At 40.6% G+C, this 144,179-nt stretch overlaps 3 protein-coding genes across 5 annotated transcripts; 1 reads left to right on the top strand and 2 right to left on the bottom strand.

Annotated features, from left to right (window-relative positions):
- Positions 1–49,564: 49,564 nt before the first annotated feature.
- CTNNAL1 (catenin alpha like 1) lies at positions 49,565–110,533 on the top strand. The gene is made up of 19 exons (XM_054191753.1): positions 49,565–49,759; positions 70,883–71,072; positions 77,676–77,863; positions 83,388–83,507; positions 84,920–85,009; positions 85,321–85,491; positions 86,581–86,781; positions 89,554–89,640; positions 93,043–93,201; positions 94,813–94,905; positions 95,224–95,374; positions 101,420–101,457; positions 104,748–104,798; positions 104,899–105,053; positions 105,799–105,847; positions 106,644–106,700; positions 106,842–106,961; positions 109,246–109,329; positions 109,443–110,533. The coding sequence occupies exons 1-19, from the start codon at positions 49,634–49,636 to the stop codon at positions 109,602–109,604; spliced, it is 2,292 nt and encodes a 763-aa protein (XP_054047728.1). The 5' UTR covers positions 49,565–49,633; the 3' UTR covers positions 109,605–110,533.
- Positions 110,534–110,679: 146 nt separating this feature from the next.
- ABITRAM (actin binding transcription modulator) lies at positions 110,680–115,408 on the bottom strand. Of its 2 annotated transcripts, none has more exons than XM_054191755.1 (6): positions 115,286–115,408; positions 115,137–115,188; positions 111,796–111,925; positions 111,185–111,261; positions 111,041–111,110; positions 110,680–110,972 (listed from the first exon to the last, which is right to left on the bottom strand). In XM_054191755.1, the coding sequence occupies exons 1-6, from the start codon at positions 115,335–115,337 to the stop codon at positions 110,844–110,846; spliced, it is 510 nt and encodes a 169-aa protein (XP_054047730.1). In that variant the 5' UTR covers positions 115,338–115,408; the 3' UTR covers positions 110,680–110,843. The 2 variants fall into 2 exon arrangements, with proteins under 2 accessions (XP_054047730.1, XP_054047731.1); XM_054191756.1 differs by having other exon boundaries at positions 110,855–110,985.
- Positions 115,409–116,357: 949 nt separating this feature from the next.
- On the bottom strand, positions 116,358–137,519 carry SLC39A6 (solute carrier family 39 member 6). Of its 2 annotated transcripts, none has more exons than XM_054192524.1 (10): positions 137,434–137,519; positions 135,679–136,403; positions 134,219–134,399; positions 133,764–133,933; positions 132,273–132,485; positions 130,556–130,625; positions 128,865–129,242; positions 123,696–123,776; positions 121,480–121,670; positions 116,358–120,909 (listed from the first exon to the last, which is right to left on the bottom strand). In XM_054192524.1, exons 2-10 carry the CDS (start codon positions 136,393–136,395, stop codon positions 120,757–120,759), a joined length of 2,154 nt encoding a protein of 717 aa, XP_054048499.1. In that variant the 5' UTR covers positions 136,396–136,403; positions 137,434–137,519; the 3' UTR covers positions 116,358–120,756. The 2 variants fall into 2 exon arrangements, with proteins under 2 accessions (XP_054048499.1, XP_054048500.1); XM_054192525.1 differs by having other exon boundaries at positions 137,349–137,482.
- Between the last annotated feature and the right edge of the window lie 6,660 nt (positions 137,520–144,179).

The following is a 144,179-nucleotide window of genomic DNA, read 5'->3' as shown; positions in this document are numbered from 1 at the left end:
TTAGGAAGACGTGCATTATAAGGAAGTAATGGTGGTTGTCAGTGATGTTCCAAGGATGGAAAAGGACATACTCTGGGCTAGTCACCAACTGCCAGTCTTCATTCATGGCTAGTGTCCTTACTGAATGCAAATCTCTCCTTGCTGTTTTCCTTCACCTTCCCAGAAAATAATCTCTTGAATTTTCAGAAATATATGTTAAAATAATCTTAGTCTTATTTCCCCCTTTGTTGTAATTTTTGAGGCACAAGAAGAAGTCAATTCACTCAACATCAGAAAAGGCTGTGATGTTAAGCAGACTTCAGAAGTCACTCTGTAGCCTTGTTCACATCTTTTACATGTCCCAGTTTGATTCTGCCAATGGAATTACATCAACAATTTCCCATAAGGGAGATCCTATTCATACTCACAAAAGGTTTCTTTAGCTTAAAATAAATTCACCAGTTAGATATTGGAAAAACTTTTCTTATTCCAATACCAAAACAGTCACTTTGATGGTAAACTCATGTCTACAAGTCAGGTTTTGCAAGCGGAGGTGGCTTAGTGATCTTCAGGTGCTCCCTACACAACTCAAGCCTGCAAGCTTTTAGATAGAGACTGAGAAAATACAACACTAGTCAAAAAATGAGAAATACTATTTAATATATTTATTTAATTATATATAAATAATAATATGAAAATATAATAATGTTGCAAATGTGTTTTCACTTCCTGCAGAACGTTTCCAACCTATTATACAGCATATTTAGCCTCATCTTGTATGGTTTTATGAGGAAAATACAATGTTGGATATATATTCCGTATATTGTTAATTGAATGCATGTTGAGAAGAAATCTGGTCTTTGAGAGATTAAATCAAAGTTTTAAGCTTTCCTTTATTGGGTGGGGTCTTGTTAGTGTAAAGGAATATGTATTATTAGATAAGAGTCATTCTGCATGATATGAAAAGCAACAATCATATGTTAGGTTTAAAGTTCAATTATATGCAGTTCAGTTCTATAGAAGAATGTTTAAAAGTTGTTAAATTAGCAAAGCCAAGTGCTCAAAAGTTGGGGGCCTTGTTCTTCGTGTAGTTGTTGAACTTAGTATGTCTTTGTTGGTCTTCATTGTATACATGCCTTACGAAGTAATCATTAATGAAGTTACTTCATACTCAAATTACTGCCTGCTATTTTTACTGTAGGGTGCTTGCCTCCAATAGCAACCTGGATGAATAGTGCTTGGTGAATGAGGCAGCTATTCAGTGTTTCAGTTTCTCCTCATTAGTTATATCATGGCCCTACGCCTAATTTGTTCTACAGTATTCTTAGCACAGAATTAACCTTTTCCTCATAGCCTTTTCTTTTGGGGTTTTTTTTGTGACTTCTACTGCCACAGTACCTGAATGTCTCAGTAAAATGTATGAATTATATTTTTCTTTATAATACCACTGTTAGGCAGGGGGTTATTATTATATTCATTTTCTGGGTGGCAATTTTCTCCTAGGAGCAGAATTACTAACAAAAGCACCATAATTCTTCAGTGATGAAAGCCCAATGCAGAAGATGCAGAACAGCACTCAGGAGAGGGGCTAACCACCCACAGCACCCGTTGCCCCCAGTTGGGACTGCGAGCGTTTAAAACTGGATTTTTTTAACAAGTATTTAAAAATCAGATGCCAGCACGGGGACACTCCTGTCAGCTTCTGCAGGGCCAGAGTTTCAGCTGAGGGATCAGAGAAGGAGCACTGAGAAAATAAATAATAAACAATAGTGAGCAAAAGCATAAAGATGAGTTTAAGTTATTTGCCAGCTTCGCAGAAGATACCCGTACAACAGCTAGGAACAACTCCCTTGCCTTCAACATCTTGAGTACAGATCCAGCCTCTCCCTTTTTGCCAGCTGTGGGATCTGCTTCAGAGAGTGTTTCAATGCTACTAACTCACGGGTTTGCTGGGATTTCTTTCACTTGAGCCTGCATCTACCAGTACACTACCAGCAGGGATGACCAAGGACAAGTGATGTTCCTAAAGTTACTGACTGACCAGGTCCATTAAGATTCAGTGTCAGACTAGTTTTTAACTGCTACTGTTGGTCCTGCGTTCCATAAAAGTTAAGATTTCCAGTGTATCTTGAGCATAACGTAAGCCAGTGGCATCCTTTTCAAATACATTTCTCAAGATAAAAAAAAAAGCAGACATTGTCACTTGAATAGATTTAATTTAAAATGTTTAGAATAAGTTTTTATAGGCAATTTCTCCTTTAATTGATGTCACTAAAGACTGAAAGTTGAATGACGCTGGTGAGAAAAGTTGAGCTGAACAAATCCTAACTACAGCTATTTCCATTTTTCTTGAAGGCTGTATTTTAAGTATTCTCTGAATGGCTTATATTCCCACTGCCTAAATGGATTTCTGATTTTCCAAAGAAAAAATAAACTAATCACTTATAAATACCGTCAAAATTAGCTCTCCAAACAATGACTGTAATTGCTGACTGAAAGAAATTCCACAGAAAATCTCTCTGATTTTCTTTTTTTTTTAAAGGAAGACCTAATGCAAACATGACCTAGAAAATTGCTTGTGAAAAAAAAAAAGAAAGAAAAAGGATGAAACAGCTTGTCACATAATGAAACTGATTATGCATTATGTTTTTGAAGCAGAAGCTCTAAAAGGAGAGATGATAATAGGCATGCATTCCAGAGGGCGTATGCACACGGACTCGCACACACAGACACACAGAGACACACACACAAGAGTACTTGGAAATGTAATCTTGAATAGTTAAGATCATATTTTATGCTTAAATTCTGTATTAGCAGCAGTTCTAGCAGTTCTTGTATGACTTGGATAGGATATTGTTCAACACTATAGAAGAATATATCATAAAAAAACCCAAAAATAAATTCTGTAATATTTTCCTGGCACACCTTTTCATGCTCATTTAAAAATAAAATATTGAATTAATATCGATGGGTCATTTTATTTGTAGACACACATATGTATTTGCATGCAGCCACATCCACTATACATATATTTATGATGGGTTTGATCTTGAAGCGTTGTTGCACAAGTTACATGATATTTAGTCATTTCCAGAAGGATAAGCCTGATCCAAAGCCTTCGGCGGTCAAAGAGCTTCCCAGCATTTGATGAGGCTTTGGATCGGGGCTCCTGTTACTGACACCAGGAGCTGGCAGCCTTTTTTATCTGTATGGTAACGTCACTCTTCCCTGCTGCTTGTCACCGTCTTACACCCAGTAACTTGGTGAGCACAGGTATGAAAAGGAACAACCTTCTCGCCTGCCGGTCTGGAGCTGTCGTGGGCTTCAGTGAGGAGGAAATACAAAGAGCGTTACAGGTTTGTATGAGAAGACCCCCATTCCCAGTGCTAAGCGTGCAAAGACAAACGTCTGCTGCGTCTCAGAGCTGCAGGGGAGAGGACGACACAGCACAGGGTGCCCATCGCTCACCCAGCAGTCTGCTCGCATTGGGTAAAACTTTGTTTCCTAGGAAAGGTAATGAAAAACTCTAATTTCTGTTAAAATACAGTTTACTTTTTAAAATTACTTTTTTTTTTCATGTGAATATTGGTATATATTGACATACAAATTTTCTGCGGTAGACGACAATTTATTTGGAGAATTTAATGGCCTGCTTTACCACTCGTTATAGATGAGGTTGTAAAAAAGGCTTGAGCCTGTCCTGCCGCAGTGGCCACAAAGTGCCCTGTGCCATTCAAGTCAGCGTTGGCATCGCAGGTGCCTGGTAGTATTTTTCCTCTGCATCCTATAACCTGGACAGATGCCCTGGGCGACAGAGGGGAAATAACATTTTGAAAGGTGGAAAAAGTGCTTTCTATTTAATGTTGCTCAGCTTAAATAAGCAGTTCAGAAGCAGACTTCATACCTACCGCACTAGCAGATAGAAAACATTGTTACAAAGAAAGGTGTTTCTTACAGAGATGTAAGACTGAATAATAGTTGATGGGAAAGACATTTAGAAGAGAAAAATACTGACTGAACATGAGGGAAAAATATCCCAACGGTCAATCAGATAAAGTATACCAGATAGAAGAAATTGCACTAACCAGGAATTCTTAATACATCTTCAGATTTAAGGAAGTGAGTTCTACTTTGTGCCTAAAGCTGGAATTCAGCCTCGCTCTTATGCATAATACTTTTAAAAAACATACTCTTTGGACATTGAGTAAACATTTTGATAATTAAAATAGTAAATTCCATCAATAAACTCCATATCTATGTTGTTCTTTTTATTATGCAAAATTACTTTATTTACAAGATGACCCAGATACTTTTCACATATGAAAATATACAGCTAAAGCAACCAAAAGAACTAAACAACAAACAGCCACACAATAGAACCCAAAATACCAGAAGTTAAACAAAGTTAAACATTAAACAAAGATATATTTCATTATTTTACCATTCTTGCTTCCTACCTCCTCAATGGAGAATGCCACGAATTAGGCATCTCATTCTGTTACCATATGAGGTGAAACCTGCCCGGTTTGTCAAAGTAACTGTTGGAGAGGTGAAGAGAAATGTTAAGACCAAGGCCCAAATCACCACAGTGACTTAGGAACCCCATTTCTGTTCAATTGCCTAAACGCTTCTGAGGACCCACACCTACATTGTTTAGCTCAATCTGGAAATGGCATAGTTAATTTGACTCACTGGATGAAACAGAAAAAATTAAAATGAGTTCACATCGGGAAAACACCATGAAATTGTGAAAATATGAAAGAATGTTTTACAGAAACAGAAGAAAAACTGCATCAGTTTAATCATTTGGACAATCAGACAGAACAGAACTCAAGCCCATTTCCAAGCACCCAGGTTTTCACTCTCACTTGCTAGAGTTTTTTGAGGCAAGTTATTTTGTTTCATTTGCAGACACAAATATGACCGTTTAAAGAAGTAAAACACTGAAGCAGAGATGTCCGGAAAATGAGGGCAAAAGCAATCTCTGCACTAGTGAGCCCTGCAGGACGTTCTGCAAATAGCTTCACATGAAAGAACCAAGCAGAAGAGGCATATACCTAGAAGTCTGCAGTGCGTGCTGAAATTCACTCATGAGAAGCAAACTTCTGCACAGTCAGCAGAGAGTAGATGTTTACCTTTCATGCTGCATTAACTGTCAAAAAACCTAAACTTGCACAAGGCTAGAGTGAATTTTTACCTCATTTTCAGTGCTTGAAAAATTGTTGTTTCATCAAGCAGTACTGGGCAAGGTAAATTGCAACATTCCTTATCTTTTCTCCCCCTATTCTCCCATTTCTTCCATGTAATCACAACAGCAAGACTTTTTCTTTGCTTCAGACCACATTCTACAGACTAAGAAACCTGCATCCACCCACTCTATTCCAGCCTTTATTCTCTCTTGAAGCTGCAGGGTCTCAGAGAAGACTCAGTCCCGCTCTCTCTCACCATCTCTGGTGCCTCACAGTCTGCTGACCTCATGCAGGTCCTTCTCTTGGTGACACAGATCCTCAATGACCACGCATCTCCTACAGGCTACAAGACCATCTCCTGATGCCTCAGTCTCCTCCCAGCTCTCCAAGACGTGGAGAGCTGCATCCTTCTTCTGTAGGTCTGTCTGGGCCAAGGCCTCTGGCCCTGCTTGATCAGGGATGTTAGGCCAGATGACCTCCAGAGGTCCCTTCCAAACTCAGCCATTCTGTGATTCTCCTAAGTGGAAATTGCTGCAGTCCCTGCTGGGGACCATGCCCTGCAGTACATCACCACCATTGCTGAGGACACGGACGCTGTTCGGAGCAGAGCCGCTGTGTGCCCTTCTGCACAAATTGCTACACAAACTGCCACATCTGTTTGCTGCCTGTCACCTCCTTTATGAAATGTTTTCCTGATTGTGCGATTTATCCTTTCAGTAGACCTTCTTTTGATAGCAGGAGTTGGACCAGCCAACCTTCAAAGATCCCATTCAGTCTAGACCATTGCATGATTCTCATAGTGGCTCTAACAGTTGATCGTGTTTTCTGCAGTCATTAAATTCTGAGTCTGTTCAGCTCTGCTACTCCATTTTCTCCTTACAGATATCTCTCTCTATTCCTAGCCTGTCTTTATCTTCTACAACCTTTTTTTCCTTCTTCTCTCCTTGTCCTCTCTCCTATTCCCTCCCCTGTTGCCCTAACCTCCGCACTGGACGCCCTGCAGAAGACATTGTATTCCAGGAGGTAGCGACCCTGAACATGCCTGTTCTGCCAGGGCCTTGTACGTAGGCTTGAGCAGCCCCTTCGTTAGTGTGAGCAGCTGCTGGTGGGTGCTAGGATGGAGATAACCTTCCAGCCTGTCGGGAGACTGTCTGTTAGTTGGACAGCCTACTCAGGTAATCTGTAACTTATAACATCACTGAGAAAAGTAGATTGTGTGTGGATCAAGGGGTGGAGAGCAGTGCCCATCCAGTGGGCATGGGGGATGCCAGGCTGTTTGCCATCAGGAACCTCAGGCTGCACCGGGCCGCATAGGTCCCCTGGCTGCAAGGTCACCTTCGGCTGCATCATGGTCAAGGAGCCACCTGCAGGCAGCTCCCATGCCGTACCGGTGATTTTTCCTCCTGCGTGGCCTTGCCTTTATCTAACCATGCAGCAAGAAGTTCTCATGCAAATGACCTTTAGGAATAGAAGTGTTTTCTTGTGAGCAAATCCTATAGTAGCTCAAATGATCAAAAGGGGGAGAGCGTCTCTCCATGGACAGGATGTGCTCTGTGCAGCATCCCTGGGGAAGATCCATCTAGGCTCCATCTGATGCTGCATGAGCACGGGGTGCCCAGCACCTGGGGAGTGCTGTAGAAGTTGACAGACCTGCGCTGAAGACTTGCACAGGTGCCTCACACAGAAACCACCTACAATGAGCCGGGAAGCTGTGTGTCATTCCCAGACTATTCGTGGTACAGTACACGTGCTACATAAATGCTACCAAGTCACCCAAAAACTTATGTCAAGCAAGCAAGAAAAAGGGCTGCTGCTGAGATGACTTCTACCCACCCTCTTTTCTGCTTCTTGTTTAGCACTTTGTGAGAATGGTTTTTAATTATTCTGTTTTCAATGGCCTTTTGCCTATTATTTTTTTTTTTCCTGGCTGTCATTAGTCATTACCTGACTTTTGTTGGAAGCACTCAGGGTCCGGGGGAGCCAAGACGTTTTGGTTCAGCTGTTTACATGAGGCTTGTGACAGATGGCAGAACTTTGTTCTTAATGAGAAGTTTTTCCACCCCTGGGTCTCCAGCGCCCTAAGCCTGCAGAGAACCCAAGGACACTGCCGTAGGACAACCTGAGGTGGGCATCAGGAAAAAGCAGGAGCCCCGGGGTGGTCTGTAACAGTCTGCACACGCCATGAGCTTAATAGATGGTGTTGTTACCCCTAGCACTGTTCCACCTTTTGAACACCGGGGCGTAATAATAAGGACAGCAAAAAAAAAAAAAGGATGAAGCTTTAGCCTGGAGGAAAAGTGAAGAAGAAGCCGGCGCATTCATGTTGGAGCCAAAAAACAAAATTGTGTTATTTACTTGGACTTTATTACAGCCTGCATCCAAATGCATCAAACGTTAGTCATCTTTATAGAGATTTTAGTAGAAGGAATGACTAACTAAATTATAATAAACCCAACATTCTTACTTTATAATACAATACAAAACCAACTAAAATATTACCAGGTAAGCTCTAAAACCATAGAGCCAACTTCTGGTCATATTTGAATGATATAATCTATAATAAGCCTGTCATGGTTAGGTATATTTTTCCAAATGTATACCAATGGAATTGTTATCACAGCCTTTTCCAAATTCTCCCAATAAAAGGCATAAATGTGAATAAAAATTATGGTATGAGGTAATGATTAGCTTTTGGATATGTAAGAGTCATTATGATTTCTATCTTGTATGTTTGTCACTTTCTGTATCAAAATTTATGTCTAAAAATTATTTTCTAATCCTCTTTCAAATATGTAACATCTGTTAGGAAGTAAACACAGATTTTCTTGTACTGTATGAAAGATGTTGATATTCTAGAAAATGCTAAGAAAATGTTTTAAACATGATCTTTTTTTAAACATGATCCTTTTTTCCCTGAGATCTGTGAAGAGAATATATTTTCCTTCTTGCTATTTCCATCACATACAGGAAAATTTTATTTTCCTTTATCTAATCAAGTAATGATTCAGACAATTCCTAAAATAAACCTAAGATCTCTACAGACATGCAAAGCATTACAGGAGTTGTCCTGGGCTGATATAAATTGTTATACATCTATTGGAGCAAATCTTTGGGTTTTTTGCATCTTCTGCGGGTTTGCCTCTGGACTGTGAGAAAGAAAGTGGCATTTTATTCTTCTGTTTAGTAAGTGTTCGATATTCCTGGTAAACTATGACATAAATCAGTTTTGCTATCTTGTTGTAGCCCTATTACATTATAAAAATCCTCTTCTGAATGTTGGAGATTTGATCTGCCTTTTTCAGTGCTGCAGTTTAAAAACAAATGGAATAAATTTTATGTGGGCGTTCATGAAATTGAAAGAAAAACATCAGAGGCCTCTTGGGCAGTATTTTTCCTTTTTGTTGTTTTTTTTTAGGGGGTTGCTTTTATGACATACAAACAGGATCTACCTTCCCTATTTTATCACAGATAATCTTTGTGTATCTTTGTAAAATACCTGGTTTTTTTTCTATTTTCTGCATCACTATTATTCCACATATTGTGATTTCCATTTGTCCAGAACTATTCCTTTTTTCAAAAGAGATCACGAGATGCAATTTGACAATATGGTGGAAGAAACTTTAATTAATAAAGAATTACTAATGGGCATTTTACCATTATTTCACATCACTGTTCACTTCCAAGTGAAAACATCAATCTACATTTTTAAGGAAGTAATTTGTATGAACAGCCTATTGGTTTGTTCAAATAAACAGCGTAGGGTTATCATTTGTCTTTTTGTCCATAATTTCTCATATAGTAGTTCCCTTTCTTTCCTTTCTTTCCAGTTACTTTAAGTCCTACCTTGATTCTTACAAGCACGTTATCACATGAATATTTTACTTTTCGGCGCATGGACATCCTTCTGCTTTTAGCATGTATGTATTTTGGCCTTTCAAAGCTTCAGAAGTTATTTTTGTGTCCAAGGGACTTAAATGTGTTAGCTGTTGTTTTGCTCAGTTATCTGCCTCATTCTGAGTCTGACTGAATTCTAAATAAGATCTAGTGGCAAACAAGTGTTATACACAGCTACAAATATATTAACCTACAGAACTGAATAATATGGCAATCGTTTAGTATTTATATCTATAATAGCCATAAAAGGAGAATCACATTTTAACTCAAAAGTCATCTTGAATGTCAGAGCCTGAGATAATCTGTTTTAGGGTTTACATTTTGTGATCACTCTATTGATTTATGTCTCATTTGACAAGAACATATCTGATAAAGTCTCTTTGGAGTTCTAGGACAGGAATATAATACAAATTTAAAGTTTTCACATCTTTGGAGCATGAAGTTGGGTTCCAAATCCAAGTTAAACATCATAAAACAGAGGTGACCTACCTTGCAAAGGTGCTAACTCCCAGCTGGTGTGGACGTGAGTTGTTCTCACTCATGGCATTATCCCACCAAAATCCTCATGTCTTGTTCTGTCTGCTCTCTGTTACATGTGACGTGTCTTCTCTGATCACACGTTCCCTCACCTAGTTCACTTCCCCCAAATTTTGACACTAGACCTCTCTTCTCCTTAAACCCTTCCAACAAAACTCTGTGTATGCTTAAAAATAATTTTAAATTCTGTACAGACTTTTAAAAGGCAAGACACTGAGTAAAGCTTGACCATGACCTATTCTTCATATTCTCTTCTCCTATAGCCTCCATTTTCCCCATGGTGTATTGTTTCCCCTGCTCCTACCCTATCGAGAGATTTACACTTTAATGTTTCTATAAAGAGATTCCCCATTTGGCCTTCTTCACAGACAATAATTTATTCCAGACAATGAAAGTTTTTTGTGTCGGAGCAAATCCTTGATTTAGACCTTGCCTGAATCAATGCATGACAATTGCTCACCATCCTGGAAATCTGGTTGAGTTTGGTCGTTTGGAGTTCTTCCCTTACAGAGTCAGTGGCAAGTTGGTCACCTACAGCTTTCTTAAATGAAACTAGGTTTTTTATTTACCAAGAGAAGAAAAGGTCACTGTAAGATATTTTTAAAAGGAGAAACACTCCATAGAACTGTCTGTGTTGCTTAGCACCCTAACATCGCATGGTAGCAGCATTAATTAGATCTACCTTCTCCAGCTCCAACCAGTGAAGCTGGTTCCTCTTCTCGCTCTTCTCAACCCTTACAAGTTCTTCATGTTCCTTTTTCAGTATTATACCTGTTGCTGAAATCCCTGACACTAAGTCCTGGTTCTCCAGTTGTCCATACCGCGGGCCACCGCCCGTCCTTCCCATCCCCATGTCCTTTCTGTAGAAAGAGGAGCGCAGTGGAAGGTAACGTATTTCTCCCACCTTCCCCCACCGCATCAGTCCTGTCCTCCTGTGGCTCCAGGGATACATGTATTGACCCACAAGACAGAATGGGATCTGAAGTCCAATGATCTGAATGCAGCTTAAGATGGCAGGTTTTGCACTGAATTTCGGAGCAATTCTTCTGCCCTGCCGGCTCTGCAGTAGAGAGCTGCTCCCTGCAGCCCAGTTGTGGAGTGGGTTGGGTGCATTTTGTTATTTCCTAAATTCCTGCAGTAAGTTCTGCCTGAGTTTCCTGATCAATCCCCTCAACCCATACAGCGAATATAATAACCAGGCAAGACACAACATTCATAAACGAGGGCTCTTCTTACGTGTCAGAAACGTTATTATTTTCTGTACTGTTTTCTTTTTCAACAGCTACATAATAAGACACAGATTTTCAGAACTGGCATCTTTTATCATAAGATGTTGTGATATTCCTACATTTAGCAAGCAACAGAGTCCCTTCAAGGCAATACAGTTATGTTTTCAATTAAAGAACCATGTCATACATTTGTTTCCATTCCCGTCTCATTGACAGACATTGGGGGTGAAGAAAATATATTGTATTTTCATCCAGTTTGTATTCAATGGTCAGGTGTTTGCGTACCAGTCTTAGGTAGGCAGGGCCACTGTATCTCAGCACCTATAGAGCTTCTCACACGTAACACAAATTTGCACAAGCACACCTAGCTCTCAAAAGCATATCCATCTTTTCAATGTCATGCGGTTTTAAGTAGTCATTGATTTCAGTCATTCTACGTCATTTGGGTAATACCTGTGACCCTGATGTTCTCCTCCCCTTCTGAGCACTGTGACCTCTTTGATCTGTTTGTGCCCTCCCACACAAAGGCAAGTGAGAGAGATAAGACTGGTTTTCACTACCTGGAAACCTATTGCTCTGACGTAGAGTTATTTTGGTCCCCTTCCTGAGCCCAGCAAACATTTTTTTACATTTAATGTTAACATCTCGACTAAAAAGCATTGCCCTTACACGAATCATTTTGGTGGCACTTAAGAAGTGCGGGTTTTGTTTTATTTTTGTTTGAGTATAGTGTGGCTTAAAATAAACCTGGTTTGTTTTGCTGAGCATTATTTATAAAGGCCTGGAAGGAGCTAATAAAGATGTCTGAATGTGATGTGCCTTGAGCCCTGCATCTGCCAGCGTGTCCCCTCTGTAAGCTGTGCTATACACGGGGTGTATGGTGGAAGCTGCGTAGCCTTCAGCGTGGCTTTTACCACAATACACTGAGTCCCCAACTTTGCTAATGGCAAAACTTAAATTAATTTAATCTCCAAAGTAGAATCTAAGTGCTTTTAGCTTTTTTAGATGTAGGGTTGTCAACAGTCGCAGGGACAGTCCTGAGTTTTGTCAGCTCTATGAAAGCAAATCACCCAACACTGCATGAGACGTTCTAGAAACTTTTCCCAGAGCTGCTCTTGTACCATCTACACAGACTGTCCTCGGCCTCCCCCCGCCAGCCTGGGCAAAGCCCTGGTTGGGTAATTTTCTTAAAACTTGGCAAGCGGATCTCCTTATTTCTTCCCCTTGTTGAAAAGAGCTTCTGCCTGTAGGTTGCTTTTTGCTGTGCTACGAAGGCACGCGTATCCTCTGCTAATGAAGTATGATGATACCTCGCTGATCTTTGCCCTGCTCCTTGATTTTCTTCCTTGTTGCTCAGCTGAAGCTGATTTTCAAACCTTTTCAGGAAATGTTAATGAAGAAGAATTTTTGCATGGATCTTCCTACCTCCCACTCCCAGCAATTGTTATGATTTTCCCCCATTATTTGAGGCAAAAATATTTCTAAAGAGACATTACTTACGTGGAAAATTATTACTTGGGAAAAGGTTTCTTCTCCCAGTACTATTTCACAGTTTATCAGGTAGGATCAAGCTAAAATGGCTAATCCTATATCCAGTTTGCAGCCTCTAAGCCACATATAATAATCCTATTTTGAAGTCCAGCAGCAGACATAGGAGGGATTGGAATAAAAAAGGCTGGGTGAGTATCTGGAAACATTTTCTTGGTCAGTCTGTAAAAGATTAAACAGAGTTTTCCCCAGGAAAAAAACAAACAAACAAAAAAAAAACCAGAAAACAACCTAACAGAAAGATTTGTCAGTAGCTTGAAACATCGAAAACAAGGTTGGATGTGCTACTTTATAGAGCAAAAATATTGTAGTAAAGCAGGTAATACGCAAACCAGCTTGAAAGTCCTTTCTGATGTTTCATCTCTATGGAAGGATTATTAGGTATGTGCACAATTACAAAGCAAATGGCATGCATGATGTTTTTCTCAGTCAATCAGATTTGTTTTTCTGTTCTAATTTGCCTTTAATTAATAGCAACACAAATAGGGGGTTTTTTTCTGAATATAAACACAGATATATTAGGGGTTGGACTAGATGATCTCCAGGGGTCCCTTCCAACCCTATGATTCTATGATTCTATGATTCTATGATATATACTGCTTTAAGGTTTTAAATCACGCCTGTGATGCACTTGGATAATTTCTATTAGTACCTGGGAGAATGCCGCTTTTTGTTTATGTGTGCAGGCGGAGCAAATGGTACCCGAGTATAACACCAATAGTCATGCTTCGTTGCATGTGTGAAATTTAGCAAAGGGAATTAACGACTGAAACGAGCGCTCCCACATGAAGGATAATATTAAACAAATCTAGCTTTAAGTCATGACCTTCCTACCCATAATTCCTGTCAGAGGCTTTGAAGTCTGAAACTAAAAAGCCCATGAAGCTTGGAAACTGAAAACAGCATTTCACAGGTATTAGCATGATAATTAGGAGTCTGTTTTACACATCATTTTAATTTGAAAGTAAGTAATCAGAGTTTAGATGACACTTTGGTTAATTATATTGAGTGTTTGACATGAAAGCAAATTAATAGCAAATTGATTCCCACCATCTGCTACTATTAACACTGGGAAAACCAGAAGAACTTCAAACACCCTATCTTTATCCATTTTGTAATATTATTATCTAAAAGAGATGTCGCATCTTTGTAAGAAACAGCACAACGCACTTGATGGGAGAACAAAGCAGCCAAAACAGTTCTCTGGCGACACAGGAAGAAACTTTGGGACTCCGGGAGCAGAAGACAGTGGGGTGTGTGACTGGGACTGAGCCTGTAGCACCGCCACTGCCCACAACATGCAAGGCAAATGCAGATTCCAAAGTGCTATGCCTCCCAGACTGTTCTGGAGTATTTTGGGTGCAACTATATGAGAAAGGGAGAGACTCCCACGACAAACACTCAACCCTCTACACAATGTAGAGAACTGGAAACTAAGAGCACATGTGTTCAGGTTTGTCATTATTCCTTATTGTTAACCAAGGCTCTATACATCCAGGCCGGAGATAAACATCAAGTGTTAGCATCCCTCAGGTTAACAAGTTAATGGAGAGACTCTTTGGAAATGTTCTGCCTTTGTTACGGTTGGGGTTTTTTTTTTTTAATCTCACAATGCAAATTATTTGACAGTCTAAATATAGGAACCATTATCACTCTAATATTTTTCTATGAGGAATATGTAATTGGAAATTACTTCCTCTCCTGAGGAACATGGCTTTCTTTATAAAGTATACAATTCACATCCAACAAAAAAGAATACAATGAGAATGAGTTACAGCAACGAATGTATTTTAAGCGTGACTGTTTATTTGCTTTCACAATACAATTTGAGAAAGCTGGACAAAGTCTGGAATATTTCAAAGGCAAACACCATTCCCCATCTAAAGCTGTTGTTGTTATGGGCTCTCTCAGAGCGTGGGTATGCTTAATTTAAAACCTACGACTATGTTGCATCCAGCAAACACATGCTATTCCTGGGACTTGGTAAAAGCTGGGACGGGCTGTGCTCACTTTGTTGAGGAGTGGCAATTTAAAAATATCCATATTCCTACATCTATAATACAGAGACCCATGATAAAGGTGGGTCAGGTGTGGTGCTAGTTCATGGTAGCCATGGGGTAAAATGGAACTGCCATGTTATATTTTTCGAGATTAAGAAAACACTTTTTCAAGTAGTGCAAACACTCTAGCTACACAGCGCTCTCTTCTCATTTTACTAAACAACATGCAGAACTTCCGTGCTTGCACTGTCTTCTTTACGCTGCCTTTGGCTAAAGGTTTTCAGATCATTTTAGTGAACAGATTATCCAAAAGAGATTATTTTAGAGAACCTGGAAAAGAGTCCAGCCCGAGAAAATAAAAAAGCCCAAATGAAAAAAAAAACAGCAACTAAGTGGAAAACAGCCAGGTTGGGCAGAGGCAGAGCTCAGATTCCTACAGCCAGCAGCGAGTAAGGCGCTTACCATCACCAACCTTTAGTGCTTTGCAGGGTGCTTGCAGAACAGATTTTGACAATTTCTCATTGCTCCTGTTCGGTGCTGTCTGAGCCTTCTCTTCAAAATTCCCGACCTGGTTGTAATGGGAAACAGTGTTAGCAATCTACAGCTATCATTGCTACAATGATAGACGTTAGGGGTTGCAATTCTCCGGGATCCCAAACAGGCATCTGTTTGAGCCCCTAGGAGAAAAAGAAAAGAAAAAAAAAAGAAAAAAAAAAGGCTTTTTTTGCCAAGGAATATAGTGTTACCAGTTCATGAAAATGGAAGCAAGGCAATTTCCCCAACAACTTCTGAGACTCCTGTGTCATTATAAAGACATCAGCTTTATGAAGGCATCAGTAAGACTTGAGAATCTCCTTGCAAAGAGCATTCCTCAGCAGCCGAATGCTGCTTGTTTTCCCCTGTTTTGTCTCTCACCAGTAGCCAGATTTGTACTTGGAGTACTTGGGTCACCACCTCACGTCAAGACTGGGGCTCAAGTATCCGTCTTCAGCTGCAGTTTTCACCTGCGATCATCGGCCCCCTCAAGCACCTTGTCTGTTTTGGCCATGCTGTGACCAGGCTGCTCTTTACAGGGCAGAGTGGAGACAGGGTTTCCTGTAAACTTCCATATCTGTGCTTTTTTGCTCACAGTGACAGTCTTTAAACATTTTAATAAGGAATATATTTTTTTTTAAAGCTTCTAGGCACCCTCCTCCATGAGTATATTTCTTAAACTTTATTGCATCTTGCTAATTATGAAATTTAATCTAGTGTATGAGTAGCGACAATTAACATATACGCCATCCTCAGAAGGGATATACTAATGCCTTTGGTTTATGCTGCAGTGACAATTTAAGCTACACGGATTGTAGGTTTATGTAGGTTTTTGAAGATAAAAATATCAACATTACAAATGATTCTACGTTAGCTAACACCTTGCCAAACAAATTAATTTGGGTCACGTAACTCCAGTGACAAAATTCAGATGATCTCTTTATAAGATGTATCCTTAACATCCTATTTCGTGTTCAGACAGTATTCAGATAGCTCCTGAGAATGGCCATGAAATTCAGACCAGCTTATCAATTATCACTTCCACAAAAGAGTAGTTTCAAGTCCATTTTTCTTTGAAGGTCTCTCAGATCAGGTGAGAGAAAAGTTTGAATGGGGGAACTGGAAATCATTTCTCTTCTTCCCTCTTTCTCTCTCTCTTTTTTAAACATTTAAATAAATGGATAGTGGTTGTGCTTAAACAGAAAAATTCAAATACTATTCATGACCTAAATTTCCCTCTCATGAACATTCCACATCTGATTTTACAAGCCCAAAAAAACAGGTTTATAATCTAGGAAGGATTTTTCTCTGAGCCTTATCTAGTAGTCCCTCCCAGATTTCCTTGCTGCCCACTGGCAGAACATTGTATGAGGTGACACACCGCTATAGTTCTCTTGTACGCTCTCACATAGCATGACGGGAAGGAGGTCTAGGTCCAGAAGACTTGGTCAAAAATTCAGGCAAAAAAATCTGGCCTCCTGAAACAGTCCTCAGGTTAACGCTTGCCATCAAGCATTAGAAGAGGGAACCCAGAAGATAACCCAGGGAGGTTCCCCTTGTTTTTCTTTTATGACTCTATGCATAACCAAGTTTACACATCTTTTTATCAACTCTTCAACAGACTATCGTGGGTTTCCCATCCTCATGGTGACTTGCTTTGTGAAACTCTAAAGCCAGAGAAGCCGGACATGGCTTTGTAATAATTACAATTTCAACTTTCTCACAAGAGTGTGAGAAAATGAATCACGTTATCATAGCCAGAAAATAAAGGCAAAGCCCTGTTTTTAACAGATGAAATAGATTTGCTATGCTGGATGTCCATGAGAAGACTGGAATATTTCCACCCCAAAGTGGGAGCAGTAGCTGCTCTGCTTATACAGTACAACTGCAGCGTTGGTGTGACATCCCTGGGTGGGCTATGGGCTTTCCCTCTGCCAGACTCATTGTGTGTGATAAAAAAATTAAGAGATGAAATTTAGAGGCTTAGATTTTTATAAAACCTGTTTTGTGTGAAATTCTAGGGTGACAGTATTTGCAAATGGTGTTGGAAGTAGGCAGAAATTATAAACTGATTCTGCACATCTACTTTGCAACTTTGGCGTGAAAAGAACTTAATTTTTCTCGCTTCATTAAATATGTAGTAAAAAAAAAGTAAAAAACATGAGAAGATGTTTCCAGCCGCTTTTACAAAGTGACTTTAACCACAATAACATCTGAATTTTTATGACTGGCTGCTCTGACCTCTGTAGTCAACACAGAAACAGTCAAGGAAAAAGAATATCTTACTCTCCTCAGTCTGTCTGTACTGGGAATTTAGATTATTCTTCTTACTGGAGCGCAAGGCAGACCTACCTTCTCTTTAACAAGAGAAATACGGAAGAGAGGCACCTGAATTTGGGGTAAGCCTGCAAAATCTTGTCAAGTCAATGGTATATTGAGAAGCACAGATTCTTTTCCTTGGTGGTGATCGGATGAATAAAAGATTAGTCAGTTCTACCTGTATTATACCTGTATTTTTAAATGATCACAGGCCTTGACAGTCAGGATGAGTGTCAAGGCAAACTTGTCATTTTTACTTATCAATTCTCATGTCTAATTATAATGCTGTGACATTCAGTTGCAAATCCTTGAGGGACGACAGCCTCCCAAACACAAAATGTGTTGCTGAAGTGATTTTTAACGCGTAAGAACAATTGCAATGGTCCAGACTCCCAGGACAGGTTTTTCTATCTGTTATACTTGTATAAAACCCAAACTGGAAGCAGAGCTTTTTCTATTAAACAGGTAGTCCTGCGAACAGCAGACCTCCGGACTGCTTGCTTTCAGTGGGACCTCCCTGCTGAGGTGCAATCAACAGAGACACGCTCTGACAGATTAGGCTCCCCGGCATCTAATAAAGTATGAACTCTAGATGAACCTTTCCTGAAGTTGGGACACTGAGATGGCATCTGACAGACTGTTTGATGTCAGCCAGCTTTAGGTGAGGGTGCTGATGGCTATGTCTATTTTAGCAAGCAAGTGCACAGTAATACAGCTAGGTCTGTAGAGAGGAACGGGACATCACGGTCTCTGCTATCTACATTTCAGGGATTTTTGAGCATCCCTTGCCTGGTCTCATGGACTGTATGCCCATATGTGACTGAAATACGTTAAAGACAATCTTGGAAAGCATCTCCCAGTTCAGTTTCATCTGCAAGGAATCCCTTCATACACACTGAGATGACTCCATGACACAAAAATACACACGGCAAGAGTGGGCAAATGGGAAAATTGCTTAAAAAATAGTACTTCAAAAAAGTACTAGAGTACGATCCATACATATGGTCTCTCTCCTTTCTCACCTGCTTTCTTCAAATGTACAGGAAATTCACATCTTTGAAACATCTGTCTTTTTTTCAAATTTGGTTGACATATAGTGACAGATACAGAGTCCTTGGCTGTGACTTGTGTTCAAAGGTTGTTAAAGGGAAAATGAAATGCGTGCGCACAAAGCAACATCACATATTCTATGTATGTAAACTGGGGGCAGTATAGAGTTACATGGGCTTTCCTTTTCACACACATGAGCATAAAAGTTAACCCTTAAGGCTAGGATGTCAATTTATTTAAATGTTCACTGACTTCAGAGTAGATGCGGTGTTTTACTCAAGTCAGAGACTTGGACCCTGGTGTTTACAAAGTGCAAACTCATTTAACTCAATTGATCTGAGAAAGAATCATGATTAAAAAGACTTTATTAGAGGATAGCTGTTCATTATGCATACCCACAGCTTTCCAGAGAAACTCATTCTCGGCATCCTGCTGTGACAGAGATTAGTCATGATGCAGTAAAGCTGCACTGCTGGGACCCTATTTGCATTATTAAATGAATTAGAGAATTACTTAAGAAAAAGCAGTCCCATAGCTGTGATCATCACCCCAAAACTGAGGCAAATGTGGCCGGCAAATGTTACAGGACACCTCGCGCTGCTTGGGAAGAGGATTGCGTCCTCAGTCACCTGTCACAGTTAATCAGACTTGCGCTGGTGTCGATAAAATAAAATGTAAGGGAGTCCTCACAGAAATTTTACAATAGCCAAAGCTAAACAGCAGCAGATACCGCTTATAAAACATTGCAATAGTGAGATTTTAGGGGGTTTTCCCCACTGCATGAAGCCTGCAGCACCGCTGAAAGATGTCTACATCTGAGCTTTGGCACGGACCTTCCTCCCGGAGCACTGCCTGACCCACTGCCGCCCTCAGCACACCAGCACACAGCCAGGTACTGCTCTGACAGCCAGGAGAAACCAGCAATTGAGGTGCGGTCAGGAGAAGCTCTGAAGCCACCTTTACACAGCCATCTCCTCTCTATGAAGTTCCCTCTTCGTTTAAATAGGTGTGTGGAAAGCACCTTTTTCAGTTCGAACTAAAAGAAACTCGAAGGACTCGCAGTCAATACCAGCTGTGTTTTGGGAGACCACAAAACTGAGTTGAGGCACTTCACCTTCTTAAATGGCCTCCTGGCCATCCTGGGACACTTAAGCTTTTCCAGTCCTTTTTGAGGTAATTTTAAAGATGACTGTAAAAAGGTAATACATTTGGCTTCGAACCTTTGTGAATTAGGAGCCTTCACGTGTTCGGTTCAAAAAATTTCCCTATTTCTACACACCTACGGACTGCCTGCCACCTTTTAGCCTGTCTTTCTGCCTGACTTACTTACTCATTCAAGCCACACAAGCATGCAGAACATGGGTCATGCCCACCTTTAGAAATGCCGCCTGCGTCTCTTGCCTCTGCTCTGAACCACATCCCCAGGGAGATTTCAAGAGCTAAGCTGGAGCACGCTGTAGTCCAGGGCTGGTAGTACGGCTGGATAGTAAATGAGGGCATATGCTTTTACTCAGGTAAAAGTTTAGGAGTTCAGGCATCATGTGCCGTAATTTAGGCAGCCTGGAAAGCCACGTGAGGAAAATCGCGAAGGAAAATTGAGCTGCAAGCACGTCCTGGCCATTCAAAGGAATAAGAAATGGCTGGTGGCCAAATGCAACGAGCTGGTGCATTTTAGAGTACAAATACAAAATTCAGTAACATTTTTAGAAAAAACGCCAAAATCATGCACTCTAGAAGCACACAGTCCCTGACTGAAATGAAGGCGGCTTTTTACCCTCTACGGTAGCTATTACTGCATGCTGTGAGCAAACGGGTGACTTGAACTCGGGTCGTATTTTCAGAGTTATCACCATAATCACAATTCTACAGCCCAAACACAATAAGGTACAGATCCTAGCTGTTACCAAGCTCTTTGAAAAGCAAATCGAAAGGAAGTTACAAGTCTAGCAAAATACCGGAGCCTAAACATTTTATTAAATCTGAGTCTAAATGTTTGAACTGTGGAGACTTTGGGCTATCACAAATCTACTGCAGGACCCCCAGGGTCCGGTCAGATGAAACAGGCTGAACTGATCCAGCAGCTCAGGGCTGGATCCCTCTCCTTCTTCTCCTCTTTGTCACCAGCATCCTCCTCCTTCCTCTTACCCCAGTGGTCCCCAGCTCTTCCCTTGCTAACTTGGTGCTACCTGACCTTTCAAGGAGTCAGCTGAGCTCATGAAAGTGGTAGAAAATAACCCAGAAAAAAAAAAATAAATAGAGAACTATTTTTTTTGCAATAGCAAGCTGTGAAGCCAGGTCAACCATCTGATCTGATTGCATCTTCAGTCCTGCTGAATATAACACAAGTAAACACTGTTTATTCTTGAAAAAAAATATGCTGAGTTTTTCAAACAGCAATACACGGCCTTTGTTACTCTTGCAAAGTTGGATGAAGCTGCAAGATAGTAAAGTCCATAAAATTTGTACAGCTCCTAGTATTAATTAAAAGTAGTCTTTCCTTGTACCAGTTCCAAGATGCTGCCTGAACTTTCAAGTGTTTTTGAAGACAACTGTAATTTCTTACTTGAAATGAAGGACCAATGGCTTAATATTTAACCTGTAGCTGTTGTCGGCTATTTAACCTTGTCCAGAAGTGAATGGGTAATTCCCCTTTGCTAACGAAAGTGTAAAAATATCTTAAAATGACCTTGTGCCAATTTTATGGTGAAAAGTCACACTTCAGTAAAGCTGCACAGCTAATAACAGCGTTGACCTTTTGTTCTCAGCCATCTAAAGACGTTAAAATCTGACTGAAACACGATTATGCAATCTGAGACTCAAAGCGTAGTTAAGTGAACACGTATGCTGAAATAAAGCAAGGGGATAAAACAAGGGGGCAGCGGCGGCGAGGGCCAGCCAGGCAGAGGCAGAGCCAGCTGGGACCTGCTCCTGGCAGCCCTGAGGAAGAGCTGTTCTAATTTTCTCCCACTGATTCTTGGCTGCTTGTAACATTTTTGTTATCGGAATAGACTTCTCTATTTGGACAAAGAGTGACTAAGAAGGGGTGATTTATTCACATTAACAGACAGTCAGTACTAATGACGCATTAGCATATGATCAGAGAGGGTTTGTAACCCTGCAGGCCTGTGAACAGAGCTGAGCAAATCAATGGAAGAAGAAAAAACAATGAGTTCGCGTTTGAAAATTTGTTTTAGGAAAGTAAGCGAGATAAGAAGGTATTAGTTATGAGGAAACTAGACTGATTAGTGGATGTTCCTATTCAAGGAATGAGCATATTAAGATTTATCAAACTTCAGTGTCTTTGCAGTCATATGAAACCCAGGATCGAGCTGCCAACGAAGGGCAAAGGACCTTACACATAGCCTATGGAGCAGTCTCTTAATGGTTTAGAGGTGCCAGCCTAGTTCCTCTTGCATCCAAAAGAAAGAGAGGGGATTTTGTAAAATGCAGTTCATCGAGCTCTGTTCATGGCCCTTAAGGCTGAAACATGCCCTTTATTTTCACTCTATCAGGGTGGGAGCTACCTGCTGTAGCCCTGTGAAAGGTGTAAGGGGTAACGTGGGTTTTAGCCCACTGCTCTGCTACAGCCTCTTGGTAGTTTTTAACACAGTCAGGCTCATCTGCACAAGAAACCCCACTTCTTACAACTCTTGGTCCAGCAGCTCTCCTGGTTTCCACTCAATGCCAACCATGCAAGACCTTGCTTCTCTAAATTCTCTAAATTCTTCTCTAAATTCTAAGAAAAAGCTGTACAGCTCTCTACAGAGAAAATCTCATTGCCTTCTGACTCAGCCATCATAAAAAAAAAAAAGAGATGAGATTTGGTTTGATGTAAAATTGTTCCTGAATGCACATAAGCAGGCAGGGTTTGAAATTTTGGTGCAGAATTTGTCCTTTGGGCACAGTTTACTGTCTCTGTCATAATTATGTTTTGAAATGCTTGATTTTGTCATACTTCTCTCTGTCGCTGGACTGGATTAAGTCCAAGTGAGCTCTTATCCTCTTCTCCTGTAACCAGGCGGGTCTCACATCCACTGTAAGCAGAGTGGTGGCTCTGCATTTTAAGAGAAGAGAAGCTACTTTTAATCTCCTAGCTCTTATAAGCTATTGCTGTCACAGTCTCTTTAAAAGTCTCCAACAGCCAGAAGCAGGATCACACGGCAAGTTTAATCTCCTCCTTATCACTCATCCTGGGGAAGGATTTCTATGGGAAACAACATCCAGCTCGGCACTGCAGGCTGGAAATCCCGGCTCTCGCCACAGGCAGGGCGAGCTCCCGGAGCGACAGATCCCGCGCCGCGTTCAGCGTTGCCTTTGCAGGCAGCCCGGCTGCTTCCCAGCCCTGCCAGAGAGCCCTGCTGCCTCTGCTCACCCAGGCACAACGGGATGGACTGGAAACCACCGGTGGGCCGGCTCGGTCCCTTCCACAGGCACAGTTTAAACAGAAAATAATAGCTGGGAGTTTTCAGGAGCTTCGGCGTGTCCCGCTTCAGTTTGAGGGCTGTCGGGAGAAATCTGTGTTTTGATTGTTCAGACCTCAGAGCAGCTGCTGTAAACATGACCTACGTGCCTGAATGTTTCTTCTGGGCAAATGCTGACAACAATGCAGCTCACAGCTTCTGTTAAAACAGATTATCTTCCATCTTCCTGCCAACCCTTCTTAGGCCTAAGTGACTAGTCATTAATCCTTGAAAATTTAAGATAGCTATAGGTCTCTTTAATTTGCACCTAGCTTCCTCTAATCCAAAATTATTGTTCCAGAAGCCAAAAATAGCTGCTGCACATATCCAGCTGTCCTTTTATTTTACCAGGGATGACCTAAATACCAGTGGGGACAACAAAATGCTGCATGGTTTTCTGCTAAATATCTGTGTCCCATCACATTCCCTCCCCATTGATAAAAATTTTCTTGGGGCCCATCACGGGCTTCAAAGCTCCTTGTGGCAGTGGAGCAGCAAAACCAAGTTGCAGCAGAAGGGATTATCAAAATTTAGAGGACACGAGACTGACACTGAACTCAGCTATTTACTTAAAACTTTGCCAAGGAGGGAAACACAAATGGTAACACTGCAACCCAGAAGGTAGGTTTTATCCATCCCTGGAAGGTCAGCTATGCTCTAGTTTCCAAGCGAGGACAATGTTTCACAGCAAAGATGTGCAGGTGCAGACATACGCCAGCAATGACCTCCCACTTCTTTCAAGCTGGGTCCAATGCACACACAACCTGCTCTCTTCTAAGGGGGCGGTGAAGTGACCCGTTTTTTAAAATCAAATTTTAATTTGCAGGTCTTTTGCGAGTTCCCAACATCCAGTCTGAAATCACGTACCTGTAGACATTGTGACTTAGACACAGCTTCATTAAAGACAAAATCAAGCAGCTTGGGTTTTTTGGCCGCCTCAAAGCTGTAGAGTGTCCTCCCAGTTTACGATGTCCAAAACCCCCTTTTGTTTTCAAAATGTATTAGGCAAACACAGGCAGCATCACGACTAGAACCATGAACTCTGAACATAGGACTCTGCCACCCAAAAGATGTTTTCCTCGGTCCCCTAAAAGCAAACGTCTCCCCAGCTCTCTCCTTCCAAGCCTGCCTCTTCATCAGAAATTTGTGTGATGCAGCTGGAGCAAATCCAACTTTGTGGATGGCAATCAGAGGTTGTGGTGATGATGCAACTTTGACATTAGATGTGTTTCAGCTTTTGTCTGGTCACCTGGACCGACTGCCCAGCAGTGGCTGGAGCACACTTAGTGCAGTCCTGAAGCACACCCTTTGGTGAAACCAAACCAAACATTTGGTTTGGTTTCATCCAAAAGGAAGTTCGTTTTAGGGACATTAGGAAGATCTCATCCACACATGCCAAGGCCTCTCTGTGATGCAAACCAAAGCACAGTAAGTGGACACAATCAGAAGAATCACTTCAAAAGCATAATTCTGATCTGAACTACGTCATTAATGACAAGACAAGGCATCTGCCCGGGCTTAGCTAACCAAAGGTAAGTTTTAAGGACAATGTCAAAAAATGGGCACATTCTAACGCACTCAAGTCTGTAAAGGCTGATGAGGCCCCACAAGTGTCAGCATTCCCTGTTGGCAGAAGAACTTTTTTCACCATGGGTACACTCCATCTTTAATTGTAAGGGACATCTTTACCTTTGTTCCCTTGTCAGAAGGATGTGGAGAAGACTGAACCATTCAGTCAAATGCGACCAGCACGAGTTTTGCCAGGCAACACCAACAGATCTAATTGCTGACTAAAACTTGTTTCAGGCTGGAGTTCAGCCTGAGGAAATAAAATGTTTCAAAAAAATCTAAAGACAAAGACTAGGAAAAAATATAATTTTCTGTTATTCTGTGGCTACCCTGAATTACAGACTTGAAATATAAAGTCATGGGTGTGGAGTTGTATTTGAGCCATTGGCTATTGAAGACTGATGTTCTCCCATCCTTTTATTTCTGCAGTTGTAACTCAGTTAGGGAAGTGGCATGAAAAAGAAGAAAACTTACAAAGGCTTCACATAGGGCTACATGAACAGAAAATACTTAGTGTTATTTGAAAACAAGCCAGCCCTTCTGGTTTCTATAATATTATTTTTTTTAAGTAGCAGCTTTACTAGAGCTTTATGGAAGTTTCGTAACAGGCTCAGCATCCTATAAATAAAGGAGACCTTCAGCAACTGGGGGTTTTACTTTGTCACTGATGTATTCTCACACACGCTATCACATTGCACAAATAAGAGTTATGGCCTTTTGAGGGAACTGGAAAGCAAGATGGGACCCTTCGGAGCTTAGGAGAAAGACCACGTGAGTGTTCCAGAGACAGTACATCCTCCAAAAACTCCTGACATGTAAGTTCCTTCTGTTTTCTGAAGACTAGGAACAGTTGCAAGAAGTATGATGAATGCTCACTCTTAGAGAGACTTCCAAGTGATTGAATTAAATCCTGAACCCCAAATTCTGTACATTTGTTCGAAATTTCATGTGGAAAGGATTTCAGCTGCTGATGAAGCGTAAGATGTCACATTAGTTATCTTCCAGAAAAGCTCTAGCCTACTTCCAAGATCTTCAGCTAGAATTACCCTCTATAAAGACTGTGCTATTCTACCCGTTTAAAATGTCATACAGAGTCAAATATGATGCCTGTCTATCTAATGGACAGGCACTAAAGAGGTAAGTAACTATAAGTTAGGGCTGGCTGTGTCCCTCGTGTATTTCTATTTTGCTGAATAATATACCTATAAACATGATGGCCGTGAATTTAAGGATTATTAAAATATCTCATCTGCAAAACAAGAGATACCCCTTCACTGTAAAAGAATTCTGCATAGACCAAAAAAGATAAAAGCTTTCCAGTTTTTCATGATGGATTGCCAGAAGTAGGGTAGCATATTAAAACCATAAAAATAAATTCTAGCATTTCTGCTAAGTAACAGCTTATTTTGTGGGTAAGAAAGAGAAAAAGGCAGAACTGACTGCTACAGAAGCAATAAAAAGTGTGCCAGGCAAAGAAATCATGATTGTGACAGCAGACTATTTAATCTGAAGTAGGTGACTCTTTTTCCTTTAAGAGAAAAAAAAATTGTAAATAGTTCAAAAATATAATAGCTCCTTCTTTAAAAGGAGAAAATACTTAAAGACATTGATGAAAAGGACATACTATTTTCAGTGTCCTCTGGCACTTTCGATAATTGGAATTAAATAGTTATCAAAGTCATGTTAATATAGGTTTACAAGTGGAATATTCTAGTATCCATCTGAATAAACACAAGAATATTTGCTTCTATCTAACCGCTCAGATCATATGCTGCACAAAACAATGACATGCATAACTGGTGACTCTTGATTTGGAAGTTATGTAACAAAACTTTGTAATCTCTATGTCAAAAAGTCTAGAAATTTCAGGATATGTTTCATTTTGTCAGCAGAATGCACAAATATTCTGACGCTTATTCACCAAAAATCGTTGCCTGTATGTGATGCCATTGAAAGGCACTTAAAAGCTTTTCCAGCTTCTATAAGTTGCTTCTGAAGATTTATCAAATGCAATCTTTAAATTGATTAAAGATGATGAAGGTGTGAATGATGGAAAACCACTTTTGGTAACTGAATGCTACTTATGTACTTTTACAGTGTGCTAAAAGTCTTTTTATGGTGTAATCTTAGAGCAGTTTCATTTTATATGCTGAGGTTTCTGAAATGATGCATTCTCTGCAGAGAATGTTATGACAAAGGACTGATGACAAATTTTTTTTGTCATACTGGTAACTTTTATCTAAGAAACACATCAGAACAAAGAACAAGGTGTGAGAAGAGATTAATTCAGTAACATACCTCAGCTCTCAGAAACCTAACTTCATATTTTTGTATCAGTAAACAAATTTTCAGCCACCTTCTGCAGAAAAAAACCCCAATTTTCAACATGTCATGAGTATGATTGAAAGGGCTGAAAAGTGACAAAAGGCTGGAATTGGATTGTTTAATAATAATGTGCAAGAAAAATAATGTGTGTTGAGAGATTCAGTAGAGAATCACATATCTGAGGGAACTGTGAATGTACTCCTAAAGCTTACAGAGTTCCTGCTTAAAATATTTTCTGATATTTTTTGCATAGTTATCCTCTTTCCATCTAAAGGTGATCACATCATGCCAATTGCTCTTGTTAAGTCCAGAGTTTTTAAGTCTTGCCTGGCAATTCTACCTACACCTTCAAATACCCACCGTGATGAGTTACTATGGCATTCCTGTGAAACACAATCTGTTTCTGGTACTTTGGACTTTGGGAAGAGGTTAGATGTGGAACACCAAAAGGACATTTTGGCTCCACCGATGCCTCCCTGCAAAACTTGGAGATCCTAGGGGTCTGAACATTTCTGTCATGACATGGTGGGTACCTTAATCAGGTGTCACTTGGGAGGTGAGGACACCTTTATGAGGAAAGCTCTGGAGTTGGTAGCTTTCCATTAGTATCTCCTTGAACAGCGTACGTCTTCAGACACGGGATGGGGCGGGGGAGCTGCACTTCATTTCTTACTCAGCGGTCTTCCTCAGTAGTATCACCTACTAGGGGTCTCCAAAAGCGCAATGACTATTTCTTGCATGTCTTCTCCACAGAAAAAATGTTGTTTTCTCTCAACCCGGTGGAAGCGCTCTCCAGACAGCTCATCAGAACAAAGCGGGGAACCACCTTGTCACTCGAGGCGCTCACCCCACACCCCAGACCCAGAAATAAGGTTTTGTCATGAGAAACTGTTCTCAAATATCACAAAAACAAAAGATGGATTTTTCAAAGGAAAAGAGCATGAGACAGCTGTAAAAAATAATTCTGCAGCTGTTGGTCTCAGCTCCCAGCTCTCTACCATTTCCCCCTACTTCACAACAGCTGCTGCATAGACCTTGTGGCAGACTTCCAAAATCTTCAATAGAAGCTGTTTTACCCTATGAGAAAATCACCATTTCATTCCTAATCTCAGTTTCAGAAGAAAACTGGTTCAGGAGGGATTTAACCCACAGCCTCCTAAATCCTGAGAAGGCTTTCTAAAATCACCTGGAATTTGCCACTGAGGGGGCTGTATGCGAAGTTCAGCGCAACTGCAGTGGCGTAACCTGGAGCGGTGAGGACACAAGGCAATAGTGCAGCTAAAACTGTTCGGCTGTGACATAAACACTGCATTTTGCGTATTCTGACGGATGGCAGCCCTTCAGACCATGCAAGTTGGAGGCAAAATGGGAATACAGGTCAGCGGCAAGTAACATGGAGTGGAGGACCACTGAAATTCTCTTAGCTGAGCAGTTCCTGCAGGCATCCTAGCTTCACATGCCCGAGTGTATCAGTATGGGATGAGTACAGTGGCTGCTCGTCTCGCGGATGATGAGTGATTTCACACTTATTTTTCTTGGTGCTTTGAACAGTTATGCCATCCATTTAACTCATCAGCAGTATCAGTCATCAGGGGAAGGGACAATGATCAGTAGCAATGCTGTGACTTGGAGATGCGTCTTAGACATTGTCAGCGTCCTACCAGAAGACAGTTACAGGAAGATTATTTATTCCTAGAAAATGAGAATGGTGACACAATATGAAGCAAAAGGAAATTAGCGGAAAGGCCTTTAAGGGAGAAATCCAAGATTCTTAAGAACAGTGCTAAAAAGGATTATCTGTTAAAACAGACACTCAAATGCTCCTTTAGAATTGACGTTTATCATTAAACTGTCATTTATCATTAATTTAGGTTCAGGATTACCTGTTAAATTGTAGGAGGAAGTATGTTGCAATGCAATATAGAAACACATTAGACTTAATCTTAAAAACCTTCAGTGGTGAAACACCAAAAAATACTATTTACATGATTCTGCTCTACTGCAAGGATTTTCAAATGCTACAGCAGATAAAAATGAGAGAAGAGGACAAGAATGCTTACAAATGGCAGTTTGAGACCAAATACGCCAAAAATCCAAAACACACACATTGGGGAAAATTATCTGAATGCATAAATAAGTGGATGCTTGGAAAATAATTGTGCTTCTCCTGAGTGTCCCGATGCCTTATCCCCAAAGAACTCAGAGACCTGTGTTTGCGTCCTCTCACTGCCATAAGAACATTGAATATATCATCTTTGGGTAGTTTATTTAGTTTTCAATCTCCCAAGTATTTGTGTTTTAATGTAAATGAGAACTAGGACTAGGTATACAGCAAAATAAAACCTGCGGCCCCTTTGCATGAGTCTCAGGCCTTTGACCAGCCAAAGCTCATTTCACAAATAAACATGGACTCATTCTCTGGAAATCTGAAATCTCTAGCATCTTAGATAGTACCAAAAAATATTTTTGAAAGAAATATTTTCAAATATTTTGCGGCGAGAGCATTCCTCCTCTGTCATGGTGTGGGCATCCCTGGTATCACACCAGGGAGCCCGAGAGCCTCAGCAGTCCTGCTGCTCTTGGATCTACTCCAAAAGTTTCCAGGGTGAGCTGACATACTTACACCTCCCAGCTTGGAATTTTGGTCTACACTGCCTCCATAAATCAGGGGACTCAGAAAAAGCTGCCCCCAGGGACTGTTGTAAAAACGCAGGAGAGGATGGCTGCAGGAGATAGCAGCTGCAGGTGATAACGGCTGCCCTTATCTCTTCCTGCCTGTGGTGTCCAGCGTACATGCTGCTCTCACTTTCACCTGATGGCACTGCTCCCACTTATACTCAAACTTTAGCATGAGCTGTGTGTTAGGCCAAAACCTGAGCGAGAGTGAACGGCCGCACCTACCGCTTCCCTTCCCTTCCCTTTCCCTCACTCTTCATTTCCTCCTCTCTGTGATCTCTCTCTTGCTTCTTCTTCCCCAAGCACCTCGCATTCCCAAAGCCAACATATACCTCCTACTCCAAGCCTTTCATACTTTTTCTCATTTGCCTGTCCAACAGTTTCTACCTCCTCTTCATCCATCCTCTAACTTTGGCAATGCTTTTAAGTGCCACAGGACCTTCGTAAGACTTAGCCCAGCCAGACTCTCAGCTGGTCCATACCCAGTTGTCCTTTTATCTCTCCTTGCTACCCAAGTCGTATGAAAAACACTGATAATCCAAAGGGAAAGGAAGTCAGTATCTCATGTCCAAGAATAAAAGAGCATCCTCTCTTAAACAGAAACAGAAACTGTTGGCCTTGAAAGAAAAAAATGCTGGTTAGCATCAGGCAGGAGTTTGTCTTCGTGGAGACTCTATGAAAGACGGTGATGGGAAGATGGTGATTCTTAATAGCGACTGTGATAATGCTTAAAAAGAGGAATCCAAAGACGTGTGCTAAGTGGAAACAAGGAAAATAAAATGTTGTTCAGCAAGAGTTCAGCAGTGCGCTTTAATAGCAATGTCTACGAATATGAGTTTGTGCTGCAGTACATATTAGAAAGTGAAATACTCAGCAGTATCACACAGCTTAGAGGTAAAATTCTTCAAAATAGGATTTTATACATACCTATTAAAGCTCTTCTTATTTTGTATTGCAGGCCGTGCTCTGGTTCTGTATGAACAGAAGGATGCACTATCCCCACACCAAAATGCAAGCGCTGTGGAATAAGAGAATCCTGACTACGCCAGCAGAGGAAAATGTAGAAATTGGAAGGCCCTGGGAGAAAAGGAAGAAAGATTTAGTATGAAGAAAAATACTCTGAAAAGTGATATCGATGGGATTCTTTTGCTTGTAGCAATGAGAGCACTTTTTTGCCAAGGCACAGTTCCTAAATATCCCGGCTCCTCTGGGGACTGCTGTATATGGAGCGCTGCTAGCTTGTACCAGCAGACAAGGCATGCTGGCTGTCACCATTGTGGGTATGAAATTTATCTTCCTACAAATGACATACAGGCTTAGGAAGCCAGCAAGCAGCCAAGCCTAGGAAGACAAAACTGGAATCCTGATCCCCTAAATCCTAGTCTTCTGCTCTGCACAGTGACTTACTGGTTTATCTCAGCCTGAGTTCTCACACCCTCCCAATCACCACAGCATTGGCATGGGACGCTCAGGACAGCCCAGCTCCTCAGCACCCGTAACTTACACCTCTGAAACAGCACTAGCAATTGAGTAATTTGGAAAGCTATTACTCTTGTGCCCCTGTGGCCTGTAATCTAAACGAGAGGATGTTCTTGGGTAACTGTTCATGTAAAAAGTATTTTGGAGGTCCACCACATTTTTCAGTTTTTAGTAGTATTTATTAAAAATGAGAATTTGTAGTTCCTGGGAATTCCGCTGTTGAAAAATGGATGATAACCAAAAGCCAAAATACTGATTTGTTCATTTTCAAGTAGCAAATTTCAGTTCAGAAATGTAAAACCACATAATTTTGTCTTGGTTTGAAACTAGCTTGTCCCTTGGCCTTCCTTTGGTACCTCAGATCCAACTTGTATTCCCATTCTTCTCAAGGGTCTGGGCTTCCTGGACAGGTTGCTTTTTGCCATTGCCCGTGGCCCCCACAGTGCAGTGCATCAGCTTAATGATGGGGGAGCCTGACTGAGAGTAATTTGAACTAAGAAATAAAAACATTTCAAACCAAGCTGTCTCAATTCGAGTCAGCCACCCCTGAAATCTCCTCATGAAATAAGTTTAATTTTTTTTACTAGATATTTTTTATTAAAAAAAAGAAATCATGTAGGATTTTTTTACTAGTCTGACCTACATCAAGAAAGAAATGCGTTTCTAGAATGGTGTTTCATTATTGGAGTTTAACTGGAAAGTAAATCTGATCATTTTCCTTTAATCTCTTTCTTTTTCAAAAAGATATTCAAAGGAAAGATAATTTATACTAGAGTGATGTAAATCCAATAATTTAGAAGTTATCTTTAGAGAATGAATCTTTTGTCAAACATTAGTGATTTAGAACAGCTCTGACACAGTTCATATCCACTCTCTATTAATTTTTCTGTTTCCATTTTTCTGTCATTTATATTACCCAGTACAGCTGCCAAGTACAGCTTATAGTGTGCTCAGCTTTCATGAATTTTTCCTTTTATGTTCATGATGAATTTATAAAGCAGTTTATAATGAAAATTCACTGTAAGAGAAAAACTTACAAGATATTTTTGCGGTGCATGTCAGAAATTTTACAATTTAAACTGGGAAGCAGTAACTGTGAAGTCATTGCCATACCCATGGTATATTTTAGTCATCTGTCCACAAGATGCGTTAAGCTGGAAGAAAAAGGATTTTTAGAAATACTAAAGAAGATTTTCCCCTTCTCAAGAAGCAACAAAAATAAGATTCTGAGAATTGGAGACTACCACTGATACAAACTCTCTGTAAAGATAACAGCAATGGAATATTGCTGAAGGAACTGGTTCATTGTTTGCTGTCTCCTTTGGTATGTAGACGTAGATAAAAAAGAACCATAATACAATGATGAAACTAATGACAGTTTCCTCCATGCTTGGAAATCCTCTTCCAAACAAATAGCAAAAGCACAAAGCTGAGATCCTTCAGCTAAAAGTCTCTAACTTGAACGTGACGGTTATGAGGTAGCACAATACAGGAGAAGATATAGTCTTGTGAAAATAAGCCATGGGCCAGCTACAGATCTATATATTTAAAGCAACACTTTTGAATCCCCAACAATAATCCTCAACCAGCTGTTGCAGAGCAGAAAACGCTAATACACTTCCTCACAGTAAAATATCCTGCTTAATGAAGCTGTCCATCTTGCAACAATCTCAGCCTCTCAGTGGGCTGGAAAACCAGTCGCGACTGGGATGTTGCTGTAGTCAAGCTCTGAGGTGCACAGGCAACATGTGGCTGTTTGCTGGAGGGGATCACCATCATCATTTGATCTGTCCCCAGTTTGACTCGGTGCATAAACCAGCAGATAGGAGAGAGGACAGTTAGATCTCACTTGGGAGGGCTCATGAAGGAGTAAGACAGGAGAAGGGAGTGGAGAAGATTCTTTCCTGGGCAAGATACTGGAGGACAGTTGCATTGTGTTTGAAACTAGTTTTGGAGAGTGCTCTTGCAGAGAACCACGGGATCTAGGTCTACCTGCAGTACTTCTCCCTGTGCTTTGAGTTTGAGGAGAACAGGAAGAGAGGGGTGCAATTTGCAGAGGTAGAGGTCCAATTTACAATCATAGAATCATAGAACATGATAGTTGGAAGGGACCCATAAGGATCATTGATCCCAGAACTTATAGAACTATGGTCCAAACGAAGAGATCTGCTACAGACCTGTACAAACCTGTAGTTTCTGTGACTTAGAAGGCAGGCTGACAGTGAAGTTTGTGCCACAAAGGACCAGTACCACATCAATAGCTGAACTTATGATGCTTTACTTGACCTTAAAAATTAATTATGATACAACCGAGAGTGTACCATTCAATTTAATTTGTTCCATGAGTGGGTAGGAGAGGAGACCAGTGAACCAGATCCGAAGGTCAGGTTTGGGAGGGCTAGCATAAAACCTTGTCCACACACTCAGGCTCAGCAACCATATTTGATGCATTTAAGTGGTAGGTACACCTTTTCTGTCACCCTTAAACAGAATATATTTGAGATATGCCAAACAATAGAAGTTCTCACTGTATTGCAATTGCTGAAAATGTGCCAAAAAGTAACAGTAAATTCAGTAAAGTATTAGTCAGATTAGTAACATTTTGATTTATTTTAGGAAGTTAAAAACATCGCCCAAAATGTCAACGTTTGCACAAATATTTGAAGCCCTTTTGCGAGCCCTTTTGAATGCCTGCATGGAAGAGCAAGGACTACCTGCTGGCCTGCATGAGACCTCAAGGAGCTGTTGGTGGACTGATTTATCCTCTTTTTGAGGTGGGCAGAATACGTGAAGCACTGTGGCCTCACAGGTCAGCGGGCTGGGCTGCATCCCGGAGGAGAGGGAGAGGAGGAAACAGGCTGTGCCAGGAAAAAGGGTGGTGCAAACTGTTTCCCCTCTGCAACAAGGAGGACGCCTGACACTGTGAGTCACAGTTCCCAGGGCGGTTTAGCTACGCTTCTCCTTCATATAGGTTAAATTGCTTGGTGGAAAGCCAATGTTTTAGAGAGAAACAGTTAAATATTTTTGTTAAAAGTATCTACTCTGGGTTTCCTTTGGTTTAGGGTGGTAAAGCTTCTTCCTTGTATTATGCAAGGATTGAAGTGGCTCCCCGTGAGATTCAACAATACCAGTTTGAAGGGTGTTCTTCCGTTTAGCACTGTGTTACAACAAAGTGTCACTGTTATATTAGTGAATTTTCCGATTTGCTTGACAACTAAAGAACCCTGCCACTCGATTCAGCCTCTATGCTTCTTTTCTTGCTGTTACCCATCTCTGTGGTGATCCTTATATTCTGTAATTATGAAACCTTATTAAATGCCATGGAACTGATAACTTCTCCAATTTTTTTGTCTGGTATAGCTTCTCACTGCATTACTGGTAATAATAGTCAGTGTGACAGTAAGCCTGAAGCATCCTCAGGCTTTACTACAATAAATACGCCTATTAAGGAGCCATCTACTAGACATGTACTACCTTTGTGTGTATATAATGTTTGGCATATTTTGCCTCTGTAATAAGAATTATATTCTAGATATAAATGACACCTAACTGCCTCTCATGTAGCTCTTAGGTTGCTGGCTTCTCTTAGGCAATATATTATAGTATCTTAAGAGATTTGCATAAGTAGTGGAGCATACTGCAGAGCAGCTTAGAAACACTCTCTGGCAGGAACAGAGTAGAAGCAAATGGATGGGCTGCAAGAGAAATACACAGCCAAACTGATGCTGGGTAGAGTGGATGGCAAGATGATGGCACCAGTTAAAAATATAACCCACCAGTGACTCAGCTTCTACTTGGGCACCTTCCTTGCTATTCAGAATGCTATCGGTTTAAAAACCATGAGTTTTATCACATACGTTTCGGCTAAACCACATGGTGAGTCTCATGGTTAGAGCAGGGGACAGAATAATCCGGGCATCTGCTACATATTTGCTGTGGACGTCGAAGTACATTGAACTCTTTATGCTCCCCTAACTCGGTCTGCAAACTACAGAAAGAAAAAAAATATCTAGTTATGTTGTAAAATAAAAGCCTTGCCTCTAAGGAGTTAAAGGAAAAGCAAATATGTTGAAGTTAGTCCCAAATCACTAGCTCTTTTTGCTGTAGTTTTGCTGTAGTAAATTCCTCCCTGTAAGAAACGCCAAAACGAATTTAAAGTTCAGTCTCTCCTGGAAGTCTCTTGCTTTTGAGAAGGAAGGGAAAGGAAAGGCACCAGCCACATAAAGGCATTCACTGTAGAACTGCAAATGAGTCTGCACAGTGTTTTATCCTTCACCAGTCCTCTTTGTCTCCTTCTCTTCTGACTGCATTCTTGGAACATCTTGTACGTGAATTTATAAGACTATTTGTTTTATTGCCACATTTTTAACTGCACAGACCACATGGCAGCCTGAGAAATTCATTTGAAAGGAATGGCAAACTGTGTTATTTTGGTTAACAACAACTCTAGCTAAAACTGAAAGCCATGTGTTTTTCTCACATTAGAATTAAAAAAGAAAAAAAAAGTGCATTAGTTTTTGGCAGAATCAGGACATGAAAGGTAACTGAAAAGTTGAACTGTGTAAAGACCAATACATTATTAAGCAGAGTTTAATTAGAAACTATAGGATGCAGCATCAATTGCAAGTACTCACGAGTTTTACAGATTTCAAATATACAAAAGCCACTGCAATTTTCTTACAGTGAATAAATAAGTATCTTTTGTAACTCGACAACTGCAAGCAAATGCAGTACACCTGTTGATAAGCAGAATTAACAACCGTCAGAAATATTTAGAACTCGAGTAATGTTTTTATTAAAAACCGAGCTGGAAGTGGCAAGCTGTGCCTGGAAGAGAGTGCGTGCGGGAATCAGTCCAGCGCCGTGGGTGTAAATAGCCCTTTGCAGGTACGGTCCCTCCAGGTCTCTCCCTTCAGACGGCAGCAGCACCGCTCGTCTGCTAGAAGTGATGGATGCGCTGCTCACCTGATTATCTGAGCAATGACAGGGGAGGGAAGGGCCGCAGGCACAGGTCCTCCGGCAATCTTTTTGCACCAGCTAATATTTCAGTTGTGCTGGGTAAATGTCATTTTGGCAGAAAAAAAAAAGTGACAAACGTCAGGAAACTAATCTAAGTGTAGAGATTTCATCAGCAGGGTTTTGGTTCTTGCAGACTGCATTACTGGATGACAGGATAAATAAAACTATATTGTAAATAATAAAGAAATTACCAAAATGATATCATTAAAGTGATGCCAAAACACAGTCTGCTTGTTTGAATTATTCAAATTCCCTTGAGATAAATGACATAGAAAATGATTACAGAGAAAATATAGAAAGTGATTACAGAGAAGAAATACAGGTTAGACACATTAGTTGATGAAAGAAAATAACTAAAGAGGTTTTTAAAAATATATTTAGGAGAAATTAATAGGCAAGGCAAGCTTAGGAGCTGTGAGGCTCTACTTCATGATGTAAAGACATGTTTCTATGAGAACATCACTCCAATCCCCAGCCAGAAAAGTTTGTGGGATTGGCATTTTTTAATGAGAGGATACAAAATCTGTTGAAAAGAGTATTGGATAATTTTTTTCCCCTAAATATTTAAATTCATTTCATGCATCAATTTTATGCATTATCTTCTACACTCATTCATTTGAATGGTACCATCTGTGATATGTTTGCATAAAATGAATTTCAGTCTCACTATGAAATATTTGTTGAAAGTAATTCTGAATTCACTTTGGAAAATATTCCCTGTAGAAATCTGATAAATGCTCTATACTCAACCAAGTAAAAGAAATTACAGGGGAACCTATAACCAGTGATGTTAGCCTAATTTTTGCTTTCAACTAGCAAACAGCAGAGTATAAGAAATTAAAGAAAGCCTTGTTTAATGTATTCCAGTAAAGCCTACACTGGAAAAAAAAATAATAAAAGAAGTTATATTCATTGCATCAGGCTGTTATAAGTTATACAATTGCTATCAGCAAACAACACTAATGCTCTATATAGTCGTCTTCTTGAAGATATCACAGCTGTCTGGACCATATTACTGGTACATAAGTAGATGCTGCTGCACAAAGACACTACAAATTTAATGTAACTGATAGTTCAGGTTTCCTTACCATGACTGATACATAGCTCCTGAGTCTTTCAGATGCAAAGGCATTTTCAGGAACTACCAGTTTTGCAACTTAGTACTAGATATTGTAACTTAAACCAGTATCTCTTTATTTTGTTGAATTAAGGTGTGTTACGTACCTATAAACATTAAGCTTCATATTCCTAGAGTACCTGGGAACTTAGTTTGTTACAGTATTCCAGATTCCTGTTTAAGTCTCTCATTTAGTGGTGCACAGCTTTCTCCAAGTGTTTAAGTCCTAGGTCAGAAATGGCAATAGCTGATGGTTCCTTGCTCTGCGTTGTATGGAGCAATAAGTTCCATGTATACTCAAGATATAGCTTAGCAAAATATGTAGAGAAATTGTTCTAAAAAGAAAGCTTTGTCTATTAAACCTACTTAGTCTGCCAGCCTTGCCTGTCCTCTGTTTAGTGCTATGGAACAGAAGAGGCTCAGTATCTCTGTTCGCCAACAGGCTTATATTTTAAACATGCCTCTGAAAATACTGAACTCTCCCATGAAATAATATTAAAGTTGGCTGAAGAATGCCTTCTCAGATTGAATGGCTACAATTAACCGGTTAGAGCTTAACAGTTGCATGGTTGGAAAAGTATGACGTGTTTAAATGTCCATGTTGGATCATACGGATATTTTTTTTATAGAAGCATGTAACCTAAACTGCATGACTTAGCACAAAGAAAGGCAGCCATTAACAATAAGACCTTGACCTCAGATAAAAAATTGAAAGGAATGGGCTAAATTTAGCCTTTTTATCCTTGATCATAGTTCCCTGTATTGTTTTCTACCAAGGCTGAACTTAATATATTCAGTCTGACTTACCTACCTAACCCTTCTAAGTTTCCCTTTAATTAACAGTTTCAAAATTTTGTCTATCATCCATTGGAAAAGGATAAAAGTGTACACAGCAACATGTCTCAACTAGAAATCATTAAAACACCTACTCAGCTAAACCATGTGTATCCTTCCCTTTTTGGAGTAGTATGAGGTCCTGTGGGACAATAATACTATTCACTACTTCTTCTGGCCTAGGATGCTCTCCAAGGTTGGCATCTATAGAAAGTAAAAGTCAGAGAATTTTATACATCAGTTCTCCAAGCAGCCTCACATAAATAATCCAGAAAAAGGAACACTAACTATGGTTGGATCAGCTTTCAGTGCATTCTTAGGATCAAAGGAAAAACTCTTAAAAAAAAAAAATCCCCAGAAAATCTGTGACCAATTCTTTTGAAGCAAGACTGCCAAGAGAGGACAACAAGAAGGTATTGTCTCCCTATTGGAAGGAAATGTACTTCCCCTCTGTCGGTGGTTGTCATTGATCTTTGATTAGAAGAGCCTGTATCTCTGAAGAGCAAAGGCATAACTGGTATTCATCACTAGAAGGTGAAGTCAGTGCCTACAGCTACTGGGGTACTTGGTGTTCAGCAGTGTTCAGGGTGAGCAGCTGCATCACGTAATCAGCAGAGAACAGGGAAGGGTTTCCTCGCCAGCCCCCTCCACCCCCAATTTGCATCCGTCTCATTAGAAAGGAAATAAATGTAGGAAGAGCTTAGTAAATAGGGATCAAATGTCTCATTATCAACCCTAGAAGCACAGGACAAAAGTAGAGTCATGATGACTATAAATATTGTAAGGTTCAGTAGGTGCATGTTCCCTGTGCCTAACTCCTAGCAATCTTTCCACATTAGCCTGCCAAAAAATGAGCATCCATAGTGCTGAACAGAGGATACCTTGATAAGTAAGAAAAGTTATCAGGTGGTAGGAAGCCAGAGTAGAGCAGGCTCTGAGATTACCAGGAGATGGTCTGTAGGAAGCAGGGATTCACAAAAGTGCTTTTTATTGGACTGTGCCTGACCCAGAGGACTCAGGACGTGACCGCTGACTTCCATGGGAACGGGTTTAGGCTAGTAACTGAAGAGGTTTGACTCTCATCAAAGAATTTCCTTCAGTGGAATTGTAATGGGAGAAATGTAAGGTACCAAAACAGTCTGTTGGGTTTTATTCCTTTGCAACGAAGTATAGCAGAAGCAACTATAAGCAGGTTTGCTATATTAAAATGAGGTATATGAAAAACTAATCTAATTCTAATCAGATTAACATCTTGCTCTGTAAAAGCTGGGGAAAAAAATCCCCTAAGGGATAACAAACTCAAGATGTAAATGAGGAGAATGTTAACCGGAAAGGAGTAGTGATAAGAGATATAAAATACAGAGATACAAACTGCATGGCTATAGTACAATTTCATCACGAACATTAAGTCTGTTGGGATCAGCCTATATACATAAAATCCCTGTCTGAAGACAGGTGCTCATGCCTTTTATAAGGTGTCCTTGGAATAGCAAACTTCCTCGTATATAACCTTTTTTTTTCAAAGAAAGTTCTAAGAAGAACCAAAATGATGTGTGACTGAAGTCAAAAGTATTCGTTCAGTTTCCATTAGGAAGGTGTTGGGGGGGAAGTCTTTTAAAGCATCTTCAGATATTGAAATAACATTAGGAGTGAAGAAAAAAATATTTATGCTTAAATCCTTAAGTGGACTCTACCACCGTTTGTTTGGGATGGAAGGTAAGCCTGCAGGAACATTGCTAAACATAATATGACCTGTTCCAGATCACACTTTTTTTGGTCCCAATTCCATTTTGAAATAAAAAGGGCAGTAAATCATAAGTACATGAGTAAACTGTTAAGATGGAAAATTTCCTATATCATCTATTAATTTTTCCTAGATTTAGGTAAAAATTAATTGTGGGGAACACGGCAGTTTCTGGTCTGTATCAGGATGAAAACAAATCCTGTCTGAGATTTCTTCAAAAAAAACCACACCACACTGAAACATCTAGTTTCAAGACCACAGTCTAAAGCCGGCTGAGCAGTGATTGTAATCAGGTTCTGTACACTACATGTGTGACCTGGACACCAGGCTACACTGATCTATGTGGATTTTCACTTTCCATCTTGTCTCTGACATGCCCATTTTTTAAAAAAAAAATGAATCCTAATCAGCTGTCTTTCAAAGCCAAGGACAAGCTGTGCTCGAGGTAAAAGAATATTATCGTTTGCTGTATTCCCTCAGGACCTTGATCATCACTTTAGAAAAGGACAGAGAAGCAGGTAAAATACGGCTGTTGCAGAGTTCCTCCTGAAAGGGCTGAGATTCCCAACCTGATGAGTATCAGTATTTGAGCACGACAGGTAGAGTAGGGAGCAATTCCATCAAGATGTAATCATTGATACATATTATTTTAAATTTCAAAAAACATACTGTTTTAATACGGAGTGATATTTTTCTAATTACACTGCTCTGCTAAGATACATATTATTGTAAGAAATCAAAATGCGTAGACTAAATCAGGTCCTGAAAATCCTGAAGCCACTTGTGAGCTAAATAGCTGACAAGAAGCACGAAACACTGAAAACACAAATTGTCTCCTATCAATTGGTTTCTCCTGTCTTGAGAGAAGCAGGACTTTTGCCATTCTTAATGACTAAATACACAGGATCAAAGAAACATTTGATTAGGAAATTATTTTCTCCTTATCCAAAGCACACAATTAGATCTCACATTCTGATTAATTGCTAGAAGAGACTAACTGTGAAACAAGAAAGCTTGGACTTCCAGCTGTGATTTGCAAACTTGTTCCTGTTAGAGGAAGATGTCCAGTGTCCTGAGCACACTGAAACATCCAGTCCTCGTTTGGCGCCACACCAATTTACATCAATGGAACTGTTGCCAAGTCAGGGCTACCCTTAGTGAGTATAGCAAAAAAAAAAATAGTCTGTCAACAGGCTCCTTACACTCCAACACCTCATTTTGCTTTCAAAACTTTTGCCTATTAGGGCCTGTCTCCGTTATGATATTTCCAAAAAATGGTTGATATTGCACTGGCAATTCAGTACAAATGTCAAGTTCTAACATGAACATGACTGAAAAAGAGAGGCTTCTACATTTTCAGTTATTTACGTTAAGTTTTCTGGAACTTTTTAAATTTCGTATAAACTCACTGAATGTACTTATTACAAAAATCCTTGTGTTCCCTTGGCAATAGCTTGCTGCTTCCCTTTCCATTTCAGCTGCACTTACAATTTTCTGCTCCAATTCTGATACTCCAGCATGTGCTCTCCTGCTGCCAGAAACAGAATTGAATCCTACCAGCTGCCTGTAAGGGGTTAGGCTAATGATTTCTCCAAATAGTACAGTCGTCTAATTTAGCAACAATATACCATCTATATTTTAGCATTAAAAGTATTTTGTTAGTAATGCATATTAGTAATGCATTGAGTTTAAGTTGGTTTGTTAACTGAGAAACTACAACCCGTGTTTTAAAAAGAATATGTATTGAAACAAAAGTATTTTTTAGTACCCCCTTAATAAGGAATTTTAAGTAATGCTATGACCACTAGTTCAGAAGCTGTCCATTTTTTTTTTTTTAGAACAGATCCAGGTTAATTTAACAATGTCACATGAGTAAAATTCCCTAACAAGTGTCAACAGTTCAGGGGTCGGGGAGGTATGAAAGACACAGCCACCTTGGATATTCTCAGTTTCTTTCCTCTAAGGAGGTTAAAAAAAAAAAAAAAAAGAGAAGGAAAATAGAGCAACCAGGATAATTGATATCCAGCGAAACATATTCTTAAATGTTGCAAAGACTTATGCATGATGGCAATCTAAATAGAACCCATGTGCATTAGCATCTGTGTAACTTTTTCCTACTATCTCATTAGCATCACAAAGTGCAGACCAACCGGATTTTGACACTCAGCCAGCTCATGCATGTTGCCATTACCCTTCCTCTCATATGATCCCCATACTTTCCTCACATATCTGTGGAAATTAACAGAGTATCTGTGAGTATTTTTAAATCGTTAACATCTCTAAATGATATATTTAAAGATAATACACGGATAATTCAGCTTTTCAAGGAATGTGGTATTTATTGCATGACTAAGCTAGCAAATGCAAATTTGAAAAGAACATAGCTTCTAATCTAAGTATTCATTTGCTGATGAATTAGAATCACCAAGTTATTCAGCACAATTCAAAATGAAAAAGCTGACATATCATTTATTGTAAAGGCCACAGCTATAATAGGAACGTCATTGTTTCCCTTTCTGCTGGTCTCACACATTCTTTTTAATCTTGATTATTTGTCACCCTGTTAGGGACTTCTTATGGTAATGAAATCCTTTTGTCAGTGATGTAACCGGAGCCTTTTGCTGCATTTTCCCTTCCTACATAAGTTACAATTGCAGTTATAAACACTGTGGAGGTTTCTTCTGAATCATACAATTGCAGATTGTTCAAAGGAGACACACGTTCCTGCTGTTGCTAGGTGGCAAATGCTCTTAAAGATTTTTCAGGCTAGAGATTTCGTCAAACCTTTAATCCCCCATATTTATTTTATAACCCACAAGAATGGTTAAAAAAAAAAAAAGAAAAAAACAACAACAAAAAAACCACACAGTGCTAGGATGATAGAAGATTTGAAAGAGAGAAAACATTTGGCATCACAGCTTAATTCCATCTCTAACTACAGGTCAGTTTAAGATTTCATGAGGGATGATTATTGTGTATCTGCGTATTGCGAAGCTGCTCACACCTTCTTCTAAAACTAGTGTGCTAGCTCCTGTTTAGAACGGGGTCCTAGATGTAATGAACAAGCCTCAGACATAGTCCTTTGAAAAACATACATGTATGAAAGAAGAACTTTACAGAGTGGAGGAAAAAAGCCCAAATTACTCCTTAGCATCTAGGAAGCGATCATCTAGGAGTTGATTTTGCCTGATATGTTACAGCAGCACTGAGACTTTTGAAGAGTATATTAACTCATTGAAAAATCTATATGGTGTTAATCTGAAAAGGGTCCTGTACTCTACCGCTCCTAGGGTATGATTTTATAAAACTGCATGTTAATTCCTACTAACAGTTCAAGATGAAATTATTTTTCAGATGCCCCTTTTGAAAAAAGGCCAAATTCACAGCTGAAGCTAAACTGATGAGACTTTTCACCTCCAAAAGCTGTCACACCAATGTCAGTAAGTGTTAGACTCATGTCCACACACCAGTAATATTTATTAAAGGACAGCACAAGGAAGCTCTGAATAAAGGAAATAATACCTGGCTTGATTACAGAACAGCTTCAGCTTCTCCTGGAGTACCTCATACCTGCGCAAAGGTCACAAGTCCCTGCCTGTCGTACAGACAAGACCTTGTGAAGGTCTGAAGCTGGAGAACACCAAAATCTCTGACTAGCACAGTAGTTGCTTCCTCCTACCTGTCTCACTCGCAGCCTGGCCCTTATTCTCACATCACTTGCCGTGTCCTCTTTCAGCCTGCCCTTTTCGCACTTATTCCTGTTCCTTACATTTGGCCCATATACTAGGCTCTCAAAAACCAGTCCCACTCAATGTATGTGGAGGTTTCTGAAAATTTAGTTGTTAGTTTCCAAATAAATTCTACAAAATGTAACCAAAACTCCCCCCCAGTTTTCAGACATTTATTCTTCAGCTAAATTTAGGCAAACTGTTACAGGGACTACAAAAGGCGTTTCTCTGACTGTCCTATCCCATTTACATAAATGTCATTAAATTTCACCTTTGAGAGCCAGCCAGGATCTTCTCAGCAAAACAATAGTAAGAATTATTCTGTTTTGACAAATGCCTTTTTTTCCCTAATCTCACTTTTTTTAAACAAAGCTATGTCATTTCTTCTGAAAATTAAAAGAACAAGTCGTTCTGAGATAACCACCTGTTGGAGAACCACACCAAAGTTTTGAAGTTCAGCATATTCATATACAACCAGGTCTTAAAATGGAAAGTCTTGGGCAAGTCTCGCAATATCCATTGGCATAGATCTTTCCTTGCCAATAAGGTCACATATTGTCATTAAAAACGTAAAAACTTACAGGACTGAAAATTGTTCCCTCGCTCTTCCCTACCTCAGCCACACATCTGCTACAACTGTAGGTGGCTTGGGCAGGAAACATCAGTGAAGAGGTAGGATATATTCTTCAGACCCTGATTTTAATGATCTTGCTTTAATTCTTATTGGTTGACTAAAGCTTCCGTGCTCTTTGCTTTCAGCACGTCACAGGAAACATATGCTTTATGCCTAGATGTATTCTCAAGAATAAGCTACTCATCACAGAATTCTCTTGATGGTGCTAGGATTTATGAAGCATACTGGGTCCTTAAACTTCTTGGAGAACTTGCATGGGTAACTGTATTCTTATGTGCAGTCAAGCCACAATGGGTTATCAATATCTGACCATCCAAAAAAGGTTCCTCACTTTCTTTGTGACAGCTATAGGAAACAGAAGTGTTTTGGAGGGGTACCACATTTGGCAGCGTGGCCAAATACCTGTTACTTGCTAAAGATCTTGACAGCTAATACTTCTAAACTCAAAGGGAGCCACTGCTTGAAACCACTCCTTGGCTGTACAGGCACACAGGCATTCCGGATAAACATTCAGAATAAAAACAGACACTAGCTACAGTCCTTTGGATATGTCTATACATTATTTTTACACACCCACTTCTTCATAGTTCCTGTAAAAACTGTTGCAATCCCATTGTAAAACTAGTAATTCACAAAATGACAAAAATACATAGTCACTGTATAGTCACGTAAAATGCTCTCTATGTAAAAAATGTAGTTATCTTTGTAAAGTGATGTTATCTTTGTAAAGTGAAGTATTTTACTATGGGGTACAAGGTAAACATAAAAGATTTTTTGGTTTTATGAGTAAGTGTAATGTACTTTGGAGTTAATAACCACTAATAATCAGGATTAAGCATTTCAAGCAATGCTTGCCTCCCATCTTTTGACATTTCTCCAAAGCCTAAAATTTTTAGTTGTCTTTAAAATTACCAATTTTGCAAGTTGTCTGCCCACTGCAACAAAAAGAAATATGACTTTGTCAAGTTTTAGAGAAAACTGGAGGTAATCGAGGGAAAAATTTAATCTTAGAGTGTATTTCTAAATTTCATCTGGAAAGATGATTGATGGGCTTTCCCCTCCCACACTGCTCTGACTTTAATCTCACCTGGAGGAAAGAGAATGGGAGCAATCCGACATTTACCCCACTCAGCTCTGCTTTCCAGACTGCAGCTGGGAGATAAGGAAGCAACGAGGCACTGCTTCCTCTCATCCCTGGATATTTGGGATGTTCTCTATGGGAGGATAAAGAGCAATTACCGGCTCTTGGAATTCATCCTCAAAGTGTTATTAATTTAGATAATTCCTATGTCTTATCTGGCTCATTATGCATGCATGCATGGAAAAATGCTCATTGTCAAAACTCACTGAAAAGCCCTCTGATTCTACCAGCTGACCTTTACCAGTATTTCCTTGTTCTTCCTGCAGTCTGTGTTTCCTAGACCAACTGCTCTTTGTGACCAGAAACAGTTAGGCTCCTCTTCACAGCACATGAGTTCAAACCCGTCTTGACTTGTTAAGTGGCATCTGCTTTGCTGCATTTGCCTCAACAGCACATACCCAACAACCATAACAACCCGTTTCCTAAGGGTTAGACACGAGGTTTCTCCCAGTGGAAAAGGTTTCTGTCCTTATCACTGACCTTATGCCAGTCAAAAAGACCAGATTAGCAAAAACATTATTTAAACTGTTTATGGGTTACCCATCTTGTTTTGTTTTAAACAGACCAGGGAACACATGCGTCTTAGCTGAAAGGTAAGAGCTGGTGCCAGCTAGTCCGTCAAACTGAGGCTGACTGACATCCTCTTCAGACAAGCCATGGTGCAGGCAGAATAAGATGCGCTTACTCATTAATACATTTCATATCATTGTCATCAAAGCTAAGAGGCCAGCATCCATGGTCAGAAGCCTAGCTATGCACAGAGGCTCAAAACAGCCATCCTTCTCAGGAGTGTTGTCACTGTCAGGGTGTGGACATTAGCTTCGAGAAAAGACTGAGAGTTTTGGCACAGCCCTGTGCTGGATAGTAATGTTTTCTCCTACAAAAAGTTCTCCAGATAGGAAAGACAAAGGTGACAAGCTAGGCGAGGGAAAACTGGCTTACCTTCTGTGTGGGAACCTGTCACCAGTCATGGAACCCAAGCTTGTGGGAGGTCATGGACGGAGGAGCAGAAGGTGCCACATCCTTGAGTGAAGTCTGGAAGCAATATGAGCAAGAACAGATTGACATGTTCATAATGCTACAGGGATATGAATCACTTCCTTCCCCTTGTTCACTGACAAAGTTATGAAGTTAGAAATATAGTCCATTAGGCATTACTCTCGTCCTCTGTCCTTATACTTTCAGATGCAAAGTAGAGCTAAACAGTGCTAGCTGTCTAGAAACTGCCACGGCCAGCAGTCCTGCTGCTGCGTTACAGGCGTGAGGGACATTCATTTTGGGGTGATGAGTTATTGCTTTCCTGAATCCATCACACAGGCTGAAGATGATAGTATGCAAAATATTCTAGTGCTGTGCATTGCACATTTAGAGCGCTCCCTCAGAAGTATGTGTTGGCATGCCAAAGGTGTGGTTGCAATCTATCACGCCGGCTCATTCAAATTGTCTTAACATAATTAAAAAGCACAATTAAGCTCCGGGCTATCATTTTTGAAGATCTCCTCAAGATGTCTTCAAAGATGTTAGTCTGCAGCATGCTACAGCTTTTCAATTGTGTTAAATTAAAACCATCACAACACGCATTCTGTTTGCCCAGAACAGGGCCCAAAAGCAGAGCATGTAGTTTCCGTGTTTCAACTGGAAGCACCTGAAGAGGAGAAGTGGGAGAACCAGACAGTGTTGTCACTAGCACTACCCACTAACGCTGCCTCTCTAGTGAAAACAAAATGAAAGCAGGAAAAGAGAGTACTAGATTGGGAATAGGACTTCTCAAAGCTCACACCCTTTGTCCAATCTGTGTAGAAAATTATTTTTAAACTGCTATTTTTGCCACCATCTTTTATACCAAACTTGTTTTCTTTTTCAATGTGAAGTTAAAATCTTTAAAATTCATCATTAACCTCTGCTACTAACCCTGCTTTGAATCAGAAAATGTCATCCCTGGGAAGTCTGACCCGTTATTGCATTGATGAAGACAGACAGCTGTCTTTGAAATTAAGTGACGCAGACTCGGCTGACCACACCAAGTTATAAACCACGAGTGCACCCAAGCATGCTTGTGCTTCTAGCTAATTTCTGATGTGAATTGTAGATTCCTATCTCTAGACGGTGATGGTGTAGATAGTTTGTGTTATGGTAATGTTCATAAAATAGTCAATGAGTGGGAATTAACAACCCTGAAGGAGGAAAGAGCTTCACGTAGAAGGGGGTAGGGGGAGGAGGGCAAAGCAATGCACTTCTCTCTCTCTCTGGTATTACTGACACTTTGTCTGGTGTATGCTTCAGCTCATATGATCCAGAAGTCTCCTCTACCAGCGTACAGTCCTAGGGAGGCTGCAACCACACCTGACCTTGGTACTCTACCAAAACGTAACAGGAAACAACAACTGTTGCCAAAGGCTTAGAATCTGGGTATTAAGAAGTAAAGGGAAAACAAATTACCTGAAAAAGAATGACAGAGGTTGTAAGAAAATGAAAATTTTAGGAGGAAAAAACCCCAAGAAATCTCAAGTGTGCTCTAAACCACTTTGATCAAGCATGAGTAGCATTTATTTCAAGTCTACACCATCATTTAGATGTTTTCATACGATGGCAGATTTAAGCCTTCAGTTCTCTCCTGTAACACTTGATGTTATATAAGATGTCATTTTAGAAAATATGAGACCATGTTGGAAACCAATTTCCTGAAGAGCTAGGACTAGAGTCATATCGTTATCTAGGGTTATACTTGCAGTTCTGGCAATTTTCTTTTTTAATAAATATGGATAACTCCATATGACTCCAAAGGACAACAAATATTGTCCTTTATCTTACATCGAGGTCCCAAAGGACAATAAATGCCATCCTTTATCTTATATCTAGGTTTCAAAATTGTGCAAAGGAGGTCAGAAATCTTCCCGAAGACAGAAAGTGATGCAAAGTCCTTGATCTAACAACGTAAAATGAGCCAAAGACACATTTACAGAGTTGTGCTGTCTGAGGGATGAGCAGTCAAAGACAATCATCAGTTCTGACCAAGAAAATAAGTAGTTACGTTAGAGCGGTTTACTAGCCCAGACTGTACATAGGGCTCGTTGGCTCATGCACAGTGCTGCACTGAGTTACCCCAGTTCTGGATGAGAGGTGCTTTGCACCTTGGTGGTTTGGATCACAGCCAGAAGAGCTCTGTTTCCATACTTTCCTGTAGACAAGCCTGTATAAGAATTGGCCGTATCAAATACATACGGCCAAATCAGACGAGCAGGCATTCATGTGTCGATCCTTTTTGAATGCAGGTTACAAACTAATGTGAGGAAGTGAGTTTAGCCCATTGCAAACCATAAAAAAAAAACCCAACGACCAAGCAAACCCAAACAACCAACCAACCAATAAAAAAACCAAAAACAACAAAAAAAACGCCCACCAACCCAAACTAAACAAAACACTTTTATTCCTTTCAAACTACTTTTGTCTCCTTCTTGCTAGATCAAACACAGATGGTCTGCTTTGGCACCAAGGCTGGGAAAAAACAGGTAGACAAAAGAGAATCAGACAATGGTTTGGGTTGGAAGGGACCTTAAAGATCATCTAGTTCCAACCCCCCTGCCACGCGCAGGGACACCTCCCGCTAGACCAGGTTGCTTAAAGCCCCATCCAGCCTGGCCTTGAACACTTCCACAATTTCTCTGGGCAACCTGTTCAGGACCTCACCAGCCTCACAGTAACCCCGATAACTGTTCTCCAAAAGCAGCCAGCGTGGCAGGTACAGAATACAAATCATTCAGAGGCAGGAGGTGGGGTTTCCCCCCCCACACCCTTTGCTGAGAGGCTGCTAAGAAAAAAGCTGATAGAGTTTAGTTTAGCTCATCAGTCCTTCCACATGCTATGAAGTACACAAATCGTGATTTCAACACTCCTCAAAGAGAGAGCGGCTCCCTGGCTGACTGTCCCTTGCCCCCGCACCGGGTATTAGGAAAAATTTCTTCACCGAAAGGGCTGTGAAACACTGGAACAGGCTGCCGAGGGAAGCGGTGGAGCCGCCACCCCCGGAGGTATTCAAAAGACGCGTGGATGTGGCGCAGAGAGACATGCTTTAGTGGCGGACTTGGCAGTGCTCGGTTAACGGTTGGACTCCAAGATCTTAAAGGTGTTTTCCAACCAAAACGATTCTATGGCGGGGACCACCTTCCCGCCAGCCGGCGGGAAGCCCAAGGTCTGAGGAAGCCCAAGTCCCTCTCGAAGCCCAAGGACCCGCTACCGGCCCTGACTCCCATTCCCTTGGCAGGGAAGGTGTGCGTGGGGGGGGCCGACACCCGAACCCCCCATCCACCGCCTTGTTCTGACTTCCCCCACCGGGGCAGAGACCCTCCAGCCGCCCCTGCCTAACTTCGGGCGAGAGCGACGGAAAAACTCTCGGTGGGAGCGGCAGCCACCCATCCCGCTTCTGCTCCTCCGGCGGCTCCGGTGTGAGGGAGGATGAGGGGAGGCTGCGCGCGCCTGAGGGGGGGGGGGGGGGGAAGGCGAGCGGCGGGGAGGGGGCGGAGCGGAGCGGCGGAGGCCGCTCCGCTCCGCCCCGCCCCCTCCCCGCCAGCGGCGGTCGGCGGGAGCGGAGTTGGCGGCAGCGGCAGCGGGGTTCCCCCCCTCTTCCCGCCATGGCCACGTCCCCGTGCAGCAGCAGCGGCGTCTCCTCGTCGTCCTCCTCCGGGCTGGGGGCGGACGCCGGGCTGGAGATCCGCACGCGCTCGGTGGAGCAGACGTTGGTGCCGTTGGTGTCGCAGGTAGAAATGCCGCCGCGCCCCCCCCCCGCCCCCCCCCCATCTTCCCCTTCCCTAAACTCTACCCCCCGTCCCCCGGTTCTCCCTCCCCTCAAACCCCTCGCGGGCCGGGGGTAGGGCGGCAGCGGCGGCTCCGGCCCGCCTCACCCTTCCCGCCCGGGACCGGAGCTCGGCGGCCGCCGCCGAAGTTTGCGAGGTCGGGTCGCGGCGCTTCGCATCCTCCCCCACTTTCCCCCCCATCCCCCTTCTCCAGCCTCTCGGGCGGGGGCGGCTTCTCTCAGCCTCCTTCCCTCCTGTCCCGCGCCCGGCGTCCCGCCAGCCGGCGCGGTGCGAGGGCGGTATCCCGCTGCCGGAGCCGGGCTTCTCCGTGTGTGGGATGCTGCCTTCCTCCCCCTCCCTGAGAAAGGCTCCGAAGTTCCCCGCAAGGTCGCGGTGCCGTTGCATAAGGCCCGCGGCGCCGGGGCGCTGCGGTGCCGGCGGCGGGTTGAGCCCCGGGATGCCGCCCGTCGGGGGCGGTGAGGGGGCCGGTGGGCGCTGGGAGGGGGGAAGCGTGAAGTGCACCGGCCGCCCCCCGGGTCCCCCCAGACCCCGGCCTCCCCCGGAGGGTTTTCCGCATGAGAGAGTTCTCCTTGTCTCGCAGTTGGGCGCTGGGGAGAGCGGTGGGATTCCAGGGGGTTTGGCGAAGCTTTTGTGTTTTCGCGGTCTGGCCTGAGCGTTGCCTTAGTTGGAGCCCTCCTCGCACGCGAGGAGAGAACCCGAATTTTAAGAAGTTAAATAAGACGCAAACTGTGTCTTGGTGATCTCTTAACGTGTCCCATACAGTGCTAAATGAGCTTAGAAAAAATAAAAATAGAGCTTTCAAGTGATCTTCTAAGTAATTATATGCCAGCCACTTCGGTGTTGATGTTTTCGTCTTTTTTTTTTTTTTTAATCTTTACTTACGAAACTGCAGTTTGATACACACAATAAAACTTTTTTATTTTTTGAAAAATAATGTATGAAAACAGTACAGTGTTTGCTCTATAGTATTTTTATACTTTGAATGATGGTTATTAAAGTTAGCAAGTCAAAACCTATCTGTACAAAATCTTTCAACAGTGTTTCACAACCATACAAAAATAACTAGTCCTGGTGAGGTCAAGTTATGTTTGTATCATCATAGCCCATCTGGAAACAAACTGTTGTAAGCTTTGTTTTGCATTTATACAGCTGGGCTGCAGGAAGGGTTTGTGATGGGTAATTGTGGTTCTGTACCTCTCACGGTAATTTGTTTTTCTCTGTTTGAAGAAATCCCAGTCAGTTCGAAGAAGCCTATCAAAGGGATTAAACCACTTGTTCCAGGGCAAAGTAAAATTAAAGTTCTATGAATTTTCTACTCCTGAAACAATCGAGAGAGGTAAAATATGGAGACTGCTTTTAGGAAGCTTAACAACAAACAGAAACCCCTCCAATTGCAAAGGCTGAATTTAATTGCATATGTCAAATTCTTACTTTTAACAGATTTCTGAGAAGATGCGCATGTTCTTATTCCTCTGGAGTACCCTTTAAGAACAGTGGTCCTATTTCTCTCTGGGTTTGTTGCATGTGTAATATGTCATGTGTGATTTTTTTCATTGACCGTAAAACCTATGACTGCATCTTCCAGAAGTGCTAAGCATCTTTCACTTCCCCTGCATGCAGTGTAAGGTGTCTGAGCATTTCTGAACACACAGAGCTTACTGTTTTCCTGGTATGTTAAGGCGCTCCAGGTGAGCTTGTTCCCCTGAAGCGTGAGCGCTGAGCTCTGTTCAGATTCAGGCTGAAGTTGCTCCCTACACTTGCCTGATAAAATGCCCCACTTACTGTACTGGCTTATCAGTTCTGTCTGTACTGTTTCATCTAGACTGTTCAGTAGAGGTCTCACTGGCTTGCTTTGTTTGGATATTTCTGCAGAAAGGGTGTTTATAGAGTACTTAATCAGAATCTGGTTTTTATATTCTGCTTAGACTATGTATCAGCAGTAATGCTCAGGACTTTATTTTTCTGCAAGTATGAAGTACACTTGCAAAGGGATTTGATCTTGCCGTGAAGTTAACTTCACAGTTTACGCTTTTGTTAAAAGCTAAGAAGCGCCATGTGATACTTACATACTACTGAAAAAAAGTAGTCAGAATGTTGCTACTGCTTTTCACAACTTATTTTAAGAAAAGAAGAAACAAAAGGTGCCCTGTCTGACAAACTCACTTTCAGTCTCTCTTGTGGAGCTAAACCTATTTTCTTTAAGAAAAAAAAAAACACCAACAAAACAAACTTGCTGTGTAGTTCTTATTTAAATTCATGTACTGTATACTGCAGCATCTTAACTGACGTGTAATACTGTAAATGTGTGTTTGACCACTTGCTCTTACTTGACAAACGTGAGGGGGGTTTTTGTTTGATTTTCTTAATTTCACTTTGCAGATTGATTTTTCTTATAGACTATATAATATCAGAGTATATTTGCTGACAGCAGTGGTATAAGATTCCCATTTTCCTGGCAGGAGAAATTACCCTTAGAATCATTACTAGATATGTTTATTAATAAATTTGTTTTTAAAACTTACTATTTACAGAGTTGAACTAGGTCTTCATTTTCTCTAGATCTATTCAGACTCTGATGTGGCCCTTTTCTAATAGTGCCACAAATGACAAAAGAAGACATTTAACCTGCAGTATTAAGCATATTTGCTAACACTTCTTTTTCACTGTCTACATATCTGTACTGCTAAAAGAGTCGTTCTACAGTATTGTGCAAAACATGTGGCATGCAGTTCAGAAAATATGACTTTTGGGGTCAAACCCCACAATTTTCTTCAGAGCAAGTAGAATTCTTTTTTCTTGCATAGATATCTTTAGTTCAGTATTCCACGTGTAAATAGTACAGCATTCTTTAAAACCTAGACATCTCCTTCACTGCTGCTACCCATTTCCAGTCTAATTATGTTGGGCTTTATTTTTTTATGGAAAGTTTTTGGCAACACAAGTCAGGAAGGGTGTTTAAAGTGGCCAGTGCTGACTCATTTAATAACAAGTCATTTAAACAGTTGAGGAAAGGCAAAGATGGGGAAAAAGCACTTTCCAGGATGTGGCTCCACCAGTGACTTCCTCAGCTGCCCATTATGTACCTGTTTGCTAGTCCAGCAGCAGTTGGGTATCTTCACAGCTGTAGGAGTCTGTCTGGATCTGTTCTAAGGAAGCACTCTGAGAAACTGCAGAATAGTTTTTTGTCAACCTTCACAGTCAGCTACTTGGGAAAAGTTCACCAAGAGGGAACTTTGAGCTCTGCCTGTGTATGTTCCCGAAAGAACAAAGACAGTTTTTGTAGTTGAAGGTGACCTATCCTCCAACATCGTAAGTGTAGATCTGTGAGATTACAGCTTGCTGCTCCCCTTTCAGAAACCCCACTTTTTCATAGGCACTTTGGAGAATGATTGTGTGCCTGCGTGTTACTGGACATGTTTTTCCAACTTTCTTGTTGCAGGAGATCCTGTCAGAGGTCTTGGAATTGGCTTTATAGAATCATAGAATTGTTAGGGTTGGAAGGGACCTTAAAGATCATCTAGTTCCAACCCCCCTGCCATGGGCAGGGACATTTCCCACTAGATCAGGTTGCTCAGAGCCCCATCCAGCCTGGCCTTGAACACTTCCAGGGATGGGGCTTCCACCACCTCTCTGGGCAACCTGTTCCAGTGTCTCACCACCCTCATGGTGAAGAACTTCTTCCTAACGTCCAGTCTGAATCGTCCCATCTCTAGTTTTAATCCATTCCCTCTAGTCCTACCATTACCCGACATCCTAAAAGGTCCCTCCCCAGCTTTCTTGTAGGCCCCCTTAAGATACTGGAAGGCCACTATAAGGTCTCCCCGGAGCCTTCTTTTCTCCAGACTGAACAACCCCAACTCTCTCAGTCTGTCCTCATAGGAGAGGTGCTCCAGCCCTCTGGTCATCCTCGTGGCCCTTCTCTGGACACGTTCCAGCACGTCCATATCTTTCCTGTAGTAGGGGCTCCAGAATTGGATGCAGTACTCCAGGTGGGGTCTCGCAAGAGTGGAGTGGAGGGGGAGAATCACCTCCCTTGACCTGCTGGCCATGCTTCTCCTGATGTAGCCCAGGATACGATTGGCTTTCTGGGCTGCAAGTGCACACTGATGGCTCATGTTGAGCCTCTGGTCTACCAGCACCTCCAAGTCCTTTTCTTCAGGGCTGCTCTCAAGCCAGTCACTGCCCAGCCTACATCAGTGCTTGGGATTGCCCCAACCCAGATGGAGGACCTTGCACTTGGTCTTGTTGAACTTCATGAGGTTGGCATGGGCCCACCTCTCCAGCCTGTCAAGGTCCCTCTGGATGGCATCCCTTCCCTTCAGCGTGTCAGCTGCCCCGCACAGCTTGGTGTCATCGTCAAACTTGCTGAGGGTGCACTCTATGCCACTGTCCATGTCGCTGACCTATATTGTCAAAATAAAAGCTTAAACAACAACAAAAAGCCCATGATACCAATATTTCTGAATTTTGTTATCGTCAGTCTTAGATTCTGAATAAGTTAACAATGGTACAGGCCTTGAAGTGGATAAAACAAACCTATTCTTTACTATGGTATTGTTTCCTTGCTGTCTCTGAAGCTAGCGAAAATAATTCCTGCTTAAGTAAATGTTATATAGTTATAGAACATGATATAACGTTCTGCCAATATTCTGTTTTTCCAGAAGTTTCTGGAGTTACGAATTAGAGTCCAAAGAGCAACCAACAGCTGTTTTCCCATTTCTGAGAAACATTTCTGATGTAGCTTTCAGACTAAGGTATGACTTTAGAATAGCCATAACTGGATCAAGCTAGAGGTCTGTATATAATCAGTGACCTTTCCTCTGGTTTTTTTTGGTCAATACCCAGTGGCATACCTCAGGGACTGATACAGGGACCAATATTGTTTAACATCTGTATTAATGATCTGAAAGTTAGGAAGATGGGCCGGCACGTTGAACAGACATGTGAACTCCCCTACAGCAAGCTGGGGAGCATCTGAGACACTGGAGGACAGAGGGACAAGCCGGAAAGATGATCTGACAGGAAGTTTGTGAAGTCCAATGAGGGCAGTGATACCAAGTCCTGCATGTGGGCCAGGATAACACCTACAGCAGTAGAGGCTGGGGTCAGCTGCCTAGAGAGGACCTTTGCCAGACACGATGTCCACCAGACCTGGGAGTCCTGGTGGACAACAGGATGACCATGAGCCAACAATGTGCCCTTGTGGCCAAGAAGGCCAGTGGCATCCTGGGGTGCATCAAGAAGAGTGTGACAGGCAGGTTGAGGGAGGTCATCCTCCCCCTCTACTCTGCCCTGGTGAGGCCACGTCTAGAGTACTGTGTCCGGTTGTGGGCTCCCCAGTTGAAGAAGGACAGGGAACTGCTGGAGAGGGTGCAGCAAAGGACTACGAAGATGATTAGGGGATTGGAACACCTCTCCTATGAAGAAAGGCTGAAGGATTTGGGTCTTTTCAGTGTGGAAAAAAGAAGACCGAGGGGGGATCTTATCAATGCTTATAAATACTTAAAGGGTTAGTGTCAGGAGGATGGGGCCAGGCTCTTTTTAGTGGTGCCCAGCAACAGGACAAGAGGTAATGGGCACAAACTTGAGCATAGGAAGTTCCACCTAAACATGAGGAGGAACTTCTTTACTTTGAGGGTGGCAGGGCACTAGAACAGGCTGCCCAGGGAGGTGGTGGAGTCTCCGTCTCTGGAGACATTCAAAACCCGCCTGGACGCCTTCCTGTGCAACCTGCTCTAGGTGACCCTGCTCTGGCAGGGGGGGGTTGGACTAGATGATCTCCAGACGTACCTTCCAACCCTACGATTCTGTGATTCTGTGGTGGTCCTGATGGACAGAGTGGAACAGGAGTCAGCAATGCTGGCCAGCTGCACGCCGGGTTGTTAGCAGAAGCGTAACCAGCAGGCTGCAGAAACAGTTCTTCCCTTCTGGTTGTCACTTGTGAGACAGCATCTGGAGTACCATGTCCAGTTTGGGGCTCCTTAGTACAAGGGAAAACACTGAGATAGTGGAGCATGTGACATAAGGGGAGAGGCTGAAGGAAGCGGGTTTGTTCCACCATGGGAAGAGGGACATAATGGTCAACTAGGACCTAGTTTCCATATAGAAAGCTAGGATCTCTACCACTTTAATCTGCAGTGATTTTTCATCTGGTTGACGGCAGAGTTTAGTGCGGTCTACAGCTACCCACCTAATGGGCAGGTATGGAGAAGATGGAGATACACCGATCCTGGATGTGTGTGGTGATAGGACAAGAAGCAATGGACAGAAGTTGGAACCTGGGAAGGTCTGTTGAGAAATAAGAAAAGGCCTTTTCTAATGTAAGGGTGGTCAAACGCTGGATGAGGCGTGCAGAGAACCTACAGATTCTGCAGTTTTGGAGATGTTCAGAACTAATTGGATGAGGCCCTGAGTAACACACTCTAACTGGACCTGGTTTGAACAGGGAGCTGGATAGATAACCCTGGAAGTCCCTTTCATCATAAAGAAGTCTGATTTTCTCCATGGAGGTATGTATTGTAATGAAAAGATCTTGCTGCTGAGGAGTAATGGTTATCTAGGACCTAGATTTCATACAGGAAGCTAGAATGGTACTTGGCCATCTGTATCACTTTAATCTGCAGTGATTTTTTTTTTGTCTGACACTTTGTTGCCTGGTCAGCATTGCAAGATGTTTCTGCAGTTCTGTAGTCAGATCTTATCTTCACTGTCCTGAATGACTTAGGATCACCAGCAAATTTTGATCATTTTATTACCTGCTTATCTCTTCTCTCTTTATGATTATGTGTAATAATCCATGTCGCAGCGCAGGTTTCTGTGAAACTCCATTAGTCATCTCCCTCTATTAAAGTAAGCAATCATTTACTTCGTGCCTTCCCTCATCTTCCTTCTCATCATTCTGTCTCTTAGTTAATTATTCATACAAAGGGCCTTCTTTCACTTTTTTCAGAGACTTGCTTGGCATCCTTTGAAATCTTTGGTATGGACTTCTCTTCCTAGTTTTCTTTTAGCAGACTGCCTCCTTATCCATGTAATTAGTCATCTCTACAGAGAAATGTGGTTGTTTTATGAGGCAGGAATTCCTTTAACAAACAGTTAAACAGCTGGAGTCTTTGCCAGTACGGCATATTTATTTGGGTGTCCGCTACTTCTGTTCTTACTAATTTTTTGTATTGATTTGCCATGTATAAATGTCAGGCAACCTCCATACCTCAATTGTCAATCTAGTTTTAAGCAGGAGATTGCATGAGAAGGTTGATATCATCTGTTGCATCTTTGAGTCCCTTGAAATCCTAGTGAATAACATCTAATGTTGGCAAGCTTTTCTGGTTCATTTTATCTAATGTTTTCCATAGCCTCTTCTGCAGTCACTTTCATTCCACACAGATTCTCCGAGTACATCACATAGATACATTTGGGAGTAGGGATCGCTTCTCTTTCATATTTGTGCTCGACTACAAAAGAACAGCTGCTCTCCTCTGTTTTTATATTCTGTCAAAGGAATGGGGCAAAGCTGTGTCAGGGAAGTCACTGAGTATACGAGGGTTGTAACTCCTGAAGAAATGGACTGTAATAGCTGGTAAGTTACTGTATATTTAGTGGAACTGATGTTATTCTCCATGGAACTGAACAAGCATGTTCTATCGAGAGAGAAGTGTAAAACTGCGGACGTGGAGTTCAGTATGCTACTGTTCTGTGACACTGGTCTTTGGATTTTGTCTGTAGGCTAGCAGTGTCTTTGGGGAAGCTGTTTTGTGGTCTCATTGACTTGGAATCCAGTGGGTTGCTCATGTTGTACCCAGTAGCAGCAGAGCTCCAAACAGCAACTCGCGTTCAGTTCTTCAATATACTCGTAGACATGGACCTTGCTATGTCTGCTTACTGAAGGATATTTCCTCTGGATGTAGTAAAGCAGCTTCGTAAGACTTTTTCGGGGGGGGGGGCATGTATGCATGTGTGGCACCAACACTGGCCAAAACCTATGTAAGAGATTTATATATGGTAAGTGACATACATACACATACCTTTCAATGAACATTAATTTCTTCTAAACTTAATAGTTGCAAAACTAGTATTCTTGGGAATTATTCAGCCATGGATTTGGCTTAATGGGGTTTTTGTTGTTTGTTTGTTTTTGCTAACAGCTTTAAAGCAGAGTGTCCTCTATTAAGAGCACTGTTAGACTTCTAACTTGATATCGCTAGCTTTTTACTCTTGGAAGTCTACAAAAACTGGGTGGGGGGGCAAAGCCCCCAAACCTTATCCCTATGTGTTTTTCATCCACATCATGCATCAGTCTTGTATATAAGCTGATGTTTGAAAGTCTGTAGCCATAGTATTGTATTCCAGTACAGGTTCGTTACATACCTACTTTTGAACTTTTTGCAAATCAAATGTGTTCTCTCTTTCTCCCTTAGTTATTAAATAGAAGTGTCTCGTATAATCTCTCATTCCCCTCCTGAACTTCAGCATTCAGTCCAAGCTCTCATCCATTTCAACTTATTTGCATTTCCGTGCAGCAGATGCCCTGAGAGATTTGTTCCAGCAAGTCCCTTGGCTGCCTTGTTTCAGTAGGTGTTTTTTGGTACCTCTAGGTCTTTACCTTTCACACCTCCAAGGTGCCAAAAGGTTCTTATGTTGTTGGCTGTTCTTACTCCAGTATAATGCCAGGGATTGTGCTTTGCCCCTTATGTCTGTATTTGGAGGATGGGAAAATTCCTTTTTGGAAAAAGTAGGGTAATCCATATTTATCTTAAACTCATTTCTTCTTCAGTGCATCTGAGGAAAAAAAAAATAATCTGAGTGCACCCCTTTTAAAATGCTTCTTGGGTGCTAGTCTTTATCCTTCAGTACTTTAAAAATTCTGATAACTTGCAGCTTGCAAGCTTTGAGAAGCTGTTTCTCCCCTTTACCAGCATTTTCTTCTTTGTGAATTAATTTGGTACTTGCTTTAGACTTGAGACTTGGCACTACTGTTGAGTAATAAAATTACGAATTACAGTGTAGAGGCTTGCGTTGTAACTTGTACTTAGGAGGCAAACCTCCTGCTAAACTCTTTTTAGTTTACATCCTGTACCGCAAAGAAACTGTGCCATGGATGCAAAGTCATACGCATTAACTCTGCTGTCAAGTCTGGAAGCATATGGTATGCTGCCTGTGTACAGAGTTGCACCTCATTAGTTTCGGTTAGTCACTAACTCACTGACTCTTCTTCTCCCTTTGGTTCCACAGGTATTGTGGGTTAAGTTGTGAGCTTGTGTTTTGTATTACAAATCTTCTACTCAATACAAATTCTTTTTCTGGAAAATGAAGCTTGCAGCAGCTCAACTGTTACTTGACATACAGTAGGTACTCTGCCCCTAAAGGAGCCTGATTCTTACTCTTTGATTTACGTGGGAGAGTTAATCTTAGGAGATTGTCATCTGGCTGTAGATAATGTGATTACTTCCGTCACAGTATCAGTTATATCTCTGGGCTGATGTGGTTGCAGGTTTCCCTTTACTGAGGCTAGTTTTTAATTGACAGCTGTTTAGTCATTGAAGCTAGGTTGTTATGAAACAGTGAAAGGGAAATAACTAATGATTTACAGTTGTGATTTTTAAGGTATGCTGGGGAGCACGGGAGTACCTTAGAATATTCTAAATAGGTAAATTACATGATTTTGTTATATTAAAAATTAATGATGTTAACATCACTAATGACATTCTGCCTTACAAGAAAAATTACTTGAAAAACTTGAACGTTTTATCACTTGAGCAACAGCACTACCATGAAACAGCTGTGATTTCAGTTTGGGGTTTTTTTTTGTGAACCCTCGGATGGTGAAATTGGCTTTGAGTTAAGCTTGGCTCCTCTGCTTGATAATGTTCAGTACCTTAGTCTTTGATGTGATAAATGAGTCAGAGTAGCATTTCAAGTAGCTGAAGTAAGATGCCTCTTACTGACATAGCTGAAAATCAATTTCTCTTTTTCAATGGAATCTTATCTTTCAAATTTATGAGATCTGATTAATGGCTTTTCTATAGATTAAACAAATTTTTGTAGTTCTCCAGCAGAATGAGTATTAAATCAAAACTGCCTCACAGTGATCCTGCACAAAAAGAATTAGAGCAGCTTTCTTGCTATTCAGCATTGTTAACAGATGGTTTTAGACAGATTAGGTAAGGAAATCCCCAAAGGATGAATTATGAATTAATGATTGCAAACAACTATGATGATAGCTGCTGTATGGTGCTATGAGCCTATGGCTTTCTGCATGGATTTATTTTGTGTTTATTAATTCATTGACAAAACATAACCCTTGCTAGATAGAGCCTTAAATAATAATTTTTACTCATTGTGTTGTATTGCATTCCATCAGTAGCCTTGTTTAAAACTATTGGGTATAAATGAGTAGTGATACAGACTCCAGTGCTGACTTGTAGCTGTTAATCTACTCTAGGTACTGAATGGGATGATTTCTTGGTTCTATACATAAAAGGAATTCTCAAATGGTAAGATAACTCCTAAACACAAGTTACAAAAATCAAGTATGAGCAAATGCTAAGGTTCTTTCAGATGTATATGGAAAAATATAAAGTTATGAAGTTGCTTTTTGTCTTAGAGAAACATTGACTTTTTTTTTATAGAGCAGAATGAATATAACCACTTATAACCACACAAATCATATATTTTCAAATAACAATAAAGAAAAGTTGTGCTGTAGTGATGTAACGTTGTAAACATTTGGGTTTGGGGTGTTGGGTTTTTTTTTCTTTTCTTTTTTATTCACAGGTTTCAAAATTGTTTGGAAGGATAATGTTGTCCAAAGTCGCAAGTGCTTAACATGTAGTAGTTAGACCCATGTATAAAATGTTCCCATTTAATTATCAAAGATTCTGTATTGTATCTCAATGTTACATTTAAATGTTCTTGAATTTTCCAACTGAATGAGTTTTTGTTGCCCTTGAGCTTTTCAAGGAAGCAATCAGAAGAATATACAGGCTCTTTGCCTTAAATAAGATAATGGTTCCTGGATTATATGAAGTTTTTTGGTGTTTTTTGTTTTACATTCCTCTAGGTGGGTAGTAGTTGCATTTGCATAGCCTTTTCCAGAGCACATTGTACTTCTCTACTAATCCCTAGGGCAAGTATGTGCTTTTCAAGATGAAATACCAGGTGTTGCTCTGAATTGAAGTGGTATGTCAAAATGCTGCTGAGGAAGCCTTCTCTAAAAAAGGCTGGAGGAACCCTCTTGTCTGCAACATGCAGTGCAAGACGGATTGAATGGCTGGTATTTGTGCCAGTGAAGCTGCCCATTTATGGGACTAACAAGCAACTTTTTCTGCATCGGAGCCAGTCCCGATTTGAATAGAAGAAAGTGTTGTCCCTGTTACATCCTTTATTACAATGTCTGAATTTTTAGTTACACAACAGTGGCTTGTTATTCAATAAGCAGCTCAGAGCTGGCTCAGGCATTGTTAATGTACCTGACCTGCTGCTTGAGCAAACAAAGGCAAGTTAGGGAGGAAAGCCACAATGATTATTTGCCATTCAGTCTCTGGTTTTGGGGTTATCTCAGCATGTTGGTAAATTGAGTTATTTCTGAGACTTGCATCTCTCTGGTGCTGAAAACATGTCTGCATTTGTTTTGACCACATCTGAAAGTACACTTTTAACAATGAACTTCCCTCTGAGTTGGTTTTGTTTACTTAGGCTTCCTCGTGCCCAGGATTTCTAGGTGCAGAATGAAACAGGGTAATAGCTTTGTTTATGAAATCTGCCCATTTGGGTAAGAAGATACTGAACTAGAGGGCAACAGGAGAGGAGGAAAATGTACTGGCATGTACACCCCTAAAACCAATTATTTGGTTTATTAGCTTATGTTCACTTTTTCTGGTAAGGTAGTTGTACATCTCAGCAAACTTCAAGACAGCAGTTAAGTTAGCAAGCCAATTCACAATGAAAAATGCAGTAAAGGCCATTTTATTTTTGGATGCATTTTATGATAGGTAAACACGTATTTTCTGATGTTCAGTATACATGTTGATGCATGTATAAGAGGTTAAATTGGACTTTCAATTTGAAAAACTGTTTTTGCCAACTTGTGTCAAGTTGCACAAAGGTGTGAATTTCAGTCTGTAAACTTCCATATATCTTTTCAAAAAGAGGAAGATGGTAGAATTTGAATTGTCTGGAAATAAAGGTCTTTATTGTCTTCATTCATTTCTGTAGGAATTCTGAAGGCACCTTGTGTGGGGGGAAGATAAGGTGCTCCTTTGACTTGTAAGACATGTAACAGTCAGAGTAAACAAGTTAGCTGTGTTTGATTGGTGGTTAAGCCTCGCTGAGCATTCTCCAGTGATCCTTCTCCTCCTCTCTTTCCTGTGTGGAAAAAAGGGAGGATGGCAGGAGTACAGGTCAGTTTTCATGTACTTTTCTGCTTCATGTCTGCAAATCACTGGGGGTCCCTGATTTTAAGGAGTCTGTGAAAAGTGAACATCAAAAAGCAAGCCTATTTCTCCTCTATAATAGTGCTGCTTTAGTAACATTATTAAAGTAACTCAAACCTCCACATAATGTCTAAAAGTCCACAGGTTGCAAGAACTAGCCAGCTGTGTTCATTTTTTTTTTTTTTTTGGTTTGTTTGTTTTTCTGGAGTTCCTTTTCAGAGCAACTTGCAAAAAAAAGAAGTTGGGAATAATTTAATCTCACTGGAAAAAAAATTTCTGAAGTTTCCACAGTTTTCATTACTTTGAAAAAACCCACAAATCCCTAAACCCCAAAACACCCACACTGGAGGAAATAAATTGGTGTCATCAGAGTATTATATCTCAATTGAACAAGTTCATCTGCATCACATTTAGGATAATCATTTTCTCGATGGTGTTTGGTTTAGATCTTGAAATTTAAAGGGCCCTTGGTTTTCTAGGAACGCCTTCAGCACAAAGAAAGGGTATTCACTACTATAGTACAGTCTTGCTGTGAGTTGAATCCTTTCTTTTGATCTCTTAACAATTCCAAGAATGTGTAACAAGTACGTAGCAATGGTGCTGTTAATCTGAGGTGTGTATTTGAATTTGAAGTTGTGTACTCTTGTCTTTCCTGGCAAACTTTACAAAGAGGTCTGAAGTAGGTTTTGAAGCCGAGATCTGAAGGAGGTGAAGAGGACTGTTTTCGCCTCTTCCAAATACTATTTTCTACCTGTTGAAGCTGTTGTGCTTATGAGAAGTGCACAATCAAATGTGGTGTTTTAAAATGAAATGTACGATTTGCAGTTAACCAAAAATCTGGTTATAAGTGCAGTATAGCTAGTGTCTCATTTGCTTATTTTATTTGCATGATCTATTCTAGGCAACCATGTTTGTGTACTATAGGAGATAAGAGATGAAGTTAGGTCTACCACTGATCTGATTTGGTAGGGCTATTCTTGTCAGCTTCTACTTGTCCCTGCAGGTCCTGAATTGTACCTTTTTCCTTTTCAGAGGTGGCTTATCAGCTTGTTAGACACTACACGTGAAAGATTGCCTGAAGCTACTCTAAGCATGTTAGCATTTGCCAGCAGATAAGCGAACCGGCGTACAGGTTGTTGAAGTAGTTTATTTTGTTTGCTTCCCTAAAGGCTTTTGTGAAAGATGTGTACAAAAACAATGAGAAGATGCTTTTAAAAAGCCTTCAGGTAAAGATACAACTACAACAGTCTCAATACCACAAGCATAACAGAACTCAACTCTCTTGGACATGCAGCGTATTTGTACTGTTCTTCTAGACACCAGTGCACAGGCAGCATGAGGAAAATACACAAATACGGGATAGCAGGATCATACCACTTCTTGGAAGCTGTTGTTTTACAGTAGTGACTCAGGGTCCTGAGTGATGCGTTGAGGTCTGCAATTTCTGCAAGAAGGGGTTTGTTGCCCATTTTTAATAATAACGTGTAAGGAAATTGTTCTGGTTCAAGTGCCCATAAAGCAGAGGCAGCTGTCTGAAATAACGTTTCAGGATGAGCAGAATATGGATTCTTATAGTTAACTGGCACATTAGTAGTTAATGCAGTTTCATTTCATTTTGGTTAATTTTTTCCAGCCTCTGAAAACTTTCAAAGTTGAGTTTCTACAACGTTTTTTTCTGGTATTTCCCTACAACATGAAAACTAAATAGAAAGATAAGGCTTTTCAATTCTAAAAATCTGCACATTAGTCAGACTCCTAAAAAATATTTTAGTGCTTGAAATTGTAGAAGATGCTTATTAAGACTTTCATTAATGCCTGGACAGGCGTCTAATCTTAACAGATTTTTGATTTCTAGGACAGGGAAGCAGGTAGTCCTTGTTCACTTCTCAAGATCTCTGAGGCTCCAGTCTTTTGTGATGAGAAGTCTATATGACAGTTCTGCTTGTAGTCCTTTTGGACTGGGTGTCACATGGCAGCTGCAGCTTCGGTGCTGTCTCACATGTGTGCTTGTATTCCGTGGCAGATGTGGGCGTTGGAACAACGTGTGCTGCTGTCTGGCTGAATGCATCTGAAGACCTGTTGGTCCTTTACTAGTACACAAAACCTAATGAGAGACAGTACCTAAAATGCAGTATTAGAAGTTGCCCTCCGCCCCCAAACTCAAGATGAACTAATAAAAGTATGAGCAGTGTAGGAAAGACCTTTTTGACCAAGTTTTCTACACGTCCTAGCAAACACAACTAAATTTACTGTACAGCACACTTCTATTGTAGGGGTTTAGCTTATTCCCTAGTATGTAGCACTATTGCATTTTCTTAGCAAAGGCTTTCCATTCCTGATATTACATTTTTTCAGAAAGGAATTTTCTACCCTTATGAAATTTACAGAAGGTAGAAAGCAGGAAATATGCAAAATGGAAGAGGAGCTGTTATTCCAAGGATGCTACAGGGCCATAGCTAATTCTCATTGCATAGAGAAAACATCTTGAATATTTTTTTTTCTAGCAGGAAAACTGATTAGTGTGAGGCAGTAACAAATACTATTGTTAAGAGTCTAAATCATCCTACGTACAATGTGGGTATTTACCCTACCTATCCCCTAGGTATCTTCCAGCATGACTTCTCAGTTTAACTCATGTTTGTAGGAGTGGCTGTGAAATAGCTACATTTCCCCTGGTTTTATTTATAGTTGTCTATAAATACTTCCTGAAACCCAGTCTCTTAAGTATCACTTAATTATGTCATGCAAGACTTAATTACACTGATAATAAATAGACATTAGAATATTTTTAGCTAAGCATGCTGTCATGATGCTTCCTGTGCATGATGCATATAACGACTGAAATGTCAGTATCTGAAGGCCATCAAAAAGCTCTGAAAACAGATGCTTGAAAAGTGTCACAACGGGGCTTCTTTCCTTAAATATGAAGTACAACTTGGTACGTTATGGCTATGTATGTTAGTTTCAGTAAAGTACTTGGGAAAAGGCTGTTTTTCTGGGGCTGGTCATAACAAGTGGCGAAAGGTTGTAACTGACAATTTCTTGAGACTGAACACTCCTTAAACTGATTGTCTCTGACTTCAGATAAGCATTCCATGGAAATAGTGTAAGAGCCTGCATTAAATAGAGCATGAGTACCATCAAAAGGGCTCTTTGCTTTCTAGGACCTGATCAGTAAATCCTTAAGTAAACAGCATGTAGCATATTTCTCTTGTTCAAAGAGACTTGCAGGTAATCTTTTCAGCTGTTAACTCCTGCCCAAACATCACAAATGTTAGTGACTGGGTGATACATGGTCCAAATAGAACAGATTAAATATCTGGGAGGTGTTAAGCTTAAAGGACAGCTTAGGTAATGTTCTTGGAATCGCAGGGGTTTCCCGCTTTCTAAAAAAAAAAATAAAATCAACAAACAACAAACTGAAAGAAACACAGCAGTAATAGTTCTAGTCTGGTTGCAACTGGATGGGCTGCAGGGAAAAAGCGATTCTTTGTCCTCTGAAATACCCTTAAACGCTGCAAGTTTTCACTAACTCAGTTTTTGATAGGGGAGAAAGTTCCTTGTTACGTTTCTTGTGGATCTTTGCTTTTCTCCATTTAACTTTTCCAATTGTATATTTTTGTTTTAAATGTTGTTAAGAAGTCAGGATCAAGAAGTTTGCTTATTCTTTATTTAAGAAGCCTAGCTTATTGGCCTTTTAATGCTCATTGCTTTATTTGTATCCTTAAGCAAATGGTATTCTGTGCCTCTCCCCAACACCGCTCCAATTGTACCCCTTAGGGGTTTATTTTATTTTTTTTTACTATGGTCTGAACTGGTTAAATAATCTTTGTGCTGCTTATTAGCATCACAGTTTCCTTCAGTTTGTCACTTAACATACAAGTGAAATTCCTCTCCTTGCTGTGTTAAGATCTTGTTTGTTAGATTTTTAACCCTGGTTGTTAATTTAAAGTTTGATTAAGTCTTGAAAAGAATCTGAAACTGCAGTTGCTATTACCTCTGCTTTTTCATAACTTCATTTTAAATGGATGATATAGCTGAGTATATATTTGTCACTCTTAAGACTTCATGAAGGAAAGGGAAAGATATTTCTCAGAATTATACATTCTCCTTGTTTGCACAGCAATGTTTTCTGCAGGTGGCAGGTTATGAGAAGCCCATCTGTATCTGAAGAACTTTCCTCATGCTTTTGACATTCTTAAGCATTTTACTTTTGGTATATGCCTTATGCATGTTTCTAGAACCAGACACAGCCGTTTTTTCCATTAGCTGATACCTATTTCACATCTTCCTCCCTCTCTTTTATTATGACTTACCTACTCCCATTTCAGGGCTCTTCATTATGTTCCTTTTTACAGCAAACATCCTATGCGAACTTTACTATATTAGTACAGGCTGTATGTGCTACATCTAATGTCATAACGTTAATCACACCTGAAATAGGTATTATATGAAGCTGTTTGTCTTGATATATTTCCAACTTCTTGACCAACTTCTGTTTTAGTTCTTTCACAATGTTTGTTTTCAACTGGCAATCCATATAGGTTTTGACTTCTCTACAAAAAAAATGGTGGAGTTCAACAAACTTCCCTCCATTCTAATGTTAAGATAATTACTTTAGTGGCCCTAAGTTAGCCAATCTGAGAAGAAATTGTATTACCCAGCTGAGAGTTCATTATTTCAGGAGGTGTTTGGAAAGCCTCAGCTGCTCTGTATAACCGTAGGTTTTCAGACTGAGTTTAATTTGCATATACAAGCTACTCCAGTGGGTGTCTAGAGTAGATCATAGGATCATAGAATAGTTTAGGTTGGAAGAGACCTTTAAAGACCATCTAGTCCAACCACCCCTGCCATGGGCAGGGACACCTCCCACTAGCACAGGTTGCTCAAAGCTCCATCCAACCTGACCTTGAACACTTCCAGGGATGGAGCATCCACAGCTTCTCTGGGCAACCTGTGCCAATGCCTCACCGCCCTCATAGCGAAAAATTTCTTCCTGGTATCTAATCTAAATCTGCCCTCTTCCAGTTTGATGCCATTACCCCTCGTGCTGTCACTGTAGCCTTGTAAAAAGTCCGTCTCCAGCTTTCTTGTAGGTCCCCTTTAAGTACTGAAAGGCCACAGTAAGGTCTCCCCAGGGCCTTCTCTTTTCCAGGCTGAACAAACCCCACACTCTCAGCCTGTCCTCATCGGAGAGATGCTCCAGCCCTCTGATCATCTTCATGGCCCTCCTCTGGACCTGCTCCAACAGGTCTGTGTCTTTCCTGTGCAGAGGGCCCCAAGAGCTGGACGCAGCATTCCAGGTGGGGTCTCACGAGAGTGGAGTAGAGGGGCAGAATCACTTCGCTTGACCTGCTGGTCACCCTTTTTTTAATGCAGCCCAGGATACAGTTGGCTTTCTGGGCTGCAAGCACACGTTGCTCGCTCCTGTCCAGTTTTTCATGCACAAGTGTCCCCAAGTCCTTTTCTGCAGGGCTGTTCTTGATCCATTCATCCCCCAGTCTGCACTGATACTGGGAATCGCCCTGGCCCAGGTCCAGGACCTTGCATTTGGCCTTGCTGAGCTTCATGAAGTTAAGATGACACTGGTGAGGTTATAAGGTTAGATGACACTGGTGATGGACCTGCCAAAACAGCTGCTGATTCTTGCTTCATGTTATGTGGGGGAGTTTAGGGGGTGTCTTTTTCTGCAAAACTGATGATCCTCTCTGAACAGAGTGCTAAAGAAGCGATAGAATTGTAAACTTCACACATATCTCAACTGAAAGTGTTTCTGAAAATGTTTTGTAAGACTTTAATAAAGCAACCTAAACTGTGACGTCTTTGTGATTTTTATCATTTGCATACCTCTACAGGATTAAAATGCCATTGATGATTTGTAAGAGACCATGGGATTCCTTTCACTCTGCAGTGTTAAGCGTACGTGCATTTTTTTCAGGATTATGCAGAACATGTTTAAACTTCTACTGGTGTAAAATGCTGTGGGAGGTAAACTTGCAGCCAGGACGTTCATACAACTTGTATTCGATTTGTCTTAGGCCGGTGTTATTCTGTATGTTTTTGAGAAGTCAGTAACTGTATGAATGTAATATTAGCCCTTTGTTTGTATAGCATTAGGTTGCTGTTTGCTTAAAAATCATTTGAGGAAACAAAGTTGTGACCTTCTATCAAACTGGTTTTCTTCAGCGTTTGGTCTAATGCTCTCTGTAGGCTTGCTGCCTGCCCATAACTAGTGAAGAATTCACCAGTTGGGATTGTTAACATTAGCTGCTGTTAGGTATTGGACAGTTTGGTATACTTGAAGCATCTACAATGCAAGAATTCAGGAAAGCTGCATATTGCAGCTGGTTTTAATATCCATTTGATATTAATCTGAATTTCCACTGAAGTGATGGTAACTCTCTAAAATGAACCTGAAGGTGTAGAGATGTTTGCTTAGTTTATTCTTTAATGGGACTCTGTTTTCCTCCTAAGATGGTATTTTCATTGGATGGGCATCAGGGATTCACAGGCGTTGGGGCTGAAGTTTGGTGAACCGGCGGACTCCTACACGGACAGTTTTCTTGCATGAATTGTGGAAAGTGGCCTGCCTTTAGAGCTTGTGGCTTAGGTACAAGTTGGAGAAGTAGGGCATATATAAGAAGGCAGTGGGCAGATGATGCCTTTGTGTAGTGATGTTCTGTACCAGGACAAAATATTCTTCCATTTCTATAGCAGTTCTTTGATAGGGCAGCACTGTTTATTGAGATAGTTCTTAGCTTCTTCTGGCTACTTCCTCCCCGCCATGCCTTCCCCCAGTGCTCTATGAAGTACTGACATTTTCCATTGCAAAGAGTTTAATACTGCAAACTTGACTAAACCAGCTCTGGGCATTCAAAACCAGCCCAGTAAGGTGTTAAAAACACCACTTCCCACCCCCCACCCCCGAAATACAGCTCAGTGATATCTGAAGGGTAAGCCTTGGGCATTGATCAAATTATGAAGCAGAACGGTTCCTACACTGTTTCCTGCTCCGTCCTTGAATCTAGCACGAGCATTACAGGTACAGCTTCTATGCTTTTGTCCTACCATAGGCTTGACTGGTAGGAGAATGTATGAGTGAATGGTGATTTGTGGGTTTTTTTTTTTAGGTTCGGACAAAGACATCTGTGATTAAGCTGATGCAGCTGAGGTGTTCAGACACTTAAGTAATTCATGTAGTTCTGAGATTCTCTCAGCAGACACCTTTGAGCCCCTGGGGATGTGGCTTACAGTGAAGTTCTGTGGCCATTTTAAACCACACAGCTGCTGAAAGCAGCACTTCTGCCCATCCTTCCCTCTCCAGTCTGTACCTTTTCCCGTTTACCACCAAAAGTATTCATACAGCTGTGCAGTGAACTGGACTGGGCAACTGATTATGAGAAAGACTAAACTAACAAACACCACCTTCTTTACAACTCAGGTTTAACCCACATCAGATTGCAAAAATGAGAGAGGGAGGCAAGGACAGGCAGGACTGTCTTTGGCAACAGCGATGGCTTTTATGCTGATTTAGGATGTTCAAAACTACAGAGTTCTGTCCTGCATCTCACTAAAAATTGTTATCGTACCAAAAGCATAAAACTCCTATACTGTTCGTAATGCAGTTTGTAGTTAGTTAATTCCAAGTGGCAGGATTCCCCATTCTTCTCATCTTTTTTTTTTTTTTTTTTTGCTTTGGTCAAGCATCTACTTCTGCATTGCCTTTCTCTTTGTGTGGGAGAGGGATCTCTTTCTTTGTTTCCTTGTGTTTGGTGTTCTAGGCAGATCTTTAGTCTCCTGCAGCCTGCATGAATCAGAAGGTGATCTCTGGTGATCCAAGAAGAAATATATAGTGCAGTATAGTGCAGGGGCAGAAAAGCTGATACAGGATGTGGAGTTCAGAATAAGAACGTTCTCTCATTGTTTTAGTGATAGCTTGCATCTAAATGGCAAACTTGTTCTAAATTCTAGAAAACACATGTAATTGAAGATATTTAAGTTATGAGTACAGTGGATATTTTAATGGAGGGAGGTCTGGAATATTTCAGATTATTTCTAAAAGAAAAATTCTTTTTGTTTGGTTTTTTTTTTTTTGGGCAAAGACTGCTACTGCTTGTTCTTAAAGTCTGCCTTAATCAGTTGGATAAAACATCCTTTAGAAAGGCTTGTTTTAGTAAAAGCAGCCAAAGTCTCCAAATTGTAATTGATGAGTGTGTTTAGTTACCTGGCAGCATGAAAACTTGGTAACATTTCCAATGCTGGCAAACCCAAAATGATGTTGATATTTCTACTATTGGACTCCTCAACTCTTACTGTGTCTGTAGTGTGGAAGCCTGTTGAAAGATCTGGGGCAGCTTATTTTAATACTGCAAATGTGTGTGGGGGGGAAATATGCCTCAATTCATTTGAGATGCAAGATAAGCTGAGATCACAGTGGATGAGCAAACTTAATTATACTCCAAATTTTTTTTCATTCTGTGAGAAGTTAAATGATACTTCATGACTCAACACTAAATTTTATTAGAGAAGTATGCTAAAAATCCATTACTGAGTTCAGTTCAAAACTTGCCTTTAATACTGAAGTTAAATTGTCTTCTTGCATACAGTTCTAATAACTGACTCTTCTTGTTCACAGATAACTACTCTTATTAACCATAAGGATAAACCAAAGCGTTCAGACAAGACTCTGCAAGCAATTCAGCGAGTGGGCCAAGCAGTTAACCTGGCAGTTGGAAGATTTGTTACAGTAGGCGAAGCTATAGCCAACGAAAATCATGAATTGAAAGAGGAAATGAGTGTTGCTTGCATCGAGGCAAGGAGGGCAGGTAAGTAGTTACTCATGAAATTTGTAACCTATTGTGCTTGTGCCGTTTTTGGCACACTATTTTTAGTGTCAGGAATAATTTAAGAACTTTATTATTTATCTTAACTTTATTATTAAAGTTTATTAAGCCTTATTAAGCCTAATAAGTTTAAAGTTTATCAGGACATAGCTTTATTATTAAGTTTATTATTTGTCTTAACAGTTTATCTTTAAGATAAACAGCGGACTTGTGGGTAAGTGCTTGGGTTTTATCTTTCAAATAACCTCAGAAGACTGAGAAACTTGCCTTTTGGTGTCCTAGACAGTATATTCCTTGCTGAATCACTGTGCTGGCCTCAAACTTTGGGGATGGAGGTCAGACCATTTTTGTGATTTTTTTTTTTTTTTTTTTTTTTTTCCCTTTTAAAAAGAAACTTGGAAGTTGGGCATGGTACTGTAAGAAATCCTCTGAAAATCCCTCAGTGATGAGTCGCAATGTCTGGAGGCATGCTTGTGATGAATGATTGTTTTTGTGATTTGAAGGACTACTCTAGATAAACTTCAGACTGAAAATTCATGGTCGCTCCAGTAAACTTGGCTGCAAACAGAAATGTCCTAATTTGAAAACATTCCATTTGTTATATGAAGCATGTGTTTTCTCTTCAGAGATCCAAGTAAAAATGCTGACAAGCCAAAATTGCCAAAGTTTACATCAATAATCTCAGCTGCTAGAAGACCAGTGCAGTCTAGATCTCTTATTTCTTGACTTGCCAGTTATGCTGTGGTGTGGTGGATTGACCCTGGCTGGACTCCAGATCCCCACCAAAGGTGCTCTACCACTCCCCCTCCTTAGCTGGACAGGGGAGAGAGAATGTAACGAAAGGCTCATGGGTCAAGATCACTCAGCAGTTACTCACGTGCAAAACCAGGCTTGACTTGGGAAAATTAATTTAATTTATTACCAATCAAATCAGAGTAGGGTAATGAGAAATAAACCCAAATCTTAAAACACCTCCCCCCCCCTGCTTCCCATTTTCCTGGGCTCAATTTCACTCCAAATTTTCTCCACCTCCTTCCACTGAACGGAGCAGGGGGACAGGGAATGGGGGTTGTCTCTGCCGCTCCCTCTTCCTCAGGGAGAGGACTCCTCACACTCTTCCCCTGCTCCAGCATGGGGTCCCTCCCATGGGAGACAGTCCTTCACGAACTTCTCCAATGTGAGTCCTTCCCACAGGGTGCAGTTTGTCAGGAACTGCTCCAGCATGGTTCCACAGGGCGCAGTCCTTCAGGAACAGACTGCTGCAGCATGGGTCCCCCCCCCAGATCACAAGTCCTGCCAGCAAACCTGCTCCAGCATGGGCCTCTCTCTCCACAGGGCCACAGGTCCTGCCAGGCACCTGCTCCAGCGTGGGCTTCCCACGGGGTTGCAGACTCCTTTGGGTGCATCCACTTGCTCCTGTGTGAGGTCCTTCATGGACTGCAGGTGGATACCTGCTCCACCATGGACCTCCCTGGGCTGCAGGGGGACAGCCTGCCTCACCATGGTCTTCACCACAGGCTGCAGGAGGTGCCTGGAGCACCTCCTCCCCCTCCTTCACTGACCTTGGTGTCTGCAGAGTTGTTTATCTCACGTATTCTCGCTCCTCTCTCTGCTGCTGTTGTTGCACAGCAGTTTTTCCCCCTTCTTAAATACGTTAATCCAGAGGTGCTACCACCATTGCAGATGGGCTCGGCCTTGGCCAGTGGCAGGTCCATCTTGGAGCCAGCTGGCATTGTCTCTGTCGGACATGGGGGAAGCTTCTAGCAACTTCTCACAGAAGCCACCCCTGTAGCACCCCTGCTACCAAAACCTTGCCATGCAAACCCAGTACATATACCCAAGTGCTTTTTCTCCTTATCAATGTATCCAGGAGGAGCTCAGAATCTAAAAATAGTCTGCAGTATTTTCCCTTACCAAATTGTTACACTTGGAAGTTTTGTTTCCTGTTATGCAGTAATATGCCTCAGTCTAGAGGAGTGAAGATACACACTGTTTACTTTTTGGTCAAGCCTCACATTTATCTTGGCATGGGTCAGTTTTTCTTCGAGCTATCTATTTGAGATCTAATTGAAGGCTTACATGTGAAATTCAGTATATCAAACATGTTTGCTGCTGGGTTTTTTTGGTGGTGGGGTTTTTTGTGCCAGTATTATCTCTGTGGACTGTTAATTGTTGGACAAGGTAAGAGAGTCCTTTGTGCAGAGAAGTTCTTAAGGATAACTGTCCTCTGAATTCAGTCTCTGAACGCAGTTGCTCAAGTGCCATTTTGAACAACATCAGTGTTCCCAAGGAAGCCAATAAAATCTCCTGGCCAATTATAGCCAAGAATATTGAATTGTATAAAAGAATCCCATGTTCTGATGGCATGGGCAGCAGAAAGGCCTTGCTGTTTAGGACAGAGGATGTTGTAGAGTTGTTCACGTTTATTTTTAGCCAGTAAATTAGATAGTGCTTCAAAAAATAAAAGGACACTTTGTTAGCCAGCGTTGCTGACTCCTGTTCATCCCTCTGTCCGCCAGGACCATCATTTCTTTCCTTGCAAAGGTTCTCGTTAGGCAGCTGACCCCAGCCTCTACTGCTGTAGGTGTTATCCTGGCCCACATGCAGGACTTAGTATTACTGCCTTTGTTGGACTTCACAAGTAAGATTTCAACCCTAAAGGATTTAGAACATTAGGTGTCTCAGTTGCTACGAAAAGTAGGGAGTCTTTAAATCAATTGCATATCCTGCAGAGGCTTTGAAGGATGACAGATGTTGTATCTGTCTCTTGTGAAGGGTATAATCAGTGATCTAAAGTGTTTCAGACTTGTTATGACTATTTCCTTGTAATAAACCTTGTAATTTGATTGACTCAAAATAGAATCATAAAACACTGCAGAGGGTCACGTAGCAGATTTTGCCTAACATTAGTCTTGCACTGTGTCAGTGTTTACAGTGACGGTAGAGTAGTGGAATGTAATTCAAAGCAGCACAGTTTTAGATGCCCATCTGTGATTTTTTTTTTTATTTTTTTTTTCCTCCAAAACTGGGAAAGACTGGTTAATTTACAAGAAAAAACACATGTCAAGAATGAGTTAGTGTCATAACACTTTTGGTATTCTCTGCCAGTTGACTACATAGCCCTAAAGGAAGACACGGAGTGAAATGGAAGCAATAAATAGTGCTCTCCTATTTTTGCCTTGTCTTTTATTACAGAGAGGGACTAAATTAAGAAGGTTGAAAACTAACAATCTAAAATGGATAAACAGAATCACAGAATAACTTAACAGAATAACAGTGTGTGACCACCCTTACAGTGTCAAAAATATTTTCTTATATCTCGTCCATTACTTTTTGTCCTGTCACCATGCACCTCTGGGATCAGCCTCTCTGTCTTCTCTATACCTGCCAATTAAGTTGTAGACCGCAGTAAACTCTGCCATTGGCCTTTCCTTCTTAAGATTGAACAAACCCGCTTCCTTCAGCCTCTCTCCTTGTGTCACATGCTCCACTGTCTCAGTGTTTTCCCTTGTACTAAGGAGCCCCAAACTGGACATGGTACTCCAGATGCTGTCTCACAGGTGCCAATCAGAAGGGAAGAACTGTTTCTGCAGCCTGCTGGTTACACTTCTACTAACAACCCAGTGTGCAGCTGGCAAGCATTGCTGACTCCTGTTCATCTCTCTGTCCACCAGGACCATCATGTCTTTCCTTGCAAAGGTTCTCTTTAGGCAGCTAACCCCAGCCTCTACTGCTGTAGGTGTTATCCTGGCCCACGTGCAGGACTTGGTATTACTGCCTTTGTTGAACTTCACAAAATTCCTGTCAGATCATCTTTCCAGCCTGTCCCTCTGTCTAGCAGCTCTGTCCTCCAGTGTTAGACACTCCCCCAGTTTGGTGTTGTTCACGCACTTGCTGAACATGCTGGCCCATCATCCAGGGAATAGTTTTGATGCTTTGTATCAGTCCCTGAGGGTTGCAGCTGGTAACTGACCACCTGTTGTACTTGGTACTACTGATCACCTTCCCCAAGCCCAACAGTCAGGTCCATTTTCTGCCCGCCTTATTTGTTCACTTATCCAGCCCATATCTCATGTTTTAGTTATAAGGACACTATGGGAGATCATGTCGGAGGCCTTGGCTGAACCTGAGATACACAGCATCCATTACTTCCTTTTCTAGACACTTTGTCATCTCATCGTAGAAGAAATTCAGGTCGATAGGGGACTATTTGCCCTTCCAGGTTTGTGCTGGCTCTTCCCGATAGCCTTTTTCTGCTTCGTGTGGTAATGACTTCCAGGATGATTTTAATAATAATTCTGGAGACTGAAGTGAGGCAGACTAGCCCGTAATTACCCGATTTATTTTTTTTCTTGTTACCCTTCTTGAAAATGAGTGTTTCTGTTGCCTTTCTATCATTGGAACTCTGTCCTAATTGTCGCAAGCTTTCAGATGTGATAGCAGCATTACAGTGACACCGAATTGTTCCTTTGGCACTCTTGGATGTGCCCCGTGGTCTCATGCGTGCCCAGCTGTCTTAAATATGCTGTAGCTCAGTCTTTTTACCCTACCAGGTCTTGTTCCTTGTAGCTTACTCCTAGGGCGCCATTCCTGTTCCTGTAGTTGCAGAGCTGTAGGCAGAGAAGGAGACCTTTGTTGTGTTGTCACAAGTCTCAAGTTTCTAGGGCTGTCTGGAGCTTTTGACAGGCAGATGTTGCAGCTCTTTCTATGTTCTCTGATTACTCTTTGTATGATTAGATGCTTCACCTATGACTTGATAATTCATCTTCAAGAAGGTGAATCCCACAGCATAAGAAATCGGGTAATGATCTTGTGCATCCTTCCTTGGTTACCAAAAGCACTTTACATCTATTTTAATTGTTCTCTGTGTGTTTTTACAGGGTTTTATGTTGTCACATATATTTTGTGGTCAAATGAAGAGACTGGGGTTAATCTGCTGATAAAGTTGAAGAGTTCCAACTAGAAATTGGCCTGAACTGGAATGAATTTGACTGTGGAGAAGGCAATGGCCAATCTGTTTTGCTGTTAAATTATCTCCTCGCCTGACTGGAGACTTGTCCTACAACTTCACTGTTAGTGTATCTGGCTGCCCTCACTGTTTGGGTAATAGCCATACTTAGCCATAATAGCCATAATTATTCTTGCTTCTTCAGGCCCTTCAGCTATGGAACTCACCATTTCAGATTGTACTCTGCTTATTGTATTTCCGTGCCTATAATAGAGAGACCCTCTGATTATTTGTACCGTTGCTTTTATGACCTGTCTTGGTCCTAGCAAAAGTACTGGAAGTTCTTTGCCATAATGCAAGACCTATTCAGACAATTTATGAACTGAAGGGATTATCAAGGTGTTGGAGGAGAGAAATCTATGCATAACCACTATGAAGCATGGAGCTCTGTAGTTTGAAGGACTGTCAGGCCGTCTTTGTTCCATAGTGTTTCTGTGTGGTATTTCCAGAGTAATAATGCACCCTGAGGTTCTTCATAGGGACCTCTGGCTTTATCAGGCTTTTGAAGTGAGTATCTTGTCTGCTTAGGTGAATTACCTTACTTGAGATTTTGAAGATCAGTCATAGGGGACTCAATTAAATGTCCTAGATTTTATCTTCAGGGATGACCTGCAGGTTAGTTGTGGGTTGATCATCTTGTCTTGCATGCTAACAAAAATCATGTCTAAGAGCTTGCCTGAGTTCAATCTCCCAGCAGTCCTTATGTGGTTGTGGAACAGGAAACTGCTCTGTGCCTTTCCTCTATTGCACTATTACCTAGGGGACTCCAGAAGATTGAATTGAATAGGGGCCTGTGATTTTTCTCAGACAAGGAGATCCATTGGCTGCATTGGATTGTAGAATTTTTAACTGCATAAAAATAAAAGTGGTCAAATAGTCCTGTTTAACCATTATCATATTAAATGCTAGTTGAATAAAAAGATGCTTATGAACTGAAAATCAGTGCTGCTTTGCCTTTTTTTTTTTTCTTTCTCCCGTTTCTGACGACATACTGTCTGGTGGTCCTCCTTTGAACATAAAGTGCAGAAGTTTGACTAATGCTTCAGTCCTATAAGTTATAAAGTTATTGTTTGGGATCTCTTTATTCTTCACGCCTGAAGACTTCTACAGGAATAGGAAATCCATAAATTATGGTAATACTAACTGAAATTTGGAAGGTGGAGGGGAATTTGTAGTTCTTCGTTCCTTGCTGCATCCTACTTCTTCAGTGGGTTGATGCTGCAAGTGTAGATATTGATTTGCATTTTGCTATTAAAATTGGAAAAATGTCTCCTGTTAATGTTTTGTCCCTCCACGCTCCTCAGCTCCACTCCCTCCACCTCAAATATCCATAGACTACTGTAAGAAAATTAGTGTATGTTACAGATGGAAGAATGAGGCAGTACTGAATAGTCCAGATTTAAATATGTAGAGGGTGCCACCAACAGTCAGTAGGAGGAAGTGAAGTGAAATAAGAGAGTTCTAGGTAGCTGTGAAATTGTTGTTTTATCCCTCAAAGATAAAAGTTAAGAATGCTTAATGGCCCAGTATCTTTTTTTGTAAGTGTGGAGTGTTAATTATTTATTTTTTCCTTCTAGGTGAAACAATCGCACAGCTTACAGACGTGGCGAGCTTGGATCATCCAGAGTCTGATAGCCACATAACAATCTTTACGGACAAAACGGGTGTAGTAAAAGCTGCAAGGTTGTTGCTTTCTTCTGTCACAAAGGTGCTGGTGTTAGCAGACAGAATTGTTATTAAGCAAATTATAACTTCCAGAAACAAGGTATTTATAGCTTCTTTTTTGTTTTGTTTAACTGATATCTGGAGTCAATGCAAAAGAGTGGTGCTAAATGAAGTGGTATTTTCATTGTATGTCTAGGGAAAGTACAAAATAAAGAGGTAAAAAAGGAGTGTCTTACACAGGTTCACCTACCAGATATCTGAAAGAGGATGTCTGTAAGTCAGGAGGAATAAAATAACGATTTTAAGTTACTTTCTACATTTTATGTATTGCTCTGTTGACTTAGTATGCTGGAGAAGATGTGTTACTGCTTATTTAACTTTAACTTTGCTGCGAGATGGAAAGTGTTTCTGTCAGTAAAATGGGCCGTAAAAGCTTCTCCTTGCTAAGGACAGGATGTTTGTACTGTCAGGATCAAGACAAAGAGAGCATTATGAATGTGTCTAAGGCAAAAAGCTGTGAGGAATGCTGATAAAAGCCTGTGCTAGTGAAGTGAAGCTTTCAGATTAAAAGTTTTTTGTGCAGTTTAACTTATGTCTTGAAACTACTTAGCTGATTTAAATGATGTATGAAGACCCATTTAACCTCAAATGTAATCCATTTCATGTACTGCACTGTCTTGACTGTAGGATACTTTCTTTTTTTTTCTCCCCTGATGTGCTAAAACAAAAATAGAAAAACCTCATGTTTGAAAAATGAGAGCCTGATAGGGCCTGAGTTTTTCCATTAATTTTCAACTCATAATCCAGAGTGGAGCCCCTCTTTTGACTCCTCATACTACCTCTCGTCTTTTGTCCCAATTTGCTTTCCAGACATGCTGGTCTCTATTTTATAGCTTCTAGATACAAGACTCTTAGCTGAGTCGAGGATTCAAAAACTCTGTCAATACCTGTTTTAGCCTGGCTTTAGACTTAGCAGCACTCGCTGTCTCACTGCTCCCTTATTCTCCCAGTGGTTGGTGAAGGTGGCAGCAGTTTTATTTTTTTGCTGAAATTACTTGTAGCTTTGCTTTTTTCTTGCACTGGAGACCGGAATGGTGCATTTAATACCTTTTGCTGCTTTTCCTGAGCTTTTTTCCTGCCCTTGTCTGCAGCCATGCAGTGATCTAAATTAATTCAGCTTTCCAAAAGTGACTGGTGTTAACACAGATTTAGGCTACAGAGCAGCTGTGCAAGTGCTTGTATCATGAAGGGATAAGGAGTGATACATCCTTTCAGCAGCAGGGCATGGATTTTGATAGTCTTAAATATATATGAAAGTATTGTCATATATATAGGGATATGAACGTAGTAAGCACACGCGCAGGTTTTAATTTTGAAAGTATTTCAAATGAAGTCTCATTTTCTAGAGTAAGTGTGTCTGACTGATTGCCATAGTCACCCTAGTCTTTGTTGTTTTTTGGGTTTTACTGCATTCTTCTTTCTATGCATAGTCTACATCTGTTTTAGAATGTTGCCTTCTGTTTATGGTACCAGTAGAGCAGTTCACATCTCTAGGACCAAATTAAACATACAATGGTGTCTTACACAGCCATACCCTGATATTTGTAGAGTACACTCCTGAAAAGTGCACCAGACACTGGTATGATGGATAGCAAAGCAGTTGTTCCTGTAGGAAGTATTGTGGTAGAGGGATGATGTGGGCAGGGACTTACGAAGTGCACACAAATACTCAGGGATGGTGGAGTATAATGTGGCGTAGAGGATGGAAAGGCAGGAGCAGGATTATCAGTACTGCCAACTGGAGCAGATGCTGGCTCTTTGGAGTGGGTCACTGCTCCAGAAGATCTCAGCTGCATTTTCATCTCAGAAACTGAATGACCAATGTTAAACTTTTAGTGCTGGTTTGCTTGCTGCCTCTTTCTGAATGCCTTAATTTTCATTGTCGTCATCATCTTCCTCATATGAATCAACAGTTGGTAAGTCAGCCAGGGGCAAAGGACAGCAAAACAGCGTAGTGGTTGGACATCGAATCTCATAGACTGATGAAGTGATTGAGGTCTCCTGGAATGGTGATCTGCTCCAGAACCCAGCCTCTGGTCGATGATGCTGATGATCCTGTTCCTGCTTCTGCCTCCTCTGCACCATATCTATTATCCCTGTGTTCTTAGCTTGTGTGCGTTTCATAAGTCCCTGCCCACATCTTTCCTATCTTACAAAATTTGTTGTACTGTCCATCAGACTTACTCACTGGATCAGTGAGCTTAATGTCTTGCTCCGCTTACTGTCCTCAGTCAGGCAAGGAGTGCCAGAACAATGAATAGGGAAGTGACAGACAGTGGGGGTGTTGCCACACTCTGTGGATTGGATCGAAATATGGATGTGCCCTGAAGCGATGTCAGCCTACAACTGCCATCTGAAAGGCGACATTCATAGTGCAGCAGTAATACGAAGTTCTAATTCAGGTATTATAGGAACTGAAAGCCTTCTTTGATACACATTTTTAACCTTGTATTTAAAAATGTACATTTTAATTACTATCTATGTGTTTCATGTTGAAGAAAGTTTAAAATGAAAAATTATGAAGACATCACAGGTATTTTGCATTTTAACAGCTTCTTGAATAAGCTTTAGACAAATTTAGAGCTGTCTGTACGGTTTCTCCCTGTTACGTAGTTTCTTGGAATGTCAGCTCTGTCTGGAATGTCTAGAATTGTTAGCTGTAATGGAAATGTGTGTGCTTTCACTGAAATTTTTATTTGACAAGAGATTTGTCATGACAGAAACACTTGCTCTAGGGTAACTAACAGAGTTGCTTGCAACCAAGACCGTACTCATGAAATTCTATACTTGCGTAAACTAAGAATGATTGAGCATAATCACTATTATTTTTAATCCATTCTTAGAAGAGAAAGTTGGACCTTAACTGGTATGTTTTCTCCTCTCACCACATTTACTTTTCTACATCCTCACTTTCTCAGTCCTGTGGTTTTCTGCTGCTTACGCTCTCATACTGCCATTTTCACATCTTCATCTTTGCTGCTTCCTTCCAAGTCCTTTATATCCCAGCCTTGCTCATGCATCAACACCTAAATCATAGAAGTTCCTATTTCTGCAGGCTTTGTGTAATTGGCTGCATAACACGACATACTCGGACAGTCTAATATTGCATGGTCATGGAATCACGGAATCTTCAGAGTTGGAAGGGACCTCTAGAGATCATCTAGTCCAACTCCCCTGCTAGAGCAGGATTGCCTAAAGCACATCCCTCAGGGCTGCATCCAGGCGGGTCTTGAAAATCTCCAGAGAAGGGGACCCCACAACCTCCCTGGGCAGCCTGTTCCAGTGCTCTGTCACCCTCACTGTAAAGAAGTTTTTCCGTGTGTTTGAACGGAACTTCCTATGTTCTAGCTTGTGCCCATTGCCCCTTGTCCTGTCGCTGGGAACCATTGAAAAGAGCCTGGCTCCGTCCTCCTTAAACCCACCCTTTAGATACTTGTAAACATTAATCAGGTCCCCCCTCAACCTTCTCTTCTCCAGGCTAAAGAGTCCCAGCTCTCTCAGCCTTTCCTCATAAGGGAGATGCTCCAGTCCCATAATCATCTTGGTTGCCCTTCGCTGGACTCGCTCCAGTAGTTCCCTGTCCCTCTTGAACTGGGGAGCCCAAAACTGGACACAGTACTCCAGTTGTGGCCTCACCAGTGCAGAGTAGAGGGGGAGAATGACCTCCCTCGACCTACTGGCCACAGTCTTCCCTATGCAGCCCAGGATGCCATTGGCCTTCTTGGCGACAAGGGCACGCTGCTGGCTCATGGATAATTTGCTGTCTACCAGGACCCCCAGGTCCTTCTCCTCAGAGCTGCTTCCCAGCATGTCCGCCCCTAACCTATACTGGTGTTTGGCATTCTTCCTTCCCAGGTGCAGGACGCTACACTTGTTTTTGTTGAACCTCATTAGGTTCTTCTCTGCCCAGCTCTCCAGCCTGTCCAGGTCACGCTGGATGGCAGCACGGCCCTCTGGAGTGTCGGCCACCCCTCCCAGCTTGGTATCATCAGCAAATTTGCTGAGGATACACTCTGTCCCCTCATCTAGGTCATTAATGAATATATTGGACAAAATTGGACCAAGTATTGACCCCTGAGGGACACCACTGGTTACAGGCCTCCAACTGGACTCTGTGCTGCTGATCACAACCCTCTGAGTTCTGTCACTCAGCCAGCTCTCGATCCACTTCGCTGTCACCTCATCTAGCCCATACTTCCTCAGCTTCCTAATGAGGATGTTATGGGAGACAGTGTCAAAAGCCTTGCTAAGGTCAAGGTAGATGACATCTACGGCTCTCCCCTCATCCAGACAATGATAAAGCAGTCAGTTCCACTGTGCTCACAGGATTTAGTGGAACATTTGCTTTATGTAGATTATGAGATTGAGGAGCTGTTGTATTCCAAAAGAACAGGTGCTTCCAGGAGGGTTTACCTGGGTTGCAGAGAGGGGGTAGTTTGTCATTATCAGGTATATAGAGTGCTTTATTAGTTCAAGGGAAGATACTTTTGTCATAGGAAAGGAAAGATCATAGAATCATAGAATTGTTAGGGTTGGAAGGGACCTTAAAGATTCCAACCCCCCTGCCATGGGCAGGGACATCTCCCACTAGATCAGATTGCTCAGAGCCTCATCCAGCCTGGCCTTAAAAACTTCCAGGGATGGGGCTTCCACCACCTCTCTGGGCAACCTGTTCCAGTGTCTCACCACCCTCATGGTGAAGAACTTCTTCCTAACGTCCAGTCTGAATCGTCCCATCTCTAGTTTTAATCCATTCCCTCCAGTCCTACCATTACCCGACATCCTAAAAAGTCCCTCACCAGCTTTCTTGTAGGCCCCCTTAAGATACTGGAAGGCCACTATAAGGTCTCCCCGGAGCCTTCTTTTCTCCAGACTGAACAACCCCAGCTCTCTCAGTCTGTCCTCATAGGAGAGGTGCTCCAGCCCTCTGATCATCCTCGTGGCCCTTCTCTGCACGTGATCCAGCACGTCCATATCTTTCCTGTAGTAGGGGCTCCAGAATTGGATGCAGTACTCCAGGTGGGGTCTCACGAGAGTGGAGTGGAGGGGGAGAATCACCTCCCTTGACCTGCTGGCCACGCTTCTCCTGATGCAGCCCCCTTTCAAGTACAGTTTGTCAAATCTTCATGTGGTATCTTATCTCCAGTCACAATAAAGAACTGCTGTTATGCATCTGAAATTGAACTTTGAAACTGAGAGTTACAACATAGGGATATAATCTGTAGATTAATTTCAAGTACTTACATTTTTAAATTTAATATGACAGTAACATTTTTCCTAAATCTAGAAACTGAATCCTGTAATGCTGTTACTCTTGATATTGGGGTGAGTGAGGAAAAAGTTTTTGAGAGTTGACAACAAATGACTCATTTTGAATGAAGCATGAATATTAATTCAGACTTGATTTCCAGCTGTTGAGTTCTTAATGCTTACATAGTGGAAAAATATATACATTTTAAACAACATGATTTAGAAGTGTCTGCAAATAATAATATTCCTAGTTTAGTAATAATATTTTCTGTTTAGTATCTTGATTATCTACAGTATTTTCCCTTATCTTGCAGGTTCTTGCAACCATGGAACAACTAGAAAAAGTCAGTAGTTTCCAGGAGTTTGTACAAATATTCAGCCAGTTTGGAAATGAAATGGTAGAGTTTGCCCATTTAACTGGAGATCGGCAAAATGTAAGTATTAATGAAAAGCTGAGAAGAATCAGTCTGGAAAAGCTACATATAATTAAAGGAAATACCTACTTCAAAAGGAACTATCTTTATTTTTCCTTGAAATATTCGTAGCAGTTGTTCCTTGGAAAGAGAAAGGTGTGTTACTAGCAAGTGATATTCTTTTCAACTGTTTTTAGTTTTCAGTGTTAACTGGTCTTTGGCTCTCTCCTCTTTGCCTACATGACTCTTTGGGAAAGAGTGTTTCATTAGTACTTTTTAAATTGTGTCAGGAGTTATCTTGATATGCTCACTTTACAGTCTGAAGGCTGCCATGTGGCATTGTTAGTTTTATTGGGAGGAAACACCCCTCAAAGTATTTTTCCTTAGTATAATTATAAGTATGCTAGAAATTCTTGAGTGTGGTCGGATATATCAGACTGTAATGTCAGAATTTCAGAAATGAGATGATTGGGTTTGTGTATTTTTTAATGTGGTGATTTTGATCTTAAACATTTTCTGTAGTTGCTAAATAAGATTTATATTAAAATGTCAAAAGACTGCTGCTGTGATTTATCCATGTGTTTTTCCTAATCTAAGGTAAATTAGGATTATTTAGATTTTGTAAACTGTTCCCTTTTAGCTGGTCCCATTCAGTTGCCTGTTTAACACTCAAATAACCCTCTGCTATCTTTTGCTCGCACTGCAAAGACCTTAGTTGTAGCTTTGTAAGTTCTTCCCTCTTGTTAGACCCTCTTACATGTTGAGGGATTCCTGTCTTGCCCTCTTCCCTCCCTCCCAACCCCATCCCAATTTGGACTCTAAATTTTTCCCTTTTGATGAACTTTTATGGGGGTCTAGTTAAATTTTGCAGATATATCCCTCTCCCTGGAGAGTTCTTGAAAAGTTACTGTACTCAATGCATTTCTGCAGAGGAATTGCTTTTTTAGCCCGTTAAAACTTTCTTTATTACTGGTATGTATTAAATATAACACTCAAGTAGACAAAGGGTTTATTTTACATTTCCTTCACTACAGTACAATGAAAAACTGGTGTTCTCTGTCTGCCTTACACTCCCCCCATTCCAGACAATTTTTTTTAGTCAGGTATATTTTTTCCCCTCAATTTCCTGTTTTATGACTACTGCTATATGATAAAGATAGCAAAATTAGTGACAGTTTACATAACATGCTCTGTATCTCTGAGATCTTCCTTCTTTGAAATCTGAATTGAATAGAGCTAAGAATAAATGCATAAATTGAAATCTGTCTGAAAATCAAGTTCTAGATCATGAGTTAGGCTGAAAATAGTTGTCAGACGTAAAGAAGCTTTCTCGCAGCCTGTCCATCTGCAAGAGACTTTCCTTTTTCCAGTCTCACAGTTAACATTCTAGATACTGTGTAATATTCATGCCATTTTTTTCTTTTGATGTTTAGGATTTGAAGGATGAGAAGAAAAAGGCTCGAATGGCAGCATCTAGGGCTGTTCTTGAGAAGTGCACCATGATGCTTCTCACTGCTTCGAAGGTGAGTGAGTGTGTGCGCTCTTACACAGCTTGGATAAATCACAGAGTATGGCATCTGGCAGGAGAGCTGACTCTTCCTTCTCAGCCCCACTTTAAACTTCAAGCTAAAAGGAAGTAAGACTAAAGAATAAGTAGACAGCAATTTTTACATTCTGAGCAATGCTATGAGTTCTACTTAACACAGTAGCAGTTTAACAGAAATAATTTATTATATTCTAACACATTCTTTAGACTTGCCTTAGCAGGAAGCATTCATTTCACTATACTGCGTGTGTACTCTTTCATAATACTTACTTTGCTTTCTTTAAAAAGACCTGCCTGAGGCATCCAGACTGTGAATCTGCTCGTATAAACAAAAATGGAGTTTTTCATCGCATGAGATTAGCTTTGGAACAGGTAATAGAAATTGTAACTGACTCAAGACCAAATGGAGAAAATGAAATGGCCCCCATCAGCATATATTCTGGCATCAAAGAATTCAAGGTAAGACTAGAAATAGTATTGTTTTCTACAACCTAATAAGTTACCTCAAAACTAGAGTTTCAAGTTCCAAATGGTGGAGCGGCATCTTTTCAGTAGTGTAACTTAAATAACTGTCCTAAGATGTTAGAGAATCTGACGAGAGGTGTGATTATAATTTCATTATCATTGCTAAAATACACCTTCTGATACTTGCCATCTCCTCCTGGATCAAAATGTATTCAGAACACTAATGTTTTTTTGAGGTGATGCCTTGAACCGTGAATAAACTTAAGCGCATCAGGATATCAATCAATACCTCATTAAAATAGCTGTGGCTGAAGAATTCTTGCTTCATAATTGTTAGTATTTTTAACACTGCACACAAAAATATTCATCCAAACATTTAAAAGAGCAAACCGTTTTTAAAAGAAAATGTTATGAATTTAAATTGTATCTTGTAGCTCGGTCTATTTTTCCTGATAAAGGCTCTTTTGTATTTCATAGTCAGTTAAGAGCAGTTAGTGAACAACCATGTCTCATTTCTTTGGAGTCTGTCACTTTGTGTTTCGTTTTTGGCTTTTATTTGTTTGGGTTTTTTATTTGCTTTTTGGGGGGGTTTGGTTGTTTTTAAAAAAATAATTATTTATTTATTTACACACCCCCTTTAGAATTTGATTGACATTTTTGCGAAGTGCCTCAAAGTATTCAATTTGCTACATGAAAATTTTTAGAGAAATACTCAAAATAGATGATATGGAAAAACTTGTAAAGAGCAAACAAAATCTGAATACATAATTAATTGCGGAAACTTACTGAACTTAAAAACATTTTATTGGCAGCAGGAGAACAGTAGTGTATTTGCTGCTACTTCTGATGAGTGGTTGGTAATTTGCTGATGGTATTATTACATTAAAAAAACCAAAACCCTAAAGCCTAAACTGGATGTCTGGATACAAGCAAATTGTTGGATTACTTTGAAAAGAAGTGAAAAATTAAAAAAAAGCCCCGAGTAGAAAAATAAAATGTAAAATGATGCATCTGTTTTCTGTGTTTGCATCACAACTGTATAACCACATAAATTCCCAAGGAACTGATACGTTTCTTTTTCAGAATAAGGTGGAGGGTCTTCGTGAGAACCTTTATTTCCTCTCGAAAGAGAACCTTTCAACAATGCTGGAAGTTATCCTGGAACATACGGAGGACTTCACAGACTCTGCCTATACCAGTCATGAGCACAGAGAACACATTTTGGAGCTGTCTAAACAGGCTAAAATGGAACTAGAGCAGCTGGTTTCAGTGTGGATGCAAGCTGTAAGAGCTTTTTAGCAAAGTAAATCTTTTCACCTCTACTTTGGAAAGAAATTTTTAATGCAGTGTTTCTTCTGGTCTAGGAAGAGAGAATTTTGTGTACTCCTCACAGCGAGAGCTGATCAAGGAAGCCAGAGTTCGTTCTGTGCTTCTGCAGCTTCAATATGTTCTGTCCTCCCCCTGCCCCAGTGGTATTGGTTCATTGTTCGTTGATGGCTAAATTAAGCTACTAGTGGTGGTAGCAGCCTAATTTTAACGAAGCTCTAAGCGGAAACAAGAAGGCGAGTGGAAGTATCATTACAGAGTCTTAAACAGTTAGGTCTTTTGGCTGAGTAGTTTGGAGGCTTCAGTTGTCTTGATCCCATGGCAGTGACCACAGTTTCTGTTTCTTTTCAAATGAATATTGAAAACGCTTAAACTATTGAAAAGAGAAATATTCTAAAAAATGGACTGTGTCTTTAATCTTGTGGAGAGAGAGGAGAGAGATACTAAGACTTACAGGGAATTTTTGTTTGTCCTTTTTACAAGATTTAAATGACGGTAATTTTCCTTTTTTAGAGAACCAGCACATGAAGCCTCCCTCTGTCATTTGTCTTATCTTGTTCATCGAAGATGATACAAGATACATGCAAAAGGGGGAGGAAAAGCAGAGATGGAAAATGCAGTTTCTGTTTCTGATGCTGATATGCTTTCAGTCTTGTTCCTGGGGAAGGGTATAGCACAAAGTCTTTATCAACACTCTGAAATACGGCAGATGTGTACTAGTATAGGATACTCAATTAAATGAGTATATTACTTACGAGAAAGCATTTTTGTTTCTTTTCTCCTCTTTGAATCAGATGCTGCAGTCAGGTATTCTTAATGCAATAGTGCCTTTTGAAGAGCATGTAACTCTTATTGATAATACAGACTATTGTTATTACAAAGACGGCACATACAGAATATAAATTGCGTAGAATCCTGTAACTATAAGAAACTAAAATTGTATTTAGCTTGATTTTGGTGGTTAGCCCTGGTAGGCAGCTGTGTAAGCGCTGCTCAGCAATAGGTAACACATCCTTGTGTTATCAACACTTTTTTTTATCACAAATCCAAAACAGTAGCCTAGCAGATACTATAAAGAAAATTAATTCTGTCCCAGCCAAAACCAGTACAGTTGGGTATTTCTGAGCTCTGTTACTGGTGTAAACTGATCGCCTCTAGATAATTTACATGCTGCATTTCATTGATAGAAATGAGAGCTAGTACAAGACTACACATATATATGATCCGTGAAAATACTTGGGTGTGCACATGTGTGCTTATGCATTAAGTATTTTCAATAATAAATAACCCAGCCTAGCTGTGACTGAAGACGCAGTAAGCAGACGTAATAGCATCAGCTTACTGAGGTGGCTTTTTAGTTTCATCTCAGCAGCTTCATTGGAGGCTCAGTGTTTTCTGAGGGACTTAATTTAATTCAAGTGGGATTGTTGATTTAAGGAAAAAAAAATATCATGCCTTGGGGATACATGAACTAAGGGATATGTAGAGTTCTTACAGTGCCCAATTATTTCCCTTTCCACTCACCATACTTCCTTTTAGCAAGCAGAGTAACTGTGAGTCTTCAGTGAAGGGTGTATTTTCAAACAGAAGTGTCTTGTAACCTAGGTCAAGTCTAAATTAGACTGACATCACTGATCCGCTCCTGTTTGTATTGCTGCATGTTAATGAAAACCAGCTGGAGCACAACAGATAATCTAATGCTCTTGTATTAATTTTTAATGTTTCTGAAGTCCTTCCTGTGTATGTGCAAGCTCATAAGATCACAAGCTACTGTCCTGTTTTAGGTGTTCCTGTAGCCTTATTTTGGATAGGCAATTCCTTCACATAGAAGGAGCAAAAATGTTGCATGTTAAATAAGTAAAAGAAATACAAAGGACAGTCTAGTGAGTGTAAAACATTATGTTCCTTGTGCTAAAAGTGATTTTGTGATGTTACGCTTTTACACAAATTGCTTAAAGGAAAGCTTTAAATTTGAGGGACAGGTAGCTTTGAGACTTGGAACAGAAAAGAATACCTGAGAAAATGATCATATTGGCTTGGGTGGATTTTTTTTTTTCCTTTAAATTAAATAGAAGGTGTGCATGTCTATACCTACACACATTTTTTGCGTGTGTTTATGTTAACTCTTTTCCCAGTGTATGTCTCTGAACATTTGGCTCGTCCCTTGGATAGGTGCTGTTTGCAGAAGTGGGAGCTCTGTCTTGAAGCTACCTCAACAAAATATTGTTAGCAACTGTACTCATTTAAATCACACAATGATCTAAAGTCTTACAAGGATGCTTTCAGTAGCCTTTTTGTAATTCAGTATAGAGCATTTGGTATAATGCTTAGGTACCACTCTATTTTAAAAGGGTATTTATATAAAAAAAAAAAAGCCTTAAACTGTTGCTCTACTTCAGGATGTTTAGACAGAAGATTTTTGTAAGTCGTAAAGCTTAAGGGAACTTTTTTCCTGAAAAAAGCTCAGTGAGGTTCAGAAATATATTCCCATTGAACAGAAACAGTCCATTAGTTTGCATCACTATTATTTTTAGATTTGATTTGGTGATAAATGTTTCTATAAAAGAATTTTGCAAGTAAAATATACACAGGATGTGCAAATGAAAACATTACATCTAGAAAGAAAAGGCTGGCTTCTAAAGCAACTTGAAGTCATGACACATGATGTGAAGGTGGGATTTGATGGGATTTTTGTGTAATGTTTTGTCGGCTGCTTTCTTTGGCTTGTAGCAAAACCAGAAGACAAAGGATCTCATGGAAGACTTGGAAGTAGCCATTTTAAAAACATGCCAGTGCATGAATGAACTTAAAAGAGAGGTAAGTCCAGTTTAAGCAAGCATAAACTGAATAAAAGCTTGAATTTCTTACTTGTTGTATGTGAAGTTGTAAAATAGGATCTTTTACCCAAAAAGGCTAGTATCTGTTTATAGGCAACTAAATCAGAATTACATTAGTCATTTTCTGTGTCCTTACTTAGAACTGATTAGAAATCTGACGAATGCATAACAACAATAAATAGAAGTGTTTGGAAGTAAGTACTGTATATATAATCATTACTTTAAACATAAAGGCTAAACTTTCCTTGGGGATTCATGCGTCACTGCTTAAATACCTTTTCTTGTTAGTGTGTGCTTAAATGAATAAATTACATTTGCTGTTTGTTTGTACAAAACCTGTTCTATTGATTTCTATAGCAGAAATGTGTTGTGATGGTGCCTTATAGTCAGGTATTTTCTAGACAGTTGGCAGCTGTCTGTGTGCTTCTTGTAAATCGTTCTTTTCCTAAATGCAAGTGTGCTGCGTGTCAGCATACACACGCGTATGACGTACCTGCCCAATGTAGTACATGGGATGGACTGCAGGGTCCTTCCCCCCCTGCCCTTTCTAATGGACAGCATTGGTGCCTTGTTTGTTCCACAGACTTGAGCCAAATGCAGAATTACTGGTTTCTGGCAGCTTCCAAAATATTTGCAAAGCATTCAGGTATCTTATTCAACTGCTTCATATTATTGTTCCTTTAAAGAGATGGAAAAATGAAGACTAAGGACAGTGAGGGTTTCAATATTAGGCTACAGAGCAGTGCAAAGATGTTAGGGGATGTATGGTGAACTTGCTCAGACTGAGCTCTCAGCTGCTGGAAAACCTCAAGTGCTCAAAAAATCACGCTGCGTATTTTTTTAATAGAGGCAAAATGAGAAATTTAATCTTCCAGATTATAATTCCTGCAGCTGCCCTGAAGATTTGAATGACGATTTCAATCTATTTCAGTTGTAGTTAAGTGCTTTGTGCTTCTGCTGTCAGGCAATGAGTTGGGCCACCCGTAATGTGTATGTATTTGGTCACCGTTATGTAGGAAGTCAGAAGCAGAGCTTTTCCAGAGTGACATTCAGCTGCTGTAACTGTAAGATCATCCTTTTTGGGTAACATCACTCCTGGGTGCTGAATAAGGAGGAAGAGTTCCCAGTCAAAATAGCATAAGCCTATGTAATTGCACAGATCATAAAGCCAAAGGTGGCTGGAAAATAGTATGTGGAAGAAATAGCTGCTATCTCATATTTTCTTGCAGCTGCATAAATGTAAATCTTACCATATTGTCCTGCCCACAGGTTTCAATAATGAAAATGTGCAACAAAGACTGTGCATTTACCACACTTAAGTTAAAGAATTTTGTCACATGACAATAATAGAAAATTACCTTCTCTAAACCAGCTGACAGAGGTGGCATAAAATACAAAATAGGGAGTTACCTGTGCCCTGGGGTGTAGCTCCATGTTAAAAGCAATGGAGGTGAAAATGTAGCACACTGGTTTAGAAATTGTGGAGCAAATTGAGTGGGTTTGGATTTCTAAACTAACAAATTTTAAGTTCCGTATGACTTACTTCGGTGACCTGTAGCATACAAAAGCTTGCTTAGTAAGAGCGTTTTTAAAATGCACAGGATTTATGCTACTTGTAGAAGTAAATTTTAGACTATTGTGTCATTTTCCTTGTTCTGTATGTAATGATTGGATTGATCCCAAAGTAGACGTGTTTCTGTACATGGCTGAGGAGGACTGTCCTGTCAGTCTGACGTCAGGTGGTACAGCGTATCAGTCAGCAACCGGGATCTCTACTGGTGAAATTTAAATATGGTGACTCTAATTAAAATGTTTTTGAGAGCCTGGGTGGCTCAGAACACAAGACAGCCTTGTTAGAAGTAGTTCTTTCACATCTCTTGTCACTTTATGGAAGAAACAAAAGGTACATTCCTTCCTTGAGATGATTTTCCTGCTAATGATCAGAGACAGCATTAAGTAGAAGTAAATTTCTTTTTTAGATCAGGATGAAAAGAATCTCTAATGAAAAGGTAATCTCTATGTAGCCTATATATAAACGAGAATTGCCAGTTCCTAGTCTGACATTACACGCCTTGCAGGTATTCTTTCTTAGAGCTGACTTCATTTCTGACATTAGTGGTTTGTGCTAATTTTTAATGGCATGCGAGCAATGCTATACAGTTTATAGCAGGTTGTCATACCCTTTTTTTGTCTCTAAAAATACAAATAAATAGTTGCAGCAGGTTTTGAGGCAACAATTTGGGTTTCTTGCGTGACATAAAAAAAACCCAACAAATGAACAAAAAAACCCCACCAACTAAAAAACCCCCTTAATTTTGGACTGCACAGGAAGTACTGCCGGGGAAGGGGATAAAAATAGGTAGAGTCCAGTGGAATAAAAAAACTAACATATTGTTCTAGTAAACGTTCTCTTCTCTACAGAGTCGAGGTCCACCAGTGTCACAATTTCAAGCTCATTCCATTTATAAGAACTTGAAAAATAACTTTGTTCTTGAACAGACGAGTTTGTATATTCAGTGCAGTGCAGCAAAGTGAGGGTCATATTACAGGACTTGTAATAGTCTTATGAGCATAACAATGCTCTGCTATTTCTAAAGAGGTTGCTATTTTGTTTTTACCTACATTTTTAAAATGGGACTGATTACAGGGTGTAGGTAAACCTTCTACAGACTAGTCAGTTGAACTAGCAGCAGCAGCTGATAGTTGTTGTCAAGCAGAGTCCTTCACAGCACAATTCCTGCAGATCCATGGGTCTGAAAGTGTGACTGGATTTAGGGATGTGTTTCAAGGGGAAGCTTCTTGCTTGTAGGGAGAGCGTTTAAGACTTCTCCAAGACCCATCTCTGGCTTCAGTCTCTTTGCAGAAAAGATGCTTTTTATTTTTCTAAGGGTGTGTCACAAGCTGATTACATTCAAACTTTTCTTTGCATCATTGAGAATTCAATTTATTCATAGGAAGTTAATTTCTAATGTATTATAAACTCAGATGCTGTGTGGCTTCAGTCTGAGTCACAGTTTCATGTGTGTTCTTCGTGAGAAGTAGGGTTGCCATTGTGCCATGCTTATGCTGAACTCAATGCCCCACAAATTTCATGCACCTGTTTTTTCCCAGTTGTAACGTTATGAGAAAGCAGCAGTGATAACTTCATGTCCTGATTTTACCCAGCTGCTCTTTTGTGAATTAGTGAATTTTATCTTTGTACTTTGAATAGTAACTGAAGAATTAAAGCCCCAGATAATATGCAGGCTGTATATGAGCTTTCATGACAGTAAATTTTTTTTCTTCTTAGAAAAATCAATTTGTCTCTTATTTGACTTGGTACTGGATGAATTTTTTTGCCTTCCAAGGTTTATCTCTCCTTCTTCTTTTAATGCCACTCAAGGTCCACAGTGCAGCAACATCTTTGGCAGCAGATCTACTAAAATATCATACGGATCATATGGTTCTGAAAGCATTAAAAATCACAGGAGTAGAAGGAAATCTTGAAGCTGTAGCAGAATATACTTGCAAGCTATCAGAGCAGAAAGAACAACTTGTTGAGGTGAGTTCATGGCTGCTGTCTTTTTGTAAGGCACTTAAAAAATGAGTAGCTGGATTTGTCTTAATCTATCCTCTAGGAAGGCTTTGGTCTGTGTTTTTGTAACTTTTATTTTATTTTCCTAGTATACTGTTGAATTTTGTATTGTTCTTGGTAGGGTCTGGGACATAGGTGTCACTGTGGCACAGTTGTTGTAGAAGGGATGTACAGTCGTACCCAGTTCTCCTCCTGGATCTAAACTCAATCTGTATGTATATATTTGGGCTAAAATATTCATTAACAAAATAGGTTTCTAGATCCAAGTAGAGATAATAGCCTATTTCTTTCAAGCACTGGGTGTCCTGCAACAGCTGAATCTGGAGACACGTTTTAAGAATGCTGGGAACATAAGGTTAAGTTTCTTACTGCAGTGAACTTGACTGTTTGGAAGATCTTGTGTAGTTTTTGTCAGTCAAGAGGGCCACTGAAAAGCTTTTCTCCTTTGTGAAAAGCAGTATGTATCTTTCATATACTAATACATTCATGGTTTCATATGGTGGTATTCGCACATGGACAAATAGGACTTCCAAGACTATTGGGACATCATGGCTCTTAGGAGTGGGTGTGGAGAGGATGTCTGCCATGTAGACCTTTTTGCTCTCTTGTCTGACAGATGAGCAGAATTATACCAGTAGGAGACACACACAGATACATCACTTTGATCTGGAACGCGGTGATGCCAGAAGCTATACTTGCATGGCATCTAATACTCATTATTTTCTAAAAAATTCTCCATATGGGGCTTGAGGATTCATCCCAGAAGTATGAATATGCAGAAGCAACACCCTTGAACTTCCAGGACTGGCAAATCAACCCTGTGGATTTTTAATTTCTGCTTTAATGTGCCCTTTTTCTGTGACTAATTAGTGTTCCATTAAGACACTGGGCTTTTTTTCAGGCATAACTGTGAGATTAAATAGCGTTTGTACGTGAGGCCTTATAGTATTTCTGATGATGGACAGTGCAGTTAGTTTCTTATGTGCTGTCTCTGTCTTATAGATTCTCCTATGGGTCTGAAAGCTTTGGTGTTCCTTCTCAGCCCAAACTTCACTCTTAATCTTATTTAAAAATAAAAAAAAATAAATTAAAAAAGGATGACTACAATTTGCTTACTGTGAAAGGAAACAGTTTTTCTTCCCTAAATTAATTTGATGCTGATTTGCTCAAAGATAATTCAGTCCCCTGGATGATGAAAGCCTAAATTTTCCATGTGGTTGCTAATGGCTGAGTAAGTCTGTTCTAGTGAAGTCATTTATGCTACGATTTTTTCAAGTTCCATAGGTGTCTGATTACTTTCAGGTTTATTCAGTCATAAATATGCAAAATTGTTGTTGGTTTATTTTTATTTATTTAATAAGATTTTTCTTTCTCTTGGTGACTTTCTACACGTTCCAAGACAGGATTTAGCCCTGTTTTTATTGTAAATTCTCCCTGAGAAACACCCAGCTCTGCAGTCCCAAATAAGTTTCTGAAACGACTATCAATAACTTTGTGTGTGTGTGTACCTTTTCTCGCTACAAAGGAAAGCATATTTTTTTACATTCTTTTCTCTTTATATTTATAAAAAATATTTAGATGTGTCGCTTATTGAGGCATGTTTCTGGAACTGAGCCCCTTGAGATTACTTGCATACATGCAGAAGATACCTTTCAGGTCACTGGCCCACAGGTATGCTTAGCTTTTATCGGGCTGCTTCCACCGGTCATAAATTAGTAAAAATTACTTATATGAATTTTTGGAGACCTAATGTTGAACTCTTCGAAACAGTTCTAAAAGAGTTACACTTGGGTGGTAGCTAAAACAATGAGTGGTAGCTAAAAGACCGCACGCAGAAGATCATCAAGCCTGCAAATGTCAGATAAATATAGTATAAAGATGTAATAGTAGCAATTTAATTTTGTGTTTTGCCTGTGAATGCATTTGTGAATTCGTATGCAACGCTATGTACTAGGACTGCCAATAGCAAATGTTTTGTTCTCTGTCCAGATAATTTCTGCTGCAGAAACACTGGCGTTACATCCATCTAGCAAGATTGCAAAAGAAAATCTGGAGGTGTTCTGTGAGGCCTGGGAGTCTCAACTGAGTGACATGTCTATGTTGTTAAGAGAAATCAATGATGTGTTTGAAGGAAGAAGAGGTAAGAATGCTATGTAGAAACAGAAAAACATAGTTTTAAAAAACATCTAGTCTAAGAATTTTAAGTGTAATTTAGGAAATACTGTTTTCTTAGGAGAAGAGTGCAATAAGCAGTCCCACATCCCATATGGCAATGTGGAATCTAGGTGGCAGTACACAAATGCATTGGTTTTGTATAGATGTCAAATTAGGGTACTTACTGATTTTTTTTTTATTTTTTTTTCAAAGAAAAGGCAAAAATTTAAAGGCCTGATTTTTGTAAAATTAGGTATGTTTAACTTCCTGCACTGTGATTACTTCCATCAAAATCAAATGGAACTGTTCAAAGGACACAAAAGTATTCAACACCACTCTTTGCCAGAGGTGTCCAAATATTAGGGGTGTAGGGCTTTCGTCCCACCTTTTGGTTTGTCTAGGACATAGCAGTTCATGACAATCAAGATATAGCTTGAATTGTGTGACATCTTTAATTCATTTCCTGTATTTCTGGAAAATATATATATACACACACATATATTCTGTACTGTCAGCTTGCCTTGTATTCACTTCATAATGTAGTGAATGTAGTTATTTGATTTTTAAACTGCTGTCCTTTCTCCTGGATGGAATCTCTGACGACTCTGCACAATCTTGGGATATTTTCTCTGGTTGGTAAGTTTATTGGTATTTGTACAACATGTAGAAGAAAACCTTGGAATCTTAAGAAAAAAAAAATAATCTGTGTTTACTTTTAGCGTAGGGTAATTTACCTTTAAAATGGAAGCCTTTTTGTTTTTCATTTTTATCTAACAATTCCTTTTTCAGATGATGTCTTTAGTGTAGCCTGTCATACTTCTTGCGGCTACGTGTTTGTTTCAGTCTTTATGGTATAATTGCATACAGATAGAATGTAATATATGATAATAATGAATGTCTTGTATTTTTAAGAAAATCACTCAGGTTTAAAAGTTTAGATTTAGTTAAATACAAGGACTTCATTTTTTTGTATCTAAGATACAGGAAAAGTAAATCCTTATTCAGGTTAGATGACACTTTATCAATGATACAGTACTTCATCTTGCTATTAATGTGAGACCTTTTTTCATTTTTAGAGTTTATTTTGTTAGTTTAACTTCCTGTACTTGATCGGGTTTTTGTGTAAGCGGTTCTTTTCTGCCAGCTTGGTTGTAAGGACAGTAAACACACAACCACAAGGCAGTAATATCTTAAGTTGCTGCTGCTGGTTGCTGGATGAATGTGTGTCTGAGCCTGAAGACGTGTAAAAGGAAAATATATATTGAAATTCTGAGTGGGTTTACAATAATCGTGTAGCGCAGGTTATTGGGAATTGGAGGCGTTTGAGAAATACATGATTGTTGTCCTACTCATTCTTCCACCTTGATCTGGCATGCCATATAAAGTTGTGTAGCAATCAGAGATCCTATTTATGGGCCTTTTAACTTTCAGTGGGGTCTTTGTTTTGGGAGCCAAGGACATACTGACTTTCTTCAAACATAGCGTTAAATTTTATATAATGCAACTTAAAATAGGGTATTACTCTAATATTAAATGTGTTACAATACATTTGGTATTTGCAGAGCCGATCAGTGTAGTATCTGACTTTTTTCATATTCGTACAATGGTCTAGCAGGGTTGAATGATAACCTTTTTATATATTTATGTGTGTGTGCATGTGTGCGTATACATATATATATATATGTTTTACTGTATTTAAAAATAATAGGATGAGAATCATGCAGTCACAGCAAAGCACATACTTGGCTCTCCAAACAAATAGTTCTTGAAGTGTTGCAGCAGATTACCAGCCTCTCCTGGAGTTAGTAACTTTCTCTTCTCTTGTGGCTGTTGACAGCAGATAACGGACATTTTCCGCAAGTGGTACTTCCCAATTTCTTTAAAGCATCATTTCACAAGGCAACCTGCTGTCATTGCTTGAAGGAGACAGAAGAGAATGAGTAGGTGTTGCTGAGCGTGTTAGAGGCTATAGCGTGTGTGGGCCTGGGTGCAGTGAAGACTATCTTCTCCTGTTTGGCATAGCCAGATGAATCTGTTCTTGTTAGCGTCTCTCATTTCCTCAGGCTTTCCTTCAGCATAAAGGGTTCTGACACCACCATTGGTAAGACAGTAAGCGTAGCTTGTATTCTTTATACGGGCTTGGGTCCATTAGGTCTTGTATTGCCAAAACAATGCTTAAGAAATCACGTCTCCGTTTTCTTTGTCTTGCAGCCCAGGCTAGTAAGGGACATCTCTATGAATCTGGGTTGCTTCATATTTAACCATCAGTTCTCTCCTTAAAAATAATTTAGTCTCTTTATATCCACCCATCTTCTACAAAGTTTTCCTCTGTGTTGTGGGCTAATCACGTTTTCTTCGTGTGTGACTCTTGTCAAAAAAAGAAAGGGCAAAAAAAAATCCCATCCAAATATCCCCACCTTTTTGCTTCCAGAAAATACCCTAAAGTCACCTTGCCAATTTCAACAGTTTTTTCTCCTAGAAAACACAACTGATGACTGATTTTATTCTTCTCGTAACTCACGATACTTGTCTTAATGTTGAGGTTGGTAAAAGTGTCTTTATTTTACAGACTAAAATGTAAGAAGTGCTTTATTTCTAGTAGAATTGTGATTGTGCGTAACAAAAAATAGAATTACAGTAAGAAGGTAATATATTTTTTTTTTCTCCTAAGTTTAAAAACTTGTATTTTTGTACTACCAATTTAAATGTTTGGCTTTGTTAGAGAGTTCAGAACACAGCTTAAGAGGCAAGAATTGAACGGTGACTAAATGTGCTGGACACATCAAATAAAAGAAGCATTTTTCTGACTGCACTAGATTCACATTGTTTATACTTATTTCTTTATTTTTATGAGCAATTGCATAACTCCTTATCCAGTGTTTATTTCATATCAGCAAATTAGGTATTTCTCATACTGAGGTTCAAAACTCATATGGATAAAGACACAGATTTAGCTTGGAAATGAAGCAATATTTTACTCGATTTTAATGTAATTGCACCAGATCATGCCCAAATTGAAATGGGCTTGTCTTGGGGAGTGGGGTGCACAGGCGGGTAGGGGTGGGGGAGGCTAGTGAGTACACCATAGCCTGGTTATCCTCATGTGCATTTTGAAAATGTCTCTGTGCTATGCAGAACTGTACAGTGAGGTAGAGTTGAACTTCTTTTGCTTAATCCTAAAACGCTTTTTAATCCAACAATGAGGAGGCCCGTTCTGCACGATGTTGGTGTTCGAAAGGTTGCGAGGTTGCATGGCTGGTGTGGGCTGAGGAGAGTGCCAGACATCTCCGGAGCGTCTTTAGAGAGTGGCTCCTGCCAGCCCAGAGATTTGGTTCAGGTGGTGGAGGGATCGCTTTGTTCTCAGAATTACTAGTTTAGATTAGTTACTGAATTTTGAGGCTTTTGTACTTCAAGATGAATGACATAATGAAAGTACTTCTCATTGATCCAATCTGTTGGATGCCAGCCAACCCCCCTTTTTTTTTTTTTTCTTCCTAATTTTTTGGTTTCAACATGCTGGAGAAGAATGTGAATAATCCCCTGATTGCTCCCTTGAGACTTGGTGAGAAGTGAGAGAATGATTTATGAAGATAACTTCCTTTTCTGCCCTCCACTTTTGTTTTGCCCTCTTGATTTGAGAGGAGTTAAATGACCATGAGGATTTGAGAGGGCCAGAGTTAATGAATGGGGGATACAGATCAGAATTTAGAAATCAGAGTTCTAGGAAGAAGGGTGAGGCAGGGATGCAGCCACCCTAATCTCAGATAAGAAGTGAGATCAAAAGCAGGATTTAGAAGTTGAAATAGACGCATTTTGGAGGAAAAAACTTGATAGGAACTATTAGAAAGTGGAAAATTGGAAGATAAAGAGGATGAAACAATAAAAATTAATTTTCAAGTAAAACATGAAAAATAAAAGGAAAAACATGTTGGAGAAAACACATTACGAAAAACAAAGGCAGACTGGAATAAACAAAAGGAAGATCACAATATGGCAAAAAGTCTTTTGCTGTTATAGCAAAGATCTGACTTACAAAACTAAGGAAATTAAATACCTGAAAAAATATGTATGTGTATTCTGTTAATGGAATCAAATATGAATTCTGTGATTATACTGATGCAATTAAGTATTTTCTGATGAAGCAGGGTTATCTCTGGCCTGCGTTGATCTACGCTTTTGAGAGGTCTGGTATCTGTGGGTCCAGTGAGGTGGGTTTTTTGTGTGTGTGTTTTCTGGGGTTTTGTGTTTTGTTTTGTTTTTTAATGTTCCAAGAACTAAATAGTGAGATCCTTCCTCTTCCTGAATATGGTGAGCCCCTAAACCTTGCAAAGTCAAATAATAGGAACTGCTTAGAGAGCAAAAACAAATTATTTTTTTATTGTTTCTGTTTATGACCCCTTTCCATTTGGTTTCCATAATTCTGAATGCCCACCTTGTGTGTGCAAGCCGTACGTCCTCCCAGCATGCATTTGTATTCCATTTGTTATGTCAAAGCTTTCTGTGTTTGAACTTTTTTTTTAACGTGGTACAACAGGTTTTTTACATAGCACCAAGGAGATCTTTTATGCTACAGTATTTTAAACTTAAAAGTTAGCTTTTGTTCTTGGTATGTCTTACATGCTTTCTTACATACCCTTCAGCTGATGTTTTGATTCATAGGATGTTGTAAATCACTTCTCACCATTTAGATCAATCTTTAGTGAGAAATCTTGCTTGGATGCATGTTTGGGCAATTAATAGTTGAATAACTCTGCATTCTGAAAAAAAGAGTTAGGCAGCTGGTGCCCTTGATAATAGCTCATTTCATCTTTCACAAAACTGGCTAGGGGAAGGAAGAAGTGATCTTAGAAAGGAAGAACACCATTTTTCATACTTATCAAGAGGGTTAAGGGACACTTGTCAGCTTACTGAAATCTGTGTTTTAGGAGTCAGTTGCCTAGACGTGGAGCTCATGATCTTTCTGTGGTGTCAGAAGATAAGGAGCATACTTTCAAAAAACCATGAGTGCACAAGAGAACTGTCTCCTGAAGACTCAGAATGGAATTTCTCTAGGAGCTGATACAAGAGGAGGAAATAGCAATTGTAGGGGAATTTGTTGCTTGTCCTTTGTCGAGATGCACCATCTGTATGCAAACCTGGTACCAATATCCATTATAGTAGCCCTTTGTTTCTTCAGGTAAAATCTGTTTTTCACTAGCTCTTTATTTTTTATTTATCGATTTTCATTTTATTTAGCAGAATTCCCTGAATTTATTGTAATAATTATCTGTGAAGACTTACCTTTAAGTCTTCTGGTAACTGGAGCTCTAATCCTAGGCTGTTAGCCTAGGGGCACTGTTTCCTCTTCTTGATAAACTCTTACCCACTTTTAGGTAACAACTAAAAGGATATTTTTTTTCTCCATTTGTTTTGCTCAGACTTGGAATATCTGAGGCTCCTGGGAATCTAAGAAATAATTCGATAAGTATGTAAAATGCCATAGAACTTTCTTCTTTATAAAATACAGTGCACGTGATGCTTATAGTACAGTACAACAGGAGGGTTTTATTGGCATTACTTCGAAAAACCTGCCTAGGTATTTTTCATTGGTGGCATTGCTACTCCAAATTTTATATCATCCAACCCACGCCAAGAAAAGCCTTACATGGAACTACTATTGTCTGTTCTGCACTTTGCAACAAAATGAGTGCATGTAGTGATAAGTACTCAGTCATTAGAGAGACTTTCTCTACTCACTTGTGGATTGCGTGCAGGGGACTAGAAATCTTACTGAGGGAAACCGTTCAGAGAAGCTTTCTTAACTGCCAGTTGCTGAGAGCTAAAATCTGAACAGTGCAGAGTTCTTGGCTTGCCTTTCTTTGGAAGCACGAGACAGAGAGGCAATCCTCTGCAATATTCAAAGAGGATGAATTACAGGTAAGTAATTTGCTTTTCTAGTACTGCAATTGAAGGAAGGATGAAGTAAGGCATGTGACCCCATTGATTAAAATCTGCATACAAATTTTGGTGTAAATGTGTGTGTTCCTCATAGGAGAGAAGCGTGTCTACCTGTCGCTGCCCAGACCAGGGGTAAGTTGCTTTTGGGATTGTTGCATTTGCTTTATATCTGCTGTTAATTAATTGACTTCTTCCCATGTTACACCATAACAAGGACATAAGAATATCTTGGTAACCTGCATCCTGACTGGGTGGCTGACGGTAAAATATCAGACTTTGTCAGTTTAATAAATCACTAACAAACATACTGAAAACTAGGGTAACTAGTTACATTAATATGCTTTTATCACTTTGTATGTGAGCTTTCAGTTTCATAAAAAAATTACTTTTTTTTTTTTACCACGTACTCGACTGTCACGCTATATGATAAAAAAATGCATTCTTATTATTAAAACAGTACAAGTATGCTGCAACATGCTGAAAATAAGTCTTGGTAATCTGTTTTGGTTTGTTTTGCTTTGTTGCCTGAGTTGACCAATTTGGAACAAATGGACGTGTTCGAGCCTATTGTAGGCTCTTCAGATAATGGGTTCTTGTTTCCTTCATTGATCTTAAATGTTTTTAATGCAGAGGAAAAAAACCTACACCAAATTTCCAGATTTAGTTGGAGGTAATTAATATCCTTAGCTGATTATAATTGATATTACATTGTTTCTGAGAGCATTTGTGTGTTAGGAAGCCCCCTAAACCTTGTTATTATCATGTAATCAGTCATTTGATTCACTTGCTATGTACTGAATCTTTTCACGGGTAGAAAAAAGGGGAAGAATGATCTCAGAAGGTACAGTAAGCTCTAGCTTCTTTCTAGTTTCTTTCCTTGCTTTCTTTCCTTAACCTGTAGCGTTGAGGAATTTGGGTGTGAAATGATCCCCTGTCTCCGTGTCTCCTGTTGTGCAATTCTGTGACTTCAAACCCAATATGCTACTTCTGACCCTTAATGAAAAGAGAAGGCGAAAAGGTCATACATCATAAATCCAATCTGCAAATATAAATAGACTATAATGTTAGGCTGAGTGAGCACGGGTGCATTTCACTGTTACAGAACTAAACAATGAGACTGGAAAATAGATCGGTTCAATGACTTTTGATGGGGTTTTTGTCCCTCACTGGTTTGACTAAGCTACGTAGCTTCGGGACTTCAGCCAAAATTTAAAGAAGAGATGTTTGAAGTCAGATTCCCACCTACTGATTCATATGCCTTTTAAAAATACTTTCAATAAATCTTTGTTACCAAGATCTAAACAGTTCTGCTTTGTTGTTGTTTGAAAGGTTGCTGTCACCTTTTGAATTTTGCAAGATGCATAGATTTGGGGGACTTACAATTAATAGACAGTTTGGAAGTAGACAGGAACTGTAGATTATGTCCATAAGACAACAGAGCTTGTTCAGAGTAATTTCTTTGCCTAACTGATGCACTAACCTTTGGAACTGCCTCTCTTCCCAGTGCTGTGACTCTGACTACTGCCTCTTCTCTCCCTACTGCCATCACAGAGGTCTGCTGTGCCCACGCTGTCCCTGCACAGAAGTCACACTGTTCCTGTCCATCTAATTAGATTACATATTTTGTTACATCTGCTTTGTACATCCGTTTAATTGCGACTGTGCTGCTTGCTGGTAATGAGTGGCATCTTAGACCACGCCATAGTTGAGGACAGAGCAGTAGTGGTGATTCCTATGTGTGCTTAATGCACAGGTATATTTTTCTGTATAGCGTTAGGTGTTAAATCATGTTTTATGTGCAGAGTAACTCCTTATCTGATTTTTACCTATTCTCCTATTCGAATAGTGTGAATGAACGCTGGAATGGAGAAAACTAGAAACCTGACAACCATTCTGAGGTTATTCGTGGATAGAAAAACTTACCTGTGCTAGAGTGCTGGTTTTCTTGAATACCCTTCACTCAGCAGCTTAAATATTTGCCATACCTTGTAGCTAAAATTTGTGTTTACATCCAAACCTAGTTTGGTATTGTGTTCCTTTCTTTTAAGACTCTGCCTTAAAACCAGCATTTCTTGAATTGCATCTCTAACATGCAGTATGGTCGAACTTAAATAACAATTAGGAGTATCAGTTCTTACACTTTTTGCTAAATCTTTTGATACGAGATCAGCTTTTCTAATACATAGGCAGAATGACAGTGTTGAATGTGAGTAGACATAAGATTTAGAATATTTAAAAATTTTGGGACGGGAAAAGGGAAATGGCCTGAAAACTAAACTGAGCAGCAAACTGCAGTAGGAACTTCAATAGCAGTACTTTATTTTCGCTCAAACTCTTGAAGTGAGAGATGGAGACCGCACCTGGAGTTTATTTCTGATGCTGTTTGCAATGAATAGTGCTTTTTTTTTTTTTTTTTTTTTTTTCCTCCCTGCAGGCATTACTGAGCTTAATTTGCCCGAGTACTCCCACTAGTGCATAGCAGCTCTTCCCAGATTCTCAGACAAGGATCTCAGTCCTGCCCTGTTACCATCCAGCCTCCTCTGGTGGCTCATGTCTCCAAATTATGACACCAACTTTGTACTTTCCATTCCTCTGCGCTCCGGTGCAGTTTCTGAATGCAGCCTGTGGCTCCCATGTCTGTTAGTTTTTACTCTCTTTGCACAGTGACAGCACCAGCACCTGAAGTTGAAGCCAGGAACTGCTGCTCTCTACGTGCAAATTGATTTGAAACAAATCACGTGTTCCTGTGTGTATGTGCTATGTGGTTGGCAAGCTCTGCCTTACCAGATACTGTGCTGACATCAGTACCACTAATTATTGTTTAATCTGAGCCAATATTTGGCTTGCAGCCAGCCTGGTATTTCAGATAGCTCATGACTTAAATACAAGAAGGAAACCCATAAAAAGATGGAAGTGTCAGTACTGGTTTCCAGCTGCTTCAACAGAGTGACACAGAATAATGAGCTACATTGTCACACTAACATTTACGTGGGTTGTACCCTAGATCAGGTCAGCTTAAATCAGCTCCAAGTCTCTCTCATATCAGTATCGTCTTTGATGGGAAAAAATCAGTGCAGCCGTACTTGATTGAGACTGTTTGTTTAGTCCTGAGTACTACTGAGGGTTTAGAGGGGAGGGGAAAGAGATGGTACTATATGAGGAAGTGGAGTTTGAGAACCGCAGAAGAGGTCTTTTCCTTGAAACTTTAGGGTGTCTGTAGGCACAGACCTGGTTTGCACATGCCATTTCAGGAGGACAGCCAGATCAGAACAGGTTCTCAGCTTCTGCTGAGAAGTTTGTCTGAACCACTGGAACTATCCTGCAAAGTCTGCATCTGAGTTTAGAGCCACCTCTTATGATTTGTTAGGAAAATGATTACTAATTCCTTTTATTTAAAAATATTATTTTTTTGTTTGAAACAGAAGCATAATGCAAATCTGAAAGCATTAAAGCCAGTCAAACTAGATACTGAGGTAAGATGCCATCATTTTAGTAAAAAAGCTTTTTAAATTCTTTTTCCTCTTGTCTGAAGAAAGTGTTTTCAAGTGCCATAAATATGGTTACCGTTTACAGGAACAGGCGAAAATTGCAAAACTTGGATTAGAATTGCATCTGCTCACATCTGATGTGGATTCTGAGACAGAGAAATGGGAGGATCAGGAGAGTGAGATCGTGCAACATGGACAAGGCATGTCAAGTATGGCCTACTCCATGTATTTATTTACCAGGTAATTACACTGTAGCAGCATGTTTTGGTGGGGAGAAGAGCATTAACAGTGCTTATAAGAAATAAGACAATTTAACTTTCAGAGTATAATGATTGGGAAACGTTCAGAAAGGAGCTTTGATTTCTATCCTTATGCTTTATAAGTTCCTGTAAATTTCTAAGTTGTTTCATAATAAAATTAGGGGTTTTTTAAGTGCTAAACATCTGTTTTGTTGTGGAACAGCTAATTAACTATCTCTTGGGTACAGAAAACATTTTAAGAAGCATGGTCATAAAATACTTTCAAAGTTAAGGGAATTAAAGCACAGATATATAACTTTAGATTAGAATTGCTGATCTTTGCTGTGCTTGGAAGGTGTTCTGAAACTCGCCCATGCCATGTCAGTGTTCTTATTTGAAGAATTTAGGGGTTTTTTTAATAAGAGTTGAGATTTTTCTTACCTTGTAGTCCAATAATACTTAGTATGCCAGAGACATGGATTTCTGTCTTTGTCCAGCTGTTGAGAACTGAACCACTTCTAATTTCCCAATAGTGCTGTAGCCACTGAGCTGTTTTATATAACATTTTGAAATGCAGTTCCTGTAGTAAGTTATTGGTGCGCATAGTATCCTCTAAAAGAGCGATAGTTTACAGTTCAGTGGTGTGAATGGGCGTGAGAGAGAGATACTGTAAATTATGCAAGTAGCAGGCAAAATAATCTGCAGTCTATACATGCCATATGTTCTGCTCTCATTATTTCCCGCAGAGGAGAAGGACTTCTGAAAACTACTCAAGATTTATTTCACCAAGCAGAGGTAATATATTTTTAACAAAACAAGACTTGGGAATTCTGAGTGAAGAACAAACTGGAACTTAACTCTCTGATTCCTTACACATAAGTACAGCGTACCGTGAATTGACTAGCAACTGTAGATTTTTAAACAGCCTAACTCGGATGCACACTTTCTGAAAGCTAACATTTCAGTGTGCTAGTAGTACCTTAAGACGGCATTCGTTAAACTGACACATTCCAGTTAGGAGTAGGAATGGCAAACCGGCATTGTGGCAAATATAGTGGACTTCAATGCATTAGTAGTATTCATTGTGTCGCTTAGATGATGCTCCATCCTAGCCTGAGCAGCAGTATTTTCATGGGAAAGAAAGATGTAGAAACTTGAATGATACAAACAAAAGATACAGGGCCAAGTGAAGGAATGTGGCATGATATTTCCTGGATACGTGCCTGCGTTTAACAGGAGGCTGGTTACCTTTGTCAGGACAATAAACAAACACGGCAGGTGTCATCTACCCACAAAACTCTTGTGAGTTGCTGCAGTGTAAAAAATAATCGGAAGTCAGGGGTTTTTTATACATAAAGGCAAAGCCTTTAAACGTTGCTTATCTGGGAGAATGGCCATTTGTAGTCTAGTGTGTTATTTCAGAAGTCACTGCACAAACTGCCGACTTGTTAATTATAAATGTATAAAACTATCACAAGTACTTCCTGTTACTTTTTTTACTTTATAGCAGGCTATTTATTAAAACAACAAGGAAAAAGAGCGTCATCTTTCATTGTGGTTCGTTTTGTTACATGTTTTCTCTACCTTTCAGATTTTTGCTACAGAGGGCACAAAGCTTGCTTCAGCTCTTCATGCCTTTTCTGATCAGGTGATGTATGACCCCTAAAACAGCCATCCAGCTTACGGCACTAGTGATACTGCTTAAAAGCTGGTTGTGTTATCTTCTCCATTAACTTAATATTGGAGTCTTTAACACGGAGTGGTTTTGTCTTCCCGAAACACAATTCAGGTACACGATGATGACAAACCTTTGCTTCTGTTGGAGGCTGAGAAACTGATCTGTATGTGCAAGCAGCTCCAGATAACAGCTAAAGCCTCTGTTCAGGGTAAAAGCGCTACATTTACAAAGGTAAGGTAAAAACTCTACATATTCCTGAAAGTAAGACCTAATGTTTTGAAATATAGTAATTTACTAATTTATGCTCCTGTTAAAATGTGAAACAGCTCATGACAGCTGAACTTCTTGGATTGACAGAGGATCATAAAAATTAATAAGTACAAAATTTTACAGTGTTATGCAAGCATTTTTCTGCTATGCAGTATGTCATCGTTTCTTTTCCTTATGTATAAGAGGAATCTACTTCAACTTGAAGTACTTCTTAGCACTTAACGTGTTTTGAGAAGCTGATGTGCAAAATATAGAGGAAGAACAGCAAGAACTGTTCCTCTTGCTGAAAATGTTTTGTCTATTGGGACATCCCTCACTGATAACTGTAACCTAAGCCATTTACTGCACTATCTTGCCTCAGGAAAGGATGTTCTTCAGCACGGGTACTACTGTTTTCTAGACTTCTCTCTCCACTCACACCCCATACACACAGCAGAGAAGGGCTTCGGTGAAGTTTAGCCTGACCTGGCCCCCGCATTCATGCTTAGAGTTTGACAGGAGACAAAATATGGTAAACTGGCACCCAGCATACATGGAAGGCTGCCAGCGGGTAGCTTGGATGGTGTTACTCTACAGGCTTATATGAATGTTTTATTTCGGGAGCGTGGATATCCAAGTTCTGTATAACTGGCCTAGTGGCCACAGATACATCATGGATATTAATGTTTTAAGGAACAGTTTCCCTACTCCTAACTTACAAACTTTACAGTCTAAGAATTAGTAAAATAAGTAATAGGATTTTTTTTCCTTCCTGTTACTAAAAATACTGAAAATATGATTTGGGTTTTGGATTTCACTGTTAGAGAAGGAGTTTACAGAAATGTTTCCAAAGACAATGATGTTCCTGGACTGCCCTTAAAAATAAGGTGGGAAGGTGTCCATAGGCTTCCGCTATTTCATATTGCTTTTTACTGCTGAGAACTTTTTTCAGCATCTTCAACTTCTGCCAACATCTCCCTCAACTTACCCACTAGATAAAGAGAGGTACTGGAATTTTATCATGCTGCAACTGAGAATTCTTAGCTGAATAATATGAGACAGAGTAATACTGTATATAATATATAAATACTGTAATCCACTAGATTACAGTAATAATATTGTAATCCACTACCACTTCATTCGGAGACACATGAACTGCGATTAAGCGTACCTCACTAAGAAAGGACTTCAGTAATCAAAATATTAATCAAGGTAATTTGTATTTCCACCACTGTAATAATTATTCTGATGTGATTGATGCTTAACATAAATGTAATAAATTCCAAACCCCAAAGACTCTACTACCGAAATATGTGGTTTCTTCTCAGTAGGGGGAGTCTACCCTAGACTGCCCAGTGTTTATTCTGATATTATTCATATTTGGTTTAAGTAAATATGTACACAGCTGCCATAAAAGTTTCAGCACTGTTACCACAATAAGTAGATCTGCAAACTTTAGTGGGGAATAGAGGTCCGGCTTTTTGAAGAACTTCCCCGAGCAGCAATATGATCAATGCGAGCAAGACCGTTTCTGTGCACCTAGATGTTTGTTTCCAATGAGCTCTAGAAAAGAAAGACGTTTCAGTTTTCCAGCAGGGGCTCAAACTGTCTAGACCATCTAAGCCACCCAAAAGCAAACTGCGCACCTGAGGACTACTGCTTCGTTTGGTTTACACTCTTTAGCTACACTACATGGGAACTTCAGTCTGTTTATACAGAGTGATGTATCGCTACCTAGTGATAACGGCTTATCAAATTAAGGTTTCTTGAGGGCCCAGACTTGCGATCTGTGCTAAGTGTTAGACTTGAGGCATTAACTCCAATGCTTTAAGATTTAGTTAAACTTTTAGTGTAACTCATATCAGGGTAAGCCTTACAAGGATGTATGGCTCTAAATCATGCTGGCAGGGCGTAAACCAAGAGGAAAATCGTGAAGAATTGTGATGAATCATATTTAGATGGCAAGAGCTCCTTTCCAAGACACTTACATTTACTGATTAATATTATATTATTATTAGTTCCTTCTCCTGGGATGTGTTGTTCCCATCTGCTTCCCAGCTCAAATGTTGGCTTAACGGAAGGGATGCTGTTGCTTTACACGTACTATATAGAGAAATTAAAAAACGCTATGCAAAACCTTTTCATTAGAAGGTATTTATGAAGGAAAAATATTACCTATTCAAGCATGAAATAGATTACCATCTCATGCATTAAACAATTGCCTAATAAAAGTAATCAGTGGTCTTACTCTAATTGTCTTGGTTAGGTTGATGCATGTATTCTGAAAACAAGGAACATGATGACTCTGTTATGCCAGCTTCTTCCACTTTGCTGCAAATTACTGAGGAAAGTGAGTACTTGGTTCATCTGCAGTATCTTAAAGGGGTTTTTTTTGGGGGGTGGGGGGGGTGGTGGTTTGTTGTTTTGTTTGTTTTTTAATAAATCTTCTTTATATATATACAGAATAAAGCAGGAAATGGCTGTCTGAAACCTGCTCCACCGTGGAGAGAAGACAGAATACAAACTGGTACAAATGCACATACTCCAGAAAGGAGAGCTGAGACATTTGGCATCAAGACTTTAGAAAATCACGTAACAAACATGACATTTGTAGAGAGCAAGTAATTATAGCACTTAGAAATGCAGGAACTCCCATTTGAAAATAACACTTGCTGAATTTTCAATATTGCTTTCATTTGTGGAAAGTCAAACCAGGTTAATTTGAATTAAAGCTGTTGACCTTTGTCACATCTAATAGATGTCCCATTACTTGGCAATTGCACCACCAACAGGTCTAATCATTATGTATTTTTATAATGTGAATGCCTTTCCTACGCTCACTATTGATACCGGGTTTGTAATTAATGCTTATGAATGTCTTAATGGATGTTTCAACCCAAAGATGCTGCTAATAGACATTTTATATAAAGAACCTTGTGCTGCATATGCTATATGTAACACTACTGTTGAAGTCTGTAAACTCATCTCTGGCCTGTTTCAGTCTATGTATTTGATAAAGCAGAATCAGGAATATAGTCTGAAAGGCTGTAGCCTAAAGCACTGAAATGTTACCTTATCTACGAGTTATACCTGCAATGAAGTAGTTCTAGGGAAAAAAACCCTCTTTGTGTAGCTGCCCCACTGAATTCTAGTCTTGCTGCCATGATTCGTATTTCCAAAAGTGTATTTCTAAGTGATTAATACTCTTGACTCAACCCCTTTTTCTTTTACTGTCTGTGTTTGTAGATGGCAGCTGTTGCTTCCTTTTTATTAAAACCTAACTGGGCAGAATTTGAATTGCATGTAGAACCACTGAAGTATTATGTAGACTTTACGTTATACCATTTAAAATTTAAGAAAATAGATACTGATTATGATAAAGTTCTGTACAAAGGGCATTATTTGACTTCAGGATCCTATGAAAATATAACCTGGTGTGAAATACATATTCTCAAGTTTATCTGCTCTTTGGACATAGGCTTCTGTTGCATTTTTATTTGCAATTCACCTTTGTCAAACTCCATATTGTATTAGTTTAGCTAAATTAAGTGATAGCTAAATCATGTGATTTTTCTGTATGTTTATGCTTGCACTGAGCAGAAGTGGAACTGCATTTGGAACATAAATACTCTCCAGTATATCATTCTGTGCTTCTTTAAGACTTGTAGCGCTAGAATTGAGAGGAAAAGAGAACGCAAACTTTAATATACAAACTATCTGAACTGGTTTATTCTTGTATGAAACAAGTGATTAAATTCCACTTTTAAAAACAGACACTAGGCCTTTCAATACCATGAAAGTTACAATGTGCAAAAGTAGTAGCTTATTTAGTATCGAATACAGATGATACCTGTATAATTAATTTCATGAAGAAGAATTAAGACGTTTCAACAATACTTCCTCGTACTCCTTCCGCGTCAGAAGTCCTTGAGTTATGCTCTTGCTTTCTTCAAATTTGGGTAGAACCACTGCGATGTATCCTTCAGTTGATGGCTAAAACGCAAGACTAAAGTTAGTAGTGAAATAAAAGTTAGAAAATAAAAAGCAAAAAAGTTTCTTACCTTTTCTTGCAGAATAGCTGGGTTGTTAAGAATGTTTTCATTCACTTCTATCAGACGCCCTCGTATACAACTGCAAAAGTGTTAAGTTGCAGTAAAAGTGCATTCTATGTCAAGGTAAGACAAAGGAAAAGGGAAAAACCTTACCTATAAATGGTGTATTCCTCTCCATCTGATGAAGATATCCTGCACAGAGGGGCAAGTTCTGTTAAAAACTGAGCTCCCTGCATTTTAAATAAATAAATAAATAAATAAATGCGCGCACACACATATATATGCACTTCTAATTACACAGGGCTTTAAAAAGTATTACCATCAGCAACACCAGTTTGTATGCTTCAGAACAAAGCAAGGAAGTGCGACAGTAAGAGTCTTTGCAAGTTATGTAGCCGTGCTTCCATACAGAAGGGAATATGACAACCTAATTATGTGCACAAATAGATTAGAAGCTGTAAGAGCTTACAAATTTTAGTCATAATTAAGTTTCTTGTAGAATAACAGACTTGTAGTTTGATCGGATTAAACTCGGCAGAGAGAGGAGAAAACCAGCACAGTTGACTTTAATGTAATCAGGTTAAACCACGTCTTTGAAAACCCACCATGAAACACACTGAAGTCTAAATTCTTTTAACTGTGGAGAGGCTGTTCTAAAATGAAATGCGAAGGTAACCTGGTGTGTTTTCTATCCTAGAAAGGACAGAAAGTCTCGGGCACTGTGGAAGATGAAAACGAAAACTAACCAAATCAAAAAGCCATACCCTTTTTGACTTCCCAGAGACCTTATTCTGGAGCCTGCTACAGCTGGCACTGATTTGGTAATTAACGCTTGTGATTGTTTTCCCATTTTGAAGAAGAGGATGGGCTTCTGCCAAGGTGATGACACAGATTCTGCAACAAGAAATGTAATTATTATGCTTTAGTGAGAAGCCATGGTCTTACGTGCTGTAAGCAAGCTCCACAGCCACCTCTACCCTGTGCTGGTAGGATTTAAAACTGATGCCAACTATTTCATTTGGGACTCCTAGTCTAAAATGCTTGCAAGACTTTTAGCGTTGTGAGCTTTCATTCTGTAAGCAGAGTTTTCTTCCCTCTAGTGTAGCAGGAGCATTAGGCTGACGGTTCAGCGTGAGTCACAGGACGGGCACCTGCCAGGCCCAGGGAGGAGGTGAGGACAGACGGGTCTGGGTGACAGCCTGGGCCTTGAGTACGGTAACCTAGAACACAACGTACCTGAGCTAACGAAGAAGAACAGAGGATAATTGTCGGCTCTAGATCAGAGACAAATTTTAGTTTCCCACTTACAAAATTGTCAGATACAGGATCAATCGGACTCGGTTGTTTCAGGGCATCCTACTGTACGTCTGCTGTACCAAACTGAACTGCATTCTGACCTAAAGCAGCCCCCGCAGAAGGTGCTTTATTTTGAGGTACTAGACCGGCTCAGCAAGAGCAGTACACTTCTTAATTGGGCAGAACCACAGTCTTTCAATATGCTAGAGCTCCTCTGTCTGTTGTTGTAGCCCCTGTGAGCATACTTGGTTCACTTCTCTAGTGACGGCTGAAGCCCATACTCACTCAAGGCAATCAAGTAAAGCACAGCTTGTAGGAAAAGGCAATGTTTCCCAGAACAGCTAAAGGCCATTAGTGGGCAATAGTTACAGCAGGTGAATCCTTCGGTCATCTGGGCTTTAGCTAACCTGCTGCTTGCATTTTATCTTTCTCCTAAAGGAGGATTATTTTTTGTCATGCAACTGGAGAGCTTGAGCCAAGCCCAGCTGTAGAGACTAGGTTAGAACCACGCTTAATGCACACGCACGCAGAGCCCAGAACGTGCCAGTAAATGAACAGCGGTGAAACTGTTCTGTCCACGAGGAGTTTAAAACCCACAGCAAGGACCAGACTTAACAGAACAGGAACTATAGAGAAAACCACGGCACAGAAATGGCGTTTTCCCTGCGTGCGGATGCTGCATCCATCTCCCTGCACTGTCACATGTCTCTGCGAGTTCCCGCAAGAGGGAGCTGGATCCGGGCGAGCGCTTTCAGGCTCCCTGGCAGCTCAAAGGGACCAGCAAAGTTCCCTCCACGCGACCCCAGCCTCCTTCCTCAAGGGGAGATGACGAATCTTGAGCTGTTAGCTCTATTAGAGCTGAGAACATGGCAAAATGAAAAAATCCACAGAGAATTTTATGCTGCTTGGAAAGATCCAACTGAGCCACAGCCCCACACATAATAATGGTAAAATACTTTACAAAGCATTTGGCAAAGCTGCCATAGAAGCCAAGGGCCCTGATATTTCAGAAGTCAAAATAGCAGAATAATCTTTATAGACATTTGAACAAGTGTTTCTGTTTTTATTTCCTTTCCCCCCTTCTCCCATATCAACAGGATTTAAACTGTTGTTAATAGAAAGGTTTTTATATTAGACAACTGAGACTAATAACTGCATATTTAGTATTTAGTGCAAATGCGAGGATGTCCGTCCTTGCTGTCATTCCTGTTAACTCCCAGGTACTGGTGTTTCTGTTTCCAAGGAACGAGAAAGTGACCTGCATGAAACAGCCACAGCTCTGGAGGCAGCAGGAGGCCATGGTTCTGCCCTGCGCCACGCACACCCTTCCTGTCACTCTGAATTCCTAACAGGAGCAGGCAACCCTTGGGAACAGCCAAAGTCTCCATCTGGCCTCCCCTTGGCTTCCCTCAATGCATGGAGACTGGCACAGCCCATTTCTGTGCAGATGGAAGTTAAGTTCTGTTTTTCCCTCAGGCACTAAACACCTCAGAAACAGCCCTGATGCCACCAATCCACCCTGCAGCCAGGACAGGCCATGGGGCAGAAGCTGGGGAAGGTAAAGTTGGAAATTAAGGCTCCAAACTGGGTACAGGGCTGATGTATTCCATCCAAATGACCGGATATCCAGCTACAGCAAAGTAGAAGCAATGTATGACATTTTATTTCCTATCTTGCATTCACTGTCTGTAGCAATTAAGTTGTATATAGAAAAAGCGAAATGCAAATGCTTGTTCAAATCAAGCCAATTAATTTCATAGAATCACAGAGTTGCCTAGGTTGGAAGGGACCTTTCAGGTCATCGAGTCCAACCATCAACCTAACTCTGACAAAAACCATCACTAAACTATATCTCTAAGCACTATGTCTACCCGTCTTACTATGCCTACCTTTTAAATACCTCCAGGGATGGTACCACTTCCCTGCGCAGCCTGTTCCAATGCTTAATAACCCTTTCAGTGTAAAAATTTTTCCTAATACCCAATCTAAGCCTCCCCTGGCACAACTTGAGGCTGTTTCCTCTTGTCCTGTTGCCTGTTACTTGGGAGAAGAGACTGACCCCCACCTCACTACAACCTCCTTTCAGGTAGCTGTAGAGAGCGATAAGGTCTCCCCTCAGCCCCCTTTTCTCCAGGCTGAACAACCCCAGCTCCCTCAGCTGCTCCTCATGAGACTTGTTCTCCAGACCCCTCACCAGCTCCATTGCCCTCCTCTGGACTCACTCCAGAATCTCAATGTCTTTCTTGTAGTGAGGGGCCCAAACTTGGTTTCCTAGAAACCAAATTAAACAGACAACTTCTTCTAAATGTCATTAGGGAAAGGCCTTGCGAAATGATGCTCTTCTGCCATTGAAGATGATGTAAAGCGAGGATGCTGGGACGCGAGGGCAGCTCTGATGACACTGAAGGGGCCTTTTAAATAAAAATGAAAATAACCTGTTGAGCGATCTGGGGAGAAGAGTTCAAGCTCTACTCTTCTTACGGAGTAGTAACAAGGACAGTAGTAACAAGAAGCAGTAATTAAAGAAGGGCAGAGGGAGCCTGAGCTTGCTGTCACTCTCCCACCCTCCAGAAGAATCCGGGATCGCCTGGCATTGTCCACCTGTCCCACTCCGGGGCTTTCTGATGGGGCGGGGCCTGTGGGGCCAACACCCCGAACGGCACCGGGCCCCGGCAGCCACCAACCGGGGCTCAGCCCCTCGCTGCCGGGGGCGTCCTCTTCCCAAGAGCCAGGACCCGTCCCCGGGAGAGGGCGGAGGTGCCCTCCCCACCCTCTCCCCCAAGTCCCCCTCCCCGGCCCCGCCACTCGCCTGTTGGAGTGCTGCAGCACGCAGAAGTCCTCGCACGGCCGCCCCTTCACGTCTGCAACGGCACACAAACACCAGTGACCGCCCGCGCCGCTGCCGCCCCGGCCCCGGCCCCGGCCCCGGCCCCGGCCCCGGCCCCGGCCCGGCGGTACCTGGCTTGTACCAGCGCGTAAAGTACCGCTCCGCACCGCCCGCCGCCGCCATCGCCGCCCGCCCCGCCTCCGCCCGCCGGCGCGCAGCGATGACGGCCCGGCGCTCCCTCCTCACGCCTCCGGGGGAGGCGGCCCCGGCCCGCCCCACGGCCCGGGACAGGCCGCAGTCCCACGGGCCCGGTCCCCAGCGCCGACACCGCCCCTCGGCCGCCGCGGGAGGGAGGGAGAGAGGCCAGAGTGTTACCAAAGACAGGCCTCTGCTTTGTTTCTAAAATGATTGTTTCCTATTGAGCGAGAAAACAGCTAATTACTGACCTTCTTACTGTGTAAAAATAGTCACTGAGCTGATGTTACAGACGGTGATGAGGAGGAGACAGCCAGAAGTAGCTAATCACCAAGGATGGGATAACAAGAAGTAGTTAATCACTTCAAGGTTCTTCTATACGTCAAGTATGTAGGATAGAGTTATGGCTACTTCAAAGAACATCCTTACTATCTTCAAGAAGTTGGCAAACTTACAGCAAACTGTTACTGTCCTGAGATGACTCATATACCTCAAAAGGATAATGTGCGGAAGGGTCTCCTTACCCAAATGACCACTGAGACACTCACGCTTGCGCAGGAGTGTTTTGCCGATGCAGCAAAATTTGATATGCACGGGCCGAAAGACTATTCAGTCATCCTAATGAATATGTAAATCTAGGTGGAGTTATGTATTAGGTAGTAAATTAGAATTATGAGAATATTTATAATGGGTGAATAGCCCCGGTAAGGTGTGCTAGATTTGTAGGTTTTCGCTCTAGCACCCGACATCAAATAAAGCAATATCTCCTCTCTAAACTACTTTTGGTTTCAAGAGCTTTTATTTCGGGTAACAGGAGGGCAAGGGCTGTTCTATGGCAAAATCCTTCCTTCAGCCCCCACCCGAGTGCATGGGGAAGCAATTCTAGTACCAGGCAGTCATTTTTACTAGCTGCAAATAAATATAATTTTTCATATTTAATTTTTTTTTTTTGGCCACAACTACATCACTGAAGAAAACACTCCAAACGCAGCATTTGGTCCACTGGTTTATTTTCTGTAGCACACAGCCATACAGTAACAGCCACAGTGGTCATACATGGACCACAACAGTATTTTCAACACACATTAAAACATCTTTTTGTCTCTTGCTTGTGGCAAACGGAATGACCCCGTTTTTTCCACAGAAATTTTAATTACGCCGGTCTCCGGTTCAGGCAGCAGGAGAGCTGCTGCAAATTCCACATTAGCCTTGACTGTATTTAAAATAAATGTAACTCAGCTGGGACCCCACAAGAGCTTGGGCATCACCCTGAGGTGCCCTGGCCACAACGGGGCAGGGAAACCCTCCCGGTACCGGCACCTGAACCCTCCCCCGAGAACTTCCACACCTTTGTTTTGAGTCTTGCTGCACACAGCAACTTCACACACCACCTTCTCCGTACAAATTCAGGCCAGAACCTTTAGAAGAACACCTTACAAAGAAAATAACTTTGATTCCAGCATTGTTTGCCTACTCTGCTTACCTGCATCTAGCACAGGCATTAAATAAGGCAGCTGTAACAGCATATAAAATTAAGGTCTGTACCTTAATTAAGTAAATTAAGGTACCTTAATTAAGGTACAGATGGATACAAGAAACAGACACACTTCCATTTATCAGCTGGAATAGCCAGGCATCTTACAAACGGCTGCAGAAAAACATATACATAAAAAGAAAGGGCTGCTCAGAGGCTCTGCCCCATCAGTTTGCCAAATCAGGAGTATTCCGCATCACAACAGATGCAGATTCTACTTTATAAGGCTGACAAAGAAAACAAACCAAACAAAAAAACCCAAGGCGTTGTCATCTTGCTGCTACAAACCTACAGCAGGTTTTCTCAGTTACTAGTTTGGGCAGCTGTCCATCACAGACAACTCTCCATCAAAGATTAAAGAGCAGTGAATGGGTGGGATACGCTTGTGTCTACCTTATCCACCCATTTCTGCCCACATGCTCTAAAGGCAAGTTATTTTTCAGGTTGTTACATTAGCAACATGTTTTGATATGCACATTATTTTAATGTCAGTTGATTACATCAAAAGCTAGCCAAGAACTGACTGAAATTTGTAGACCTATCTCCATCATTTAGTCATCTATCTTAAAAACCTCTTTGGCAAACACGCCTGCTGCCTATTTCACACCTGCCACCTGGACAAGGAAAGCCCAGCTGAACAAGCAGCTATTAAAAACTAGGAAAAAACTCAAAATGAAGTGAGCTGGGACCCATCCAAGTCCAAAATCCCCCATGACCAAAGAGATGGAGCACACCCAACTTGTGGAAGGGCTGAGGGTGCAGGACAGAAGGTGAAGAGACCCACAGGCTAAAGCCCATGGAATTTATGGTGGTTTACCAGCCCCCAGGTATACACAGTACCCAAGCGCTACAAAACCCACTAGGATTCAGTGAGGTCGCATCTCAGACACTGGATTTCAGCAGGACAGAGCTATGATGAGAGGTTTGGAGGGAAGGAGGGGGTAAAGCCCTACTGACGTTTTTTTGCCCAGGAACTCATCTTCGCCATGAGGAGCAGTTCAGGAGCACAAACTGAGGCACATGGGCTCCAGTGGTGACCAGCATCGCTACGCCCAGCAAAGGCAAGACTCATTTAAAGAGGACAGGGCAAGTCAGACCCCTCCAAAGGACAACACATTCAGCTGCAATAGAGAAACATCAGGAAGAGATCTCCAGAGGAAAAGCAGCCACATTTTTGAGAGATCTGGAATGAGATGGGATGGCCAAGATGGGAGGTCAGTACAGGAAAAGGCAGTTGTCAAGGCATGAAAAATTCAGTTTTGACAGGTTTAGTGCATGTGTTTGTGTTGGGGTGGAGCTGAACTTCCTATTTTTCTAAAGAAAGCAGTGACAAGCACACACCAGAAACAGAACAGCTTTCGATGAGCCAAAGATTCTGGTATTCAAGCAAAGGAAAGATGAATCACAGAATGGTTCGGGTTGGAAGGGACCTTAAAGATCATCTAGTTCCAACACCCCTGCCAGAAGATCAGCAGCTGGGTGTTAGCCATGTTTTAGCTACAAGAATCAGGAAACAGTCACAACACAGGTAAGGGCAGAAGTGTCATAGGAATTTAGATAATTAAAAAAATAAATAGAAGTTATCACCTCTTCAGAGACATAGAAGCAATGGGTAGATATATATGAAAATCATCATACTCACAGATACTACAAATTCAAGTTTGGGAACACTGGAATACAACTGCTGTAATAAAGTTAAAAAAAAAAAAGCACAGGATGGATGATCAAGGAGATGGTATGAAAATTCCGCAGATGGCTGTTGTACCGTGGCGTGACTCTTCTGCACCTCAAGCTGAAGAACTCCTCCGGCAGACTGCATCTGCTCTTTGTTCAGAGGCGTGCTTCTAACAAGAGTCCAGATGCTTCATCAAAATGCAATAGCATATAACAAAGGGAACACTAAATGTAAAGTGCTCGATGAAGGGAAGGAATGCACCCACCAACATTTTGTCAGTGTTCTTGTTACAGATGAAATCCCAGCACTGGAGTAGTTTCTAGTGATGGAAAGTAAATCAGGGAGAGGAAAATGAGTGCTCACAAGAGAGAATGCTGCTGTTCTCTCCAAACAACTGCTCACCAAGCGAAGAGAGATACAGGTTCCTACACATGCAGATCTGGGGGAGCTGATAAGACCCCACCACAGCTCTATGCTCCCCTCAGGATGCATTCGCAGAGCTGAAGGACATACGCCTTTCTCTACTGGACTTCAGAGGAGGCAAGGAACAGGATTTCGTCACTGTGGAAAGCAGATCAAAGCTCAATCTTGTTAACCTGAGGAAAGACTGAAGGAGGAAGAAAAGCTAGTATTCCAGCAGCTGCAAAAACTCCTGCCATCTACATTTAACTAGTAAAAAAAAACCAAAACCCACAAACCTCAATTCATTCCAAACTTCTGTTTCTGAGGTGATACAGTAGTTTTGCCTTTCTGACAGACTGTTTTAACCTGTCAGACATGGTATTATCAAACACTCCCTCTTTGCTCAAGCTTTTTATTCAGCTGCTGACATGAAGCAGTGGTAAAGTTGAGTCAGAAATAAGATCTAATTAGTTTATTTCTGGGATTTTTTTTTAAAGCTAGGTAGTTAAGGTAGCATAATTCTGTTACTTTCTCATTATATAGAAGTTGTTTAATGTTCACCATTCCTGAAAATGCAGAATTTATTTATTTTGCCATTGTCTTTTTCATCCTTCTCCTTCCTTCAGTTACTTTCACAGTGGTTAAATTATTAAGACTGTAAGCTCGAAGTACATACTTACATACACACTTACAGTTAGCCTTAACATGCTGCTTCCCTATGAATGCTGTCAAAGAAATTTTGCTATTTCGGATTTCTCAGGTTTCGTTGTTGCAAAGAGTGCAACTGTTTTGCAAGCACAGGTTTGTGTGCAAATCAGACTGAACTAGAAGTAGTCAGCTCTCCCACTCAGCTCATTTCCCAAATTAAATCAACACTTTACTTAAGGAAATTGTTGTAGCAAGTGACTGTTTGTCTCAGCCTGTAACACGCCTCGCCTTGATACCAAACAGACTTTAATATACCTTTGCCATTTCAGGCAGCATAAGTGGGATATAGGACTACTTTAAAACTCTTTTTGATGGAATTTACGTATATTAGAGCTCGAGCTATGCTTTTACAATCTAACAGCTGTACTTCTGTTGCTGATTTTGAGAAATCGGTGAAGAGCAACTCACATCAGAAAGGGTGAAACAAGTAAAAACATTTGGTGCAAACACTTAAAACAGAATTTCACAAGAATTTGTTTGAAGTAGAAACCAACTGGAATAAGACACAAAGAAAGCACAAGCTACTGAGAGAAGAACCACCGCAAAAAGGATGGAGTGGACTCATCTGCCACTCCGTGTAAACTAGATGGACGCAGAAGAGTAGTTCCTACCAATATAAACATGTGCTACGCATCACACGTCTTTTTCTTGTTTTACACCGCTCACTGTGCTTTGTATCCACTGATTTTAATTGCGCTAAAATAAAAAAAAACAACACTGTAGTTTTATTTCTTTAAACCAACAAAACCATTGAAGTAAAAAAAAGTTACATATAATTACATACAGTACATAAATTTACTACAAAAAACCCCCAACCCCCCAGACAATACTCCTTTAATAGATTTGGCACTTTCACCATGTTTAACTAAGTACAACTTTCCACAGTACCATACGCAATGCTAAATCCTAAATGCAAAAAAAACCTTACAGTGTCCAGTTCTACTGGGAAGAAGGGATGGAGGGACACAACAAAGCACACCAATAAAAATATCTAGTCTATATCAAACGTACCTCTCCACTAGGGAATTGAATAGGAAAAAACCTACCACTTATAATTTAACACCAAGCTGTCTTTCTGGCAACCAGGATTACAGGTTTATGCTGAATACAATCTTATGTTCAAATACGGAGATAAGCAGCATTATCCCAAAACCCAACAGAATCCCAGCGTTCTGTAACAGGAAGTATCCCCAGCGGCTACATCCATGATCACTGGCATCATTGTGGAGCATTTCAGGCACCTAAACAAACAAGAAAGCATTAAATGCCTTCAAAATAAACAGTTACTTCAAAACCAAGTCCTTCAACCACGAGGCATGAAGTAGCAGAGTCCTACTCCTCTGCTCTTTCCTGGTGACTGCACTAATTAGGTATCACTCAACATGAACAACATTATCAGAGCCTACTTCCATATTTAGAAACAGAGGGAATCTGTAATGTTCTAATTACTGTTTTCATGATAATTATGCTGATGTCTTAATCATATCCTGAGTAAATTGCTGTCTTATTTACCAACTGGTTTAATCAAACCACACCAGGAATTTTATTCTTAAGATGGTTAAGCTTTCACTGCTTTGTACTTCTGTACAAACAGTCTTCTGCCTCTGTTTAACAACTAAGGGAGAAACAATCTCTGTTCCTACACGAATCTAAATAAAAGCCATCTTCCACCACGTACTCATCAGCCCCTTCAAGCACAGAAAAAGTTAACTGAGGCAGAAAAGATGGAAGAATTTATTTTGAGATCAACATAAAATTAGCATTAATTGTTAAACTATGTTAAATAAATTCAAGTAGGTCTAGCCACTTACCATATCCACAAGCGCCACGTACATGAACAAGCCAGCAGTAAGTGCAAATATCCACATGGAAACATTGTCTGCATAATGACCGATAAGAATCCCGGTCGCCATTCCAAGGTAGGCCAGCATAGCGGACAGAGCATTGTAAAGCACAGCTTGCTTGACAGTCATACCGGCTTTTAGAAGTACAGCGAAATCTCCTACAACAGGGAAGAAAACAAAACAAAGTTTTCATCCTCAGGTAACTATTGCAGTATTCATGAGTTCTCCTCTTACTTACAGGATTACTGAGCTATTTTTATGCTGTCGTCTGCCTTATTTTTTTCCTTTATAAAATCAGAAATCACCAGGGAGCAGAAAAATTAAAAAGTGCACATGAAGAACAACACATCAGCAAACATTGTAAGTTTCTATGCTTAAAGTCTTAGGACTTTTGGAAGAAGCAGCTTTTAGTGTAGTTTGCATTTAAGCCAACACTGTAAAATCCTGCAGTACCCAACATGCATGAGCATTCTAAACAAGTTTCTCAAGCAAAATATTCCCACTTAATTGCATAAAGCAATGGCGATGAGTCCATTTATTATCCTGTAACTGCTCTTTGTACTTTAAGTCTAGCTGTTTCATAAATTTAGAAATGATTTCTTTATTAATTTCTGTAAATGATCCTTAACATCTTATTGTCACTTGAAGGAATGATAGACTATCACACAGAAACTGGTTTTCCATCATTCAGAATAGATTTTTTTGTTGTTTAGATAAACTAGATCTAAACCAGAGTAAAATAATATAAGCTTATTATTTGGAAATAAAATGGATTCTACATAAAAATGTAGGTTATCTCCAATTAAAGTAAACAAAAGCAATCTTCAAAGCTGAGTGGAATAATTTGTTACAACAGCTTTTCCCACAAGATACCGCAATTAAGATGAACTGGCACGTTACAAACATTGTTGAGCATTAACAACAGAATGATCCAATTTTATTCCCAGATAACTCCAGCTACTCCCATTTATTTCAGTATTTCTATGCCACTTCATGTCCTCTGTTAAAGAAAGCATTTCTATCAAGTTTTCTGTGCTGATTAAAAAAGCATGATTTAAATCTTAAGAGGTTATTCTTGCTTCCAAAACCAATGGAATATTTGAGTCTAAAATTATCAGATTCATAACATGAATTTAGTATATTTGTACTAACAACATTTAGTACATGTAATTAACGAAAGTTCAACGGTTTCCGTGGAATTAATATTAAGGTGAACAAGACTCAGTTCCCTCCCATGTCATAAAACCAGGTAGCTTTTCTCCAGAGTAATTTATTTCTGTATAACATTATTTGTACGGACAGACAAATATATCAAACTGTTTAATAAATGGTTTGATGCATACACATACTGGTTTACAAGCTCCATTTAATGAAATTGAACATTCTACTTTCTAGGGAATTAAACCTTAAAAAGTGCAAGCAAACTGTTCTTTCCTCATTCTATATGCCAGCTATGACTGTGGTCACGACAGCTACAAAAAAAAGAAATACCAGTTGCACATTCAAAATGATGCGACAATTGGAAAGATCAGCTCCATTCCACGTTAAACTAAGCAGCTACATCCTGTTCTCACAAGCTGCCCTGGAAAAGGGCAAAATACTACGATGTAAGACGTGCATTCCCATGAGAAATTATTGTCATGAACTTAAATCCCTTGAGTTTGGAAGACAAACTATTTCTAGGAAAGCTTTCTAAGCAGTTCCAAGTTTAAATTTAGAGCTACAGCAGTTCTTTGCAAGACTTAATGAAAATGCAGCAAATGTTACGCGGAAAAGAGTTCGACTAATCGTGACCTTCCTTTTAACAGCACTAACACAAGAATAAAATTAAACAGCGATGTGAGAGGAGCAAATTCCGACATGCACCCTCCTGCAATTCACAATTTATATTCCTAAGGAGAATAAAAACTACAACCGAACTATACAGAACAAGTTGTAAGTAACTGCAAGAGCACTAGGTTTTAAACAAAGTATCTGAAATGTTTGGATTTTTTTAAAGGAAGATTAATTAAATTAATAAATAAAACAGTCTTTAAATAAGTTAAAAGTATTCTTGAGTAGACAATCTCGCACAGATGAAGTTTTCTGATCAAGTTTTATTGTGCCACTGAATAAAATCACTTATAATTTCTCCAAAGCGCACCTGTAAGTACCTGCAGCATATGGAAATATTGGGATCTTACCTAGCTCATGAGGTAATTCATGGCAAAATACAGCCACGGAAGTGCTTAAACCACTAGATAACCCTTCAGTGAAGGCTGCTCCTATGAAGAGACAGGGGAAAAGAAAAAAAAACCAAAACCAACATTACTGCATATTCAGACATCAAGTGCAGAAGCATTGTTGCACATGCTTGTACCAGATTAGGACATATTCTAGTTTCACTCAAATTTTTTCTTATGCTTCTGGAAACATTTACACTTTAACTGGACATTTTTTGTTTATGATTCATAAGTACCAAAATCAGAAGCAACACAGAATCCCCCAATTAAAGCAAACGAGATTTCACTATCTTATTTCTGAATTAGGCCCAATCCCTTTCAGCAACACAACCGTCCCAAAAAAATGCAATAAGTGGAAATACACTGTCAGAAAAGACTTTTTTTTTTTTTTTTTTAAGATACAAAGGGAAGAAGGCAGCTCAACTGCCTCTGAGAGTCAGGCACTGGAAAAAGGGAAGCCAGTTCAACAGTAAGAGAGGCTTTAGTCACGTGAAGTCAGAAGTGAAAGACTGTGAGTTCTAGACAGCTTGCACGTAAGAGAACTATCATACTTTTAAGCGGAGCAGAAAAAACCAACACAAAACCCCCTTAAACTACTCCAACAGTCCTCGTCTTTCTTGTTTTCTCCACTGCTTCTGTTGCTTGCTATTTTTCTCATTTGACAGCAGCTCGGGAAGAAGCAGCGCGCAGCAGGGCTGAGGAGCTGAACCACAGCTCATACACAGTATGGGAGGTCCCCACCTGCATGGAGAGACTCACCAAGGGGTGCAGCAGAACCACATCCAGCTTCTTCTTCAGCTGCTACCAGGAGCATGCCGGCAAACAAGATGCTGACAATAAGCAGCCAAAGAGGCACGAGGCCATGTCATAGTAGTTGGCACGCAAGGAACCCAGGAGTACTGGTCACAGAGGAAAAGCTACAATGGTGATGAGACCACAGGAGACAAGCCCTTCTCTCTGCTGGTGTCACCAGCCCCACTACTCCAGCAGCCCCTACCCAGATGTAACTCTTGAGGGTGGACATGGCTGTCCAGGTCATCTGAAAGAAGCCACGGATGCTCCTCCCTGCAGTGACAGCAACAGCAACCTTACCTCTGGGGCACAGGCTGCAGCACCCCGTGAAGAAGATGCAAGAAGCAGCAGCCAGCAGGCATCTTTGGATGAGAGATAGTGAACAGGGGATTAAGAGGGTCTTCAGGGAAGGTTCTACAGAAACAAGAGCCCAAGCCCCTTCAGAACTAAAAAGGAAGGCAGGACCAAAGCAGCACTGAACAGGAAACGTGAACTCCCAGATGGATAAAATTTGAAAATAGTGAAGCCCAGCAACAGAAAGAACCCTCCGTCCCCACTTGCAGCTGCTAATCTAAAGAACGTGGTCATGACCCTGGCAGCGCTGGTGGGACTGTTCCTGGGATTCTCTGTCAACTTCGAGGTGTCCCAGTTCAAGGTGGATATGAATAGTGTCCAACAGAGGTCTACAGCATAAGGCCCAAAAGCTTGAGGAAGCCAGGTATATTTAACCTCCCTCTCCACCAGACTAAGAGGTGGTCTAACAGCAGCTTATAAGTACCTTTAGTGCAGTCACAAATACAAAGAAGCCTAACTCTTCAAAGTAGTGACAGATGACACAACAGAGGGAGAGACTGCAAATCACAACTTGGGAGCTTTGGGATGGACATAAAATAAAACTTTCCTTATTAAGAGACAGTAGTGCAACACTAAAAGAGGCCAGACACAGATGTGGGGTAATTTCCCCACCTGCAGGGATTTCCAAGGCTTGGCCATACAAAGCCATGACTGATCCAATCTAGCGTTCCCAAGAGCTGTTTCAAGCAGAGGGTTCAGCTAGATGACCTCTAGAGGTCCTCGTTTCTATGATTCTATTTGCGAAGTCCAATTCAGAGATGCACAGCACACAAGACGAAAGCTGTTTTGACTTAAGCCCTCAGCAGGAGTGTTTTCCACTGCACTCCAAAACATTCAGTCAAGGAGCCTAGGCAGTAATTAACAGGTAAATCACAGGAGTGATTTGCGACTTGAGTAGCAAAAGAGGTTATCAGTGAACACTATCAATCTTTTCTAGGCATCAGTCTGCTTCCCCTACATCCAAACACTGCTTTATAGTTTTGAAGTCAGATTTTGAGACAGACAGGATAGCGACAGTTATCGCCTACTAAGGCAGGAGAATTCATCAGCATTCAATCGGGCTTCAGTTTCTGAGGAGACCAGATAAGTAGAGGAAGGCAGAAGGTAATTACCTTCTCTCATGCCTCAATAATCTATGAGTTCCTCTGTATTACTGTCTCTATGAAATGTTTTCCCAGTCTTACCACTTAGAGGAAAACTAAAAATACAAGAATTCAGCTTAATCACACATGGTAGATCTAATTTTGCGACCATAAAACCTGACTGCTTTGCAAAGTACCTGGGTGGCTGATATGGCTGTATACCGTACAGATACACAGCAAGCAAAGTACAGGCTTAAATAACAGGAATATCTATTTTTACTTTTCACTGCTAAAAAGATGTCTTGAAACATTAACAAATTGAAGACTACATTAATGTGTCTGGTATTATCCCCTCTCAAGAAGAAGATTTAATGGTGTCATGGTATCTTAAAATATACTTTTAAGACATCATTTATCAAAAAAAGAGCTAAAGAAAAAATACATACACAAGATAAGCGTAAAAATAAGGGTTCTGCACTTTAGTTGAAGCTACACAGAAAAGTTCAAATCACAAAAGAGCATTTTGTACAAATTAGTCAGCTGCAACTGTTCCATGCTTTAATAAAAAAAAAAATAAGCAGTTTTAAATCTTATTCCTACATAACTAGCACAACAGATTTGAGGAAAATTATGAATAACAGATCACATGAAATGAACTTCAGTGAAGGGTTACTCTGGCTAAAGCTATTTTCACAGAAGCATTCACAACTTCATTTAAATACAGGTAAATTACTATACAAGTACATCATCAAATTGATGTTTTTCCATAATACTTTTGAGCACATCCAGAACTGAAGGAACCACACATTTCCATTAGCCTGAACAAGCTACACAGCAGGACTTCTAAAAGCTATTGCTCTCATTTGTTCAATGCGCCTTTATTAGCCTTCCTTATACTTTTCCCTTCATAACTATAAAGTCATAGCTCCTTCCAAAATCTCCCTAATGCTAAGAGGTAATTGATTCTGCATGTCATTTGTATGCAAATCCTCCTCCTTCTATCACATTTTCACTACTGATCTGCTTGGAAATTTACATTCCGTGCTCCAACTTTCATCAAAAATGAGATTAAATCAGAAGGTCTCTTTTCACATTATACTTTGAATTGACTGAATCTGAACAACTCTAAGTACTGCTGTGAGAAAAAAAAATAGTTATTACTGGGTTTTCTCCTCAAACAAGAATGAACTTGTTTCTACAATAAGACTTACAGAAAGACTGATACTGCTGAACTGACCTCAGTATGCTATACAATCTGGAAATGAATCCAATACCTGTGAAAATTAGTCTTAAATACTAAAGTCAAGATTACAAAGGACGAGCACAAGAACTGAGGATTACTGATTTGACTTCGCTTTCTGTAACTTACTTTAACCTTTTAAATTTAAGACACCCATAGTCTAGCTCTTCTAGAAAAAAAAGAGGGGAGTTCCCAAACCTGACCTCCAAGCCAGAAGTCCAAAACATAATATTCAATCTGTTATCTTTGTGATAAAGAAATATTTTCACTGAAGCATTGTCCAAAAAGACTGAACAACTGCAACGTGTAACAAACAGGGACACGAACAAAAAAGGAACAAAAAGCTAAGTGTTCTGATTACATGTAAAATAACTGTTTATACTGGTTTAAATTAAAAAACAAAACAAACAACTACACCACAAAAAAAAATGGACTATTATGCTCAATTTTAAGAATAAGATTTTGAGTAGAGTATGACTGGTGTTTAAGAAACTAAGTTTTTTTAAATACTTTTCCAAGAAGAGTCACTGAGCCTGTTTTGAGATCGAGTACAGCACACCGAGTATCTGAAGGAATCTACTTATGCTACACTCCTTTAATTGATGTAGACACTCTTAATCCAAAAATCTGAATAAAGGCAACATATAGTGACTTTATTGGTATCTTCTCTGTGACTCATATTTCTGAGAGTTAATAGCTAACTTATGTCCTATTAATTAATGCCCTATTTGCACATTCCTGGGATACAAAAAGCAGCACAGACCTTCTCTGGAAGGTTAGTGCAAGCACTAGGAAGAACTGGAATGCTGCTCTTTAGTGGACGGTAAGATCTGAGAATCTGGATGTGACGTGACTGCTACGCAAAAGCATAAAAGCACCTTAGGGAACACAACGTCTTGTACCAAATTCATTTTACAGTAAAAATGAATGCATGCCTACCTCCCACAGCACAAAAAAAAAAAAACCCACACGTATATATTGGCCAATCCATTTGTATAATCTTCAGGCTAAAGCAGACTGAAACCAGGGTGCCATCTTCCTACTCACCAATGCTCTGGGGAAACTTACACATGATGTGTAGCCCAGGGCCCAGTATACGCAAAGCCGGATGTGCAAAGTGTATAACCTGAACTTGCTGCATTAACAAGCAAAGGCGGAAAGAAAAAGAAATAAAGAAGCCAATGATACTAATGGCCTGACTGGAGTGGAAAACGCACAGTTATTTTGTATGTGACCAAAATGACAGGCTTATCTTGAAAAATAAAAAAAAAAAAAAAAAAGACCTTCGCATTGAAATATGAAGTCAGATCAAAGCCCTAAATATTGTTTTATAAGCCTAGCTTTAGTTTTGAAAAATGTTAGCTTTAACATCGTTGAAAGTAGAAAAATAATCAAAGTTTATAGATTTCCTAAAGAAACACAGCTCCAAGTACATAATTTCTGGTTCATTTGTCACTAATCTTCAGGTTGTTAAACTGGAGACTTTTCTCATTCATTTAGAGCTGCTATCAGATAAAAGTTTAGGCTTCAATGATCCACCACTAATTAGTTACATTCCTAACAAAGAGATAAGTGAGATAAGAGATAAAGAGAGAAGGGACAGCAAAAAGACTTCGCTGTCCTCACATATAACAAAGCTGCCACGTCCAAGCTAACACTTACCGATTGCTAGGCCGTCACTAAAATTGTGCAGTCCATCTCCCATAATCACCATCCATGCCAGAGTTGCTATCCCTGCATCCTTCAGTTCTTCACGCGAGTAGCGCTGACTGTGACTGTGGGGATGATGGTTCTGATGATGGTGGTGATGCAGAATATGATGGTAGTCATGATGATGATGACTAAGATGATCTGTCTGCCCTAGAGTATCGTGTAAGTGAGAATGACATTTGTTTCTACAGCCCCTGGATACATATTCATTGTCGACCTCTTCTTGATGAGAATGAGCTATCATCACTTCTTCTTCTTCTTGTACAGTTGGCTGCTGAGAAATGAAGGGCGATGGATCTTGCGAGTCTGTCCCTAGATAGCCCTCAGGACCTGGTACAAAAACCCAGAGTATAATATTATATATTTTTAAAATCACCTAGGAAGCAAAAATAGAATTAATAAGTTGAACAAGTGATGCAGTAAAGAAGAAACAAGTAAGTCTAGAAGCTGAGACTGATACCCCAGCATCTTATACCAGAAGTTTTTTTTCCCCAGGGGTTTCCACAACTTTTTTCTTTAATCAGATTCTGAGGTAATTCCCAATATTTCAAAATACTAAAAGCTTTTAGTTTCTGTCCCTTACAACTGAAGCAGCCCCCAAGTTATGGGCACAAATGCCTCCTAAAAGGTAAAAAAGCTTTTAAACTAAGACCAGTACAATTTAAACACAACATCGTAAGGCTCTATGTCCCAATTTCACAGCACAAATGCTGTTAGTTCAATTGCTTCAGAAAGACAAAGTGTCTGGAAAGCATATGCCATTTAGCCATCTTAGGGCTGAAGATTAAGAATGCAGAAGAGGATTACTTTACAGATAGTTTTGGAAACTCCTGTATTTCATATAAATACAGGAGCTTAAGTTTGAACTGAAAGATAAACACACAAAATTAAAGTCATCACAGACCATGAAACGTCCTCATATAAACATCAGTCACGTACTAAGGTTAGTTATTTTAAGTCCTAAAACTTGATAAATTCTTCCCCTGCAATTAAATGAACAAATATACTTCTTTTTTCTGCATTATTGACAACTCTTTCATGAGTTATAAAATTATTCCGAAAAACTGAATGCTTTTTAGCTACAAGAGCTAATAAGTATCTAGAGAGGTGTGTTTTGGCTTACAGTATGACCACATGATCATTTACAGTCAAAATACCTCAACTAACCTCTAGAATTTTAGATTATCAGCCTTATAAATAAATAAATACTCAAACTAACAAAATTCAGACTTAAAATACACAGAAATCTAAATAATGAATCACTCGTATAACATCTAACATTCTAAAGAGAAGTGCCAGTAGAAGAGCCAGTAGGTACAGCTGTATTTGCAACAGGCACAGTCAGAAGCACTTCACAGAATGACTTCAACTCCTGCTGTTAAGTCCAGACCTAAAAGGCTTAAGGTTTCAAAACTGAACTCACTACTTCCATCCTATCGATTCTTTTTAAAGGAAAGCAGCAAATAGAGATAGTCCTCTATGCATCAATGCACAGACAGGTTTTGTTTCAAAAAGAATTCAAGTAGGTAGTGATCCAACCTACAGTAAGAAGGAGATCTATGAGCTGCCATCACTCAGATGGGTTTTTTTTTTTAAACTGTGTTACCACAAAGTAACAGCTGTGCAACATTACTGAGACTTACGATCATCTGCGTCTAACTTTTCTTCATTTGCTGAAAACTTCTTACTTTCTCCATCATCTTCATTTTTTTTCTTATTTCAAAAGAAAATACTGTAGTTATGAATATTTTACTTACTTTTCAGCATATACATGAGCAACGTTATATTAACAACATTTATCTAGCCTGCACAGAAAGAGGGTAACAACATGGAAGCCATACAAAGAGTGCAGAAGAGGAATATTAGAAACTTAGCTAAGTACAACGTGACAACAAAGATCCCTCACGCTTCATAGCAGGAAGAAAACCCCCAAAAGAAAACAAACCCCTACACATAAATACCCCACATTTTTGCATGAGGAATTAGCAGAGGGGTTTCCTCTGAGAAGCAAGGTGCATCAAATACTGAGTAGAAGTTATTCCACTAATTCTTTTCCATTTTAATGTGTCAGTATGATCTGATTATTTTTTTTTCTAGGGTACTGAAGGAAAACCAAGTAAAATCTCCAGTCGTTGCTCACTAATTAATGTCTGTATCACAACAATTTACAATCAGTGACTCAGTATCTAGAAGAGCATAATTAGTCTAACAGGAAATTTATTCCCAGTGGCTGAGATAAGGACACAGAAGAAACGTGCTTTGCTTAGAACTCTTCATGTCCTCTCCTGGCCAATAAATTTAACTAGACTAGAGATAAGGAAAGCGATCCTGTTGCTCACAGTTAGCGTAGCTTCAGTATAAACCCCACCAACACAACCTCCTGTGACCAAAGTCAAAAAGCTTAGATGGCGTCTGCTCTGAGACCGCTGCCTTAATGACCAATTTAATCATAAAACTAAACAGAGATTGCCAGTCATTGTGGTTGCCTAGAAATTAACTATTTTTAAGTTAAGTAATTAGTAGTTTACTAACTTTCTTCAAGCAAAGCTTAAGATATCGCCAGCTTTTACAGTAGTTTTTTACTGAGTCAACTTCTACATCAATGTTTATTCCTGGCTACAGAAGTCTTTAAAGAACTCAGTTACTGATAATTGGCAAGTTACCAACATTTACAACCTGCCAAATTCAGTTACTATTTACCTTCCACATAAAAAACAGCACAGTAATCTGAAAGCTGTATTGCTCTTCTTTTTAGGGGCCGAGAAGGGAAAGAAGAGAGTGGCTTGGCAGACTGTATTTCCAAATGGAACGCTATCTAACGAAGTCACTTTCTACAGTGTAGCTAGATGCTTATTTATGCAAGCATTTTTTTCCACCCTTATCCATTTTGTGCAAGTGCCCCCTCAACAGGGGTACAATAACTGTATGAGGCTATCTTATTTCATCCAGTACAAGAATTAAAATAATAATAAAACCAGTTCAGATAGTCAGTTACATAATTGCCTTGAGATGTCAGGAAGTCAATAATGAACAGTAACTTCTTAAATTACTGTTAAAACAAAGGGTGCAATTGGATGTTTGCTTATTAAACAATTGACTGTGGTGTCAAGCCTATACTACATGTCTGGTTAAGGTAATAGCTCAGAGCTCTTCCATAACAGGATCACAGAAAAAAAGTTATCATGTAGTTTAAAAGTATACGTGTCACTAATATAAGTGAAATTATAACAGTAATGAACTCAGAAATCACTATTAAATCCAGACAGATATAAAAAAAAAAAAACTTTTCTGAGTATCACAAAAGTGTATTCAGAAATGATCATGCAATACCATATAGCTTCAAAATAATAGTTTCTCTACCTTTTTCTTCTTGTCTTTAAACTGCTTTATTAAAGTGATCAAATGCTCCACTAGAAACATAAAATACAAGCCTCCAAGTGCTGTAAGTCCCTTCCATGTAGAATCGAGGTAAGCACTCTCCTCTGTACTTTGAAAAACAAGATGTGTGTACATAGAGCCTTTGTTTTGTTCAAGCAGAGGTTTTTCGTGGTGATGGTGATGGTTTCCATGAGACTGAGAGGGAGAAACAAATGGGGAAAGTCATTATATTCAAAAGAACTGACAACGTAAGAAACATAGAACGTATTCTTCACATTCTAAGCCTGGAGTCCAGACTTCGCAATTTTCATAGGGTAAATGCTCTGGATACAAACTCAAAAAATTACGAAGAAATCTGCTGACAGGAAGAAACATTGTAAGGACTGAGAGTAGACCTGGTATTCATCCTCCCACTGCAGCTACATGCGTACTGCTCAATACAAGATGTACAACTGCCCCCACAAAAACTCCTAACACCATCAAGGAAACTACATTGTAAGTAGTAGCGCCAGCCAGCACAGTGATTACTTTCCCATCTAAGACAGCTCAGAGACTTCAAATACCTTTTTCTACAAGGAACGTAGCAGTAATTTCCTTCTTTAAAGGAAGTCTGACATTCTTCCCCTCCTCACTGGCTACTGATGCGTTCAGAATCAAAAAAGCTTCAGGGACACCTCACTCTCACGTTTACATTTACATAACCCTCACATAGCAAATACAAAATTAACTGAAAGGAAAGAGAAGAACCTGATAAATTACAGGCAGGGCTCAGAAACCACCACAGAATCTGCAGTCCTTTTTATCCATCTTATCTGAAAGCTGGAACAAGTTACCTTTGCAGGGGGGTGTGGGGAGCAGGGCAGTGGGAATGTCTGTTTAAGAGCTTCAGGAAAGGTAGAAATTTAGTAATCATAGTCCAGTTTCATTGTCCATGTTACATAATAGCAATATGTAACCCCAAAGTCTATCAAGTAATGTTTTCACAGGACTTCAGAAATGCTTGATTCTGATCAAGAAATTACAATGGATAAGCAATCAACATAAGTGGCCGATAACAGAAAATAGTGGAATATCTATTCCACATTTAAAGTGTACAACTTCTGCTATCTATAAAGTTAATTGAAGTGGAAAAAGAAAATAAAGAGGCAACATTGCAATAAGTGACTAGAAACATTTATAAAAAGTTATTGCATGCAAGGAACAATGAGTGATTTAGCAGCATATATGACTAAGAACAAGAAATAGATTGAGGGATAATGGTGTCAAGTTCTTACACTGTAAGGACTGTAAAATGAATAATACAAGCAGTTCCAAATGGGAAACCTTTCCATCAAATGATCTACCTTACAGGGTTGAAAAATGACTCACCAAATAGATATTAATTAATAGGGATTAAAATTATCACTAAGAAGTACAGACAGATGTCAAATTCTCTGCTTTGAGATAATGAATAAAACAGTAATTAATACTTACATGTGGAAGGAGATGCAAGAAAGCATCTCCGCTCAAAGTCCCCACAGCCAATGCCACAAGGAAACTTAGAAGAAATTTGAAAAATACGCGATTCATCAGCGGTACCAATATAACACCCAATAAGGAAAGAAAACTAATGACGGAGATGGATATAAAGCCACCAATCCAAGCTGGGGGAAAAAAAAAACAAAAAAGAAAAAAGTAACAAGAATAAATAACAGCTCTATGAGATTTTGTTTGCTTAACATTCCCGTTATCAAACGCTCCTGATCATTAAATTAATTGGATGTTAACAATTAGTATGCCACAAAGATTTCTCTCTAGATGTGGTCAAGTGCCAAAAGACTATTATAAACTTCTTTCAATTTGAAATATGTTAACATGTTTCTCAAATTTGTAACCAACATAACTCGGGTTCCAGTAAGCTTTTATTCCATGTTAGAAAACCAACCTACCTATTTGCAGAGAGTAACCTTTTGGAGGAGTTTCAGCTTTTTCACTAGTTGCATGGACTATGCAGTATTTGCCATCGATCTGATTAATAAGAGCTGGACAGAGGTAACTAAATTCTGTAGCAGTCAACAATACCTGAGTGCTTATCCCATGCGACTGCATCAGTTTTGACGCACTGGAGCACTGTGGAAAGACACACGTGTTACAGACTAACCAGAACCAAAATAGCATGATATATCTCAAGAGGACTGCACATCCCATTTTAATTGAATTGCAGTGGCACCACATGAAAACAGGTGTATCAATGGTAATCAAAAACTGTCAGTAAAACAATTAAGAACTGTACCTCCATCGTGCTTCTGGCCCAGAAAGCTAGTTTGGGAGTCCTGGCAGAATGATGCATAATTATCACTCATTCTGAGCACAAGGGGGTCGGATGCTTTGCTGTGCAAAGTTTTAGAGGCATTCAGTTTTAAAGGCCATATAAGGAAGTAGTAGCAAAGTTGAATACCTTTTTATAGAAGTGATTACTATGGGAAGTCTTGTACAGAACGTGTTGTGCATGCCCTTCGTCCAGTAAAGAGTTCCCCACTGTACAACATACAGACTTGTGGGGTTTAAATACCAGTACTACTTCTGCTTTGACTGTGCAGAACACAGTAACAACTTGTAAATTCAGCACCAATGTTCACACACTACCCAGCACCCACTCTGAATTACCTGGCATGGCTACATACGTTAAGACCCCAGAGGGACACTTGCGTTTTAAAGCTTTTAATGGAGAAGGATCTGACTGGGTAAGAAAACTGTCTACAACGTAACTATAGACTTCATCAGCACTATTTTTTACTAAAGTAACAAATAACATTTTGCATCAATCTTTTTTACAGTTGGTCTTTACATACAATCTTAAAGAAGATGGGGAGGGAGAGGGTTGAAGAAGAAGGAGCCAGGTATTTCCCTGTAGTTCTACACTATCTGCCACGGAATTATCTAACACTTGTGAGGCAGCTTTGATAAGAATGATGGTATTTTAACTAGATTTTTTTTTTTCCCCTCACTTTCACCACATTATTACGAAGACAAGACAGATTCTGGCTTTAAGGCAGAACAGCAAGTTTTTAATTTGAAGTGGTTTTCGTTTTTAGTAATATTTAAAAACAATATATAAATAATATCTATATAAACCCAAGTGTATGTTTATATTTAATGAAAGTACATATTTCTTTTTAGGAAAAATTAAAACTAGATTGTATATATATTTTCTCTGGAACTTGTGAACATAACACAACATTCCTTCAAAATGTTACGTTTCAAAGAAAGTTGTTTGTGTGTGTTTTGCTGTGAGTACCGTTATACCACAAAGCTTGTACCAACTTATATGATAAGCATCTGACAAATAAGCCATAACAACATTCCCAGTGGATCTTGACTCCCAAGAATACAACAGAATCAGTCTCACCTCTTGGGTATTTTGGTGTTTCAGTTTAGAATACAGGTAACTTCCTCTTTCTGATTCCTTTGGAGAAGTATGAGATTCATTTGCTTTGCTATTAGCAAGCCAGCTTGCATTGCTGCCACCTGTGACATTAGCAGCATTAGAGCTGGTCAGACCTAAACGACCAACCGGCTTGACTTCTCCAGGTTGCATATTCTGTAATTCAGAGCGGCCACCTGCAGGGGCGGTGATGATAGATGTCGTTATTTCATTAACAGCGTTCTTGCTGCGTACAAAGTTCTGCTGACGTTCTACATTTTCTACTTTATGAGGTTCCTTTGAGTGACTGTTCCTGTGGTCTTTGTTAGCGTCAGATTCATGGTTTGGACAAACAGTCTTCTCAGAGTTTTTACTCAACGAAACATGATTATGATGGTGATGATCATGGTCATGATCATGGTCTATTTTAATCCGTTTCATTTTATCTATACCTATGTTCTGGAGCAGTTTTCTAAATCCTTCCATCGACAGAGAGTTATTTTCTCCATAACGATGAAAAAGTTCTTGAAGGTGTAACTTCTGTATTAATCCTGCCAAGTCAGTATTAATGCCAGCTGCCTTTTTTGGAAAAGTTCTCTCTAACGTATGTGCAACAGTAGCCGTCTCCACTCCATGATGGTAACTTTCACACAGTAGTATGGAAAATGATACAAGGAAAGTGACCGATACTGTACTCTCCATTGTGGCTTCTTTAGCAGCAAGAAGATGTAGGGGGAAAAAAAAAAAGGACACTTAAGTTTGCATAAAACTCATCACCTTTCCTCTATAGTAAATGTTCATAATTAGCTTAAACAAAAAAGAAAACCAACCACCAAAAAAATCCCTGCTCAAAGTATCAATGCAGTAAGAGAAGAGCCATTTAAGCTTCTTTACATATTCAGCATTTTTCCTAGATGCACCAGGAGATGAAGCTGCATACCACAGTGAGGTCACTGCCTGTAAACACCCCTCCAGGTGTAACGGGGTAAGCTTACCTTTGTTTAGCTTGGCCTGAATCAGTTTTCTAACACAATCTAAACAATGAGAGCATCCTCAAGGGTGCAAAAACTGAGTTCTAGGTTATGCTTTTTTTGTGTTTAAAAGAAGCCTTATAATTTCACTCTTAGCAAGCAGTAAGTACTATAAATTACATGTTCCCCCTTGAAAAATCAAAGTTCCAAGTCTTCCATCACTGGATTTTCCAGAGCTCTTTGTGCAGCTCCACAAAAAATGTTTTTTATGCTGTTAGGTTCTGTCTGTGTTTTAACGAGGTAGGCAGACCACTGGTGTGGGCCAAGTGCTCACAAGCGTGAAGTTTTTGCATTTTATTCCATAAGCACTCTAGCAGGGCTATGAATTAACCAATACTTCGGCTGCATGCAGGACTCTGCCAGAAGGCTGCCTCAGCCCCTTTTCCAGGGAGGGACAGAGAACAGATCGCAGAGAACGCTATAGTTTCCGAGAAGATTAAGGCCAGCCTTAAAACCCCGGCACCTCCCCGGCACCCACGGCGGCACGAGTGATGGCGCCCCCGTCGCAAACCCCATCGGCGGGAGGCGGCCTCCCCAAAGACCCGCGCTCCCCACAGCGCCGAGGCTGCCGCCGGGCCCGGCCCCCAGCCAGCACCAGGAGGGAGGGGCGGCCCCGGCCCTTACCAGGCCCCGCCTCACCCGGCGGCGGCTCCAGCGGCCCCAGCCCACCCGTGAGGCGCACACGCCCGCCGCGGCGGGAGGAGATTACCTGGCCCGCCGCTGGGACGGGCCCTGCCGCCACTGGCCGGACACTTCCACTTCTCCTTCTCCCGCCGCCCACGCGCGCTAACGGCTCCCCGCCCCCTTCCCTTTCCTCTTCCGGGTACGGTGGCCGCCACGCGTCTCTCCGGCGACCAACGGGGAGGCGGCGCGGGTGTCACGTGGGGACGGCGGCGCGCGTGGCGGCTTCGACGGCGGCCCAGGCGCCTGTGGAGGCGGCTCGGGGGGAAGGCTCCGCCGCTCCCCTCTCCGTCTGCCGCCGCCCCTCGCAGCGCCGGTGCCCCGCGGGAGGGGGCGGTGGGCGCTGCTCCGGGGGTCTGTAGGGGCCGCCCAGCCCAGCCCAGCCCAGCCCGCCCCAGGCGGGGATTGGCCTTTGCCCGGAGGGGCCCAGGAGTAACCGTGTCAGCCGGGGAAGGGCAAAGCGGGTGAGAGTCAGCGACAGGGAGGAGGTGGCCCGGGAAGAGAGCTGCATCCCGAGCGGGTCCTTGTTTCCGAAAACACTGAGATTTGGCTTTAACGTCCTTCGGAAGGTGGCATTTCAGTGGGAGGCGTTAAATGCTCCCGAGAGAGTTACTGATTTTAAGTAGATGAGAGTCAGAGCAATACTTTCTCAAAACACAGGCCGTGCTGGGTTTGGAGCTGTGGTTGAGGTGAACACACTCTAGGCATCCCTTAGAGCCTTGGAAAGGAGGTGGCATGAGGACTGCCAGTCTTGAAAAGAGTGCGCAGGTGGGGTGTGGGCATGCAAGGACATCAAGTGAACTGACCGGTTGTAAATAAGAGGTGCAGGTAAATGGAAAGCGATGTCGTTTTTTGATGACCTCTGCTAGGGTATTGCAGTGAGCGCTGTTTGGGTGAACCTGTCATTGTAATTAAGGATCTGGCAGAAGAAAACTGCACTTCATGCATGAGTGAACAAAGAGACAATAAGAAAGGACTGAGACCTTGGAGAAAGGCTTGAAACTTGCTGAAAACTTGTTACCTTCTTCTGACTAGCCGTTCTGTATTCTTCAAGTGTTGCTTTGCTGTGCCACTTTTCTGAACTGGCCATGACCCCATGACTGCTATGTGTCCCACGCATAGGCTCTCTTGTGTTTCCTCTTTCTTCCTTCACCAACTCCAGAGTTTTACTTTCTACCATCATGTCGATTAATACTGCTAGTACAGTGGGTGCAGTTCTGCTTGCCCGTCCCAGCTGGCTTTGGAATGGCTCTCTCTTGTGTGATCGATTGCCAGGGTTTTTCAGCTTGCTGGAGTGTGAGGGCAGCGCAGCATCCTGCCCTAGGATCTGGCTTTACTCATGGCTCCTGAATGCTGTGCCAACAACTTAAACTTAACACCCAGAACATTCTCAGCCATCTTTCTCCTGCTGTCTGCTGCTCTTGACAGTACCACCTTGCTTGCCAGTCAGGAGGTGAGAGATCTATTCTTTATGCTTAATACCGCCAACTAGCTGACTGATTTAAACCTGTTCGTGAGTTCAGCTGACTGGAGGATAGAAAGGAAGTATGTGTTCTGAACAACTCCATAAACAGAGAGCAACATGTCACAAAATTATGGATTTATTCGATATAATAGCTTTTGAAATATTGAAAAAATACTGTGTCCCTCAGCCTTACTCTTTTTTTTTTTTCCTGGAGGAAGAGAGGGAGGCTATAAATTGTGTGAGTGGGTGGTGGTTTTTTTTCTTTAATGCTAATTCATTTTGTGTGAATACTGTTTACCAGATGCCTTTGTAATATTTCAGCAACACAACATTTATGCCTAAGATGCTAATGTTAGGCATTTGATTGTTGTAAACAATTTATTTTTTTTTTTAAATCTTTTCAAGTTACAGCTGCTAAATGATGGAGCCAGTTTTTCTAGCCTCTTGAATACATCCACTGTCTCCGGCTGTTTCATTGTATCAAATCTGCAGTTTCCTCTCGCATCTTGTCAAGGTCATTTACAGATCTAAGTGTCAGAACTTAGGTCACACAGAACAGGTCTTCAGTGCTAAAATGCTATCTTCTTTTTTCATTTTAATTTCAGTAGTTAACACACATGAGCTAGGCAAAAAAAATGCTGGTAAAACCAATCCATCTAAAAATATTATTTGCAGTAAAACTTGAGGTCAGATCTGTTTTATGGTACCTGAATTGATCTCAGTAAGTTTATCTCATAGTAAAATTAAAGCACTCTAGTTGTTTTTGCTCTTTCTGTTACCCAGTGACTTAATGTGAATACGTGTCCAGCCATGAGCTCTGGAGTAGCTGTGATCACGTAAAACAAGGGTTTCATTATCCCTTGTCCATGGTTTAATGAATGTATAAAAATCTCAACCTGTGGATAAACAGGAAGCATTATTTAGAGAGTCAACAGAGAGCAAACTGGGAAGCGGTTTGACTGCTGTCTCAGTCCATCATGAGACTGCATCTTAACTACAGCCTGTAGCTCCAGGCCTCTAGTTCAAAAAGGGTATGTTGCGAATTGAAAAGATCATCCTTGCTGGGATTTTTTGTTGTTTTTTTTTCTGTTCAGAAGGGCTTTCAAGAGTTCACAGCCTTTTCAGCTTGGAAAAGAGATGAATGAGGAAGAATATGATGGAAGTGGAAAAGTTTATGAAATTACACCACCTGCTTTAACTGTTGCGACTAGTGTTGCCCAGAAATTTCTTGATTGCTTTAGTGAGTATGTGTCAGGGCAACTGCCTTAAAACTTACCAGTTTGGGACCAGTAAGGAGCCGGCTGTCTGTTCATGCAGTTCTAGTCTCTTTGTTTGCAATTGCCAGCTATTGCAAGGCTTCATCACAAACATGTCGTATGAGCCCAGCATTGCACACTGAACAGAGGTGATGATGAGTAAGTGGGCAGGGAAGTGGCCCTGAGGATGATGCTGACACCTCCCCTGCTGTGGTCTCTCCGAGCTTCTACTTCTGAAAGTTTCTTAAACTTTGAAAAGTTTTATATTCCCTTGCCTTTTAACTTCTCATTGAGAAAAGCTACGTGATTAGAAATATTAAATGTTGTATAAAATAAACAAAAACTCTGAAAGTTACAAAAATACTTGTTTTAAAATACAGAGCTGCTACCACAGAATTTCTGGACAGGTATAAACCCATGCAAAACTCCGATGTTATTTCCTAAAAATCTCCAGTAATCCTTTTGTTCTGTTAACAGCATTTCACAATTGTAAAGAAATCCCCAAAGCGGCAGTTCTTTCTGTTACTGTTCCAATAGATGCCTCTCTCCAACACCATCTGAACAACTAGTTAGCAATTGCATATTTGATGGTACTATATTTTAAGTCGTGAAGATATATTTTAATGTAGCAATGTCCTTAGTTTTATTAATGTGTTCTATATTGGTTTTCAAAATACTTAGAATTATATCGGGGGGAAAACAGTATTGCTAGTTACCTCTGCTGAATGGCTGCAGATTTTCGGCAAGCTGCAAGTTGAGCTTTGGGGTTTTCTTATTAGCATGTGTACAGAGCAGTCATTTCTTAAGTAACAAAACATTTATAAACGTACATCCTTCAACAGCGATGCTAACAAGCAGCATGCGAGTCCTTATGTAAGAATCTCCAGGACTTTCTGCTGTGCTCCCCTCTCTCTTTAGTGGCTCATTCTCATGTCAACAAATTATTTTCCATCTCGGAGAAAGAGAGGTTTTAACAAAAGAAGCAATTATTTGGAAGCTGCACAGCAAGAGCATTAGGTCCTTTTGTGCTGTGCTTAGCGGCACAAATGCCTGGGGAAGCACTAACTGCCAGGGTAGGGCTTTGACTTTTATGATTTTCATACAAGTCTTGGTTATAGTCATGGCATTTCAGTTTAGACCTGTTTACAAATAATTTCTAAAGAATAATCCCTGAAATGATTAAAATAGTAAAGAATGTAAATAAAATATTAAAGTTATGCTATTTTTTTCCCCACAGAACATCTTTTACCTTTATCCTGATCCGTCAGTTATAGAAGTCAGTGCAAAAGCTCCTAGTCATTTGAGCATGTGGTTACCAGGTATTTATAAATCAAGAACTTTACAGTTTGGTTCTGTTGCAGTTCTTGTTTACAGTAATTTTGATTGTATTTTGTGTTCTTCAATGCTTACGATGTATCTGGAATATTTTGGGGCTACATCTGGCTGGTGACTGATCACCAGCGGTGTTCCTCAGGGTTCAATTCTAGGGCCAGTTCTGTTCAGTGTATTTATCAACAATCTGGATGCAGGAGCTGAATGCCCCATTAGCACGTTTGCTGATGATACCATACTGGGAATGATATGGTATCATCACACCATTGATGTTGACTCTCTTGAGGAACAAGAGGCCTTGCAGAGGGCTGTTGATATACTGGAGCATTGAGCAATGATTAATGGGATGAAATTTAACAATTCCAAATTCTGCATCTACGACGGAGTAACACCGGGCACAAGTATAAACTGGGAGAGGAGTGGCTGGAGAGCAACCCTGCAGAAAGGGATCTGAGAGTGCTGGTCAACAGCACTGGACTCAATATGAGTTACAGTGTGCCCTGGCAGCCACGAGGGCAAACCACATCCTGGGGTGCATCAAACACAGCATCACCAGCTGGTCAAAAGAGGTGATTATCCTGCTGTATTCAATGTTGGTGCGGCCTCACCTTGAGTACTGTGTGCAGTTCTGGGAGACAGAATTTAAGAAGGATGTGAAGGTGCTTGAAGGCATCCAGAGGAGGGCAACAAAGTTGGTGAAAGGGCTAGAAGGAATAATGTGCTATGAGAAATGGCTGAGGACTCTGGGTTTGTCTAGTCTGGAGAAAAGGAGGCTGAAGGGTGACCTCATTGCTCTCTACAGCTTCCTGAGGAGGGGAATTGGAGAGGGAGGTGCTGAATTCTTCTCTGTGGGATCCAGTGACAGGGCTCGTGGGAATGGTTCAGAGCTGCACTAGGGGAGGTTCAGACTACGTAGAAGGAAGCATTTCTTTACTGAGAGGGTGGTCAAACACTGGAACAGGCTTCCTAGAGAGAGAGGTGGTTGATTCCACAAGCCTGTCAGTGTTTAAGACATGGACAGGATGTCTTAAAGTTTGGACAACGCCCTTAATAACATGCTTTAACTTTTGGTCAGCCCTGAACTGGTCAGTCAGGTGGACGAGATGATCGTTGTAGGTCCCTTCTAACTGAAATGTTCTGTTCTATTCGATTCCAAAATATCAATATTGAAAATAATTTGTAAATTGTTAAGCTTTGCTTGATAATGTAACAATAACACAGAAAAGTATCTTAGTGTAAGCTGTACGTGACGTGATCAGCAGCTCATTGCCATGAGCACAGAGGAGCAGTACAGGCGGTGAAACTCCAGTGATCTAGTCAGGGAAAACACTCTGACTTGGACCTCATGTCCAAGTGGGAAATTTGCCAGACGAGACAATGGACAAGGCTGTCTGGGTCACTACAGACACCCTTGTCAGACTGAGAGGGACACTGAAGTCATTATGGGGGGCAGGGATAGAGGCTCTTGGGATTATGCAAGACTTACTATAAAATGTTTAGGGGAGGGTCTAAGGTGGGGAAAGGGAGGATCACGGTGATTTGAGGAGGAAGAAGTGTGAGGAGACGGGGAAGAGGTTACAAAAGGAGCCAGTTGCAAGGCTGCTGGTCAGTACACTTATCTGGCCATGCCCTATATGTGGTCACTGCGGCCTGTTCAGTCTTGTTACTGGACTCCATTTCTGGCTGTTTGCCTGGGTGAGGGTCTGTCTATTCTATGTGGCCATCTAAGTGCCAGCATCTGGAGAGGGGGCCGGTGGTCACAGAGACCCATGCCTCCATGATACCAGCAGCTAGAAAGACCAGAGCACGTGGAGGTCTGAGGGCCAGCAACTAGACAGAGTGTGTCCGGGTATCTGGAGAGGGAGAGACTGGAGTATATGCATATTGTGTGGGTGTGTATGCCAGTGTGTGTGATTGCTAATGAACATTAAGCTGGACTAGGAGGCTAATAGGAAAAGAGGCTTGGGAGTCAAGTACTGAAGCAGCCATAAGCCTGTGCTGTATACTGGAGAGACCAGAGCACCCTGAGTGTTGGCTATGGGAGGGACCAGGAGGTCTAAGCCAGCTGCTGGAAGGACCCATGGGATCAGGGGACCACCTACAAGAGAGCCCGTTTGCACATGCCTTTGTGCCTGAGGCGACTGGAAGACCAGGGGATTCAGGGGCCAAGTACTAGATAGATAGCCTGTCTGAGGGGGTTACAAGAGAGAGTCATAGTGCATGTGTCAGTGTGCGTGTGTGTGCGAACAACCCGTGTGGGGCTACGGGCCTCAGGGGTTTATGCCAGCAACTGGAGACACCAGAGGATCCAGAGGTCACCTACTGGACAGGAGGAGTGTCTAAGAGCAGTTGGTGGGGGGATCTGTATTGTATCCATGTATGTGTTTCTGCTAACAGGCTTTCATCCTAATTAGCCGAGCAGAGGAACAGGATGTGGCTGGTGGTGCTGTTGGTGATCGTGCGAGGGCTGCAATTTCTGCCTCTGTATCTGTGTGTCTGGCCGCATTTGTCTCTGTGTGCTGTGTGCATCTCCACCTGTTGAGAAGACATGCTCAGCCTTGCTACTGGCTGGACCCAGAGCAGCGGCAGCCTGGCTCTACTGGGCAACAAGATTAGGTAACCTCTGGTAATTACGGTTGTTTGGGTTATTGTGGTGGTGTTAGATCTAGACACAGAAAGGCTGAGTTTTCAGGAGGGAAAGAGTATAAGCAGCAGCAAAGG

The sequence above is a fragment of the Rissa tridactyla genome, chromosome 2 (genome assembly GCF_028500815.1).
Source record: "Rissa tridactyla isolate bRisTri1 chromosome 2, bRisTri1.patW.cur.20221130, whole genome shotgun sequence".
Classification (NCBI taxonomy): Eukaryota; Metazoa; Chordata; class Aves; order Charadriiformes; family Laridae; genus Rissa; species Rissa tridactyla.
This window is presented reverse-complemented; position numbering and strand designations above follow the sequence as displayed.

What these genes read in the sequence shown, in the direction of transcription:
- ABITRAM (XM_054191755.1), bottom strand. Translation starts at nt 115,337, where the DNA reads ATGGCGGCGGCGGGCGGTGCGGAGCGGTACTTTACGCGCTGGTACAAG. An exon ending in TACGCGCTGGTACAAGCCAG is followed by an intron (nt 115,189 to 115,285) that starts GTACCGCCGGGC and finishes GTGCCGTTGCAG; the next exon opens with ACGTGAAGGGGCGGCCGTGC. An exon ending in CAGCTATTCTGCAAGAAAAG is followed by an intron (nt 110,973 to 111,040) that starts GTAAGAAACTTT and finishes CTTGCGTTTTAG; the next exon opens with CCATCAACTGAAGGATACAT.
- CTNNAL1 (XM_054191753.1), top strand. Translation starts at nt 49,634, where the DNA reads ATGGCCACGTCCCCGTGCAGCAGCAGCGGCGTCTCCTCGTCGTCCTCC. An exon ending in TGTCGCTGCCCAGACCAGGG is followed by an intron (nt 101,458 to 104,747) that starts GTAAGTTGCTTT and finishes TGTTTGAAACAG; the next exon opens with AAGCATAATGCAAATCTGAA. An exon ending in TTCATGCCTTTTCTGATCAG is followed by an intron (nt 106,701 to 106,841) that starts GTGATGTATGAC and finishes AACACAATTCAG; the next exon opens with GTACACGATGATGACAAACC.
- SLC39A6 (XM_054192524.1), bottom strand. Translation starts at nt 136,395, where the DNA reads ATGGAGAGTACAGTATCGGTCACTTTCCTTGTATCATTTTCCATACTA. An exon ending in AGGTTACTCTCTGCAAATAG is followed by an intron (nt 133,934 to 134,218) that starts GTAGGTTGGTTT and finishes TTTTTCCCCCAG; the next exon opens with CTTGGATTGGTGGCTTTATA. An exon ending in ACGTGGCGCTTGTGGATATG is followed by an intron (nt 120,910 to 121,479) that starts GTAAGTGGCTAG and finishes TTGTTTGTTTAG; the next exon opens with GTGCCTGAAATGCTCCACAA.